General features: G+C 46.4%; 2 protein-coding genes across 4 annotated transcripts; both read left to right on the top strand.

Annotated features, from left to right (window-relative positions):
- Nucleotides 1-52,699: 52,699 nt before the first annotated feature.
- Nucleotides 52,700-128,507, top strand: MUC4 (mucin 4, cell surface associated). 3 transcript variants are annotated; one of them, XM_037837491.1, is made up of 25 exons: nucleotides 52,700-52,879; nucleotides 76,821-78,182; nucleotides 100,113-100,265; nucleotides 102,012-102,145; nucleotides 103,011-103,175; nucleotides 104,027-104,182; nucleotides 105,246-105,376; nucleotides 107,506-107,594; nucleotides 109,302-109,481; nucleotides 109,654-109,779; nucleotides 110,529-110,648; nucleotides 111,066-111,274; nucleotides 111,810-111,900; nucleotides 112,347-112,514; nucleotides 114,132-114,233; nucleotides 114,534-114,767; nucleotides 117,906-118,043; nucleotides 119,489-119,670; nucleotides 121,239-121,398; nucleotides 122,347-122,526; nucleotides 122,921-122,994; nucleotides 124,121-124,185; nucleotides 124,277-124,506; nucleotides 126,879-127,041; nucleotides 127,920-128,507. In XM_037837491.1, the coding sequence occupies exons 1-25, from the start codon at nucleotides 52,798-52,800 to the stop codon at nucleotides 128,113-128,115; spliced, it is 4,890 nt and encodes a 1,629-aa protein (XP_037693419.1). In that variant the 5' UTR covers nucleotides 52,700-52,797; the 3' UTR covers nucleotides 128,116-128,507. The 3 variants fall into 3 exon arrangements, 2 of the variants coding, with proteins under 2 accessions (XP_037693419.1, XP_037693413.1); XR_005217136.1 differs by lacking the exons at nucleotides 52,700-52,879; nucleotides 76,821-78,182; nucleotides 111,810-111,900; ... (10 more) ...; nucleotides 126,879-127,041; nucleotides 127,920-128,507 and adding an exon at nucleotides 88,613-95,164 and having other exon boundaries at nucleotides 109,611-109,779; nucleotides 111,066-111,086; XM_037837485.1 differs by lacking the exons at nucleotides 52,700-52,879; nucleotides 76,821-78,182; nucleotides 102,012-102,145; ... (18 more) ...; nucleotides 126,879-127,041; nucleotides 127,920-128,507 and adding an exon at nucleotides 88,613-95,164 and having other exon boundaries at nucleotides 103,011-103,122.
- LOC119534960 (EP300-interacting inhibitor of differentiation 2-like) lies at nucleotides 72,830-73,917 on the top strand. Its single transcript, XM_037837499.1, has one exon. The coding sequence runs from the start codon at nucleotides 72,893-72,895 to the stop codon at nucleotides 73,247-73,249; it is 357 nt and encodes a 118-aa protein (XP_037693427.1). The 5' UTR covers nucleotides 72,830-72,892; the 3' UTR covers nucleotides 73,250-73,917.
- Nucleotides 128,508-129,213: the final 706 nt, after the last annotated feature.

Here is a 129,213-nt window from a genome sequence, read left to right as displayed (position 1 = left end):
CTATGCACCACAGCCTGTTCTAGACCTGGGAGTTCAGAAATAAATGAGACCATCAAGGTTCTTGCCTTCAGGAGCTTATATATATATATATATATTATATATATATATATTTAATGTTCATTTTATTGAGATATATTCACATACCACGCAGTCATACAAAACAAATCGTACATTTGATTGTTCACAGTACCATTACGTAGTTGTACATTCATCACCAAAATCAATCCCCCACACCCTCATTACCACACACACAAAAATAACCAGAATAATAATTCAAGTGAAAAAGAGCAACTAAAGTAAAAACACTGGGCGCCCTTGTCTGTTTCTTTGTTTGTTTGTTTCCTTCCCCCACCTTTCCACTCATCCATCCACAAACTAGACAAAGGGGAGTGTGATCCCTATGGCCCCCCCAATCCCACTGTCCCCCCTCATAAGCCACATTGTTATACAACCGTCTTCAAGATTCATGGGTTCTGGGTTGTAGTTTGATAGTTTCAGGTATCTACCACCAGCTACCCCAAATCATTAGAACCTAAAAAGAGTTGTCTAAATTGTGCATAAGAGTGCCCACCAAAGTGACCTCTCGGCTACTTTTGGAATCTCTCTGCCACTGAAGCTTATTTCATTTCCTTTCACATCCCCCTTTTGGGTCAAGAAGATGTTCTCCGTCCCACGATGCTGGGTCTATATTTCTCCCCGGGGAGTCATATTCCACGTTGCCAGGGAGATTCGCTACCCTGGGTGTCTGATCCCACGTAGAGGGGAGGGCAGTGAGGAGCTTATGTTTTTAGTGGAGGGAATATGTAATAAGCAAGCAAATGATTTGGTAAGGTTCTAGACAGTTGAGTGCGAGAAATGAAATGTGGTGGGGTGGGTGGTGGCATGGCAGCATCAAGGACAGTCCCTTTGTGGGGGAGACACTGATGTTTGAGCAGAGAGTTCAGCCGAGTGACCACCTGAGGGAGGGGCAAATATGAGGGTGCAACTAAGTGTTCCAGCTGCCATGGGGAGGCCCATGTGGGGTCTATTCCCATTTGGAGGGTGGAGACGAGATCAAGAACTTCAGAGAGGAAGTGGCCACTGAAGTGAGCCTGGACAGATGAATTCATACGTGTCTGGGGGATGGAGCTTGGCTGGTTTAGGGAAGTCACAGCTCAGTGGGCTGTAAGATTCAAAATGAGGCTGCGAGCCAAGCAAGGCACATGTCCTGAGGGATTTATAAGCCATGCTGAGGAATTTAGACTTTATCCTGAGGGCAATAAGCTGAATAGAGACACAATCAGCTTTGAAAATAAGAAAGATTTCTCCTACAATGCTGTAGAGAATGGATGGAGGGGTCAGGACTGGAGGCAGGGTGACAGTTTAGGGGCTTGGGGAGTCGTCCAGGTGAGAGAGAAAGGTATCCTCAACTAGAATAGGATCTGTGAGGATAGAGGAGAGAGAGGAGGATGGGGAGGAGAGATGTAGAAAGGGTATAGAACTGACAGACTTCCATCTTGTCCGAGTCAAAGGTGAATGAGAAAGAATGGTCAAGGAAGATGTTCCAATTTTTAGCTTGTAACTATGGATGAAGTCAGTAGATATGGAAGACAGGAGCAAGAGCAGGTTGGGATAAACAATTTGTAGTATATCCATACAGTGGAATATTATTCAGCCATAAAAAGGATGAACCTTGTAAACAAAGAAAGGAAGCCTGACACAAAAGACAGAATATTGTATGACTCCGTTTAAATATAATGTCCAGAATAGACAAATCCATAGAGACAGAAAGTAGATTTGTAGATTGCCGGGGCTTTGGTGTAGGAGGGAATGGGGAGTGACTGCTAATGGGTACGTGGTTTCTTTGGGGGGTGATGAAAATGTTCAGGAACCAGCTGGTGGTGATGGTTGCACAACATTGTGAATACACTAAGAACCACTGAGTTATACACTTTCAAATGGTTAAAATGGTGAATTTTATGTTATGTGAATAATGTCCAGGCAAAAAAAGTTTAATTTTTTTACAAAAGAGCAGATTTGAGGTCCAATGATGAGTTTGGTTTGGGAGATGTGAGTTGTCCATCGCAGTGGCACTGCCCAGAAGGTGGTGGCATGTTGCACATGACCTCAGGAAAGAGGCCGGGGTGGAGTTACCCACACAGAGAACCACAGAGATGCCGCCTGGGCCTCGAGGCACTCCCTCCTGCTGGCCCACCCCACTTCTGGAGCCCGGTGGGCTTCATTTCCAGCCCCCTAAGTCTGCGAAAGGCAAACTGGAGTTGAGTTTGCAGATAACAGCATTTTATTCGGGACACCAAAGTTTTGCTGCAGCAAAGAAAGCCAGAATGGAAGTAGTTTGGGGGTTCTAAGGATGGCAACGGATTTTTATAGACTTAGAAAGGAAATTAGCTTGATTCCTATTGATTGGACCAGGGTTTGTCCACCTTATAGGGGTGGGTTTAGGGCAGGTGGACTTTATTTTGTATTGAGTTAAAGGTAATGAGGAAACTCCAGATGGCATGGTTTTTTGTTTTGTTTTGTTTTGTTTGTTTTTGTTTTTTGGCTCCGACAGGGTCCAGGTCTTTCTCTACACAATTTTGCCACATCTATGCTTACAGAGACAAGGTCAGGTTACCATTTTGCATTAAATTTTAGTGTTCTTTGTGATAGGAAAACAAACTTTTCATGCAATTTAGGATCTCTCAGGTTTATTGAGCGATTCATGAATTGGGCAGCACCCCACTCAGAAAGTAGAAGAAAGCTCCACCAAGGGGGTGGAAAGGAGAAGCTCATGTAGAGCAAATGCAAAAACAAGTGGGGAAATGTTCTGACTGGCTGACATTCAGTTTCCATTTTACTTGGCGGGGTGGGTGTCTTACAAAGTGGGGAGCAGGTAGTTTCTTAGGAATGAGGAGGTTAGCTGGCATAAGAATGAGGAAGTTAACTGGGAATAACTGATCCACTGTAGTTAAATTTGGTTTTCTAGGCAACCCAGGCATTTACAGGAAATAGAAACTAGTTTAAGTTTTTGGTTTTGCTGAAGTAGGGCTTAGCATGGGTGCCTCCATGTTGGGCCTACTAGATTTTATTTAACATTTGCAATGTAGATTTTTGCACATTCACGTAAGAAGTAAAGGAAAAGCTAAGACGAAAGGTTTCCCAAATTCATCTGTTTGTTTAGTGTACATATAACATCACAAAAATAGCTAGCAAGGCAGAACCAACCCACCAGGACTTACGATTTTTGTTACAGGCCCAACCTCAGCGAGATTTCCATGGGACTACAGATCCTGAATTTTCTCATCGTCAACATCTGAGTTACTCACTGTGTTCTAGTTTGATAATGCTGCAGAATGCAAAACACCAGAGACAGACTGGCTTTTATAAAAAGGGGGTTTATTTGGCTATACAGTTACAGTCTTAAGGCCATAAAGTGTCCAAGGTAACACATCAGTAATCAGGTACCTTCACTGGAGGATGGCAAATGGCATTCGGAAAACCTCTGTTAGCTGGGAAGGCACATGGCTGGCATCTGCTCCAAAGTTCTGGTTTCAAGCTGGCTTTCTCCCAGGACATTCCTCTCTAGCAAGCTTGCTCTTCTTCAAAACGTCACTCACAGCTGCGCTCCGTTTTCTCTCCTTGAGCCAGCTCATTTATATGGCTCCACTGATCAAGACCCACCCTGAATGGGCAGGGACATGCCTCCATGGGAGTATCTCACCAGAGTCACCACCCACAGCTGGGTGGGGCACATTTCCATGCAAACAACCTAATTCAAATGTTCCAACTTAATCCCCGCTATTCTGTCTGCCCCACAAGATTGCATCAAAGAATATGGCTTTTTCTGGGGGACATAATACATTCAAACCGGCACACACTGGTTGATTTCTCTGGGGTCAAATTAAAGCCAAAGTCCACCCGACGGTCTTTCATTTTCCTTGTCATCACCAGGAGTGTTTCTATTTTTACTTTTTTGATAACTTATGAACCAAGTTTCTTTTCCGCATTTCACATCTTCACTTACAATTCTCTCCCCTCACCACATGGAACAAAAGGTCCACACAGTAAGTCAATTAGTCACTTACCACATATTTGAAAGCACAGTAAATGCAAACATCTGACCTTTCCATGTTACTAGTGGGTAAAATGCCTACTAGTCTTTCCTTCTCCTGAGTTTTACCTTTTGACCTTTTTGAAAGAATTAATTACTTTCTGGTTTCTCTTTAGCATTTATTGGGTTGCGTGTATGTTGATAAATGTTCTGCTAGGTTGTGAACTTCTTGAGGGACAGCGCTCCTTGGTATCCTGTAACATGAGTACCAGTCAAGGGCCTGGCAAGGTGGGTCCCCCAGTGGGGCCACAGAATTGCCCTGAATCGCCTTGGGCTTTATCCTACACCCAGGGTCTCATGCATAATTTTCTTCCTCCTTCCCCCTTCAACTTCCTGAGTCCACACAAAGGATCCGCACCCCCCACCCCCAACTATTGCTTGCTCACTTTTTTTTCCTTCATAATCTTGTCCTACTGGCTCTGGTGGCCATTCAGAGCTCAGGGTGGGAGGCCCTTCCTAAGGCTTGGATAGGGAAGAGTCAAGAGACAGACATGGAAACCAGCCCAGGACTCAGGACCAGATAGTCAAATCTTCATTCTTCCCTGTAATAGCAGAGTGACCTCGGGCAGTTTACTTAAACCAATGCTTCTCAATTTATTGGTGAAGGATCAGGCTCCTTTTTTAAATTTTTATTTCATCATAGATCAATGTATTTAATAAAATACAATGCCTTTTGGAAAAGGCAAATTTATAGTGACAGTAATAATGAACAGTAATAGTGGTTACCAGGGCAATGGGGGAAGGAGAAGAGTTGAATAGTTGAAGCACAGGGAATTTTTTTCAGGCAGTTAAACTATTCTGTATGATTCTGTAATGGTGGATATGTGACACATTGCATTTGTCAAAATCCACAGAACTTTATAGTACAAAAATTAAGGTATGCAAATTTGAAAAAATCATTTAGGAAGTCGGGGAACTCCAGGATGGAGTGCAGAATGTGATGAAACAATCTAACTATATTACAAATGTATGAAACCACCAGACTAAAGGAGGTAAGGGAAAATAGTGCTGACCTAAGTAACTCTGGAAATGGGTGGAGCCTGTAAGACTAAAGGCAAAAGAAACTGTGCATAAGCATGTTACTATAGTTGATAAGTTCGTTTCCCATGGGGGTACAGGTTAACAATTCTGGTACTGTTATAGGACCAAGGCAGTGTTTTCTTTGCCTGATGCATTCAAATGAGCAATTCCTGAGACACCAGGGTTTCCAAGAGAGAAAGGGTTTATTGCTAGGCGCGAAGCAGGAGAGCAGATGGCTTATTGGTCCAAAATCTGTCTCTCCCAACTGCAGTAACTCTGATAGTTTTATAGCATCAAAAGATGGGCAGGTTTTAGGATGATGAGCACTGTGATTCCAGATAATGTAACTAGAGGTGATCTAATTATTGAGCATGTGCAGATTGATTACATGCTTAAACACAGAACATACGCAAGAAAATGGTGGCCTTAATATGATGGGTGTGATTTTTAGTATTCTAATGAGGTATAGCTCACTTATAGGTTAAAGTCTGAGTTATTGTGCATGTCAGGCGGGCCAATTTTGGTTAGATCCAGCTCTGTCAAGCAAGATAGTTTTGGGATTGGGAAGAGTTAGTTCTGGGCTGACTCCTAGCCCTACATTAATAAACAATAGGGGCTGTCTTCAGTGATCATAAGACTTTAAAGTTGAAAATTTGGATAATAAGGGTACAAATGAGGGTCAGTCACAAGGTTTTTACAATCATAAGGGTACAAGATTAAAGCTATACTATCATTATCAGAGATCAAGGCAGATGGATTACAGAGATTACATACAATATCTCTCCTTTTGTGTCTGACTTATTTCACTCAGAATTAGATCTTCAAGGTTCATCCATTTGCCTTCTTTTTCAGGACCTTGTTTCTTCTTACTGCTGCATAATATATTCACTCATCTGTTGAAGGACACTTGGATTGTTTCCATCTCTTGGCAATTGTGAACAATGCTGCTCTGAACACTGGTATACAAATGTCGTTTGTGTCACTGCTTTCAAATCTTCTGGGTATATAACAAGAAGTGGAATTGCCAGATCGTGGGTAATTCAATATGTAGTTTTCTGAGAAACCACAAAACTGTCTTCCACTATTATACATTTCTACCAGCAATGAATAAGAGTTCCAATTTCTCCACATCCTCTCCTGCATTTATTGTTTCCTGTTTGTTTAAAGGCAGCCATTCTTATTGGTGTGAGATGATATCTCATTGTGGTTTTGATTTGCATTTCCCTAATAGCTAGTGAAGATGAACATTTTTTTTCATGTGTTTTTTAGCCATTTGTATTTCCTCATATCTTTTACCCGTTTGATAATTGGGCTGTTTGTACTACTGTTATTGAGCTATAGGATTCCTTTATATAAGGAGGATATGAGTCTCTTATCAGATATATGGTTTCCAAATATTTTCTCCCATTGAGTTGGTTGCCTCTTCACCTTTTTGACAAAGTTTTTTGAGGCACAGAAGCTTTTGATTTTGAGGAGTTCTCGTTTATTTATTTTTTCTTAAGTTGCTTGTGCTTTGGGTGTAAGGTCTAAGAAGTGACCTCCTAATACTAGGTTCTTGAAGATGTTTCCCTACATTATCTTCTAGGAGTTTTATGGTACTGTCTCATATGGAGGTCTTTGATCTGCTTTGAGTTAATTTTTGTATAGGGTGTGAGGTAGGGATCCTCTTTCATTCTTTTGGAAATGACTATCCAGTTCTCCCAGCCCCATTTGTTGAAGAGACTGTTCTGTCCCAGTTCAGTAAATTTGGGGGCCCAATCAACAATCTATCGACCATATATCTGGGGGTCTATTTCTGAACTCTCAATTCTATTCCACTGATCAATATGTCTATCTTTATGCCAATGCCATGCTGTTTTGACCACTGTAGCTTTATAGTAGCCTTCAAAGTCTGGAAGTGTAAGTCCTCCCACTTCATTCTTCTTTTTTAGGATTTTTTTTGGCAATTTGAGGCCCTTTCCCTTCCAAATAAATTTGATAACTAGCTTTTCCAAGTCTGCAAAATAGGTTGGAATTTTGACTAGAATTGCATTGAATCTGTAGATCAGTTTGGGTAGAACTGACATCTTAACAATGTTCAGTCTTCCTATCCATGAGCATGGAATATTTTTCCACTATTTAGGCCCTATTTTATTTCTTTTGGTGAAATTTTGTAATTTTCTGTGAACAGGTCTTTTGCGTCCTTGGTTAAGTTTATTCCTAGGCACTTGATTTTTTTAGTTGCTATTGTGAATGGAATTTTTTTTTTAATTGCCTCTTCAGTTAGGTCATTACTAGTGTATAGGAACATTACTGATTTATGTGCATTAATCTTATTTCCTGCCACTCTGCTGACTTTATTAGCTCTAGTAGCTTTGTGGTCAAATTCTTAGGATTTTCCAAATATAAGAACACATCATCTGCAAATAATGACAGTTTTACTTCTTCTTTTCCAATCTGTTTTGGCAAATTGCTCTGGCTAGAACTTCTAGCACAATGCTGAATAAAAGAGGTGACAGTGAGCATCCTTGTCTCATTCCCAATCTTAGGGGAAAGGATTTCAACCCCTCACCATTGAGTACTATGCTGGCTGTGGGTTTTTCATATATGCCCTTTATCATATTGAGGAAGATTCCCTCAAGTTCTGCCTTTTGAAGTGTTTTTATCAAAAAGGGATGTTGAAGTTTGTCAAATGCAATTTCAGCATCTATCAAGATGATCATTTGATTTTTCCCTTTTGATTTATTAATGTGTTGTATTACATTAACTGATTTCATTATGTTGAGCCACACTTGCATGCCAGGAATGAACCCCACTTGGTTGTGGTGTATAATTCTTTTAATGTGCCTTTGGATTCAATTTGCAAGTATTTTGTTGAGAATTTTTGCATCTATATTCATTAGGGAGCTTGGCCTATAGTTTTCCTTTTTATAGTATCCTTATCTGGTTTCAGTATCAGAGTAATAATAGCTTCGTAAAATGAATTAGGTAGTGTTTCTTTATCTTCAATTTTTTTTGAAAGAATTTGAGCAGGAATGGTGTCAATTCTTTTTGGAAAGTTTGGTAAAAGTCTCCTGTGAAGCCATCTGGCCCTGAGCTTTTATTTGTAGGTAGGTTTTTGATGACTGATTGGATCTCTTTGCTTGTGATTGGTTTGTTGAGGTCTTCTATTTCTTCTTTGTTCAGTCTAGGTTGTTCACGTGTTTCTGGGAAGTTGTCTATTTCCTCTAAATTCTCTATCTTATTGACATACAGTTGTTCATAGTATCCTGGTATGATTTTTTTTATTTCTTCGGGATCTGTAGTAATTATCCCCTTTTCATTTCTGATTCTGTTTATTTGCATCTTCTCTCTTTTTGACTTTGTCAGTCTAGCTAAGAGTCTGTTAATCTTGTTGATCTTCTCAAAGAACCAACTTTTGGTTTTATTTATTCTCTCTATTGTTTTTTTGTTCTTTTGCTAAGTGAAAGAAGCCAGTCTGAAAAGGCTACATCCTTTGTGATTCCAACTATATGATATTTTGGAGAAGGTAAAACTATGGAGAAGGCAAGAAGATTGGTTCTTGCCAGCGGTTCAGGGGGAGGGAGGGAGGCATGAATTGGTGGGGTCCAGGTCATTTTTAGGGCAGTGAAACTATTCTGTATGATTCCATGATGGCAGATACATGGCATTATGCATTTGTCAAAAGCCATAGAACTGTACAACATAGAGAGTGAACCCTAATGTAAATGATGGACTTTGGTTATCAATATTGGTTCATCAATTGTAACAAATGTACCACATGAACACAAGACATTAATAATAGGGAAAACTGTGTGATAGGGGAAAGGGATATATGAGAACTCTCTGTACTTTTGGTGCAATTTTCTACTAACCTAAAATTGCTCTAAAAAAATATACTTAAAAATTAAAAAAAATAAATTATAGTGTAATTAGACACCCTTCATTTAACTTTTTATTTATCTAGTTCATTTATATACAGCAGAGGTTGGCAACCTTTTTCCAAAACAGAGTCATATGGTCTCTGTTATTACTGCTCAACTCTTCCATTGTAGCTCAAAAGCCGTTATTGACAATATGTAAAATGAATGGATGTGGCATTCCAATAAAACTTTATTTACAAAAGCAGACAGCTGCCAGATTTGGCCTATGGGCTGGGCTATAGTTTGCCAGCCCTTCATATAGAAGATCATCGTAGCCAAACATTTGTGAGACTAATCAATTTGCCCAAGAGTATGTTGATTTTAAGATCATTATTTTATGAAGCAAACTACTCATTTTTTTTCTTGTGAAATTTCTGTTTTTCAATTTTTTTTTTTTTTTGTTTGTTTCCAGTGAATATTTATCGATGGGCCCTACAAAATGGAAGTGTTTCTAACCATATTAGGAAGCAAAATAAACATCCCAGGAGATACGGTCATTAAACAGAGAGAGATGATGTTTCGGGGGTTCCATATATGATTTCATTTAGAACCAGTGTTTCAGCATTATTAAATCCCCATTTAATTCCATGAATTTTTTTCTGGATTTTCTCCTTGCAATGATCGATTTACTAATTCTTGGCTAAACTATACTTTCAGTTACTTTCATTTTACATTTTGATGTAAATCGGTTGAGACAAGTGCCCTCAACTTGTTCAAATTTCTCCCTATGAACCTGAGAATCAAATTTTCAAGCTCCAAAAATAACATTGGCATTTTTATTCTAATCACAAGATGACTATAAGGAGAATTAATATCTTTAGACTATTAAAATATTGCATCTGGGAACACGATGTCTTTCAATACATTCAGGATTTAAGTTCTTAATATTAACAATTTAAAGTTTTCTTCACATGATTTTTCCACAGTTCTTTTTAAGTTTATTCCTAATTATTTTATGCCAAATGTTTATTATAAGAAATGAGAGACTTAAAACTTCTCTATCAAATTGCTAAGAATGTTTCCAACACCTTATCTTGATTCCTATGTTTATTTCACGGTGGACTGGCATAGGTCCAGGGGCTATGCTTTGTGAAGCACTGACCTGGACTACTCTGAGCCTCAGTTTCCTTTTCTGTAATGTAAGGTAGCAACACTACCTTCCTGTAGGATTGCTCTGAGTCAGTGTTAAATGAGGTGCTTTTCTTAGTTTCCTAGGGCCACTTTAACAAATTACCACAAACTTGGTGCCTTAGAACAGAAATTTATTCCCTCTCAGCTGTGGATGCTCGGCATCTGAAATTGAGGTGTCAGCCAAGGGCCATCCTCTCTTTGAAACCTGTAGGGAAGACTCCTTCCTTGCCTCTTGTAACTTCTGTTATTTGCCAGCAATCCTTGGCATTCTGCAGTTTATAGATGCATCACTCCAGTCCCTGCCTCTGTCCCTACATGGCCTTCTTCTTTGTCTCCATCTTCATGTGGAGTCTTCTGTCATGTCTGTCTGTCTCCCCCATTCTTATAAGGATGCCAGTCATATAGGATTAAGGGCCCACCCTGCTCCAGGATGACCTTGTTTTAGCTTAACTAATTCCATCTGCATCAACCCTATTTCTAACTAAGGTCACAGTCACAGGTACCAGGAATTAGGACTTGAACACTTAAGTTAGGACTTCCCTCCCTCCAGCCTCCTTTCCCACTTTATGGCCTGACTTTCCCAGTTTTCAGAGTGAAGCCCTCAGCTTTCTCTTTTCAAATGGCTTTGCATTCCACAGAGCCCTCACTTCCTTCACACCAGCCTCCTGCTGTGAGCAGACGGGATTTGAAAGCCCCTCACCCACAGTTGACACCCTCCTTTGCCCTCTTGCTGTAGCAATGCAGTTTTAATTCCAAAATGACTCTGATCCAGTCATGCCCAGATGCCTGCTGACCCACATCCCTGTAGATGTGATGTGACACCAAGAAATTTGTCATAGAAGCTTCCAGACAACTACCCTATTTTCTAAAACCTACCAAAACCCTTCACTTGTTCAATGTTTTCCACTGTGTCCTGTCTACTTCTTTTCCACCCCTTTCTGCCCCTTTTGCCACCTGTTACTCAGGCTGTGCTCTCTCTTCTCCTCCTGTTACACCCGTTGTATCAGTTAGGGTTCTCTAGGGGAACAGAATCAATGAGAGGTATCTATAAATATAAGATTTATAAAAGTGTCTCATGCAACTGTGGGTATGCATGAGTCCAAATTCCATAGGGCAGGCAGCAAACTAGCAACTCCAAGGAAGATGTTCAATGAACTCCTCAGTAAAATGAACTGGCAACTTCAATGAACTCCTCAGGAAACGCTTCATTGGTCAGCCGAAGAAGAAGTGAACATCCTCTATCTTTCTCACTTAAAAGTCTTCAACTGATTGGATTAAATCCAGCTGACTGCATTCTCTCCTTGTGGAAGACACACCCTTTGTTGATGTCATCAGTCACAGCTGCAGCCAATTGACTGATGATTTAATAAACCAGCCTACTGGTTTATTAACCAGCCACAAACATCCTCACGGCAATGGTTAGGCCAGTGCTTGCTTGACCAGACAGCTGGGTACCATCACCTGGCCAAGCTGACACATGAACCTAACCATCACACCTCCTTCCCTCCCTCATACTCTTTTTTCAATTTTTAATTTTTTCATGGTAAAATATATATAATATATACTTTGCCATTTTAACCATTTTTAAATGTACAATTCAATGGCATTAATTACACTTACAACCATCACCACTATCTATTTCCAAAACTTTTTCATCCCCCCAAACAGAAATTGTACCCATAAAGCAGTAACTTTCCCTCCCTCCAGCCCCTGGTAAACTCTAATTTGTTTTCTGCTTTATACATTGGCCTATTCTAGCTATTTCATAAGTAGAATCACACAATATCTGTCCTTTTGTGTCTGGCTTCTTTCACTCAGCATAATGTTTTCAAGGGTCAACCACATTATAGCATGCATCAGCACTTCATTCTTTTTTATTGGTAAATAACTATCCATTGTATGTATTTACCATATTTTGTTTATCAGTTTGTCTGCTAGTGAATATTTGAATTGTTTCTACGTTGGAGCAACTGCTATGAATAATGTTGCTATACACATTGGTTTGAGTCCCTGTTTTCAATTCTTTGGGGTTCATATCTAGGATCAGAATTGACAGGTCAGTCGGCAATTCTGTGTTTAACTTTTTGAGGAATCCCCCTCCTACACTTAAGTCGTCTTTAATTGCTACTTGTCACCCTAGGGACTTTGGAAGAGTCAACACAGTGTTTACCCTTCCATTCCCTGACCATTTTGGTCCCTACCAGTAGAGACCAAGTGCTACCACCAGCCTTAGCCTGCCCCTCCCAGTCCTGGCACCACCTCCATCATTTGCAGCAAGACTTGATCTACTCAACTCAACTTCCTAGCTGTTTCTGGATCTTCCTCTGCACTTGTGTCCCTTTCCCTGCCAGGCTCGGCGTGCCCCTCAGACCTCACTCTTGGCCTTGCTTCTCTGGCTCTGAGCATCTGCTTCACACACTCCTGCTGCTTGTGCTATGATCACTCACCCTCTAGCTGCCCTCCCTGGAACTCACACTCCTCTAGGACTGAGGTTCACGATGCTGGCTTCCTTCACATGGCCTCCACTAAAATGTTCCAAAACCTTGTTTGGTCTTGACAGGGGAAATTATGCTTCACCAAATCAGAAGATGTCTTGACTGAAAACTGCCTTAAAGATTCTTGTATCGCCTTGCATCATCATATTCTGTGATTTAGTTCAGTTCAGGGATTGCTAAATTACTGGTCTCTTCTAGCACGGCCGGATGCTGGGAATGCAAAGGTGAGTAATACATGTTCCTACCCTCAGGTCATCACCGGTTGGTTGGGAAGGTGGAGTTGCCAGTTGGCTATTTTCAACCCTCACATCTCTATAACGTGTGTCTCATGTTATATGCTAATTTCATTGAAAGATACAATAAAATCCCTGTAAACAATCCTGTGAAATCAGCTTCCTTTCACGGCTAGTACACTTTCTCCTTTAAAAAGATACACTAACCCATTTATGGGATTTGGCAGGTCACTATATGCCCTTGGATGCCACTGCCAAGGGTTTGGCCAGGCTACCTTAGGTTTTGAAGAGCACTACTAAGAGGTTAGCAAACTCCAGAAGACTTACTTCCTCAGATAGTTTGATCATATCATTTGTTTCTTTTGGTTGTGGTTAGTACCAAGGGCAAAGCCAGAATTTTCCACATCTAGCTAGAGAAGAAAGAAAATTTTTGTCCCAGTTACTCTCGCCAAAACAAAACAAAGCCGTTCTCCATTGTCCACAGCTAGTTCATCTGTCTGTCTTTCTGGACCTTTTTGGAACCCTGCTCTCACCCTCTTCCTCACAAAGCCCAGGGTGTCTTCATCCTTGGCTGAGCTGCTAACTCTAACCCTGTGATCCAGTGGCTCTCATCTGTTCCAGGGCTATTGCTGTTTCTGTTTCAATTCTTTTGCTTTTTCTGTCTATGTTGTCCATTAGCTAAAGTGGAAAGAAACACAAAATTTCCTCTGTGATTTATCTTGATTCTTTTCTTGACAGTTTCTTTTAAATCTGTTTTTGATGGCCCCACAAAATTTTAACATTTTAAAAAGAGATGATAAAGGAAAAGAACAAACTATTGGGAAAATGTTTGTATTAAATATGACAAATTGTCAGTACAATCAGTGTTGTTAATTACATTCACAATGCTGTGCTACCATCACCACCATCCATTACCAAAATTTTCCCCAAACAGAAATTTTGTACCAATTAAACATTAATTCCCATTCCCTACTCCACCCAAGCCCCTGGTAACCTATATTCTAAGTTTCTGACTATGAATTTGCTTATTCTAATTATTTCACATCAGTGAGATCATGCAATATTGGTCCTTTTGTGTCTGACACTTCACTCAACATTATGTCTCCAAGATTCATCTACGTTGTTGCATTTGTCATTCCTTTTTATGACTGAATAGTATTCCATTGTATGCATATACCACATTTTGTCTATCCATTCATCTGTTGATGGACATGAGTTTCTTGCATCTTTTGGCTATTGTGAATAGTGCTACTCTAAACGTCAGTGTACAAATATCTGTTCAAGTCCTGTTTTCAATTATTTTGGGTATATATCTAGAAGTGGGATTGCCAGATCATATGGTACTTTTATATTAACATTCTGAGGAACTGCCAAAGTGTTTTCCACAGTGCTACACCATTTCACGTTGCCATCAGCAACGAGCGAGTGTTCCTATTTCTCCATATCCTCTCCAACACTTGTTATCTTCTGTTTTTTTTCAATAGCAGCCATTCTACTAGGTATGAAATGATATTTCATTGTGGTTTTGAATTGCATTTCCCTAACGGCTTTTGGTTATTTGTATATCTTCTTTGGAGAGATGTCTATTTAAGTCTTTGGCCCATTTTTTAATTGGGTTGTCTGTCTTTTTCTTATTGAGCTATAGGATTTCTTTATATATTCTGGATAATAAATCCTTATTGGATATATGGTTTCCAAATATTTGCTCACATTATGTATGTTGTCTTTTTACTTTCAAGATGAAGTCCTTTGATGCACAAAAGTTTAAAATTTTGATGAAGTTCCATCTATCTCTATTTTCTTTCATTGCTGATGCTTTGGGTATAAAATCTAAAAAATCATTGCCTAAACAAGGTTCTGAAGATGATTCCCTACATTTTCTTCTAGAAGTTTTAAAGTCCTGGTTATTGTATTTAGGTCTTTGATCCATTTTGAGTTAACCTTTGCATATGGTATGAGGTATGGTTCCACCTTTTCTTTCTTTCTCATATGGACACGCAGTTCTCCCAGCACCATTTATTGGGAAGACTATTCCTTCCCAATTGAGTGTAGTTGGGACCCATGTCAAAAATCAATTGGTCTTAGGTTTGAGGGGCTTTTTCTGTACTTTCAAATCATTTTTATTGGTCTATATATCTGTCATTGTGCCAGTACTATGCTGTTTTGATTGCTGTACTTTTTAATAAGCTTTAAAATCCAGACATGTGAATGCTTTCCATTTGTTCTTGTTTTTCAAGTGATTTTGGATATTTGGAGCCACACACCCTTTCAAATAAATTTGATGATTGGCTTTGCCATTTCTGCAAATAAGGCTGCTAGAATTTTGATTGAGATTGTGTTGAATCTGCAAATTGTTTTGGATACAAGTGACATTTTGACCCTATTTAGTCTTTCAACTTATAAACACAAAACATCCTTCTATTTATTTAGTTCTTTGATTTCTTTCAGCAATGTTTTGTAGTTTTCTGTGTATATGTCCTTTACATCCTTAGATTTATTCCTAGATATTTGATTCTTTAATTTGCTATTGTAAACAGAATTTTTTTCTTAATTTCTTCTTCCAATTGTTCACTGCTTGTGTATAGAAACACTATTGACTTTTTTAATTCATTTTCATTGAGATATATTCACATACTGTACAATCATCCAAAGTGTGCAATCAATTGTTCACAGCACCATCATATAGTTGTGCATTCATCACCCCAATTTATTTTTTGAACATTTTCCTTGAACCAGAAGAAGTGAAAAAAAGAATAAAAAATAAAAGTAAAACAGAACACCCAAATCACTCCCCCCACCCTATTTTTCATTTCATTTTTTGTCGCCATTTTTCTACTCATCCATACACTGGATAAAGGGAGTCCAATCCACAAGGCTTTCACAATCACACTGTCACCTCTTGTAATCTGTATTGCTATACAATCGTCTTCAAGAGTCACGGCTACTGGGTTGGAGTTTGATAGTTTCAGGTATTTACTTCTAGCTGTTTCACTGCACTAAAACCTAAAAAGGTTTATCCATATAGCGCATAAGAATGTCCACCAGAGTGACCTCTCGACTCCATTTGGAATCTCTCAGCCACAGAAACTTTGTTTCGTTTCATATCACATCCCCCTTTTGGTTAAGAAGATGTTCTCAATCCCACGGTGTCAGGTCCAGATTCATCCCCAGGAGTTATATCCTGCATTGCCAGGGAGATTTACACCTCTGGGAGTCAGGTCCCAAGTTGAGGGGAGGGCAGTGAGTTCACCTGCTGAGTTGGCTTAGCTAGAGAGAGAGGGCCACATCCGAGCAACTAAGAGGTACTCAGGGGGAGACCCTTAGGCACAATTATAAGCAGGTTTAGCCTCTCCTTTGCAGTAACAAGCTTCATAAGGGCAAGCCCCAAGACAGAGGGCTCAGCATGCCAAGCCATCAATCTGTTGGGAGGTTTTTGGTCACCGATTCAATCTTTTTCTAGTAATTGGTTTGTTGAGATCTTCTATTTCTTCTTGAGTCAGTGTAGGTAGTTTGTTTCTAACAATTTGCCCATTTCATCTAGGTTATCTAATTTATTGGTGTACACTTGTTCATAGTATCTTCTTATAGTCCTTTTTTATTTCACTGGGATAAGTAGTAATGTACCCCTTTTCATTTCTGATTTCACTGTTTGTATCCTCTCTCTTTTTTCTTTGTCAGTCTAGCAAATAGTTGATCTATTTCATTAATCTTTTCAATGAGTCAACTTTTGGTTTTGTTGGTTCTCTTTATTGTTTTTTAATTCTCTATTTCATTCATTTCTGCTTTAATCTTTGTTATTTCCTTCCTCTTTCTCTCTTTCACTTTCGTTTGCCGTTCTTTTCATAGATTCTCCAGTTGTGACATTAGGTCTCTGATTTGAAATCTTTCTTCTTTTTGAATGTAAGTATTTAGAGCTATAAATTTCCTCCTCGGCATTGTTTTGCTGCACCCTATAAGTTCTGTACATTGAATTTCATTTTCATTCACCTCAAGATATTTCCTAATTTCCCTCATGATTTCATCTTTGATCCATTGGTTGTTTAATAGTGTATTGCCTGATTTCCACGTTTGTGAATTTTCCTGTCCTCCCTCTCTTTGGTTTCTAGCTTCATTCCATTTTGGCTAGAAGACACATTGTGTAAATTTCAATCTTTTTAAACTTACTGAGATTTGTTTTGTGATCTAGCATATGGTCTATCCTGAAGAATGATCCATGTGTACTAGAGAAGAATGTATATTCTGCTGCTGTTGGACAAAGTGTTCTATATATGTCTGTTAGTCCTAATTGTTTTATACTATCATTCAAGTCTATTTCCTTACTGATCATCTGTCTAGATGTTTCATCCATTATCGAAATTGGTGTATTAAAATCTCCTACTATTAATGTTGAACTGCCTATTTCTCCCCTCAAATCTGACAATATTTGCATCAATGTTTTGGGGCTCTGCTATTAGGTGAATTTATAATTTTGTTGTCTTGTGTTGGTTGACTGAGTCCTTTATCAGTATGTACTGAATTTCTTTGTCTCTTCTAACAGTTTTTGACTTAAAGTTTATCTGTTTTCTACAGATCTCCCAGCTCTCCCTTGTTATTATTTGCATAGAATTTTTTTCCATCATTTCAATCTGCTTTTGTCTTTGAATTTAAGGTGTATCTCATTTAAACTGCATATAGTTGGGTCCTGATTTTTTATGCATTCTACCTATCTCTACATTTTGACTGAAGAGTTTAACCCATTTATATTTGAAATAACTATTGATAATATAAGATTTTCTTCTGCCATTTTGCTACTTGGTCTTTGTAAGTCTTTCACCTTTTCTGTCCATCAAATCTTCCATTAATGCCTACTTTCATATTCATTTGACTTTTGTATTGTACCATTTTGAGCCCCTACTCATATCTTTCTGTATATATTTTTTCATAAATTTTCTTTGTGGCTACCATGGGGCTAAAATTTAACACCTTAAATCTATAACAATCATGTTTTACTTGATACCAACTTTACATTACTAGGATATACATACACTATTCCTATCCCTCACCATCCCCCACCTTTTTGTTGTACTTGATACAAATTATATCTTTATGCATTGTATGTCCCAGACCATAAATTTATCATTACTTTTTTTTTTTTTTTCTTAATTTTTTTTTCCATTTTTATTGAGATTGTTCAGATACCATACAATTATCCAAAGATCCAAAGTGTACAATCACTTGCCCCCGGGTACCCTCATACAGCTGTGCATCCATCACACTTAATTTTTGTTCAATTTTTAGAAACTTTTCATTACTCCAGACAAGAAATAAAGTGAAAGATGAAAAAAGAAAAAAAGAAAAGGAAACTCTAAACCTCCCCTATCCCTAACCAACCCCCCTCAATTGTTGACTCCTAGTATTGATATAGTACGTTTGTTACTGTTTATGAAAAAATGTTGAAATACTACTAACTGTAGTATATAGTTTGTAATAGGTATATAGTTCTTCCCTATATGCCTCTCTATTATTAACTTCTAATTGTATTGTCATACATTTGTTCTGGTTCATGAAGTGATTTCTAGTATTTGTACAGTTGATCATGGACATTGCCCACCACAGGATTCAGTTTTATACATTTCCATCTTTTGACCTCCAACTTTCCTTCTGGTGACATATATGACTCTGAGCTTCCCCTTTCCACCTCATTCACACACCATTCGGCACTGTTAGTTATTCTCACATCTTGCTACCAACACCCCTGTTCATTTCCAAACATTTAAGTTCATCCTAATTGAACATTCTGCTCATACTAAGCAAGAGCATCTACATTTCTTCCACAAGGCAGGAGGGAGAGTCAAAGAAGGTAGAGGCAAAAGAAAGAGGAAACAAAAAAATGACAGCTAGGAAGCAGCAAAAGGAAAAATAACCTTAAATCAAAGTAGAATAAAGAATCAGACAATACCACCAATGTCAAGTGTCTAACATGCCTCCCCTATCCCCCTCTCTTATCTGCACTCACCTTGGTATATCACCTTTGTTACATTAAAGGAAGCACAATACAATGATTCTATTAGTTACAGTCTCTAGTTTATGCTGATTGCATCCCTCCCCCAATGCCTCCCCATTTTTAACACCTTGCAAGGTTGACATTTGCTTGCTCTCCCTCGTAAAAGAACATATTTGTACATTTTATCACAATTGTTGAATACTCTAGATTTCACCAAGTTACACAGTCCCAGTCATTATCTTTCCTCCTTTCTTGTGGTGTCTCACATGCTCCCCATCTTCCTCTCAACCGTATTCATAGTTACCTTTGTTCAGTGTACTTACATTGTTGTGCTACCATCTCCCAAAATTGTGTTCCAAACCACACACTCCTGTCTTCTATCACCCTGTAGTGCTCCCTTTGGTATTTCCTGTAGGGCAGGTGTCTTGTTCACAAAGTCTCTCATTGTCTGTTTGTCAGAAAATATTTTGAGCTCTCCCTCATATTTGAAGGACAGCTTTGCTGGATACAGGATTCTTGGTTGGTGGTTTTTCTCTTTCAGTATCTTAAATATATCACACCACTTCCTTCTTGCCTCCATGGTTTCTGCTGAGAGATCCGCACATAGTCTTATTAAGCTTCCTTTGTATGTAATGGATCGCTTTTCTCTTGCTGCTTTCAGGATTCTCTCTTTGTCTTTGATATTTGATAATCTGATTATTAAGTGTCTTGGCGTAGGCCTATTCAGATCTCTTCTGTTTGGAGTACGCTGTGCTTCTTGGATCTGTAATTTTATGTCTTTCATAAGAGATGGGAAATTTTCATTAATTATTTCCTCTATTATTGCTTCTGCCCCCTTTCCCTTCTCTTCTCCTTCTGGGACACCAATGATACGTACATTATTGTACTTTGTTTCATCCTTGAGTTCCCGGAGACGTTGCTCATATTTTTTCATTCTTTTCTCCATCTGCTCCTTTGCGTGTAGGCTTTCAGGTGCTTTGTTCTTCAGTTCCTGGGTGTTTTCTTCTGCCTCTTGAGATCTGCTGTTGTATGTTTCCATTGTGTCCTTCATCTCTTGTGTTGTGCCTTTCATTTCCATAGCTTCTAGTTGTTTTTTTGAACTTTTGATTTCTGCCGTATACATGTCCAGTGCTTCCTTTACAGCCTCTATCTCTTTTGCAATATCTTCTCTAAACTTTTTGATTTGATTTAGCATTAGTTGTTTAAATTCCTGTATCTCAGTTGAAGTGTACGTTTGTTCCTTTGACTGGGCCATAACTTTGTTTTTCTTAGTGTAGATTGTAATTTTCTGTTGTCTAGGCATGGTTTCCTTGGTTATCCAAATCAGGTTTTCCCAGACCAGAACAGGCTCAGGTCCCAGAGGGAAGAAATATTCAGTATCTGGTTTCCCTGTGGGTGTGTCTTAGAAAATTGCTCCACCCTTTGATGCCTCAGGTCACTGTGCTTTTCTGCCCAGCAGGTGACGCCTGTTAGCCTGTAATTCTTGACTGGTGTGAGGAGGTGTGGCCGTGTTCCCCCAGGCTCTGGGGTCTGGTTCTGAATGGAAAGGGCCCCACCCCTTTCCTCCTAGAGAAGACAGACCCCTCAGGTGGGGGTCATTAGCATTTCAATGGTCTCACTCTCTGCTTGTGGTGTCTCCACCCTTCCCGGAGTCACAGCCCTGGAAACTGAAAATGAGTGGGGCTTTCTCCACTGAGCCGAAAAAGAAACAGATAGTCCCCTTCAGACTCGGTCCAAGGAGACCCTCCGGCTCTCCCAGGTCAGTCGTCACCCAAAGTCTCTGTCTGTTTTTTGGGGCTGCGTACCTGTAGTGAGCAGTTCACACTCGCTACTTAAAACCCCAGTTGGAGCTCAGCTGAGCTGTATTCGCTTGCTGGGAGAGAGCTTCTCTCTGGCACCACGAGGCTCCGCAGCTCGGGCTATGGGGGAGGGGGTCTCCCGACCTGGTTCCGCAGGTTTTACTTACAGATTTTATGCTGTGTTCTCGGGCATTCCTCCCAATTCAGGTTGGTGTATGATGAATGGATGTTCTTGTTTGTCCCCCCACAGTTATTCTGGATTATTTACTAGTTGTTTCTGTTTTTTTGTAGTTGTTCCAGGGGAACTACTTAGCTTCCACTCCTCTCTATGCCGCCATCTTGCCCGAGTCTCTATCATTACTTTTTATGCATTTGCATTTTAGAGCCTGTTAGAAATAACAATTGTAGTATAACAGTAAATACAATACAATTTTCTTAGCAGATATAATTACCCATATGGTTACATTTACTGGAGATCTTTATTTCCTTATGTTGCTTCAGTCCACTGTCTAGTGTCCTTTCCTTTCGGTCTGAAGAATTACCTTTAGCATTGCTTATAGGGCAGGTGTAGTAATGCTGACAAACTTCTTCAACATTTGTTTATCTAGGAATGTCTTAATGTCTCCCACATTTTTTAAAATCAGCATTGCCAGATATAAAATTTTTGATTGGCAACAGCTTTCTTTCAGCATTTAATTTTTTTTTCCCACTGCCTTCATGCTTCCTTGGTTTCTGATGAGAAATTGGAACTTAATCTTATTGGGACTCCCTTATACATAACACATTGCTTTTCTCTCACAGCTTTCAGGACTCTCTCCTTGTCTTTGCATTCAACAGTTTGACTACTGTGTGTCTAGGCATGGTTGTCTTTGAGTTTATTCTGTTGGTGGTTCACTGGGATTCTGGAGTGTGCACGTTTTAGTTTCCCAGGCTGCTCAAGCAAATACCATGAAATGGGTTGGGTTAAAAATGAGGATTTATTTGCTTGTGGTTTGAGGCTGAGGAAAAGTCCAGATCAATGGATCATCAAGAACACGTTTTCTTCCCTAAGACTGTGGTGTTCTGGGGCTGGCTGCTGGCAATTACTTTGTTCTTAGCTTGTCACATGACAAGGCACATGGAAGTGCCTCCTGGTCTCTCTCTTCTCTTTCAGCTTCCACTGAAGTTGAGCTTTTTGCTTTCTGTGGCTTTATCTCTCTGTGTCTAAATTTCTTTCTCTTATAAAGGACCCCAGTAATAAGATTAAGACCCATCCTGGACCACACCTTAACTGAAGTAGCCTCATCAAAAGGTCTACTTTCAGGGGGAGCATACCCATGGGAATACATTAAGTTTAAGAACATGTTTTTCTGGGGTGGCACTTCCAAACCACCCCCATGCATATTCATGTCTTTCATTAAAGTTGCGATGTTTTCAGCCATTATTTCTTTGAATATTCTTCTGCCCCTTTCTCTCTTTTTTCTCCTTCTGGACTCCCATAATGCATATATTGGTATGGTTGGTGGTGTTTCACAGGTTTCTTAGATTCTGTTCACTTCTTAAATTCATTTTCTTCCTGCTCCTTGGCCCAAATCAATTCAATCATCTTATCTTAAAGTTCATGGATTCTTTTTTCTGCTAGCTCCAATCTGCTGTTGAAGCTCTCTGGAGGGGAGTGGGGTTATTTCAGTTATTGGTTCTTCAACTCTAGTATTTCTTCATGGTACCTTTTAAAATTGTCTATCTCTTTTTTTGAGATTCTTGTATTGTTAATTCACTATTTTCCTGATATTCTTTGTTCTTTCTCTGTGTTTTCCTTTATCTCCTTGTGCATATTGAGGATCATTTTTTTTAAAGTTTTGTCCATTATGTCCAAAGTCTGATATTCTTCATTGATGGTTTCTGGATTTTTATCTTGTCCCTTTGAATGGGCCATCTTTTCCTGTTTCTTTGTTTGTCTTATAGTCTTTTGTTTCACACTATACATTGTAATATTTCAAAGTGCTAACTCTGGAAATTTTTCCCTGAGCTGTCTGTTCCTTAAGTTTGTATCCAGATAGAGATACATCAGAGATTTTCTTGAGTGCCAGGAACTAACAAAATACAATGAAAAAAAACAAAAAACAAAAAACAAAAAAACACCTTTCACACAGTCTTTGCTAATTGGCTGTATGTTGGTTGGCGCTCTTCTTCAGAGTTTAGACCTCCTGTCAACAAGATCAGCCTGAGATAAATGCAAAGTTCAGGGTCTTCTCCATCTTTTCTGAGCCTGTGTCTTGTCCTGGGCTATGTTTGCTTGTGGTCTTAGGAATTCCCCTGTTAACAGGAAGTCCAATTCCTCCTTTCCTCTTTATTAAAATAAACTCCTTCCTCCTGGGTGCTCTATGACTTAAAGCAGGTAATATTTTGCCCCAGGCTGTTTTAACTCAATTGTTTCTTCCACTGCTTTAGCTGTGTCCAAGCTACTTCTGCCTGCACGGCAAGTTCTGGGAGGGCAAGCCTGAGACAAATTTCCTGGTACAGGCTTTCAGGACACCACCCAACAGATTGTCACTGAAATACAGGCACCCCAGTATATACATAGGAGTTAGTCTCCTCCTTCTGGAACAGGGCCAGGGACCCACAATGGGAGTGCAGGCTGGGAAGGGGGTAGGAATGGCAGCAAGGGCACCACAAGCTTCTCTTACCATTTTTAAAAGTTATGCTTTCTTGATTCATCACTATCCTAGTTACTGCAACCCTTTAACTGTTTTCTGGAGTTTTGAGGAATATGACTCTGCTAGTTTTTGCTAGTTGATCAAAGATTGTGTTTGGGAATGGCACCCTGGAGCACTTTACACTGCCATGTTTGTCAAGCAGAATATTCTTTTGATAGTAACTGGGTTGCCAGTTAATTATGCTTCCTGCAGTAGGAGATCTGACTTTCTGGAGAGAGGGAGAGAGAGTAGGAGAGAGAGAAAAAGAGAGAGAGAGAAAGGACACCTTCTAGTTGCAAGTATTTTGGACACTGTCTGGATGGTGAATATGTCCCAGTGGTACTTCCTTCCCTCCTGCCCCCTCCACCCAATCCTGCAATCCTGTCTTCACTATATGGACTCTGGGCCCATTTCCTTCCCAGAAAGGAGGTGAGTAGGCACCAAGAAGTAGCCCCTGAAAGGGAGGGAATTCTTGTGCCAGCTGTCCTTCTACCCACCACTGGCTCTGTCTTCCACCTACCATCCTTCTATGCTGGCTCACATCCAAGGACTTGATTAATTAGCCAGAGTCTCCTCTCCCGCTGGGAATCCAAAGAGGCAGGGATCCAAGGTTAGGCTCAGAATTTTCCTAGAACCTTAGCATCCAACCAACTGACTGCCAGTGATTAACAGTTCACTGAGGGCTGACTGGGGCCACCCAGAGGCCCAGATCTCTCCCCCACCACTGGGGTAGAGAGAGGAGACTTCTTGATATTTGAATATGCTTCTCCCTCTGCCTGATAGCCCTCTTTTTTCTTTGCCTGGATAATTTCTGCAGTCTTTAAAGACTCAGTCAAGATATCACCTCCTTCAGGAAGACTTCCTTGATACCCACTTCCCTGCCAGGCTGGCTCATGCTGGGAATGCCATGAGGTCAGAGACACTGTCTTCCTGGGCCTACACAGAGTTGAAGCTAGAAAATATCTGTTGACTGAATAGAAAATTACTTGCCTATGATTTACTTGGCCAGTGGTCTTACTTCTTCTCTGGACTCACAATCCCCTCCAACATACAAATTATCTTTTGAAGAACAGCATCTTTGGTTAAATTCATATGACAGCTGTGAAAAACGACCACTCACAACCCATGCTGCAGGGAGCATAATTGACTGACACCACAGCTTGCTGCTTCTCTGCATCTAAAACCACCTTTGCATAAAGACCATGCTTTCTTGGACTGCTACCAGCCAATGATCAAGCATGGTAAGTTTATAATGCAGGTATAGTCTAAGAAGATAAGGGACCCCTCCAATGGGTGACTGTAGCTTTTGGACTCCCTATTGGCCTAGAATAAATTTTACTAGATTGCACTGCAGTCTAAGAGTCTTCCTACCCAATTATTCTTCCTTCCCCCTTTCCCTCACAAAGATCAGACCTACATTGTGTTCTGAAGGTTCTTTTCACTTTCTCTGGCTCCTTCTTTGTAGTAGCCAGCTTCCAAAATGCCTCTCCCAAGATCCCAAACTCCTGGTATTCATGCCTAGTCCTACCTTGTAACAGGGTTGGTCTATGTGACTAATGGAATATGACACAAGTTAGGTTATAAAAGACACTGGGGCTTCCATCTTGGTTGTACTCTCCTCTCAAATCCCTCACTCTAGGGAAAGCCAGCTGTCATGTCCTTGAGCAGCCTTATTTAGAGCCTCATATAGTGAGGAACTGACACCACAACCAGCAGCCACATGAGTGAGCTTGGGCACTTTTAATAGACTGTATCCCATCTGACAGCGTAACTACAACTTCTTGAGAGAACCTTATTCAGAACTACCTAGCTTAGATGCTCCTGGATTCCTGAGCCACAGAAGCTGTGTAAAATAATAATATGAGTTTTGTTTAAGCCACAGCATTAGGTAACTAATACACTCCCATTTTTCCTTCAGAGTCATTTCCTCCTATAAATCTTTTGCATGTCTAATCCTGTCTTGGCATATGTTTCTCAGAGTACTGAAATATCACAGGTATAAACAGATATAATAAAACTAGCCAACCTTTATCATATATCTAGCTGTGACAGACACTTATATCATTTTAGTTAATCCTCACAACAATCCTATGAGATACTATTGTTGTCCTCATTTTATAGACGAGGAAATTGAGAGACAGAGATGTTAACTCTTTTGAATGTGGAGACAGAATCTAGAACAGCAAACAGAGCTGAGGTTACTGTAGGGGGTTCTAGTTCTGGCTCTGCCATATGTCCTTGGACAAATCATTTGCCCATCTGGTCCTCTGTTTCTTCATCTTTACAATGAGGTATTGAAATAATTGGTCTCTAGTGATGACAAGGATAACAATAAGGTACCCTTAGGACTCTGAGAGTTAGACTAGTAAAACTAATATGTAATGGGTAAGATCATACACACATTTGTAACATGTTATATATACTAATATGTATTTCCCAGTGTGAACTGGAATCATCCTTTCCTTGAAGTCTGGAGATAAGATTGGATCAAGCCCCTGTCCACATCCTTGGGCAATTCCAGTGCTTTCCCCTAGACACTGAGAACCCCTGGTAGGAGGTACTCTAGTGCAACCCCCAGCTCCAGTCTCCTGCCTTGTGGCTTCTGAGGCTCTACGCTCCCCAAGCAGCTCTGCTTTTTCCTCTGCCCCTCTGTGTGCCAGTTTGTATGTATTATATCCCCCAAAATGCCATGTTCTTTGGTGCAATCTTGTGGGGGCCTAGCTATTAGTGTTGATTAAGTTGGAATCTTTGGATTAAGTTGTTTCCTTGGGGATGTGACCACCCAACTGTAGGTGATAACTCTGATTGAATTATTTCCATGGAGGTGTGGCCCCACCCATTCAGGGTGGTCTTGATTGATTTGCTGGATTACTTTCAAAAGAGCCACACAGGCCCAGACGCTGCTGCAGCCAAGAGAGACATTTTGAAGATGGCTACTGAAAGTAGACTTTTGCTAGTCCAGAGTTTGCCTGGAGAAACTAAGAGAACACCCCCAGATGCCTAGAGAGAAACATCCTGGGAGAAAGCCATTTTGAAATATAACCTGGGAGCAAAGGAAGAAGATACCAGCCACGTGCCTTCCCAGACAACAGAGGTGTTCCAGATGCCATTGGCCACTCTTCTGTGAAGGTACCCTACTGCTGACGCCTTAGCTTGGATACGTTTATGGCCTTAAGACTGTAACTTTGTTATTGAAGGTAATCTCAATTTTATGGGAATGCTCAGGAATGATTATGGTTTGTAAGTTTTCTTGGGTATGGTAGAAACATGTTGGAAGCAATGTAGCTATTTTAGGTTACTTGTTTTTCTTATTCCTTTGTTTTATTAGGGTTTGTTAATTTTCTTGGAGTATAGTAGGGACATGTTGGAAGCAAAGTAGTTATTTTAGGTTATTTGTTTTTCTTAATCCTTTGTTTTGTTTGAAATGCCTTGGTTTTTTGTTGTTTTTGTTAATTTTTTGATAAATAAAGTTGAAAAGAAAAAGAAAAAGACTGTAATGTTGTAACCAAATAAACCCCCTTTATAAAAGCCAGTCCATTTCTGGTGTTTTGCATAATGGCAGCATCAGCAAACCAGAACACCGTGTGAACCCGAATGTGAGATTTGGCCCTTTCTCTCCTCGATCCCTGTCTCCCCCACCCCACGAGGCGTCCGCCTGGCTGAGGTCTGCAGGTCACTGGCCACACTGCATAGCAAACAGCTACCTGCCCAGGGCTCCTGCAACCCCAGCACCCTGTCTTCCCAGCTTTGCTGGTTTCCCTTGAGACCACATAAGTTGCCAGATAAAATACAGGATGCTAAACTTGGATTTCAAAACAAAACAACAAATAATTTTTTGTATATATATGTTCCAAATATTGCATGAGGCATATACTAAAAAAATTATTCATTATTTATCTGAAATTCAAATTGAACTGGACGTTCTGTATTTTTATTTGTTGAATCTGGCTTCCTCTCCTTTCCCAAGGCTTCTCCTTGCCCTCCCTCCTAGATCACCCCTGACACTCCAGAGTCTATTCACTGTGTAATTCAGACCTCACCCAAAAACCATGCCTGCATTTCAGAATCCCTCAAGGACATCTGCTCCTTTATTAGCACAGGGCACCCACAGCTTATGGGTTTTTCTTTAATTCCTTCACCTTGTTCTTCTAAATAGCAGTTGTGCTCCCCACTTCCTATTGCTAGTACAGAGATCTCCTTAAACACAAAAAGGCTCCCCAAGCTGACTTCAGGGTGTAGAAGGCCTGTCAGTGTCTAGCCAACACAAATACCATGGCTAAAGAAAGCAAAACTTTGTCAGCAGAGGCTTGTCAACAGGGAGAACAAGAAAAGGGGCCTAAGAAGCTAACCTGGGCAGGGCAGCCTGGTGGGAGGAGACAGGCCCTGGGCTCAGGGACACCAGCTCTCCACTCACCAGAGAGTGTTCTTGGCCAGGAGGCCTGGGAAACCAGTCCTGGCAATAGCCCAGGGTTATCAGTTGGGTAGCATTAGGAGTGTGAGGGGAACAGTCCCATGGAAAATAAATTTGAATAACTTCTTGTGAAATTGTGTTCCTTTCAGAGTCTTGATCAAGTCAATTCACATTGTGAATTTCCGGGAGGTGGTAACAGAAGGAGCATTTTCTGAACTTATTTGGCCACTGAGTCCTTTTTTTTTTTTTGGAAACTGTCTTGTGGAAGAGTGTTCTGCTTTAAGAAATGTGGCTTTACTCTCCCTCCTCCCCTAATTCTGGTTCCAGGCTCACCAAGCTCCTTACTTTGACTGTTCAGATACCCAGAAGCTGGGAAGAGGCTGCCCAGTCATCAGAAACAGCATTCTGCTCCTTACAGAGGGACAGCCCCCACTGAAGATTAATAAACCATGTTGGAGAGAGTGACTCAATAGGCAAATGCAAGCATCCAGCCATTTGGGGAGTTCCGTTTTATATTTTCAGTGAATAAACTGATTTATATACCATCTGTCCTGTGGATTTGGTTAGCAGGAATCATTTCCCAAGAGGCTGTCATCTCTGGGGTGCTAGCAAGACTTCACCCCTGGCCTACTGGGCTGAAAGGACAGGCCCAGCCAAAGGTACCAGCAGGCTCCCTGTCCCCTCCCCCAGAGAACCTTCCAGCTCTAGAATTATGAGGACTTACAAAATGTGGATCTTTCATAAATGCTGAATTTGCTGAGCGTGAAAGAGGTCAGGTGGGTTTGTCATCTTAGCCATGGGCAAAAGGTCAGCACTGCCCAAAGGTGCAGAGGAGAGAAGTGAGAAGGGGAAGCATGACAAGGAAGGGGAACCATGAGTCAGGGAGGCAAGAGTTCACACCTGGATGGGAGCTGCTGTAGATGCCAGACCTGGAGGCCCATGGAGGGGAGGAAGGCTGTGGGAAACAGGGAGGTCTAAGGAACTAGCCAAGAGGAGATGCATGGCCCGGAGCCCAGGAGAGATGGGAGATTGCTCTGGCCCTGCCACAGCTAGAATGGGATTTTGCAGGGGAGGTCAGAGCATAGGAAACTTCCAGAACTGAGGCCATCCTTGGGGGAGGCACATGCTCTGAGCTCTCAGTTGGGAAGAAGGGGCCATGTTCTGGACAGAGGCAAGAAATTTGTGGGAACTGCATTCTCAAGGCCTCCTGTGCCCGTCTTCTCATCTGCACATCCCTTGCATCAGCCACTCTCCTGGTCCTGCTCCTCTGGCCTGTCCCGATTGTGAGGGGAGAAGTTGCTCCCCGTGGGCCTGCAATGGGGAGAGACGTGCTCCCCAGAGGTCTATGCCTCTGCCACGAGGTCCATGGTGACTGATCCTAATCCTTCTGCCCAGCCTGGAGCCTGGGCTTGCAGCCCTGTGCTTTCCTCCCCAGACGACTGGACAGGGGTGGGCCCGTCACTTACCCTACACCATCAGGGTACGTTCCCCACCCAGTTCTCAGAGCAGCCTGGAACTGAAACTGTTTTTGAAACATCCCCTTACTTCCTTATTCCTCTTGGCACCCAAACCACCACGGCCCCAGCCCCGGACGTTGGTTGTGGCAGCACTCTCTGGGATCACAGACCCACCCACCCAGGTGAGCTCAGAGTCTGACAGTGTCAGAGCTGGAAGGGCCTGTGGAGATGGACTAATCCAACCTCATTTCACAGACAGGAAACGGAGACGCAGTGCATGGGGGGGTGTCGCTGCCCAAGGTAACACAGCGGTGAGGCCATTCAGGTTCGTGATCTCCGTGCCCTCTTGAACCAAAGCAGTGCCCACAGGGAGAACCCCTGGGCTGAAAATCCAGAGGTGCTTTCCCCAGCCTCCTGTCTCCAAGGCGTTGAGGAAACAGGGTTGCTGCTGTCTCATAACCAGCCTCCTTGGCCAGCCATCGGCAAGCCCAGCCTGGCTCCTCCCTGCCCCCAGCGCCCCAGCACGTTTTCCTGATTCAATATAGGCCATCACCTGGCTGAGCCTCAACGTTTTCACTGAGGAAAGGAGGAGAACAGTCCCAGTAGATTCTTCTTCCTCACAGTGGTATTCCGAAGCCAAAGGGAGGCTCAGAGGCTAAAGCACTTTGGGAGGGGACAGGGGAGGCCTCTGTAAGGTAATGGGGGAAGGAAATCTGCATTGCCGACATTTGGCTCCTGTATTAGTTAGGGTTCTCTAGGGAAACACAATCAATGAGAGGTGTATCTAAGAATATAAGATTTATAAAAGTGACATGCAACTGTGGGTATGCATGAGCCCAAATTCTGTAGGGCAGTCAGCAAACTGTCAACTCCAAGGAAGATGTCCGATGAACTCCTCAGGAAACGAACCAGCAACTTCGACAAACTACTCAGGAAATGAATTGGGATCTTCGATGAATGTGTTCGATGAACTCCTCAGGAAACGAACCAGCAACTTCGACGAACTCCTCAGGAAATGCTTTGCTAGTCAGCCAAAGAAGTGAAGGTCCTCCATCTGTCTCACTTATAAGTCTTCAACTGGTTAATTGGGTTAAATCCAGCCAATTGCATTTTCTCATTGTGGAAAACGCACCCTTCATTGATGTCCAGTCACAGCTGCAGCCAATTGACTGATGATATAATAAACCAGCCTGTTGGTTTATTAACCAGGCACAAATGTCCTTGCAGGAATGGTTAGGCCAGTGCTTGCTTGACCAGACAGCTGGGTACCATCACCTGGCCAAGTTGACATAGGAACCTAACCATCACAGCTCTGGTCAGGCCTGTCGGCTACGGCCCCCTTGCCCCACCCACCTTTGAGCCACGCAGACTCTGGCTTGGTGGAGACCCTTCCCTTGTCTGGAGGACCCTCCCTCCTGCCCTCGGTGCACCCATCAAGGGTCCAGCTTCCTTTCAGGCAAGAGACAGCATCTCTCTGGGTTTGGAATCAGGTGGAGCTGGGTTCAAATCCTGGCTATGTGTGGCCCCACTGCATGACTTTCAATGGCTTCCCCTCCTCTGAGTCCCAAATCCTTCAAGTAGCTAATAAGACCCTACATTTCTTGAAGTGTCATCCTCAGCCCACCTGCCTCAGCATCACTTAGGGAAACAGTTAACAGTGCTGGTTTTCTGGTCCTTCCCAAATCTGCAGGCTGAGGCTCAGTGAAGGGCAGGAAATCAGTTCCCCCAGGAGATTCATAGGCCCAGAGAGTTTGAAACACTGAAGGATCTGACCCCCACCCAGCTCTCCAGCCTCACTGCTGTTCTCAGCCCCCATGAGTTCCAATCCCTCTGGGTCTTCTTTCAGACTCTTGAACAGGCACAGTTTCTGCCCACCCCAGGGCCTTAGCACATGCCATTTCTGTTCCACACAGCCGTCTTGCTGCCCTCTGCCTGGCTGACTCATGTAGCTCCTTTAGCCCCAGTGGAAGCAGCCCTCTGCCTGCCACTATGTCCTGCCGCCATCACCAACTAAAATAAATGCCCCGTTGAATGTCCCTAGAATGCAATTTTTACTTCATAAGCACTTATCACAATTATAATGATTTGCTTGTCTTTCTGTTTAATTCTTCTTCCAGACAGCTCCCTACTACCTTTATCTCTGCTTCTAGCCCCATATCTGGCACAGATAGGTGCTCAATAGACATCGTTTGAACAGAAATCTAACCTCTTGTTCAATTTTCCCATCTGTCAAACAGGATGATGGCACTTACTTCAAAAAGTCCCAAAGTTTAGAGACAATATATCAAAACACCTAAAACATAGTGATGTTCAATAAATGGTGGCTTAAAAACAAAACAAAAAAAGAACATGATGGGACAAATGAGGTGACCAGCATGAAAGGCCCAGCACGCGGCTTGACAGTTAGTACAAGTCAATTCCCTTGGGTGGATGGTTCTGCTTTATTCTCCCTCCTCTGAGGTTACCCTCAGGAGCCATCAGCAGCTTCTAGGTGGGGGCAGGTGAGGGTGCAGAAGTCAGTGTGGCCCTGGGCTGCTGACTGGAGAGACACACCTGGTCCAGGAGTCAGCCAAGGCCAGAGGAGCTCAAGGGTAGGGGCAGGGGTACCCAGGCAGAGGCCACAGCGCAAAGGCTGGCCTCTCTCTGCTCAAGCGAAGGTGCTACCACAGGCTGCAGACTGGTGAACGTGTCCCACCCGCCCTCAGCCTGCCCTCGAGGATGCACATGGCTTAGTCATGATGAAGACCAGCCCGTGCCAACTTGTCTCACCCCACCAGACTGGGGGCTCTGCAGGGGCAGATGGCTGGGCCTTTCTTAGTCTCTGGGTGTCTCCCCTGCACCCAGCACAGTGCCAGACACACAGCAGGCACTCAGTTACTGATCATTGAATGAATCTATGGATTAATGAATGAGCAAAATGGCCTGGCATGTTGCCCTTCGTCCTGGGAGTCATGCTTTAATAGGGACCCAGTGGCTGGCTGGGAGAGAGAACTCACAAGAGGCCATGGAGGGCAGGGGCCTCAAAACCTGGGGCAGAGGGTGGTTAAGGAGCTGGGTAGCAATGGGAGGAGGCAGGCCTGGCCTTGGGGGTGCCATGGTGTCTGCCTTTGAACATCTGAAGGGCCACCCTGGGGAGGAGGGAGTGGGTTGCTCCAGAAAGCAGAAATCAGATCAGTGGCCGGACGTGATGTGGAGCCAGAGCTTGTTAAATATATATAAATTAAAAATGCCTAACATTTTGTTCTGGGGGAAAAAACACAACAAAAATAGTGAGTTCCCTGTCACTAGAAGGGCTTAGCCAGGGCTGGGGAACATTTGTTGATGATACCATAGAGCAGTATTTCTCAAGCTTCTTTTCTTTAATCACAGCCCACATAAAAATACAGTCAAGCCTCTTTATTCATGGAAGTTATGTTTCATAAAGTCATCGTGAACACTGAGTGAGTGAATGTTAAATCATTGCTCCTAAAGGAAATACAGGTTTGGGTTCTTGTGAGCCTCTGGTCACAAGATTTTCACCAACCAATTAATATATAACCTTGTTTCATGTATGTTTCTGTTTAAAAACACCTTATTGAATACATATTGTTGACTCACTAACGTTGAAATCAGGGACAACAGCAGTGTAGCACATGCCTGAATGAGGCTGATCTAACCCACACATGTCCTCTGCCAGGCACATCACAGACTTAGGAACACTGGACAGCATTTCAGCACATGCTTGGGGCCATTTTAAACAGTGAAACCACCAACAAAAAGTGCAAAAATGCAAAAAGCATGGCACTGAATATACCGTGGAAAAGACACTTGTTTATAGCATGAGAGCTGAAGTAAGAAGGCAGAGCATCCCCATGCTAAATCTCAGCTGGAAGTGTGTATATTGGATGACGCAAATTTTTTGCTGCTCTGTGCATGTTCATGAATGACCACAAAAGTGCCATGAGTATTGATCTTGGAGTTACAAAGAAATGTTGGGGAGTAGGCAAATTCATAAATACAGAATTCAGAATACAGAATGAAGATGGACTGTACATTTCTTATTGCAATCATCTACACGCACACAATTTTTTAACTGCTGGTCTTAATCAACTACACTGATTTGAGGCCACACAACTGGGTGCTCATCATGAACCTCGGAAAGGGCACTGCCCTAGTAGGTGCCAAGTCCCTTCAGCCCTAGGATTCTGTGATGGCCTCACCTCCAGACCTGCCACTCCTGCCTGACTTTCCTTTTGCCCCTCTGCCAGAAATGGGTGTCTTCTCAAGGAATTCAAATTCCTGTTAATAATAACTTGAGAAAAGCTCATTTAGAAAGATAAATCTTCATTTTAAAAATACATGAACCTTTTACTTTTTAATTATACAATAAATACTTACTGTTGAAATACCAACAAGCAAAAAGAATAAAGTGAAAGTTACTGTTCCAGTTTGCTAATGCTGCCACTTTGAAAAACACCAAAAATGGATTAGCTTTTATAAAGGAGGTTTATTTGGTTACAGAATTATAGTCTTAAGGCCATAAATTGTCCAGCAACAGGGTACCTTCACTGAAGGATGGCCATTGACATCCAGAAAACATCTGTTAACTTGGAAGGCACATGCTGGAGTCTGCTTGCTCCCAGGTTGCGTTTCAAGGTGGCGTTCCCCAAAGTGTTGCTCTTGGGGCATTTTGTCCTCTCTTAGTTGCAGCTGCTCTTCAGAATGTCACTCTCAGTTATTCCAAGTTCCTTCTGTTTGTCAGCTTTTTATATGGCTCCAGTGATTTAATTAAGACCCAGCCTGAATGGGAGGGGTAACACCTCCATGGAAATTATCCAATTAGAGGTCTTGCCCACAGTTGATTGAGTCACATCTCCATGGGAACACTCAGTCAATGAATTCCAATCTAATCAACACTAATACATCTGCCCCACAAGATTGCATCAAAGAACATGGTGTTTTCTGGGGGACATAATATATACAAACTGATGCAGTTACTCATAACCTCACTACTCAGAGAATGCTGACATTAGCATTTTGTTATATTTCATCACAGACATTTTTCATATTACATAGCTCCTTAAAAACAAAAATTAAAAAAAAATTTGTGATCATATAAGCCATTTCAAAAACAGTAGCATTACAAACCCAAAATACAATAGTATGGGCACTTATATTTACCCATGTTTTACCCTCACTGAAGATCTTTATTTGTTCATGCAGCTTTGATCTGTTGTCTATTATCCTTTCCTTTCAACCTGCAGAACTCTCTTTAGCATCTCTTGTAGGACAGACCTAATGGTGATGAAGTCCCTCAGCTTTTGTTTATCTGGGAATATCTGAATCTCTCCCTCATTTTTGAGAGACAGCTTTGTTGGATATAGAATTTTTGGCTGGCAATTTTTTCCTCTCAGCACTTTAAATATGTCATCCCAATGTCTTCTTCCCTCCATGGATTCCAATGAGAGATCAGCATTTAATTTTATTGAAGCTCCCTTGTACGTGATGTGAGGCTTCTCTCTTGTGGCTCACAGAGCTCTCTCTTTATCTTTGGAATTTGAGAGTTTGATTATAATATACTACAGCATGGGTCTATTTGAGTTTATCCTGTTTGGAGTTTGTTGAGTGTCTTGGATGTGTATATTCATGTCTTTTGTTTAACTTGGGACGCTTTCAGCCATTATTTCTTTGAATACTTTCTCTGCCCCTTTCTCTCTTTCTCCTCCTTCTGGGGTCCAACAACATATATATAGGTACACTGGATGGTGTCTTTTCCAGTTTGCTAATGCTACCATTTGCAAAATACCAGAGATGGGTTGGCTTTTATAAAGGGAGTTTATTTGGTTACACAGTTACAGTCTTAAGGCCATAAAGTGTCCAAGGTAAGGCATAAGCAATAGGGTACCTTCACTTGAGAAAGGCCAATGGCATCCAGAAAACCTGTGTTAGTTAGGAAGGCATGTGTTTGGCATCTGCTTGTTTCAGCTCCTCTCTCAGTTCCTGTGCGTTCAGTCCCTCGTGGCTACAGCAGCAAGCTCCTTCTGTCTGAGCTCTTAAATAGTGCTCTAGTAAACTAATTAAGGCCCATGCTGAATGGGCGGGGCCACTCTTCCATGGAAATTATCTAATCAGAGTTATCACCTACAGCTGGGTGGGTCACATCTCCATGGAAACAACCTAATCCAAAGGTTCCAACCTAATCAATACTAATACATCTGCCTCTACAAGATTGCATCAAAGAACATGGCTTTTTCTGGGGGACATAATATATACAAACCAATACAGTGTTCCACAGTTTCCTTAGTTCTGTTCACTTTTCTTCATCCTTTCTTCTTTCTGCTCCTCAGACTGAATGATTTCAACTGTCTTATCTTCAAGTTCTCTGCTTCTCTCTTCTACCAGGTCCAATCTGCATGACAGATACTGTGCTCCCCCCAGAACCAGGACCACAGATCCACACTGGAAGTGTGGGCAGGCTCCACACTGAGCTGGTGAGGTAGAGGAGGGGCCAGCCAAGGCACAATGAGGTCCTACTGCTTTTAAGTAACTTTTTTGTTGATTGGTTTCTCACCATGTTAATACTTGCCTTTAACTGTTTTCCATAGCTTGGAGAAAGAGGTTTCTGCCACTACTCGCTGGTTGTTCAAAGCTTCTGTGGGTGGACAGAACCCTGAAGCATCTCACTCTGCCATCTTGAATGGGCCACATGATCATTTTTAATGAATGCATTATATTCCATTGTTCTAAAGCATTATAATATACTTAACCAAACTGCAGTAGTTAGCCACCAGGTAACTGAGAAGATAGGATTTAACAAATGATTATGATTACTGAACCAATATAGATATTTCTTCTTACTTTCTAGTATATTAAATAGCCAGAGGAAAATACCTGAAATTTCTGAACTGTAATCCAGCTGCCTTGATCTCTGATAATGACTGTATAACTACATAGCCTTTATCTTGTGATTGTATAAACCTTGTGACTGACCCCCACTTGTACCCCCCTTACCCTGTTTTTCAACTTTAGAGTCTTATGATCACTAAAGATAGACCCTAATGTTTATTAATGAAGGGCCAGAGTCTGCCCAGAACTAACTCACCCTAATTCCAAAACTATCTTTTCTGGACAGAACTGGATCTAACCAAAATGGGCCTGCCTGACAAGTGCAATAGCTTAAACTTCAACCTATAAGTGACCTATACCTCATTACAATACTAAAAATCACACCCATCATCATATTAAGGCCACCATTTCCTTAAGTACATTCTGTGACTAGGCATGTAATCAGTCTGCACATGCTCAATAATTACATTATCTCTAGTCCTGTAATCTGGAGCCATTGTGCTCATTATCCTAAAACCTACACATCTTTTGATACTATAAAACTATCAGAGTTTAGGGAGACAGATTTTTAGGCTGATAGGCCATCTGATCTCCTGCTTCACACTTATCAATAAACTCTTTCTCTCTTTGAAACCCCAGTGTCTTGGGAATTGGTCATTTGCATGCATCAGGCAGAGAACACACTACTTCTGATTGGTTTTAATCAGAGTTTCCAATTTTTGCTACATATATACATATTTGTACACTTGACCTGTGATTTCCTTTGGATGAAGTCCTAGAAATGAATTTTGAAGATTAGAAGAAAATTCTCAAGACTCATATGTTTACAAAATATTTTCTAGAAATGTATCAATTTATAATCCCAAGAGCAATTATAATGTCCATTTTTCCCATATGCTCATCAATCCTGGGTGTTGTTATTTATTTCAAATCTTTACAAATTTTATTTTAAAAATCTTATTTTGATTGTATTTCTTTAAATGCAAATGGGATTGAAATCTTCTGTAAACTTCTTTCTGTGTGAATTGTTTATTCATGTCTGTGCTCGTTTGAATCTATTATGTACCCTATAAAAGCCATGTTCTTTTAATCCAATCTTGTGGGGGCAGACCCATTGTGAGTGGGACCTTTTTATCCATGGAGATGTGACCCCGCCCATTCAAGGTTGAGTCTTAATTAATTTACTGGCATCCTCTATGAAAGGATAAAAGGCAGAGATGCATACAGAGAAAATGCCCAGAGACATTTTGGAGACAGCCATTGAAACCAGACCAGGAGAGAAGCTAAGAGATAAAATTCAGAGTCTGCCCTAAAGAAGTTAAGAGAGGACCCCCAGATGCTTAGAGAGAAAAACCCTGGTAAAAACAAGCAAGGATGCACAGGAGCTGAGAGAGAGAAGCTAAGACAGAAGCCCAGAGGAGTTTTGAAGAAAGCAACAGAAATGAGAAGCTAACCCTGGAAGAGGCCCACCGGACTCCACCATGTGCCTTCTCATGTGACGGACAAACCCAAGATGCCATTGGCCTTTCTTCAGAGAAGGTATCTTCCTATTGATGCCTTAATTGGGACATTTTTATGGCCTTAGAACTGTAAATTGTGAACTAATAAACACCTATTTTAAAAGCCAATCCATTTCTGGTATATGGCATTTCCAGCAGCTTTCTCAAACCAGGACAATGTCCTTGCTCATTTTTATTTTAAAGTGTAGATATCATTATTGTTTTATAAGGGCTCTTTATATATTAAGGATATCAGCTCTTTCAAATGTGTTGCAAATAATTTTCTTAATTTTTCAAAATTGTCTTTTAGGTTAACACGACTTTTTTTTATTGACATTTAAGCTTCTTTCAAAATATTGCCAAATGCATCCAAAAGCTGAAAATGATAATGTTTGGAATTTTCATGTAATTCTTCCCTTCTTCACACTGTCCCCTTTGCTTTTTCCCTCCTCACCATGCACAATTCTTAAGCAAATAAGTGAGTTTGTTCTGAAAACCGCAGCAATGCTGATGATTCTGCCCTGACCCTCCTTCCTCATGGATATAACCTGGCATCCTAGCCCTCGGCAGTGTGGGACAGAGGAGGATTGCAGTTCTGGGCAAATCTCCCTCCTGGCCTCTACTACTTCTGAAGCCCTCACCCACATCCCAGCCATGGAGGAGCCTCTCAGAAAGGTTCCAGGGTGGAAAGACCCCTCAAGACCCTGCCTCTTGGGCCCCAGCACAGCCCTTCCCCCTCTTAGATTGGTCTTCTCACAAGTCCTCTATCCCCACCTGCCTTCCTTGCACTGACCTCTCTACTGGCACAGCCTCTTTCACTTTGTGAAAAAACTACACATTCTTTTTGCCTTTGAGGGAGCTTGTATAGTAAAAGGGGGAAAGTTTTGGAAAAATACAGATTCTGCATTCTAATTCTGGTTCTGCTCCTGTTAGCTGTATAATCCTGGGCTAGTTATTTAAGTTCTGAGATACTCAGAGACATGTAGGTCATTAACCTCATGCAAATAATTAACTCATATATATAAGAAAGATGTGTTAGGCTGTTGTCAGTGAAAAAAGGAAAAACAAGTTTCAAAAAAAGGCAAGAGCCCCAGGGATATAAATCTCCCTGGCAAAGCAGAATATGACTCCTGGGGATGAATCTGGACCCAACATTGTGGGATTGAGAACATCTTCTTGACCAAAAGAGGGAAGTGGAATGAAACAAAATAAAGTTTCAGTGGCTGAGAGATTCCAAATGGAGTTGAGAGGTCACTCTGGTGGACATTCTTGAGCACTATATAGATAACACTTTTTAGGTTTTAATGTATTGGAATAGCTAGAAGTAAATACCTGAAACTATCAAACTCCAATCCAGTAGCCTTGACTCTTGGAGATGATTGTATAACAGTATAGCTTTCAAGGGGTGACAGTGTGATTGTGAAAGCCTTCTGGATCATACTCCCTTTATCCAGTGTATGGGTGGATGAGTAGAAAAATGGGGACAAAAACTAAAGAAAAAATAGGGTGGGAGGTGGGGATGATTTGGGTGTTCTTTTTTACTTTTATTTTTTATTCTTATTTTTACTTTTTCTTATATAAGGAAAATGTTCAAAAATAGATTGGGGTGATGAATGCACAACTATATGATGTGTGCCGGTTTGAATGTATTGTGTCCCCCAAATGCCATTATCTTTGTGGTCTTGTGTGGGGCAGACGTTTTTGGTGCTGGTTGGATTTGCTTGGAATGTGCCCCACTCAGCTGTGGGTAATGATCATTTCGATGAGATGTTCGCATGGAGGCATGGCCCCACCCATTCGGGGTGGGCCTTGATCAGTGGAGCTATATAAATGAGCTGACTCAGAGAGAGGAAACTAACGGAGTACAGCTGGGAGTGATGTTTTGAAGAGGAGCAAGCTTGCTAGAGAGGAATGTCCTGGGAGAAAGCCGTTTTGAGGCCGGAGCTTTGGAGCAGACGCTGGCTGCCTTCTCAGCTAACAGAGGTTTTCCAGATGCCATTGGCCATCCTCCGGTGAAGGTGCCCGGTTGCTGATGTGTTGTCTTGGACGCTTTGTGGCCTTAAGACTGTAACTGTGTAGTGAAATAAACCCCCGTTTTATAAACGCTTATCCATCTCTGGTGTTTTGCATTCTGCAGCATTAGCAAACTAGGATATGATGGTACCGTGAACAGTTCATTGTACACCACGGAAGATTGTATGATATGTGAATATATCTCAATAAAACTGCATTTAAAGAAAAAAAAGAGGGGAGAGGAAAAAAAGTAGACAGTCTGATAATTTCAAAATCTTTGCCATATCTGTTTGGTTCCGATGCTTGCATTGCCTCCTTAGACTGTGTTTTGCCTTTTAGCATGCCTTGTAATTTTTTGCTGAAACCCAGAAATCCCAGAAACAATATATCAGTATGGTTGTTTGAAACTGTATGTACTCCAGAAAAATATGTTTTTAAACTCCATCCATTCCTGTGGGTATAAAACATTTGTAAGGAGGACTTTTTGATGAGGTACTTCAGTTACGGCATGTCCCACCTCAATCAGGATGGGTCTTTTTTTTTTTTCGTCCTAAGGATGGGTCTTAATCCTGTTACTGGAGTCCTTTATAGGTGGAATGAAATTCAGACAGAGTGTGAAAACACCATAGGAACTAAGAAGCTGAAATTGATGTATCTGTTAGAGAAGGGAAAGAGCAGAGACACGATCATGTGACTTGCCATGTGACAGAGGAGACAAGGATCACCAGCAGCAGCCCCAGAATGCCAGTCTTCAGGAAGAAAGCACTGCCTTGATGATGCCTTGATTTGGACTGTTTTTTTAGCCTCAAAACCATAAGCTAATAAAGTCCCATTGTTTAAGCTGACCCATTTCCTGGAATTTGCTTGAGCAGCCTAGGAAACTAAAACAGCCAGGTGAAAGGAACTGAGGTTAATAGGACGTTTTGTTTATCTAGCTAGGAGTTAGAGTGTGTTTACTGTTTCCTATAACTGTGGCTGTTGGAGGCTAATTTTTTCTCTGGTGTACTTATTTTGTCTGTGTGCCAGTTTGAATGTATTGTGTCCCCCAGAAAAAGCCATATTCTGTGATGCAATCTTGTGGGACAGACATTTTAGTGCTGATTAGATTGGAATCCTTTGAGTATTTCCATGGAGATGTGACACACTCAAATGTAGGTGATAACTCTGATGAGATAATTTCCATGGAGGAGTGGCCCTACCCTTTCAGTGTGGGCCTTGATTACTGGAGCAGAATATAAGCTCAGATAGAAGAAGTGAGCTTGCTACAGCCAAGAGGGACACTTTGAAGAATGCACTGGAACTGAGAGAGGAGATTCAGCTTACAGAGACATTTTGGAGATGGCCTTTGAAAGCAGACTTCTGCTCTGGAGAAGCTAAGAGAGGACAAACACCCCAAGGGCAACTGAGAGTGATATTTTGGAGAGAAGCTGAAGCCTAGAGAAGAACGTCCTGGGAGAAAGCCATTTTGAAACCAGAACTCTAGAGCAGACGCCAGTCACGTGCCTTCCCAGCTAACAGAGGTTTTCTGGACACAATTGGCCATCCTCCAGTGAAGGTACCCAATTGTTGATGCATTACCCTGGACAGTTTATGGCCTTAAGACTGTAACTGTGTAACCAAATAAACCCCCTTTTATAAAAGCCAATCCATTTCTGGTGTTTTGCATTCGGCAGCATTGGCAAGCTAGTACCGTCTACCTTGGTGTCTTTGGGTTTCCCTGGAGACTCCTTCTTAAATGAGGTATGAACTTTGACATTCTTTCAGCTGCAGTGCCTATTACTATCCAGGAGCTCTGTGAAGTGTGGGAGAGGGGAAGCCTATAATCCTAAGATTATGCCTCAGTCTTTTAGTGAGCCTGTGCCCCTGGGCTGTGACCTTCACCAGTGCTTCTTGTTTTTCCCTCAGGTGAGACAGGAAGGCTAGGGGGGTCTGGAGTTGAGTATTTCCCTGTCCCCCCACATCAGTGAGTCTCTGGTAAAATAGTTTCCCTTGGGGGAAATCGGTCATTACAGAGAACAGAATGCTCTGGTTGTACTTCACGGTGGTGACTTTTCTCCTCCCCCTACCAGAAGCACAAAATTTTTCTCTGATCTTCACCCTGAGAATCTGGTGGTGTTCTGGAAATAAAACTCAGGAAAAGGTGGGAGGCCCCTTAAAGCTGAGCCCCTAGGAATTTTTAGCTCTGAAGCTAGTTCACACTCGGTCTCCAGCAATGTGGCAATCACTAGTAAAGTACCTGATGCTGGCTCCAACTGTGGTTTCTGCTCCCCTTAAGCTGTGATTCTCTGTAGCCACCTGTCTCTCCAGTTTTCAGGGCACCTGTTTGCCCTGAGACCTCAATTCTCTGATGGATCTAAGAACTGTTGATTTTCAGTTTGTTCAGTTTTTTTTTTTTTTTTATCTTGTTATGAGCGTGGGCATGATGTCTTTCAATCTCTACACGTTGAACCAGAAACTGCTAGACAGTCTAGAAAAAGTGATTTTTTAAAAACATTTTTTGGGTAAACTGATGGTGAGCAGCTGACCAAGGGGCCCACTTGGCAATCTGTCCCAAGCAAGCTGACTGGTGCCATCAAAGACAGCAATTTAGTTATTTAGAGATTCTCTGGGCAGCCTTGAATTTAGCCATGTAGTGTATAGGACAGACAGTCTCTGTGTAATGGATGAGTGGGTCCTTTCAGTAGCCATGTCACCTCATTTAGGTGGGGTCCGTACAACTTTCCTCATCAGCATCACTCACAGTAACTGTCTAATGGGTTGTTACTGTGAAGGCTATATGTGTCAATACACATACGTGTTAGAATAGTATACTCCTGCTATAATGCTTATTTCAAAACACAAATTTGTCCCAACAAGATTGATTAATTAGGGGACAATTTGAGCATAATGTGAATTTTGCATTTGCTTATGAGTGATTTCATCCATGAGAAATGCTAGTTGAGTACAGACAACCATCCCCACTAAACTGAGCCATGCAGGAATACCAAAAAAATGCACACACCCCAAATAGCGACCGGCTACCTTTGTTCACCAAGTGTGTCATGAGCTACACCCATCCACGTCTGGAATCAGATAACCCTCCTTCTACCACTTCACAGCAACACAAAGTTGCCTCCTTTTAGACAGCTTAGTCTTTCTTGAGGTAAGGTACCATATTTATTGTGGCAATTATGTATTTCTTAACCATTTAGTGTGTACCATTTTATTAGGTTTCTATTTTTTTTAATGTGTCAAGACGAAGTTTTTGAGTATTGTCTACCAATCCCATTTTTTCCCCATAAATCATGAGTTTTTTACTGTTTGATTTTGCAGACCAGTAAGGAAAGCATATGTAATGGTATAGCCAAGACTGGCTACATAATTTGTGGGGCCCAGTGCAAAGTAAAAATGTGGTGCCCCTTGTTAAAAAATATTAAGAATTTCAAGATAGTGACAGCAGAGCATTAAACTAAGCAGAGTGTCCTTTTAAGCTGGAAGTCTCTGGCCAAGGCTATTCTGCAGAAAGCTCCCTCTCATGGAGATGACGACTTTCACATTCTGGTTCCACCCACCTTGGATTACCCTCTCTCTCTCTTATTCTCCCTGAATGAACTCAAAGTCCCCCTACCAGCCTCCATCCCAGTTAGAAAACAGAGACTCCCGAGGAACCCCCCAAACATAAGAGCCTTCTGCACAAAGCTGCTCACCACCTCCCAGCACAGCAAGATGGGAGATGTTGCTTCCAACAAAGAGGGCCCCTGGGATGCCCCCTCGGGCCCCCCAGGCTCTTCTCTGCCATTTTCCTACTTTCTGAGGCCACCCCAGCAGGCATTCTAGATCCCAGACAGGTACCCAAAGGATTTTACCCACATTCCAGGGAATTTTGGTGAGTCAGACACCGATACGTCTCACATTTCTCCTAGTGCCACACAGGTTGGAAGCATGAAACAACTGACAAACACCCCCGAAGAGTCCGTGGCTTCCCTGTCCACTGATTCCTCTTACCCTCCTTCCATCTCAAGCCTGGGTTGAGTGCACAGCTGTAGAGCCCTGATCCTCCTCGAGCAGAACGATTGTCTTCCGTGTCCATTCAGGAGGTTAGGGGCTGCTCTTTAAGCCTGATTGAGCCTGTGAATTCACACAGCACTGCCCCTCCCGGCCTCCCCCATTTTTTCCTTGCCTCCTCAAATCTCTGTATTCATCTGATGAAAGACCAGACTGGAGGATCTGAGAAGGCCAAAACAAGTCATTGGTGTATTTAAAATGCATTGATCATTTATGCAGAAACTCAGAGGTGGATAAAAACACAAGTGAATTTTAGGTTTGCTGCTCATTCCTGCTAAGGGTTGGTGGGGGAGAAGCAGCAGCTCCATCCAAAGAACAAAGTTTGGGTCTCCTGTTCTCAATATTTAGGCAAAGGACAGTGGTTTCTGTTCTGATGGGGGTTGGGGGTCTGAGGTGGGGGTGTCTTCAGGGCAGCCAGGGTCCTCAGAAAGCCAGGTCCTTGCAGGTTGAGGATGAGCATCCTGTTGCTTTGGAGAGCTGGCCTTCAGGCCCTGAGGCAGGTAGGGTCAGCTGGGACAGGGCCGGACTCCTGGAGGGAGGGTCCAAACTGAGGGCATGTCACCGGACCAAGGCGGTGGATTCTTTTGCCCAATGTGCTCAAATGACCAATTCTTGAGACATTGGGGTTTCAAAGAGAGAGTTTTATTGCTAGGTGAGAAGCAGGAGAGCAGATGGCCTATTGGTCCAAAATCTGTCTCCCCAAACTGCAATAATTCTGATAGTTTGATAGCATCAAAAGATGGGCAGGTTTTAGGATAATGAGTACAGTGTCCCCAGATTATGTAATTAGAGGTGATTTAATTTTTGTGCATGCACAGATTGATTACATGCTTAGTTACAGAAGGTATGTAAGAAAATGGCAGCCATAATATGATGATGGGCATGATTTTTAGTATTATAATGAGGTATAGGTGACTTGTAGGTAAAAGTCTAAGCTACCGCACATGTCAGGTGGGCCCATTTTGGTTAGATCCAGCTTTGGTTATCAAGATAATTTTGGACTTGGAGTGGGTTAGTTCTGGGCTGACCCAAGATCCTTCATTAATAAACATTAGGGGCTGTCTTCAGTGACCATACGACTTTAAAATCAAAAAACTGGATAAATGCATATAAGTGAATGTTAGTCACAAGGGAAGATAAGGCTATACAATCATTATCAGAGATCAAGGCAGCTGGAGTACAGTTCAGGTTTCAAGTATTTCCCTGTTTGCTCTAATATACCGGACAGTAAAAAGGAATATCCATATATTGAGTCAGTAGTCATAATCAGTCCTTAAATCCTAACTTCCCAGTTACAGGCAGGTGGCCCAACTGTAACAGGGTGACCAGGGCCCTGGGGCTTGACTGCCCAAGCACCTGAAAGAGGACCAGACACTTAGGGGCTCCCCAGGCAAAGCAGCTTATGAAAATTTTTAAAGCCTTTTAAGAAAGCCAGTCTCACACTTAAATTAGGCTAGTATATAACAAAATGATATTATCCATAATGTATCATGATATATGAATTATCAGATAAAATATAAGTATATATTTACTTTTCTAATACAGATATCATGAGCCTAAATGTGAGTTCGCGACAAATAGTCAGGTTGCCTCTAGGGCCTGCAGGTTTTAACTACTCTGGAAGATAGTCTAGTTCAGAATGAAAAAAGCCTTCAAACCAAAAATGCCCCAGGGACCCTTGCAGGATCCCATACCCCTACTCTCTTCCTTGCCCTTGTATGTCATAGTGTTCAGTAGGTTGATTCAATCCTATTGCTTCTGAGTCTTAAAACCTCATTTCCAAAGTGGTCCCTCAGTCCCATTCCCCAAACCACAGTCCTTAATGACTTGCATCCTGGCATTAAACAAGCTCATCTGCATATGAGTGACGCCAGCTCACCCGACCCAGCCAGCCTGCCCTCCCCTAGTTTACCAGGACCTCAGTGGGGCCAGCAGCCTAGAGTCCTATAGCTATACCCACTCTCCTCCACCACCCTGTCTCCCTTCTAGAATTTTTCCCTCCCCCTCACTTCCATGAGCTGGCCCCTCCACCCGGAACAACCCCAGACTCTCCTTTCAAACAACTTTTTGTCTCTTTTTCTGTGTCCACCTTCCCCAGCCGGACTAACATTTGCTGAGAACCTACTATATGCTAAACTAATAGGGATTATTATTATTAATCTCATAGTGCAGATGGGGAGACAGGGTCAGCAACTTGCTCACTGTGACTCCAAAGCCCTTCTCCTGGAAACTTACTTCACCTTCTAGGGCTCCCCAGTGCCCCCCACACCCTCCTTCCCCAGAAGGGGCAGAGGCCAGGGGCTGCTCCTCCCAGGCTCCTCTCCCGGATGGCTCGCCTGGTCCTGGGCAGCTCATTCCAGAGCTGGTATCTAGTGGTATCTGGGCAGCTCATTCTAGAGCTCGTATCTCTGACTCATTCTGACAAGACCCCGAAGCTGAACTTTCATTTCTGCAAAAACTTGATCTGCATCCACATGGGGCACAGGTTTATTGAACATAATCCTCACCTCCTCCTTCTGCCCATATCCTAGCCCTCCGAGAGCTCCAGGGAGTGGGGGTAGAACAGGGGATCGGGGAGAGAGGACATTCCAAGCACACCTGAAGAAGCAATTTCAAGAAGTCATGCAAGGTGAGACATCACATTTTCCAATAAAGGGAGCGTCCGGGGCTGTGTAGACTAAAGGGAAGGTGTCCCAATCTTGGACAGCCAGTGGGTGGCGGTCCCATGGGGGTGTTGGGGCTCTCACGCCCCGCTGTGGAATGCCTGGGGCCTGGGTGGGACTTTTATTTATTTGTTTGTAACATACTATCCTGTTCCTCTCTCCCTGCCCACCCTTGCTCTCTTCTGTGAGCTCAGAAAGAAACCAGGAAGTACATGTTCACTCAACTGTAGCAAGTCCACCTTTGAGAAACAGGGCTGAGATCACCAATCACGGGGATGGGGTGTGTGTGGGGGGGAGGGTGTCAGCTCCACATCTCAGGCCCGAGGCCCAGGACCCTCCATCCTGACCCGCTTTCCCCACTGCTCTTTAGCCCTCCTGGAAATTGGAGGGGGAGGTCTCAACCTGTACTTAATGGGGCAGGGCCAGGGCCTCCTGGAACTGCTGCTGTCATTTCCCACCCCCGGGAAGTTTGATCAAGGATTAGTCTGGCAGTTTCCCTTGGTCACCCGGCCTGCCTTGTGACTCAGTGGGGACAAGGGAGGTGCTCAGGGATTCCTGGGGCCTGCCCCTCATAGGTAGTCATTTGGCAAGAATTGTCCATTGCAACTTTTTTTCAAGCTCTTAGATGGACCTCAATTTGGAGTTTCCCCCATTGCCCAACACACACCTGTACCCCAGGGCCACAGAGCCAGAAGTCCTGTCGCTAAATGCCCTTCCCGTGCCTATAATCCTTTAGGCTGTGACCCTGTGAAGTCAGGGCCAGGTCTTGCTTATTTCAGCATCCCCTGTGTTGAACACAGCACCTGGCACACAGGTTCACCCAGTAACTTTGCTGTTGGATTGCCAGGCTGGCCCCTGAGCTCTGTCACCCACACTGTGACCAGGGGAATGGGGCCCACTGGGATTTGCTGGCACTGGCTCTGTTCCCCTTGCAACCCTTTGACTTTCTCCTCCAGCTTCACCCGAACCCTACCGCCCAGGACAAGGGGAGGAAGGAGGGAGCTTCACTCCTCAGCTAGGTTTTCCTCCAGGACCATTTCCATTTTCTTCTGCTCTACCCCTCTGCCTAAGTCGCTTTTCTGTTTCCTTGGGATCACTTTCTCTAGAAAATTCACCTGGGCTATGTATCAAGGTTCAGGCATTCAAATGAGAGGCCTGAGGATTGGTCATGGATCGTGGCCTGGAAGGACTGCACCTGCACCCCAGCCACGATTCCCAGCCAGAATCCTTAACCCACAGGTCATTTTTAGCTCACCTGAGTATTATTATCTCATACTGTTACCTCGTTTTACTGTTGCTTTTGCCCCCACTATTAGACCGTCAACATTTAGAGATTTAATGGACTCAAGCATCTGAGAATATACCCCACACCCTTAGACGTAGCTAGTTCATGTTCATTGACTTCCTGCTGTAGGAGAAGGAAGGTCAGAGCAGCTGAGAAAACATACCAGTCCTGATTCTATCTTAAGGAAATGAGCCTAAATAAAGAACGAGCTTTAGGCACAAAGTCTCTCATCTCTGCATTACTTCTAATAGGAACACTGAGAAATAACCCAAATGTCCAACTTAGTGAAATGAGTTATGGTGGCGGTCCACCCGACGGAATACTGTGCAGTCTTTGAAAATATGTGCCTGAAGTATTTATAGTAACAGGAAGAAATCTTTAGGTTTAAATATTAGGTGCGATCACAGGAACCACAATTACATCTATATGATAGATTTAAAATTATGTATATGAGCTGTTCATGGGGAAAAGGCCAGAAATCTATCAATGTATTAATTGTGGTTGTCCTTGGGTGGTGAAACATTGATGATGTTTTTCTTCTCTGCTTTTTTTAAGTATTATCCGTATCTGCTATAATGTGCATATATTACTCATATAATGGAAAACACACACACAAACACACACATACAGCTGGTAGACTTTATTTTAAAAGATGACTTTAGGCTTGGGTTGGGTTCTCCGTCAGAACCCTGCTGTTGGAGATCTCTGTGAGCCTGTCCCGAGAGCACCATCCATTAGTCGTTCAGTCCACTGACGACATTTATTGAGTATTCCCTCTGGTGAAGATATAAACTAGGAGCATTGATTCTAACTGGGGTGTTAGGAGGATGCAAAGCCAATTTAATAAACATGGGAGGCCACGCGGCAAAGCAGAGAGCCCTAGAGACCTGGGTTCACAGCCTGGGTCTGCCCCTCACCGGCTGATGAACTGGGACCTGCCCTCCTCTCTGGGCCTCAGCTGCCTCCTTTGCGGAGTGAGGAGTTGGGCTACACGGTTGCCCAGGTCTCTTCCAGTTCTAAACTTATGTTGAGATTATTTTCTTCTTTCGGGGTTTAAAAAGGGAAACCCAACCATAGGAGACAGATCTGGGGCCTGGATACTGGTTTTTGATTTAGCACTATTTGCTAACTTCCTGGCTTTCATTTTCTTCTCCTTGAGGTTAAGATTACAGTTCCTACAAATGGAGTAAATTTAGACTCCCGGGCCTCAAGCCAGCAGCGCCCACCCCCACTCCCCACCCCTGTGCACGCAGGATGGCCCCTCCTTCACGGAGACCCCATGCCTAGAAGGTGTTGTGTGGTAGGCTTTATGTCCCCCTGTGTCTCACAGGTAATGTAAGAAGGGAAATGAGCTAATTGGTGTTAAAATGCTTGGCACTTTGAGAGAAAGGGGCTGAGAAACCCAATCCTGGGAGAATGACAGGGCTTTGTGTGGCCTAAACGCCAGGTCCCTTGTCTTCACCAAGGCCTGGGGGCTCCTTTTGGGAGCCCCAGCCTCAGAAAAGGAGGCAGGGGGGCAGGGAGGTGTGGGAATGGGGAGGTTCCCCTTCATCACCTCAGCTCCCTCTTTGGTGGCCCCAACACCAACACACGCCTGCTGAGGGATGCAACCAACCACTGGGTCATCAGTGTCATCACTTTGGTCTTCGTCTTTTGCAACCTGGGGGTCTTGTCTTCTTAAGCAGAATACATGCTTCTTGCAGGCAGGGACCAGGCCTAGCAGGCTGCCAGGCCCACCCGGCCCACGAACCGCCTTGCTGAGCTATTGGGTGTGGTGCAGTGGAAAGAGGACAGGCTTTGGAGTTGTGCAGAAAAAGGTGTGAGTCCCAGCTCAGAGTGTCAGCTTCTGTATCTGTATAATGGTCATCAGCCTTTAAATGAGTGTCTCAGGATGGGTCCTCTTAAAAGCAAACACTGAGATGGGGTTAGGAATGGAAAGATTTGTAGGGGAGGAACACCTGTGAAAGGAAGAGGCAGGATGAAGCAGATCTGACAAAATTGCAAAGTCTCTGCTAGCCCCATGGGGTGCTCTGGGCACAGACCACCTGTGCCAAGAGGCCCGCAGAGGTGGAAATGGCCACATCCTTGCACCACTGCCTTCCTTGGTCTTTGGCCCAAGGGTCACTTCCCAGAACAGCATGATCTGGATCTTGGCTTGAAATCTGAGGTGCACCCATCAGGCACTAACAGCTGGAGGCTGACAACTAACCACTCTCCTTGCAGCTGGGCAGCCAGTCCTTTCTGGAAGGTGTGCATCTCCATGCTGCCACTGGCATATGGTAAACACTCAGACAATGTTAATTCCCTTCCTGTATTTTGGAGCCAGGCAGACCTGGGCTCAGAGGGCATTGTGGCTTGCTGTGTGACCTGGGCCGAGAGTGACTAGCGGAGTTAGTGTTCTCCAGCTTCGCTTGATTGCCCAGCCTGGTCTATGACTCAGGTGTTTATTTCCCTGAACCTCAGTTTCCGTATGTGTGAGGTGTGAAGAGTGTTTTGTACCTCCCAGGATTATGGGCAAAATGCACAGAGCCTGGCATTCCAGTCTTACTAAAGACTTAAATACCTGACTTCCTGCCCTATCTCAGTCTAGGTGGCTTAACCTTATTAGAAGCATGGGGTTCTACAAGGTCATAAATTACATGGAGGTAAGCCATTTAGAGTGGTTCTCCAAAACTAGGGCCTCTCACTTTGGGTATTATGGGAGTGAAATCTCCCTTTAAGTTCCTGACTTTGCTGCCCAGGACCCAAATTGACTCCATTCAAGCCAAATCTGCCTTTTCCTTCCATGTGAGAAGCTCATAATCTTCTCCTTGTTCCACCATTTACTCCAAATTCAGACTGAGCTCTCTTTGCATATCAACTTAAACTTGGAATCAGATTCCTGCCTCCAGGGAAAACCCAGCAGTCTGTAGACCTAGGAGGTCTCTACCCAGGCTCTGAAAAAAATCTCAGAATCTACTCATTTCTTCTCCTCTTACCCCTACGTCTCTATCCTCATCAGAAGCTTTGGGAGGGGAGAAGAAAGGATAGACAACTATCCCACCACCTTCTGCTCCAGATAAAGGGAGAGGCATTTATCACAGAGAACTAGAAACATCCCAACCCTTGAATATGGACAAGCAGAGAAGGAGCTGAGCTCAAATGGAGAACAAGAGGGGAACCAGAGGTGAGCAAGGAGAGGGTGAATTAGCATTGAGCATGTTCAAAGTATCTTAAAATTCCAAGGGACACACCAAAGCCCTTTGAAGGCAGATGGACCTGGGAATGAGTCCCGACTGCCCCTTTTCCTAGCTGACTCTGAGCAGGTTACTTAACCTCTTGGAGCCTCATTGTGTCTACCTCAGAGATGATGTCAGGTGGAAATGAGGAGTCTTAACACTTAAAAAAACAGGTGTCTTATCACTTAAAAAAACACTTTGAAATTCGTCAGCTCATTTCAGCTTAATGACCTTTGTGGATAAGTGTTATTATCCCCATTTTATAGATGAGGAAAACTCAGGTCACACAGGAAAGCCCAGGTTTCCTAACTGCCACCTTGTGCCTTGGCCACCACTGCAGCCTCTGGAGAACGCTCTGTGCCTCTGGCCTTCCTTGCCTTGGGAAATGGAAGGTTAGCTGTGTTAGGTCAACAAGATGTCCGGCTCTTACTTTGGTCTAACCTGGAATGCTTTTCTCTCCTCTGTAGATGGGAAACCGTCATCCAGAGAGTCACCAAACAAAACATATAGCAAGTCAGGAGGGAGAAGCCATCAGGAAGGCCAGGTTGGGCCTTGGAGTCTGTAGAAATTCTCTTCATTGATATCCTCCCCCTATCTCATCCAGATGCTCCGTGCTTGAAGTCCCTCTTTACCTTTCTGATTTCCTGCCCTCAGGAAAGTATGGGATTCACCTGTCCACGCAGAAGAGGAGATACTATACGACTTCTCGGTAGAACCTGTGTTATAACCAGAAGGTCCAGCCTCTGGGTATTGGTCATCATTGGACTTTTAGCTTCAGAAAGTGAGTGGCCAACAGGGTAGAGTGTTACTAAGTGATGGGACCTTCATGGCCCTCTGAGCTGGCTCCAGTGTCAGCCCTCTACTCCCCCTAGCAGGGCCGGCTCTGCTTGGGATGTGGAAATGATATTCCATATCCTGGGCTCCGTGGTCTCAGGGACCAATCACTCCACACACACCTGCACTAAGGGACTCAAGTCCTGAGGAACAGAGGCAGGGATTCACGCTGGGGCAAAGGGTGGGGAGAATCTCTGTTGTTTTCCTTTGCAGAGCTATACCAACTAACTTCCCTCACCTTCAGAACCCCACTTGGCACTCCCCATCCGGGGTTCCCTTCCCTGCTTGGTTGTGCCGGTGAGTCTCTAGAGGTCAATATGGGGTGTCCTGAGCCCCGAGGTGTCCAGGAGCAGTCCCTACGTTCTCCCAGGCCACAGTTGCTCACTGCCATACCGGTTCTACTCTTAACCCCACTACCCATCCCCAGTCCCGAAAGCTACTTTCTCAGCTTGCCTCGGGCTCTCTGGACCCCAGACCAGTGTTTCCTCTGCTGGGAGAAAGGAATTTGCCATTTGGGGAGGCTCTACCATGTGCCCGGCACTGAGCAGATATTCTAAGCCCACCACCCCGTTTGGGAGAGACCCCATGCAGGGCATTTCCGATGCTACTCCTCACCCTCCACCCCCACCCTGTCTCCCCACTCCCCATGTCCTCAGGAGAAGAGAGTCTCTCAAATCTCACTCCCTTTCCCGTCTTCATGCAGCCCCAAGCTCACTCCCTCTCAGCCCCTTTCTTCTTCATTCATCCCCGTTCCTTCCTCCTGAAATGACCCGGCTTCTCCCCACCGCAGCAGCCCAAAGCTCCGGCAGGGCAGGGGCAGTCCCGGGGAGGGAGGGAAGCAGACCCAGGACGCAGGCGGGAGGGTGGCTCCCTGCTTTGCTGTGTGGGCTGGTTTCCAGCCCCAGTGCGCCCCTCCTAGACCCCCTCCCCCGCCGCACGCAGGCTGACTGGGAGCAGAGCAGTGGGTGTACCGGTGTGTTCTTTCCTGGTGGGGGAGGGGGTGGAGACTGAGGAAAGAAAAGATGGGGCAAGGATGATTGGCACGGGGCCCCGCCTTCTTTTGTCCTCCTCCCCTGGTACTCTGGGCCCTTTGGGGAAATACACCTGTTTCAGGCCAGCAGCCGGTGGGGACAGGTTCACCTCGGCTGGCTCCTCGCAGGCCGCTTCTTTGCTGAGAAGCTTCTGGCAGGGAGGGGGACTGAGGGATTCTCTCTGGAGCCATGAGGAGGGCCCGCTGGAGGAGGGCCCCCTGGCTGTTCCTGAGCTGTGTATGTTCCCGCCTCCTGTGGCCAGTGGTCCTGGGTAAGTGGAGCCCCTGGGAGCAGCAGTCTGGGCGCAGGGGTTGGCTGAGCCCCTGGAGAGAGCTGGGGTCTGTCAGGCAGAGAGAGGGGAGGGTGAAAGGGCCAAGGTGAGATGAGAGGGAGAACACCATACACACAGAGGAAAGGGAAGGGACAGATGAGAGGAGCAGAATGTTCTGGATATAGGGTTGGCCTGGTTTGGGGAACTCGTTAGAGGAGACAGGGCTTGTTTTGTGGAGAGAAGGGGACAGATGGGCAGAGCTGGAGAGGAGGGAGCAAGAAAGTTGGGGAAAGAGACTGAGACAGAGAAAAACAGGAAAGCTGAGTGTCAGAAACAGAAGAAACATGCATATAAAGATATAGAGCCAGAAAGGACAAGTGAGAAATAAAAACATCAAGAAAAATGGATACAGAGAAGGAGAAATCAGAAGGAATGGGTGAGGGGCACCCGAGATGCTGGGGACTGTTGGTTTCTTGCCACCAACCTTGGGCTGAAAGCCTCTTCTCGGGTATAGCCCTGGTATTGGCTTGGCCTCCTTCCATGCCCCCAGTTCCCTTCCAGGTACAGAGCTGAGGGGTGAAGTGGTGGGAGCAAGGCCTGTTGGAGAAGTGATCCTCTAGGGCCCCCAGTCCTCTCCCCAGCACCTTCCCAGCTTCACCTCTGACTCCAGAACAAGGTTTCATTCAGTATTTCTGGGTGTCTGAGTCTTCTGGGTGGGGGTGGGGCCTGGGGACAGGTGGGACCATTCCTGGGGAGCCCAAATCAAAGATAGGCTCTCAGCCCCCTCTCCTGCAGAGGCGCTCACTGAAGGAAGGGCTTCTTGGGGAGTGGGTCAAATGAGCGTGCCTCTCACAGATAGTAAGTGGTGAAGTGGAATAGTCTACCTTCCCTGAAAATTTTAAGGACTTGTCTAAGAGCAAATGAAATAGCTACTAGTTAAATCATACTTTGAGAGATATTACCTTTTTGTATATACGTTATATTTCATAATAAGGAAATAACTGAAACCGTGGAACTGTAACCTATAATATTCTTTGAAATTTGCTCTCTACTTGTTAAATTGCACTTGGAAAGTTATCACTTTTATGTATATATGTTATATTCTACAATTTTAAAAAGATAGAAAAAAATAAAAAAAAAAAAAGAGTGAATGAAACAAACACCACCTCCCCATCCCTCCAACATTCCCACCACACACTTACTCATCACATGGTGGGGACATAGGCCAGGAGGAGCCTGTGGAGCCTGTAGTGGCCTGCCGCTGAGGGTCTTGTCTTTTTGGGGGAGGGGACAGGGAGCTGAATGGAGGGATGTAGAGGAAGCTGTTTCCGTGGGAATTATCACCCCTAGGAAAGTGGAAGAGAAGGTGACTTGGATTTTGGAGCCCTGGGGCTGGGCCCGGCTGTGCCACTGACTGATCTGGTGCCTGGGAATGAGACCTGTTGATCCCCTTGGGTCCCAGCTTCCCTTCTGTAAAAAGTGGGTACAGTGAATGGCATGACCTCCTGATCTCTAAGTTCCTGCATTCTGTGATTTAAAGTCGCCCCCAAAATGTCAGGTATCAACTCCACACTTGGCCCCAGGTAAGGTCATCAAGTCAAGGGGAGCCAGGAAACAGGTGTGTGGAGGGGACCCCAAAGGGGAAAGAACTGGGGTGGGAGGTAGCAGGGAAAGCAAGAGGGGAGTGATGGGGTATGACCTAGACATGGAGTGAAGGACGAAGGACAATCAGTGTGGAAGGGGGTCCCCACAATGACCCTGAAGAAGGGTAGTGATGTTAAAGGAAACAAAATGGAAAGGGGGTGGAGAAGGAGAAGTGAGAGTGGGACGGGAGATGGCTGGTTTTTGTCCCCAGTTCCTGGGGAAGTAACATCCTTGGAATTTGCCCCTATTAGAGTGCTTTGTGTTTATTCATGGTGGGCCCCAGACCTCCTCAGATGGTTCATATGCTAATCAGATGACAGGGTGGAGTCAGCTGCAGGGTTGTCTTGGGGCCTGGGGGTGAAACTGGCCCCACCAGAAGGGGCTTTGAGCCAAGCCATGTCAGCCCCAACCTTTGGGAAGGGAGAGTGGCTGCTGATTGAGTTCCCCTACGTGGGCACTGATCCCCTCAATAACTCCTCTGTAATGAAACCCCATATAATTCGGGATACTTGAAGCTCGCATGAGCTTTCCACGACTGATGAGATGCGACGCTGTGCTGGGAGGGTGCTGCATTCTGACTCCAAGTAGCCAGGACACCAAAACGTGTGTTTGAGACTCCACCAGACTCCGCCCTTAGCGTCTCTTCTTTTGGTTTCTTCTCATACCTCCTTTTACTCTAATAAAACTATAAGCGTAAGTACAGCGCTTTTAGTGAGCTCTGAGTCATTCCAGAGAATTATTGAACCTGAGGAGGGGGAATCTCTGAATTTGCAGCTAGCTGGTCAGAAGTGTGGGTGGCCTGGTGCCTGAAGTCAGTCTCGTGGAGGACAGCCCATAACCTGTGGAGTAATTCTGGGTAGTTAGAATTGAGTTGAATAGAGTCACTGCAGTATTGGCAGTTGGTGTCAGATGTTGTCGGAGTTTTTGCAGTCTTTTTAGGGCATCAGATTGGAACAGACATCCAGAGGACCTTGGTGGGAAAAGCAGTCACAAAAGGATGGGGAGTTGCCCCCACCCCATCTCTGCCCCCAACCCAGCCAGCAGAGCTTCTGGGTGAGTGGAAGCTGGTCAGTCCTCTCTCCTTGCCTCCTTGATGGGGGCTGACGGGTGACCTGCCTATCTGTAAGTTTGGAGTCTTTTTCCACACTTGCTGGCAGGACTCTCCCCAGGTATCGGAACCACCTCTGCCCCAGGCCAGAGGCAGAAGCCTCGGAGTTCTCAAAAAGGAGCTGCAGTGGTAAGGGTTTCCTTAAGGAAAAGCTCTGGACCTCAAGGGTAAAGAGTAGGAAGGAGGAGAGGATGGAGCTGGGCCAGACAAAGAGCAAATGAAACTGATGGCTCTTGGTGACTCCAGGCAGGAAGGAATCAGAAGCAAGCCTGTCAGCCTTGATTCCACACCTCATGGTGAGGAAACTGTGTCAAAATAAGCTTCTGTCTCCACTCTTATCAGGGGCCCAGTAACCAAGGGGTCACTGCCCCGAGCAGTCACTTGATGGTAACAGGGCCACAGCCAGTGCAGGGGAAGGGAGGAGACCCCCAGCCACTGAGGCCCAGAGGGAAGCATCACCTGCTCCCCCTCTCTTAGAACCCCCAATCTCCCTGGGTGAGGCCTCTCCAGACCTGCCATCGAGGGCACCAAAACCCTCCACAGGCCCATCTGCACCCCCAGGAAACCCTCACTGTGTCTGGGGACACACAAAAGGAGAGGATCCTGGATGAGAGAACCTGAGAAGAAAATCAATCAAATTTAAGCCAGTGGCTCAGCAAGATGTACAGCAAAAAGCAGGAACTTAAAATCAGAAGACCAGCTGAGGGAACGTGGTCCAGAGTCCCTTTAGCTCTGGAATCTCAGTGTCTTCATCTGTAAAATGAATCGTGTGGGAAGAGACTACTTAAGGGCTACTGGGAGACTAAAATGAGACAGCACCTGGTATAAAGTGGGGAGCCACCATACTTGTTTGAGAGAGAGACCTCTCCCTTTTTAGACCAGTTGGGGAAGGGCAGGGGGTGGTGAGGGTGATGGTGCCAGGAACAGAACGGGTGCCTCTGTTGGCTCAGGGGCACTTCCATTCATCCAAGGCTCCTCGTACCCCTAAAAAGCCACCCTGTGCTTCCCGTGGGCTTGCACGGCTGGCTTGGCTTATTTGGAATGTGGCTTCTCACATAAACTAACTGTCCCTGAATGCCAGCCTCTGCCATTGAGCAGAAGCACCACTTGAGCTGACATCACTGTTTCACGGTTCCTTGCCTGGCAATCTCCACCACGCCCTGGATTTTTGCGCTTGGCTCCCGAGGCAGAGGTTGGCTTGGCAGGGTTGATGTGAGAGTGATTTGTGTCCGTTGCCAGGAGAGGCTGAAAAACTGTTGGCCTTTGTGTGGTCAACAAGTGGCTTTGCTACCGGGTCTGTTCTCTTTCTTGTTCACAGCTCCGAAAGGCTTCAAATAGGCACATAATGTAGCTCATGGAGCCACTTCTCTGAAGACCGTATAGGCCAACTCTCCTAGTCCCAACCTTTCACCTTGAATGTACATTTTGCCTTCTATGGGGACTGAGTTCATTGCAAGTAAGCACTTAGTCATTGTTGGACCCCAGGGCCCAGAAAGGTGCTGAGGAACTGAATGGAAATGAGCTGAATCTGTTGGCACTTTATCAAGGTTTAAATACTCAACGTTTTCCTTGTGACTTTGAAAAGGCCCCAGGGACTGGGCATCTGTGTTTGCAAATGAGGCCTCCACGATAGCGATTGCACTCAGATGGAGGGTCCTGGCCCCAAGTTGCGGGAAAACCCGTTTTCCACATGTGCAATCTTTGGATGACATAGACATCTTCTCTGTAGGCAGACACTCCACCATTTACATTGTGATTTGGGTTCCAAAAGCCCAGTTGACAGTGGGCTTTGGAGATTTCAGAATAGGAAAGAGAACAGACATTGTAGTTTTTCATTTCACTTGTTGAACTCCTACTTGTGCCAGGTGCTCTGGACACTTAAGACGAATGAGTCATGGTTCCTGCCCTCTAAAGCTCTCTCTCAAGCTGGGTGACTTGTTCAAGGTCACACAGCTCACAAGTGAGGCAGCTGGGACCAGAAGCCATGTCCCCTGACTCCTTGTTAACTGTAGCAAACAACCTTTTACAAACCAACCCCCAAACCAGCCCAGCCTGTCAATGGAGGGAAGAGCAGAAGAACTCACAACCCCTGGTGAGAAACTGGTTCATTCTTTCACTTATTCATACATGTATTAATTCAACAAAGATTTAATGCATGCTTGTCATGAGCCTGGCACTGTGTGTGTGTGTGTGTGTGTTTGTGTGTGTGTGTGTGTGCGTGTGTGTGTATGCAGTGAAGAATGGAACAGATATGACCCAGCTTCCTACAGCAAGATCTAGTGCACAGGTAGACATTAAATAATTGCAGAAAAACTCCTGGCTACAAATGTGCTGTGTTGATAAAGTACAGGGCGTGATGAGAGGAAAATGGGGAGGTGGAGGGTTCATTTAGATTAGGAAGCCCAGAAAGATCTCTCCGAGAAAGTGCTGTATGTGTGAGCTGAGACCCAAAGGCCAAGTCCTAAGCCAGGTGGAGAGTGCGGGGTTGAAACATGAGCCATACAGGAGGAAGAGCATGTGGTGGGTCAGGAGAGAGCCTGACCTTGGAGGTCTTGAAAGAAGGAAGCAGGTGCTAGATCGTGCAGGGCCTTGAAAACCACAGAATAGATGGTGGATTTTAAGTGACTATAATGAGCAGATAATTCGGGAGGTTTCAGGTAAAGGAGTGATATGATCAGATTTGAACTTCGGAATAATCATGCTGAACATGGTGAGGAAAATGGATTGGAAGTGGGCAAGAATGAAATGGGAGACCAGTTAGGATCTCCTGCTGCAGGAGTCCAGGCAGAGGGTGCTGTCTGTGGTTTGGCCCAGGTGGCAGCAGTAGAGGTCTGGGAAAGGGAATGGACGAGTATAAAAACAACAGCAAGCAGAGGCTCTGCCCCAGTAAGGACCTAGTTATGGGACCGTTGCCTTTGCTAGATCTCAGAACTTGTGTAGAGACAAAGATAATGGGCCATGTCAAGTGCCATTTATCGAGCCAAAGTATGGAGCTAAGCACTTTACATAGATGACCTCATTTAACCCATGCAACCACCTGTGAGTGCAGCATTATTACCACCTACTTCACCCCGGTTATATAGAGAAGGACCCCAGGCCTCAGAGAGGTCAAGCAACGTACCCAGATCACACGAGTGCCGGTCAGTCTGACTCCAGAACCCACACTTTTAACCACTCCACAGCCTCACCAGATTCTGCTATTACTCGTCCATGTCAGGCTCAAAAAGACCTTTGTTAGGGAGTATTAGAAGCACCATGTCTGGCTATAATCATGGTAAAAACAAGCAAACAAACACCAAATCACAACAGTTACTACCATATTGCCTTCCCACTTGATTCCCAAGTCAAGGAGCAGCTAATCTGTGTTCTGAGGAAACTGGGGCATCCGAAAGTGCACGGGCATCATCATCCCATCTTTCCCAAGCCCTCCTTTCTTTCTCTCCTCAGTAAATAGAGCCACCTCCTCTGGGCCGACCTCAAAACCCTAGGTCAATAACACCACGGAAAATAATTTATCATCTACCCTCCACAGCAGGCATCAAGGCAGGAAACTAATCTCTTCTTTCAAACTGTACCTGCTGAAGTCTCACCCCAAACAATGCCTGTCAGTCAGCGTTTCTTCGTGTTGGACATTGCCACAGGTCATTTGACCTCACTTCTCCCCAGCAGCTGGTGCAGCAACACCAAGACTACTCTAGTGATAGCCCCGGAAGGTCAAGCCAAGAAGTCTGAAAACCCAGCTTTGACCATGTACAGCAGCATAGCTCCAACTTCTTTCCCCTATGCCTTAGCCCTAACCCTCCTCAGAAGTTTGATCTCCCACCTGCAGGTCACCCCCAGGAGCTTGGCTACCTTCTGCTGCCATGGTGGCCACAGCTCTCAGGCAGAAGCCATCACCTGGGCCTCTTCCTGGCCCCGGGGCCCCTGCAAGGGCCACAGAAGAAACGGGTACAACCTCAGCCTCCCTCCAACTTCAGCTGAAGGAATCAAGGACCAGGGGATGGAGACAGAGAGTTCAATTCACTGAACAACAGTTTGTGAAGCAATTGCTGGATGCCGGGCACCACTCTAGGTGCTGAAGATACCACGAGATCAGTCCCCCTCAGAGCGTTTTGAATTAGTATCTTCCCTCGCCTTGAATTCTAGGAACTGTGGAGGAAGGGCACCCAGCTAACACAACACTAGTCACGGTTTCTGTTTCCTCTAAGAGAACAGCGGGCACATGATCCAGGGTTGCTGCCTCCATTGTCACCTGTGTCGCGTCGCAGTCCCTGCAGCAGCGGCTCATCTCACACGAATCCATCTTCCCCAAGAGGCAGCTCTGGGAACTGGCTGCCCCCAAGCCCTGACCACGGGGTGGGCAGAAGCCTGAAGTCCCACAGCCCAAGAACAGTCAGAAAGTTCAGTCCCTGGTCACCAAGAATGCCCGAGGGAGCAACAGAGTCCTAATGCTCTATCCTGGGATTCCCAGAGAAGCTCAGACCCCTCTGTGTGTGAACCACGGTTTCCCCAACCTGCTTCCTCCTTTACCAGAGGAGCCGGGGTCTCCTGGGGACCCACGTCCTGAAGCACAGCTCCTGTGGTGAGCCTGGGGGGTGGTCTGGTGCCGTGCTGACGTGGGCCGTGTTGATTCTGACGCTGACACACACAAACAGGCCCGGGCTCCCCACGCGGGGTGACGAGGCTGGTGGCTCTGCCTCCCTCCCCAGCCCTCTTCCCTCCTCGGGCTGTCCTCGCAGGTACAGAGGCCAGGAAGGAGATTTGTGCCTCAGGGTGTTTTCTCTAGACTCTTACACTGTCTTAGGCACAGCTTGGCCAACTGCCCCACCGATCAGGAAATAACAGCAGAAAAGTAAAACTTTGTGGGTGATATGGTTTACACATTCCTCACCTCCAGTTCCAGGAATAACTCAAGACAAACAAACCAGGTGCTATGAATAGGCCTCAACCCACAACCCACGCACCCAGGCACACAGGCACCTAAGGCACAGGCTTTGTTTTCTCCTCAGGGTGTGACCTCCCCACTCTGTGGGAATGTTATCTGCCACCATCATCACCACTTCTGCCATCACTCCTTCCCCCGGAGCAACAACACGCCCGTCATCTCCTCATACCTGCTGAGTCACTGGAGGGCCACGGCAGAGACCATGCCTGTCAACACCATCATCCTGCCATCCCTGCAGCCCTGAGGGGAGTAGGACACAACTGCTAGACATATCCCACCTGACAGCTCCAAGGGAGAAAGCACTGCCTCTGCTGAGAGAGCTCTAGCTGACTGAAGTGCTGGCAGGGAAGCCCATAGAGGGTTCCAGCTGTGAGGAAATCCCCACCTCAGTGCTGGCGCTGGTGCCCTCCCATCCCTGGGTGAAAGCTCCTCCTCTGAAAGAACTTAAAACTATGCATTTTAAGCGATATCACATACATGCTGTCTGATAGCAGTCTTGTCACTCCAAGGGGTCAACAGCCATCACATCATACTCTGACACCATCACAAAAAAGGAGACACCAGGAGAATGGACAGAAAAATCCTGGGGTCACATCAATTGCCCCTGAAAATGTACCAGCCTTGTCCCAAGCCGAGACACCTTTGCGTCTGACAGACAAGCACACAGGGCAGGCCAGTCACCATTTCTCCGTCCCTTACTTGCAGCTCTCCTGAGGTAGGACTAGAAGAGCCCAAACTGTGGGTAGGGCATCCACTTGGTGACAGTCCCACAGCTGAGCAATAGCTCATCTTTTCAGAGCCTTGGTGGTTATCTTTGAGCCCCAGCTCTGCCACTTACAAGGAATGTGATGTTGGGCATTAGCTTCTCCAATTTCAGTTTTCTCACCTGTGAAATAGGGGCACTATTAAATACATTAAGCTATAAGGCACTATACAAGTATGAGGTTTTAGCAGTTTTGTTACTCATAGAGTCTAAAGGTGCCCACTGTGAGAGGTACAAAAGAAACCCCTATTCCCAGCTCTATATAGGGGTCAGTTAATCATGAAAGTCAGCTGACATTCAAGAACTTAAAGTGAAGACAGGCTGTAGGATTAAAACCACCCCTAGGGTAGAAACGCCTCAGTAGGTGTCATTCCTTATAACAGAAACCATCCTACAGTGCAGACAAACCCATTGACAATTATTGGAGACCTCTCTTGGCAGCCATAATCAGAATAAGACCAGCCTCACCGGTCGGCCTCCTCTGCTGAGATGCACTTTAGGGCCCTGGCTCCTGGCATCCTTATCACAGTTGTGAGGGAGTGACAGGACCATTCCAGTCACTGGTCCCAATGGCTCTGATAAGACAACTAGACCCATGTCCTCAGGACCCAAGCAGCTGCCTTCCAGAGCAGGTAGTACAGGCCATTCCTCCACAGGGAGACAATAGGAATTACTCTCCATTCACAGCTGAAGATCAGTCCAGCAGTGGTGTGATGGAGGCTAATTCAGAGTGACAGTGGGGGGACAGGAATCAGGAGGGACACAAAGGTGAACAGGAGGCCATGATGGGGAAATAATTTGGAGGAATAATAGTCGGTGCCCAGCTGTGATGCTGGGAAGAAGGAAGAGAAGGGAATCAAAGATGAGTTGGAGGTTTCTGGCCTGGATGTCTGGGGGACTGGCATTAACAATTAACACAGGGAAGGAAGATAGAAGAAACAGTTCAAGGAAAGGTACGATTCGGACAAACAGCATTTGACTGGCTGGTGGGAGACCCAGCTAGGACTTCCCAGGAAATTTCTGGAAAGCTGAGTCTGAACTATAGATGGGAAGTCAGGGTAGAATTGTAGATATGTAAGACATGAGAGTAGATGCAATTCACCCGGGGAGAGAGTGTAGAAGGAGTTCTAGGAAAAAGGGTGGCAGATGACACCTGAAATGTTAACTTCATTTGGAGGTTGAGGGGAGAAGAGATGCAGCAAAGAGCACGGAAGGATCAGTAATAGTGTTGGGAGATGAATAAGAATCATCAGCTTCAAGGAGAGCAATACAGTGAAAATATCAAGGGGAGACTGGTCAAAGAGAGACTATGGAGGTAGGCACTCAATAAATATTTGTGGAATGAATGAATGACACCAAGTTTTACAGAGACCAATGAGGATGGGGCAAAGGGAAAAACTGGTTTTGGTGATTAGGAAGGAGGCTTTTGGTAACTTTTGAGGAAAGCAGTTGCAGTGAAGTGATTGAGGTGGAGAGCAGAATGGAAGGAGGAAGTGATCAAGAAGAGGTGGAGAGTGCAGACCGCTCTTTCAAGAAGCTTGAGAGTGGAACAAATGATAGGGACAAGGAGGACAAAAAGTGGATGAAAGACTTATTTTAGACATAGAGAGACCTAAACATGATTGTCTGCGAAAGAGAAAATGAAGAAGGAAAGGGTGCAGAAATAGACACTCACACAGAAATGACAGACTCAGCCATCCAAGGAGGGTGGCAGGGAACAGACCAGGGCAATGGGGGAAGAGTACAGCCTTTCAATGGAGATTTAGTCTCTCTTCAGAGACAGGATAAGGTGCCTGGTGCAGGCAGAGACGTTTCCTGGTGGAGAGCATTCTGGAGCATCGAAGGAGATCAAATTAGATGGCTTCACTGGTCTTCGTTGGTCTTTTCAATGAAGTAGAAGATGGAGTGTCATGGGGAGAGGAAAGGACAGGAAAAGAGAGGGAGAACATACTGCTCTTCTCAAATATCAACCCTTCACACTCAAATCTCCTAGTTCTCTGCTCTGCAAATGTGCTGTGTTGGTGGTAAGAACAACACGCATCAGCTGTCTGTCAGTCTAATGGAACTTGATGAGCCTGACTTGCATTCTGACGAAAGACAAGGCTAGCTCATTCCAAGAAAGGCTGAGCAGTAGGAACAAGGCTGGGGATATTCTTTAGAACAAAGCTTGATCAAGACCCTAAACTTCTGTGCCTTACAACTTCAGTAAGATGGTTTTAGCTTGCAAAAATTTTTAAGACCAGGTGCTATTGCTTTATTTTAAGGCCACTGTTTCTTAAAATGGGACCCATGGGCCACCCGTATCATAATCACCCTGGGCACGTAGAAAAATGCAGATCCCCGGACCCCACCCCAGACAAAGGGAATCAAACTCTGGTGGTGGGCCCAAGAATCTACATTTTCACAAGCTTCCCAGGGATTATGACACACCCAATCTTTAAGAACAGCGTTCTTACTGAAAAGAACTCTATAGCCCATCTGTACTCACCCCACCCCGGATTTCTTAAGAATAACCTACCCAATTTTGGTAGATTGAGATATCTGCAAACTGTTTTTCTAAATAGTTGAATAATCTGTTGAAGGAGTGGTTTAAGATTTATTGTTTAAATGGTGTTGAAAATCAATCAATGTAGTTTTAATGCAATTGCTAATCTCTTCCTTATTACAACAACAAACCTAACAGATTTAGAGACTTGTTTAGACTGCACCGACTCCCCTAGACAATAAAGCATGCCGTGAACAGGAAGGAGTCCATTTGCCTTCCTATTGGCTGTAGCAGGAGAGTAATCAACTCAGCCCAAGATTTATAGCAACTTTTTAAGTAAATATTTAAAAGGAAGAATAACAGGACACAGCCCTGTTTGACAACATTTAAAATCCGTACTGCAAAGCACAGATTTTTTTCAAAGGGAGAGGGTGTTGGGAAACAGGCACCATCTCATATATTGCTAATGGGACTGTAAATTGGCACAACCTTTCTGCAGAGAAAGTTGGCATTATGTATTAATAACATGGAAAGTTTTATGACAGCAATAAGCAGCCACTTACAGAAATTTTTCTTAAGTAAATGAGCTGAAATAGCAAAACAGAACAAAACATGCACTAAGATAGTCCCCAAAGCTTTGTTTATAATAGCAACACACTGGAAACAGCCTAAGTGTCCAACAGTAAGTGAATTTTGGATATCACTAAGATGGAATGTTAATTACTGTTTAAAGGCTATGTCCAATGTCTCATAAGGGGCATGAATACACACACACGGAAACACACTCAACCACACATATATTCTAGCAACACATGGAACAAGCACAAAGTAAGGTTTTTTGAAGAAAGCTTCCGAGAAGTAGTAGAGTGCACATGATCCCCTGAACTATTAGCTCGCAGAGAGGTGGGCACAGCTGGACACACTGAGGGAACTGCCCCAGGACAGGGACTGGCCCCTAAGCTCCTGTTCCTATATAGGGAAACGGGAAGGTGTGGTAATGATGAAAGTTCTCAGGCTGGGGAAATAGCTCAGCTAGAAAGGCAGGTGGGGGAGAGGGGTCCTCCAGGGCTTAGCTAAGGGAGCTTACAATGCACCCCCTCACCCCACCCCACCCCCCCGCCATGAGATCTTGCTGCTGGGCTGAGCTGGCCCAAGCCCTGTGAACCAATTCTCTGCTAGGCTCCAAAAAGGGGAAGGAAAAGAACTACTATCCAAGATGAAAGGTTTGTCTTTAATAAAGTGAAGAAATGCCCATGATACCAGGTAAATTTATTAATATATCCTTTTATATGCTGTTTTTAATACATATTTTAAAGTATGGAAAAAAATCCTAGAAGGGAGCATAAAATTGTGGTTGTCTGGGTAGTGGGATTATGGGGTTTTTCAACTAAATTTATTTTCCAAAATTGATGTAGTGAGTATGTCTTTAATATATTTCAATAAAGTTGCATAGTTTTGTAGCATAAAGGTTAAGCACATCTTTCGTTAGATATTTTCCTTAGGTACTTTATATTTTTTGTCACCATCATGAACAGTATCTTTTAAAAAGTTATATTTTATAGGAATATTGTTATTTAAAAAGTTTTAATCTTTGTGGAACATTGCTAATGATTTCTAAGTTTTATGGGGCTTTCTATGTAAATAATGACATCACCTTCAAATAATGACAGGTTTGTTTCTTCCTTTCCCAACCAAAAAGAACTTCTCCATACCCTCATCTCTTTTATTTTATTTATTTTTTGTCTTATTGCACTGGCTGGGACCTCCATCATATTGCGAAATAGAAGCGATGATCACTGGCATCCTAGTTTATTCCTTATTTTAAAGGAAATGTCTCCAATGTTTCATCTCTAAATATGATGTTTACTACTAGTTTTACTGATAGCATTTATCAGGTTAAGGGATTTCACATCTATTTTTGGTTTACTAGGAATTTTAACATGAATGAGTGTTGAATTTTATGACATGCTTTTCCTGAATCTGTTGAGGTGGTCATGTTAATCTCTCCATTAGGTTTACAAAGCAATTAATATTAATAGAGTTTTATATTTATCTTGCATTTCTAGTTTAAACTCGATCATGATGACTTCTTAAAAATCCAATACTTGCTGATAATTTGTTTGCAATAGTTTCATCTATGTAGTTAGTAAGATTTATTGATCTATAGTCTTCCTTTCTTAGATGTCCTTGTCTGGTTTTGGTATTAAAGTTATTCCAACCAAATAAAATTAGTTGTAGAGCATTCCCTCTTTTTCTAAACTCTGGAAAAGTCTTCATGAAATTGGAATTACCTATTTCTTGATTGTCTGCTAGAAGTGGCCTGTAAAATCATCTTGGTCTATCTTTTGGCAGGGGAGGGGTGAAGGGTTAATAAATTCTTTTTTTAAAGCTAATTCAATTTTAGATAGTTTATGAACAAATTTTCTATTTTTTCTCAATTCATTTTTGTTGTTATATTTTTCTAGGAAACTGTACAAACCATCTAAGTTTTCACATTTTTTGACATAAATGTCAGTTTTCTCTCTAATTTTTTTTGTTTCTAAAATTATGTCCCCCTTTTCATTCCTAATATTCTTTATTTCTGTTATTGTCTTTCGTTTTTCCCCCTTAATAATCTTGCCAGGAGTTCATCTGTTTTACCTGAAAGGACCAACTTTTGGCTTTATTGATTCTATTTTCAGTTGTTTCTCTATCATTAAGTTCTATTCTTTTTTTTTTTGCCACACAATTCTGCATAAAGTTTATTAAATAATATGTACAGCAAATATAGTAGTAATTCAACACATCTATTTATCAAATCAATCCACTGCAATAAAGAAAATTAACAGAAAAATCTGTCTGAATAGGACATGTTATCAGTGTGTAATTTAAATGGCAATACTTCAAATTAACTGGTTATATATAATGTCAGTGATTTTTCCTTCAAAATATAATCTTTCTTGCGGGAACCTATTCTAGCAATAGGACTTAATACTACTGCAAATAAGTAGGACAGCAAAAACAAAACCAAGAAAAAACAAAAACACACACACAAAACCAAAACCATAACTGAGATTACATTTACTGTCTCTCCCAGAAAGAACAAGTATTTAAAATTTTAACACTTTACAATGGCTATTTTGGTGCTAAAAATCTGTAGGTGAGTTATTTGGAATTCCTTCATTTAAATAGAAATGCAAAAGACATCATGACTTCCTTATTTTACCCCCTTCCACTGAAATTTTAAAAACTATTTTTCCATACAAGGTAGGTACATGGGCTATACAAAGTTAGATATTCATACATACAATCCCAATTCTTAAGCATACAATTTTTCTTTCACTGATCCCAGAGAGACTGCAAAAGATAAGTAATTTGGGGCTTGCCTTTACCCAGAGCATGGCTAATATATCAAAATCTGTTGTAAGGCATGCCGCCAGTTAGTTGCACTCGCTATTAATAAACCTGGATAAACATTTCAGCATAGAAGTAGGTTATTTTACATCATTAAATGTCTGAAGACAAAAGAGAGATTGGAGACCTTTGTTTCTTGTTTGGTCACACATAGAAAGCTGAAGTTTGATCAAATTTTAACATGTGATTTGTTAAAGATGACCATATTGGTGAGGCAGACTTAGGTTTCCGGAGATAGACAAATGCGTGAGGCCGGCCTCATACGCAAATATGACTTTACAAATTCGTTTTATTTTCTAGCTATACTTAAAGAGGTGTTCAAAATTCCTACTTAATCAAGAAGCGCCCCTCAAAAAACTGTTAGATAAGATTATGTTATTAATGGTTTGAATCTAAGAAAGATTCAGGAAACACATTAGCCAATACAGGAATTATATTCCAAAATGTGTGAAATGCAGCCATGCCAAATGCATCTGCACATGCACTTTTATTTGTTACTATGTTCCTTCAGAGAGAGAGACAAAAAAACTCAGTACTCTTGGATGGCAGAGTGGAACTTCCAAATCAATGGATTTTACAGTCTTACTGTTACTGGGTCCTAAGGTGTAACAAGCAGGCCCTTTCTGCCCTGTAATTCCCCACTCTCTTTCCCCTATCACTAGTTCCATGGCTTTTTCCCTTAGGATTAAAAGGCTCTGGCCTAGCAAAAACAAATGTCTTTGGGAAGAGGTGATGCATTCCTCCTTTTAGTCATTCAGTCTTTAGTGTACGAGTTGGTGGCAATTGCTTTCCTGAGAGCAAGATTTGAAAGAAGGATAGGGAGAGAGTGAGGGTACTATGGCTGTCTGGTGGGGGGTGGGAAGCTGGCAGGCTGCCAGATGGGTGGTGAGGACAGTAGCTGAGGCAGAGGCACTGAAGACAAACTGTGCCTACTTTTAAAGACTCCAGACTTTGGGTCATTGGTCCGGGGGAGTCCTGAGTTATGTGCAGAGTTGGGAGTTCCTATACACACCTTGACCACCCAGAATTGCTACTACTCCTATTTGTGACCTTGGATGTGTATCTGTAGGAGGGATGAGAGTTTGGAGACACTGGAAACAGTGCCAGGTATCTTCACCACAAACTATTCAGATAAAGGTTATTCCCAGCAGGCTAGTTGCTCGAAGGTAAATTAATAGAGGCAGAAATATGACAATGCTTCCTAGGAGCCCTCCAGGAAAAATTCACCTCTTCCTCATCGCACCCTTCTTAGCACATATCGCAGTCTCTCTTGATTTAGTTTTTTTCTGTCTCCCTAGTCACCTCTCAGATTCCGGAGGGCAGGGAATGGGTTATTTCCATCTTTGTCTCCGTAAGGGGTTTAAGGGAGAGGCTCCTACACTTCCTGGAATTGGACAGAGCTGTGACTGAGCGTCCCAGGGCACTCCAGGGCCTCTCTCCTCAGATCTGGTCCCCATGAAGGACAGGCCTCCTGGTCGCCACTGGTAGTGGATGAAACACAGCCACACAGCCTCACAGCTGCACACCAGGGGCCACCGCACTTCGAGAAGTTCTGTTCTTATCTTTATCATATCCTTCATTCTGCTGTCTTTCTCTCTCTCTTTTTTCTTTCTTTCTGATTTTTCTAGTCCACCTTTTCACTGAGGGTCCCACCTTTATGCAGGGGACACTCAGTTCACAGTGTCCTGATCTAAGAACGAGTCTCCTTTCCCCATTCAGCCGTTAAAACCCAAGGCTGTAGAGCCCAGCAATCAGCAATTCCCTGAGGGCATTCATTCGCCACTTTAATTTTCCACTTCTTCACTCCTGAGGGTTTCTCTTTCTTTCTTTTGATCTTGACTCTGCATTCAGGAAGCGTTTGTTACACATTATTTGGCATTTTAGGTTTTGTAGTAAGAGGCTTATCTCCTCTGCCCATATTGCCAGAATTGGAACTGCATCACTTTATAAACAAACACAAAATCTTTATTAAAAAAAAAATTAGACTGTCCTATTATGAAACTTGTGCTGCCAACATTGATTTCAGCAGAGATGATGCAGGCACTGAAAAGACTTAATTGGGGAGTGTTCCGGTTTACTGATACTGCCCATTATGCAAAGTATCAGAAATGGATTTGCTTTTATAAAGGGGGTTTATTTGGTTACAAAGCTACAGTCTTAAGGCCATAAAGTGTCCAAGGTAAGATATCAACAATAGGGTTCCTTCACTGAAGGAAGGCCAATGGCGTCCAGAAAACCCGTTAGCTGGGAAGGCACATGGCTGGCGTCTGCTTGCTCCCAAGTTGCATTTCAAAATAGTGTTCTCCAAAATGTCAGCATCACCTTTCAGTGGCAGTCTTCAAAATGTCTCTTTAAGCTGCAGCAGCGAACTCCTTCTGTCTGAGCTGATATAGTGCTCTAGTAAACTAATCAAGGCCCACACTGAATGGGCAGGGCCATGCCTCCATGGAAATTATGCAATCAGAGTTATCACCTACAATTGGGTGGGTCGCATCTCCATGGAAACACGTAATCCATAGATTCCAACCTAATCAACACTAATACCTCTGCCCCTACAAGACTGCATGAAAGAATATGGCATTTTGGGGGCATAATACATCCAAACCAGCACAGGGAGTATCTACAGATTCAGAAAGTTTGGCATGTTGACTCAAAGCCAAGCCTGAGGAGAAAGCAGTGCCCTTATGTTCTTAGGAAAATGAAATTAAGGTTAACAATGAGTGTATAGAGAATGGTTTTCAATCTAAACCTTATTTGGAGAAACTAAGTTCTGCAATTTTAATGAGGAGAAAGGATGCATAGATAGTGGTGTCCTGTAAACAAATCTACTCATAATTCTGGATGAAAGAAGAGCCCTTTTAAAGTTGGAGCAGAGTCATTTGGGTAAAGGAAGGGCCCAAGGACCTCTGAGCACAGCTCTGTGGCTCAGCCATGGATTAGTCCACATCAGCTGAAAAGTGGGCAACCAGTAATTAATTACTATTAATAAAGTATAGCAGCTTGCAAGTCAGTTCCTTATTTGTTAATAAATTAGAGCTGATTCATAAACTTGTTACTGGACCAAGGTGGTGGATTCTTCGCCCAATGTGCTCAAATGACCAATTCCTTACACACCGGGGTTTCAAAGAGATAAAGAGTTTATTGCTAGATGCGAAGCAGGAGAGCAGATGGCCTTTCAGCCCAAAATCTGTCTCCCTGAACTACAGTAATTTTGATAGTTTTATAGTATCAAAGATGGGCAGCTTTTAGGGTAATAAGCACAATGGCTCCAGATGATGTAATTAGAGATGATTTAATTATTGAGCATGAGCAGATTGACTACATGCTTAGTCACAGAATGTATGAAAGAAAATGGTGGCCTTGATATAATGATGGGCATGATTTTTAGTATTATAATGAGGTATAGGTCACTTTTAGTTTAAAGTCTAAGCTACTGTGCACGTCAGGTGGGCCCATTTTGGTTAGATCCAGCTTTAGTTATCAAGATAACTTTGGGCTTGGGGTGGGTTAGTTCTGGGCTGACCCAAGATCCTTCATTAACAAACAACAGGGGCTGTCTTTAGTGGTCATAAGACTTTAAAGTCGAAAAACTGAATAAATGGGTACAACTGAAGGTTAGTCATAAGGTTTTTACAATCACAGGGGCACAAGATAAAGGCTATACAATCATCATCAGAGATCAAGGCAGCCGGATTGCAGTTCAGGTTTCAAGTATTTCCTTCTGTCTACTGTAATATACCAGAAAGTAAAAAAGAATATCTATGTGATGATTCAGCAATCATAATCAGCCCTTAAATCTTAACTTTCTGGTTATACTCTCACTCACTCAAAAGTCTAAATTATTCTTTAAGAAGGAGAGAACAGGGTAGAATTACAGTCAACTCCAGGGGCTGCACTCAAATCTAAATTATTCCTTGGGAATTTCTCTTGTCTTCCTTCCAACTGTACTTGTGAGCACTGAGGTAAAAAAAAAAAAAAAAAAAAAAAAGTTTGAGACTAGCTAGGCTGCTAATGAAAACCAGAAAGAACAGATCCCTAAGAAACAGACTGACTGGTTTAGAAGACAAGGTCCTCTGAAAGAATGTTCAGGAGGATGGTAAGCTCTAGCGGCTGACTAAGGCTTTGTCTGTAGCTAGTGTAGGTGCAGTCCTATATTATGAACAAAATGGGTTGGCATTTAAACATTCTGCCTGGGAATTAAAGTGGAAAAAAAAAGGCACAAGCAATTAGATTAAATTATCATCACATAATGATTTGACCAGGGCAAGGGTATGCACACTCACTCCATAGGGTTTTGCTAGATTGGGGAAAACGTTTAAAATAAGGGGGAAATAAAGGTAGAAATTTAATATACTAAATTATTAAAAGATAGTATTAAGGCTATAATTTAGGCAGAAAAATATTAAGGCTATATTAAAATATTAATGCTATAATTTGGGTGGAAAGGACTTAGCACAGTTTGTAGTCTGATTACAACCTAGTCTAACCTTGCTTTCTTCCTCATGACGAAGACAGCAGTGATTTCAGAAGAGGCATGCCTGTTGTATATTTGGGATTTTTTTTTAGCAATTGGCATCAGCCCTGATCACTTGCCTTCCTCTGTGGAAACCTTGCACCCCCATCCCTTATTCATTGTCGCACAATTTCCCCTCTAAGCTTCCCTCCTAGACAAGTTTCTAAGTGTGGAGCAGGTTTTGTTGGCCAGAACTTACTCCAGAGCTCATTTAGCCCCAGCCCTCTCTGGCTTCCCAGAGATCCACACTGTGCTGCGGAACTGAACGTTTTCCTTATCTACAGGTACTATTCTCCATAGAGAGGGAATTTGTCTCCATTTTTTGTACCTCTCAGAGCTTTTAAAAAGGGAGGAATGATTGGCAATGTTAGCAAGAATGTCTGGCCACTTCAAATCAAATCAAATCTATTAAAATTCTATTTTACTTCTAAATTCCTTGAAAAAAACTGATGATACTTTTTTTTGTTTGAAAATGCATTCTCATTATAGGATTTTTAATTAAAAGCTAGATTACGTGGTTGACATTTACTTTTGAGGCTCTGAATGCATGTATATTGGAGCCCTCAGCCCCTGGAGAAGTATTTCCTTCTAAATATTCACCATATGAATGCTCTGAGCATTTTAAAGGCTAGTTATGAGAAATCTGCTTCTTCTGATGAAGTATTTAAAAACTGGCTACTGTCCTTGGAAAGAAGAGCTCTCTTAGAAGAAATAGTGTCTTAGGCTTGATGTTCATATTTCTTAAGGGAACAACATTTCTTGATAGATGGAAAAGGGGTTTTGATAAAGAATCAAATGCTCCAAATTTGTTAAAACTGGATTCATCATTGTATCTCAATAACTGAGTGGTAAAAAATTTTACTGTCAACATAAGGGTTAAATCAGAAAGAAGTTAGCTTTGTGGTTTTTAAAATAAAATCTTACTTTTATGGAAGCCAAAGATAGTTTTTTGGGGAAAAAAATCATCGCAAGCTGTCCAAGCTAATGCAAAATGTAGAATGAAATAAGGGAGCGTTTACTCATGTGCAGGGCGGTCATGCACGTGCCGGGCGTTTTGCCCCCCACAGGGATATAGACACTCGCGCGCTTACCTGAACACCACGATCGAGCTGTCGGATTCCTCTAATTTTCTGGGCGCAGCCTAGCTGACACCCGCGGAGAGATGTCCGGTCTGCCCGCAGAGAGCAGGGCCCCACAGCCGGGCGAGGCGAATGGCGGCAGCGACGTCCCGCCAGCGGAGGTAGGCGACGGGAAGCTGGAGCCGGCCCCGGCTCAGCCGGAGGAGGCCAGGAAAGGCCCGATGGCGGCGGCCAGGGGAGCCGGGTTGGCAGAGGTCGCCCGGTTGTTGGAGGCTGCGGAGGGAGAGGGTCCTGGGAGCAACCCCAGGCCCAGCAACGACCGAGGCTGGCTGCACTGCCGTATCTTCGCCTCCGTCATCAGCTTATTGTCTTGGGAATTAATTCCCAGCATTTCATCCGCCGCTATCTGGAAAACTACCCCGTTGCCCCGGGCAGAATAGAGGCGCTTGAAGGACGCCGCAGGCAATTGATGGAAGCCCGCAGAGCTAGGGAAGCAGCGTTTGATGCCGAATATCAGCGGAATCCTTAGGAGATGGATTTTGATAGTTTAACAGTTTCCATATCTCTGACTGCATCTGAAGTTATCTATCCTCTGATAGAAGCACTTGGTTGTGATGAGATTATCAATAGAGAATAGTTAGGTGAGAACTTCAAGAGAACTTCTGCATTCAGGACAGTCTTATGACAATCCAGTAAGTTGATATTTTAAAAACCGAAGTATATAAGAGTAAGGCATTGCTCAGCTGACAACAGAAGCATAGGAAACATCGTCAAAAAGCTTATTGTTTATAAAATTGACTTTAAAAAAATTCGAAACAATAAAGCTTATTAAAAAAATCAGACAAGAAATGGAAAAAAAAGTAAAAAAGTGTTATAAGACTTCTCTATTACTCTGTGACTTTGTGACTGAACCACCCTGCATTATGGAAAATGTCTTTCAAAATTGCTTTACCAAAAAGTAAAGGCTACTTTGGTAAAATTGAGACTTGAAGAAAAATTGCCAATACTAGACCCCATTTGATGAAGGAAATTATCAAACAACAATAATAAGCATAAGGAGTTGTCACTGAATTATTAGGACTGGAAGGCTCTGGAACGAACTTGAAATACTCAGAATACGTGCTCTCTTCGTGTCAGTTCAAAACAAGTTTTTAGTGTAAGACTGGTTTTGTGTTTTCTGAAGCATTTCAAATGACAAAGTACAAAATTGTATAATATGATAAACCATGTTTCCGAGAATAAAAAAAATGAAATAAGGTTGTCATCAATGAACTTCTGCCATTATACCTATCTTTTTATCTGTGTGTCTGCACTTTTGCTGAGCCCATCTGGTAACAGGGCTGTATTATAACTTTCATGAGCCCTAGGCTCTTCTGCCTTCCTGGGTCGCTTCCTCTGAAAAAAAAAAAAAAATATATATATATATATATATGTATGTATAATATGTATACATTATACATATATTATATATAATTTATGACTGCGTTAGTATAAAGATGAATGCAATCTTGGCTGCATTCATTATTATGTACTCATTATTATGTTCATTTTTTCTTCTGACTTTAAAAGAAATTAAAATGAATACATGTTTGTGAGATCCTAAAGGGACCTCGGGCCCCAGCCTGTGGACTTTATGTCTGGTGACCAGCCAGCCACCCTGGCAATCCTGACATGGGGGCATCTCGGGAAGCAGCTCACTGAGGTGTCCTGAGCTCAGCCACAACTCTCCCCACATGATTTTAAAGACCCCAACAGAATTCAGTCTCACTCCCAGTTTAAAAACAAAAGCGAGGTAGGAGGAGGAAGCTCTGTATTCTAAGTCGAAGGAGCCAACAGATGGCAGAGGGGTTCACAGGGACTGTCGACGGGGAAAGTGTGATGAAATAAAGATAATTGTATATCTGAATATAAAGCAAGTCCCCTAAAAACATTGTTCCAGAGAAGAGGGTGTCACCTCTTCAAGTGTGGGTCCTTATAAAGTCTCTCATATGATGAGGTGCTCTCTCAATTACTTTATACTGAATGAATTCGTTTGAGCAATGTCAACAGTACATGTGCTCAGGCAAGGAGAGTATTTACAAGTTCACAGTATTTTCCCTTTCCTTGTCCTCCTGGGGAGGTCCTACTGGAACAGCGAGTTTCTTGGGCTTTTCAGATGGATAGTCAAAATGAGGGAGGCAAAGAGGATCACAATTTCTTCCTGGAGTGAGGGCTGAAGGATTTGGGGGAAATGCAGCTGGGGCTGAGGTGAGAACAACTGATAGATGCAAGCACTGGATTAAGAGAAAGAAAAGGGGGCTATGAAAAGGGAAGAGAGCTATTCATCTATTTCATGGTGTTTAAGAAATAAGTGGGTAGGACATGTGGCATATGGAAATTTTTTGATGGCCTGAAACATTTGTGTATTTTTAACTAAGACACTTGAGAGACTGAAGCCATGGCTTTATAAGCTTGACATGGGGCAAGTAGGGGAGGCCCAGAACTCCATTTCTGGTCATCTATTTTCGCGAAATCATCTGTAATTATGACAAAGTACTTAGCACATTTTTTCACTGCAGTACTATTTATAAGTAGGTGCCTGCCCTGTGTTGGCAGAATCCTTAGCCATGGTTAAATAAATAAATCCCTTCAGCCATTCATTCTGAAGTATCATGAGGATAGGGTGGTACATGTGCAAAATATTTGGGTCTTAAAACCTCCAATTACACCAAGATGACTCCATGTGGCTCACATAGTCCTTGTATCTTATATTTAAAGCTGTATCCTCCAAATTTGGAAAAGAAATGTCGAGCATTTTGTGAGATTTAGTAACAGACGTAGTCAGAAACAAAGTTGAAAACAATAAAATGTTCAGCAATAAGCAATTGGTTAAATTATGATATGACCATTCACTCGAATTTTATGAAATCATTAATCATTAAAAATTGTGATTTCAAATAATTAATGATATGGGGAAATGCTCATGGTATAATTTAAATAATTTAAAAAGCTAAACACAAAACTGACCAACAGTTTGATAACTTTGTAAAAAGAAATTTTGCATGGATGTGCAAATGTAGGTTATGCATAAAAAATCATAATAGTATTCATCACTAGGTAACTGGATTACAGATTGCTCTAGTTTGCTAATGCTGCAGAATGCAAAACACCAGAGATGGATTGGCTTTTATAAAAAGGGGGTTTATTTGGCTACACAGTTACAGTCTTAAGGCCATAAAGTGTCCAAGGTAACACATCAGCAATCGGGTACCTTCACTGGAGGATGGCCGATGGCGTCCAGAAAACCTCTGTTAGCTGGGAAGGCACGTGGCTGGCATCTGCTCCAAAGTTCTGGTTTCAAAATGGCTTTCTCCCAGGACATTCCTCTCCAGCAAGCGTGCTCCTCTTCAAAATGTCACTCACAGCTGCACTGAGTTCCTTCCGTTATGTCAGCTCATTTATATGGCTCCACTAATCAACTTAAACCCACCCTGGATGGGTGGAGCAACACCTCCATGGAAACCATCCAACCAGAGTCATCACCCACAGCTGGGTGGGGCGCATTCCAAAGAAACACTCAAAGAGTTAGAATCTGATCAACCCTGATAACGCCGACCCATACAAGATTACATCAAAGATAATGATAATGGCGTTTGGGGGACATAATAAGTTCAAACTGGCACACGGATATTTGCTTTTCCTTTATATTTTCTGGATTTAAAGAAATGAATGTAATGAGTTCATTTTCCTTTTTAAATCACACTAGACATTTGAAATCCTTTTTGGAGTATGACTGAGAGAAATACATGCTTATAATGCTTATAAACATATATGTACAATTAGAAAAAGGATTTTTATAAAACACATTTCTTCCAAAAGACGCAACCTTGTCCCCTATTGATAAAATCAAAGAGATGAGGCCACCTTTTGCAATTCAAAATGCCATGACCCATAACTACCTCTGCAAAAGCAGAGCACATGGGGTCATGATTCATGGTTCATGTTTTCATGGAGCTCATTTGCTTTTTACAGGTTCAGCCATAACAACTACTTCAGCAAAATGTAATGGTACTACAGGAATAACTATGGAGACGTCAACTATACTGCCAAACACACAAACAACAACCCAGATAGGAACGCCAAACTTGGCCACAGTGTCAACAAAAGGACCGCTTGCGGTCACTTCTGGCCCCCTGAGCGATGTGACCTCTCACTTTTCTACAATGCAGTCCACAAGTGGAGAAGTTCTCCCAGCAAGCACAAGCTTTTCAGACATCCGTGACCACGCGACCACAGCTCACCCTGCAGGATCTGAGGGTGTCTCGTTGACAGAAACCACACAGGTTCCATCTTCCTCTGTGGGCATCTCAGATGAACCCACCACTGGCCGTCCTGTAGCTGTCCAATCAGTAGCTTCTGCCACCAACAGCACTACATCACCAACCTATGTGAGTCCTACCAGTAACCCTACTGGAACAGCTGGAACCACACTTACTCGATCAGATGAACCCACATTTCATTCATCACCCAGGCCCTCTCCCATGACCACTCCAGACACCAGCACTTCCCCACCAACCACAACCTACACCTTCACTCCCACACCTACCCTTGCAGTGTCCCCGTCTGGTGATGCTGACACAGCAACAGCATTGTGGTCTAGCCCCATCAGCCCAGTCACCACCCAAGGAAAACTCAGAGACATCTCACCTACTGTCAGTGGCAGCAGCACCTCGAATGCCTCTACAACCGCAGAATCCACGAGGCAGTCAACACCGTTATCCACCAACACTTCTCCTGTGGAGACGGGAACTGTTTCTCAGATGACTCACACTCAAGGCGCACAGGCCACCCAACAGCCCCGAACCTCGAGATCAGCTTTCCCCAACACCGACACCATCGGGACAGTCACAGCTACAGCTCCTTCACCCTATCCAAGTGGACACTCATCCTCAGAAAGTCTTCCTCTGGATACAGCCACCACAGATGCAGTGACAGTCTCCACCTCAGTGCCCTCTGGGATGAGTCACACAACCCAGGCTCCAACAGTAGAAGAGTGGGCCTCACCAACGAGCCTTGACACCACCCTGGGAATGTCAGGAGACACATCTCTTTCCCCAACCAGCACCATTGCCCAGGTACCCTCCGTATCCTCAGTCTCAGGGGGCCCAGGTGGACAAGCCACGTCGTCCTCCTCTGCCACCTCGCCTGACGCGACATCAGCGATTTCCCTGACTCAAGAAAGTCGAGGCCGAGAGACCACTGCAGTTCCTCACACCAGCAAATCAGCTTCTTTGTTGACTGACAAGGCCTGGGTGGGCACAACTGCCACTTCTTCATCCACCATAACCAGCCAGACATCTTCAGGGAGTCCTCCGCCAGAAGGATTCACCTCAGGTAAGACTGTAGCCTTTAAACCAACTCTCTCCAGTGACAGCCACACAACCCCTTCAACCACTGAATTGTTTTCCGACGCAAACATTCTTCACGCTACCCAGGGAACCAAGGGAAACGTGTCTCCTACTTTCCGTAGCGACATCTCTCCCACCATCTCTGAGGCCTCAACAACCGGGAGGCCAACAGGAGAGTCCATCTCCACTTCTTTCAGCACCTCGTCCCAGGAGACCCCATCCGTTTCCCAGGAGGCTCAGACTGAAGGCGTAGGAACCATCAGCAGATCAGAAACCATCAGTTCAGTCTCCCGGGTGGCTGATAGCTTCCCAACAGCCATAGCCTCACCTCCTTCATCCACACCAAATGGGCACAGCTCTCCAGAATCCATGGGGCAAACTCTGTCACCCTCAAGCCCCATTGCAACATTTTCCTCATCACCAGACAGGGAGAGCCACACACCCCAGACAGCAACGTCAGTCTTCCCCACCGGCTCAACTGAAGGACCGCCTGTGGTCAGCTCTGGGATCGTGAGCGATGTGCCTTCTCATTCTCCTGCTACAATGTGGTCCACAAGTGGAGAAGTTCTCCCAAGAAGCACAAGCTTTTCAGACACCCGTGCCAATGTGACCGCAGTTCATCCTGTAGGTTCTGAGAGTGTCTCCTTGACAGAAACCGCACAAGTTCCGTCTTCCTCGGTGGGCGTCTCACGCAAAACCGCCACTCGCCATCCTGTCACTGTCCAATCAGTAGCCCCCGCCACCGACCCCATTACATCACCAACCTATGTGAGTTCCACCAGTCACCCTATCAGCACAGCTGGATCCACACACACTTCATCAGATGAAACCGCCTCTCACTCATCTCCCAGGACCACTGTGATGACCGCTTCAGGCACCAGCACTTCGCAACCAACCACAAGCCACGCCGTCACTCTCACACCTTCTTCTGCCGTGTCTTCATCCAGTGTTACTGACGCAGCAACAGAACTGGGGTCTAGCCCACTAAGCCCAGTCACCACCCAAGGCAATGGTGGAGACGTCTCACCTACCGTCAGTGGCCGCAGCACCTCTGATGCCTCTGCAACTGCAGAACCCACAAGGCAGTCAACAGCATCATCCGCCAGCACTTCTCCTGCGGAACCAGCAGCTGTCACCCAGATGAGTAACACTCAAGGTGCACACGCCACCCAAGAATCCCAAACCTCGAGATCAGGTTTCCCCAGCACCAACACGATCAGGACAGTCACAGCTCCAACTCCTTTACCGTATCCAAGTGGACAGTCGGCCTCAGAAAGTGTTCCTCTGAATACACCGACAGCCTCCAGCCCAACGCCCTCTGGGAGGAGCCACGCAACCTGGGCTTCAACAACAGAAGAGGGGGCCCCACCCATGAGTCCCGACACCACCCTGGGGATCTCGGGAGATGCATCACTTTCCCCAACCGGCACCATTGCTCAGGTCACCTCCGTAGTCTCCGATTCAGTGGGCTCGGGCAGAGAGGCAACGTCGCCTTCCTCCGGCACCTCACCTGACGCAAAGTCAGCCGTTTCCCAGACTCACCAACCTCAAGGCACGGAGACCACTGGCGCTCCTCACACCGGCAAATGGGCTTCTTTGTTGCCTGAGACGACCTGGGAGGGCACAAGGGCACCCTCTTCCTTCACCATACTTAGGCAAGCATCCTCAGGAAGCCCTCCACCAGAAAAATTCACCTCAGGTGAGACGGCACCCTTAACAACAACTCTCTCCGGTGACAGCCACACAACTCCTACAACCGCTGAATTGTTGTCCAGTGCTACCACTCTTGACACTACCCCAGAAACCATTTTCCCTAAAGGCACGACTCCCACCATCTCTGAGGCCTCAACAACTGGTAGGCCAACAGGACAGTCCATCTCCACTTCTTTCAGCACACCGTCACAGGAAAGCCCATCCATTTCCCAGATAACTCAGACTAAAGGTACGGGAACCATCAGCGGATCTGAAACCGTCAGTTCAGTCTCCCGGGTGACTGACACCTTCCCAACAGCCATATCCTCACCTCCTTCATCTGCACCAAATGTGTACACCTCTCCACAAGCCATGGGGCACACTCTGTCTCCCTCAACCCCAGTCAGCGACGGCCACACACCTCAGACAGGAATGCCAAACTTGGCCACTGGGTCAACTGAAGGACCGCCTGCGGTCACTTCTGGCCCCCTGAGCGATGTGACCTCTCACTTTTCTACAATGCAGTCCACAAGTGGAGAAGTTCTCCCAGCAAGCACAAGCTTTTCAGACATCCGTGACCATGTGACCACAGCTCACCCTGTAGGATCTGAGGGTGTCTCGTTGACAGAAACCGCACAGGTTCCATCTTCCTCTGTGGGCATCTCAGATGAACCCACCACTGGCCGTCCTGTAGCTGTCCGATCAGTAGCTTCTGCCACCAACCCCACCACATCACCAACCTATGTGAGTCCTACCAGTAACCCTACTGGAACAGCTGGAACCACACTTACTCGATCAGATGAACCCACATTTCATTCATCACCCAGGCCCTCTCCCATGACCACTCCAGACACCAGCACTTCACCACCAACCACAACCTACACCTTCACTCCCACACCTACCCTTGCAGTGTCCCCATCTGGCGATGCTGACACAGCAACAGCATTGTGGTCTAGCCCCATCAGCCCAGTCACCACCCAAGGAAAACTCAGAGACATCTCACCTACTGTCAGTGGCAGCAGCACCTCGAATGCCTCTACAACCGCAGAATCCACGAGGCAGTCAACACCGTTATCCACCAACACTTCTCCTGTGGAGACGGGAACTGTTTCTCAGATGACTCACACTCAAGGCGCACAGGCCACCCAACAGCCCCGAACCTCGAGATCAGCTTTCCCCAACACCGACACCATCGGGACAGTCACAGCTACAGCTCCTTCACCCTATCCAAGTGGACACTCATCCTCAGAAAGTCTTCCTCTGGATACAGCCACCACAGATGCAGTGACAGTCTCCACCTCAGTGCCCTCTGGGATGAGTCACACAACCCAGGCTCCAACAGTAGAAGAGTGGGCCTCACCAACGAGCCTTGACACCACCCTGGGAATGTCAGGAGACACATCTCTTTCCCCAACCAGCACCATTGCCCAGGTACCCTCCGTATCCTCAGTCTCAGGGGGCCCAGGTGGACAAGCCACGTCGTCCTCCTCTGCCACCTCGCCTGACGCGACATCAGCGATTTCCCTGACTCAAGAAAGTCGAGGCCGAGAGACCACTGCAGTTCCTCACACCAGCAAATCAGCTTCTTTGTTGACTGACAAGGCCTGGGTGGGCACAACTGCCACTTCTTCATCCACCATAACCAGCCAGACATCTTCAGGGAGTCCTCTGCCAGAAGGATTCACCTCAGGTAAGACTGTAGCCTTTAAACCAACTCTCTCCAGTGACAGCCACACAACCCCTTCAACCACTGAATTGTTTTCCGACGCAAACATTCTTCACGCTACCCAGGGAACCAAGGGAAACGTGTCTCCTACTTTCCGTAGCGACATCTCTCCCACCATCTCTGAGGCCTCAACAACCGGGAGGCCAACAGGAGAGTCCATCTCCACTTCTTTCAGCACCTCGTCCCAGGAGACCCCATCCGTTTCCCAGGAGGCTCAGACTGAAGGCGTAGGAACCATCAGCAGATCAGAAACCATCAGTTCAGTCTCCCGGGTGGCTGATAGCTTCCCAACAGCCATAGCCTCACCTCCTTCATCCACACCAAATGGGCACAGCTCTCCAGAATCCATGGGGCAAGCTCTGTCACCCTCAACCCCCATTGCAACATTTTCCTCATCACCAGACAGGGAGGGCCACACACCCCAGACAGCAACGTCAGTCTTCCCCACCGGCTCAACTGAAGGACCGCCTGTGGTCAGCTCTGGGATTGTGAGCGATGTGCCTTCTCATTCTCCTGCTACAATGTGGTCCACAAGTGGAGAAGTTCTCCCAAGAAGCACAAGCTTTTCAGACACCCGTGCCAATGTGACCGCAGTTCATCCTGTAGGTTCTGAGAGTGTCTCCTTGACAGAAACCGCACAAGTTCCGTCTTCCTCGGTGGGCGTCTCACGCAAAACCGCCACTCGCCATCCTGTCACTGTCCAATCAGTAGCCCCCCGCCACCGACCCCATTACATCACCAACCTATGTGAGTTCCACCAGTCACCCTATCAGCACAGCTGGATCCACACACACTTCATCAGATGAAACCGCCTCTCACTCATCTCCCAGGACCACTGTGATGACCGCTTCAGGCACCAGCACTTCGCAACCAACCACAAGCCACGCCTTCACTCTCACACCTTCTTCTGCCGTGTCTTCATCCAGTGTTACTGACGCAGCAACAGAACTGGGGTCTAGCCCACTAAGCCCAGTCACCACCCAAGGCAATGGTGGAGACGTCTCACCTACCGTCAGTGGCCGCAGCACCTCTGATGCCTCTGCAACTGCAGAACCCACAAGGCAGTCAACAGCATCATCCGCCAGCACTTCTCCTGCGGAACCAGCAGCTGTCACCCAGATGAGTAACACTCAAGGTGCACACGCCACCCAAGAATCCCAAACCTCGAGATCAGGTTTCCCCAGCACCAACACGATCAGGACAGTCACAGCTCCAACTCCTTTACCGTATCCAAGTGGACAGTCGGCCTCAGAAAGTGTTCCTCTGAATACACCGACAGCCTCCAGCCCAACGCCCTCTGGGAGGAGCCACGCAACCTGGGCTTCAACAACAGAAGAGGGGGCCCCACCCATGAGTCCCGACACCACCCTGGGGATCTCGGGAGATGCATCACTTTCCCCAACCGGCACCATTGCTCAGGTCACCTCCGTAGTCTCCGATTCAGTGGGCTCGGGCAGAGAGGCAACGTCGCCTTCCTCCGGCACCTCACCTGACGCAAAGTCAGCCGTTTCCCAGACTCACCAACCTCAAGGCACGGAGACCACTGGCGCTCCTCACACCGGCAAATGGGCTTCTTTGTTGCCTGAGACGACCTGGGAGGGCACAAGGGCACCCTCTTCCTTCACCATACTTAGGCAAGCATCCTCAGGAAGCCCTCCACCAGAAAAATTCACCTCAGGTGAGACGGCACCCTTAACAACAACTCTCTCCGGTGACAGCCACACAACTCCTACAACCGCTGAATTGTTGTCCAGTGCTACCACTCTTGACACTACCCCAGAAACCATTTTCCCTAAAGGCACGACTCCCACCATCTCTGAGGCCTCAACAACTGGTAGGCCAACAGGACAGTCCATCTCCACTTCTTTCAGCACACCGTCACAGGAAAGCCCATCCATTTCCCAGATAACTCAGACTAAAGGTACGGGAACCATCAGCGGATCTGAAACCGTCAGTTCAGTCTCCCGGGTGACTGACACCTTCCCAACAGCCATATCCTCACCTCCTTCATCTGCACCAAATGTGTACACCTCTCCACAAGCCATGGGGCACACTCTGTCTCCCTCAACCCCAGTCAGCGACGGCCACACACCTCAGACAGGAATGCCAAACGTGGCCACTGGGTCAACTGAAGGACCGCCTGCGGTCACTTCTGGCCCCCTGAGCGATGTGACCTCTCACTTTTCTACAATGCAGTCCACAAGTGGAGAAGTTCTCCCAGCAAGCACAAGCTTTTCAGACATCCGTGACCATGTGACCACAGCTCACCCTGTAGGATCTGAGGGTGTCTCGTTGACAGAAACCGCACAGGTTCCATCTTCCTCTGTGGGCATCTCAGATGAACCCACCACTGGCCGTCCTGTAGCTGTCCGATCAGTAGCTTCTGCCACCAACCCCACCACATCACCAACCTATGTGAGTCCTACCAGTAACCCTACTGGAACAGCTGGAACCACACTTACTCGATCAGATGAACCCACATTTCATTCATCACCCAGGCCCTCTCCCATGACCACTCCAGACACCAGCACTTCACCACCAACCACAACCTACACCTTCACTCCCACACCTACCCTTGCAGTGTCCCCATCTGGCGATGCTGACACAGCAACAGCATTGTGGTCTAGCCCCATCAGCCCAGTCACCACCCAAGGAAAACTCAGAGACATCTCACCTACTGTCAGTGGCAGCAGCACCTCGAATGCCTCTACAACCGCAGAATCCACGAGGCAGTCAACACCGTTATCCACCAACACTTCTCCTGTGGAGACGGGAACTGTTTCTCAGATGACTCACACTCAAGGCGCACAGGCCACCCAACAGCCCCGAACCTCGAGATCAGCTTTCCCCAACACCGACACCATCGGGACAGTCACAGCTACAGCTCCTTCACCCTATCCAAGTGGACACTCATCCTCAGAAAGTCTTCCTCTGGATACAGCCACCACAGATGCAGTGACAGTCTCCACCTCAGTGCCCTCTGGGATGAGTCACACAACCCAGGCTCCAACAGTAGAAGAGTGGGCCTCACCAACGAGCCTTGACACCACCCTGGGAATGTCAGGAGACACATCTCTTTCCCCAACCAGCACCATTGCCCAGGTACCCTCCATATCCTCAGTCTCAGGGGGCCCAGGTGGACAAGCCACGTCGTCCTCCTCTGCCACCTCGCCTGACGCGACATCAGCGATTTCCCTGACTCAAGAAAGTCGAGGCCGAGAGACCACTGCAGTTCCTCACACCAGCAAATCAGCTTCTTTGTTGACTGACAAGGCCTGGGTGGGCACAACTGCCACTTCTTCATCCACCATAACCAGCCAGACATCTTCAGGGAGTCCTCTGCCAGAAGGATTCACCTCAGGTAAGACTGTAGCCTTTAAACCAACTCTCTCCAGTGACAGCCACACAACCCCTTCAACCACTGAATTGTTTTCCGACGCAAACATTCTTCACGCTACCCAGGGAACCAAGGGAAACGTGTCTCCTACTTTCCGTAGCGACATCTCTCCCACCATCTCTGAGGCCTCAACAACCGGGAGGCCAACAGGAGAGTCCATCTCCACTTCTTTCAGCACCTCGTCCCAGGAGACCCCATCCGTTTCCCAGGAGGCTCAGACTGAAGGCGTAGGAACCATCAGCAGATCAGAAACCATCAGTTCAGTCTCCCGGGTGGCTGATAGCTTCCCAACAGCCATAGCCTCACCTCCTTCATCCACACCAAATGGGCACAGCTCTCCAGAATCCATGGGGCAAGCTCTGTCACCCTCAACCCCCATTGCAACATTTTCCTCATCACCAGACAGGGAGGGCCACACACCCCAGACAGCAACGTCAGTCTTCCCCACCGGCTCAACTGAAGGACCGCCTGTGGTCAGCTCTGGGATCGTGAGCGATGTGCCTTCTCATTCTCCTGCTACAATGTGGTCCACAAGTGGAGAAGTTCTCCCAAGAAGCACAAGCTTTTCAGACACCCGTGCCAATGTGACCGCAGTTCATCCTGTAGGTTCTGAGAGTGTCTCCTTGACAGAAACCGCACAAGTTCCGTCTTCCTCGGTGGGCGTCTCACGCAAAACCGCCACTCGCCATCCTGTCACTGTCCAATCAGTAGCCCCCGCCACCGACCCCATTACATCACCAACCTATGTGAGTTCCACCAGTCACCCTATCAGCACAGCTGGATCCACACACACTTCATCAGATGAAACCGCCTCTCACTCATCTCCCAGGACCACTGTGATGACCGCTTCAGGCACCAGCACTTCGCAACCAACCACAAGCCACGCCTTCACTCTCACACCTTCTTCTGCCGTGTCTTCATCCAGTGTTACTGACGCAGCAACAGAACTGGGGTCTAGCCCACTAAGCCCAGTCACCACCCAAGGCAATGGTGGAGACGTCTCACCTACCGTCAGTGGCCGCAGCACCTCTGATGCCTCTGCAACTGCAGAACCCACAAGGCAGTCAACACCATCATCCGCCAGCACTTCTCCTGCGGAACCAGCAGCTGTCACCCAGATGAGTAACACTCAAGGTGCACACGCCACCCAAGAATCCCAAACCTCGAGATCAGGTTTCCCCAGCACCAACACGATCAGGACAGTCACAGCTCCAACTCCTTTACCGTATCCAAGTGGACAGTCGGCCTCAGAAAGTGTTCCTCTGAATACACCGACAGCCTCCAGCCCAACGCCCTCTGGGAGGAGCCACGCAACCTGGGCTTCAACAACAGAAGAGGGGGCCCCACCCATGAGTCCCAACACCACCCTGGGGATCTCGGGAGATGCATCACTTTCCCCAACCGGCACCATTGCTCAGGTCACCTCCGTAGTCTCCGATTCAGTGGGCTCGGGCAGAGAGGCAACGTCGCCTTCCTCCGGCACCTCACCTGACGCAAAGTCAGCCGTTTCCCAGACTCACCAACCTCAAGGCACGGAGACCACTGGCGCTCCTCACACCGGCAAATGGGCTTCTTTGTTGCCTGAGACGACCTGGGAGGGCACAAGGGCACCCTCTTCCTTCACCATACTTAGGCAAGCATCCTCAGGAAGCCCTCCACCAGAAAAATTCACCTCAGGTGAGACGGCACCCTTAACAACAACTCTCTCCGGTGACAGCCACACAACTCCTACAACCGCTGAATTGTTGTCCAGTGCTACCACTCTTGACACTACCCCAGAAACCATTTTCCCTAAAGGCACGACTCCCACCATCTCTGAGGCCTCAACAACTGGTAGGCCAACAGGACAGTCCATCTCCACTTCTTTCAGCACACCGTCACAGGAAAGCCCATCCATTTCCCAGATAACTCAGACTAAAGGTACGGGAACCATCAGCGGATCTGAAACCGTCAGTTCAGTCTCCCGGGTGACTGACACCTTCCCAACAGCCATATCCTCACCTCCTTCATCTGCACCAAATGTGTACACCTCTCCACAAGCCATGGGGCACACTCTGTCTCCCTCAACCCCAGTCAGCGATGGCCACACACCTCAGACAGGAATGCCAAACTTGGCCACTGGGTCAACTGAAGGACCGCCTGCGGTCACTTCTGGCCCCCTGAGCGATGTGACCTCTCACTTTTCTACAATGCAGTCCACAAGTGGAGAAGTTCTCCCAGCAAGCACAAGCTTTTCAGACATCCGTGACCATGTGACCACAGCTCACCCTGTAGGATCTGAGGGTGTCTCGTTGACAGAAACCGCACAGGTTCCATCTTCCTCTGTGGGCATCTCAGATGAACCCACCACTGGCCGTCCTGTAGCTGTCCGATCAGTAGCTTCTGCCACCAACCCCACTACATCACCAACCTATGTGAGTCCTACCAGTAACCCTACTGGAACAGCTGGAACCACACTTACTCTGTCAGATGAACCCACATTTCATTCATCACCCAGGCCCTCTCCCATGACCACTCCAGACACCAGCACTTCACCACCAACCACAACCTACACCTTCACTCCCACACCTACCCTTGCAGTGTCCCCATCTGGCGATGCTGACACAGCAACAGCATTGTGGTCTAGCCCCATCAGCCCAGTCACCACCCAAGGAAAACTCAGAGACATCTCACCTACTGTCAGTGGCAGCAGCACCTCGAATGCCTCTACAACCGCAGAATCCACGAGGCAGTCAACACCGTTATCCACCAACACTTCTCCTGTGGAGACGGGAACTGTTTCTCAGATGACTCACACTCAAGGCGCACAGGCCACCCAACAGCCCCGAACCTCGAGATCAGCTTTCCCCAACACCGACACCATCGGGACAGTCACAGCTACAGCTCCTTCACCCTATCCAAGTGGACACTCATCCTCAGAAAGTCTTCCTCTGGATACAGCCACCACAGATGCAGTGACAGTCTCCACCTCAGTGCCCTCTGGGATGAGTCACACAACCCAGGCTCCAACAGTAGAAGAGTGGGCCTCACCAACGAGCCTTGACACCACCCTGGGAATGTCAGGAGACACATCTCTTTCCCCAACCAGCACCATTGCCCAGGTACCCTCCGTATCCTCAGTCTCAGGGGGCCCAGGTGGACAAGCCACGTCGTCCTCCTCTGCCACCCTCGCCTGACGCGACATCAGCGATTTCCCTGACTCAAGAAAGTCGAGGCCGAGAGACCACTGCAGTTCCTCACACCAGCAAATCAGCTTCTTTGTTGACTGACAAGGCCTGGGTGGGCACAACTGCCACTTCTTCATCCACCATAACCAGCCAGACATCTTCAGGGAGTCCTCTGCCAGAAGGATTCACCTCAGGTAAGACTGTAGCCTTTAAACCAACTCTCTCCAGTGACAGCCACACAACCCCTTCAACCACTGAATTGTTTTCCGACGCAAACATTCTTCACGCTACCCAGGGAACCAAGGGAAACGTGTCTCCTACTTTCCGTAGCGACATCTCTCCCACCATCTCTGAGGCCTCAACAACCGGGAGGCCAACAGGAGAGTCCATCTCCACTTCTTTCAGCACCTCGTCCCAGGAGACCCCATCCGTTTCCCAGGAGGCTCAGACTGAAGGCGTAGGAACCATCAGCAGATCAGAAACCATCAGTTCAGTCTCCCGGGTGGCTGATAGCTTCCCAACAGCCATAGCCTCACCTCCTTCATCCACACCAAATGGGCACAGCTCTCCAGAATCCATGGGGCAAACTCTGTCACCCTCAAGCCCCATTGCAACATTTTCCTCATCACCAGACAGGGAGAGCCACACACCCCAGACAGCAACGTCAGTCTTCCCCACCGGCTCAACTGAAGGACCGCCTGTGGTCAGCTCTGGGATCGTGAGCGATGTGCCTTCTCATTCTCCTGCTACAATGTGGTCCACAAGTGGAGAAGTTCTCCCAAGAAGCACAAGCTTTTCAGACACCCGTGCCAATGTGACCGCAGTTCATCCTGTAGGTTCTGAGAGTGTCTCCTTGACAGAAACCGCACAAGTTCCGTCTTCCTCGGTGGGCGTCTCACGCAAAACCGCCACTCGCCATCCTGTCACTGTCCAATCAGTAGCCCCCGCCACCGACCCCATTACATCACCAACCTATGTGAGTTCCACCAGTCACCCTATCAGCACAGCTGGATCCACACACACTTCATCAGATGAAACCGCCTCTCACTCATCTCCCAGGACCACTGTGATGACCGCTTCAGGCACCAGCACTTCGCAACCAACCACAAGCCACGCCGTCACTCTCACACCTTCTTCTGCCGTGTCTTCATCCAGTGTTACTGACGCAGCAACAGAACTGGGGTCTAGCCCACTAAGCCCAGTCACCACCCAAGGCAATGGTGGAGACGTCTCACCTACCGTCAGTGGCCGCAGCACCTCTGATGCCTCTGCAACTGCAGAACCCACAAGGCAGTCAACACCATCATCCGCCAGCACTTCTCCTGCGGAACCAGCAGCTGTCACCCAGATGAGTAACACTCAAGGTGCACACGCCACCCAAGAATCCCAAACCTCGAGATCAGGTTTCCCCAGCACCAACACGATCAGGACAGTCACAGCTCCAACTCCTTTACCGTATCCAAGTGGACAGTCGGCCTCAGAAAGTGTTCCTCTGAATACACCGACAGCCTCCAGCCCAACGCCCTCTGGGAGGAGCCACGCAACCTGGGCTTCAACAACAGAAGAGGGGGCCCCACCCATGAGTCCCGACACCACCCTGGGGATCTCGGGAGATGCATCACTTTCCCCAACCGGCACCATTGCTCAGGTCACCTCCGTAGTCTCCGATTCAGTGGGCTCGGGCAGAGAGGCAACGTCGCCTTCCTCCGGCACCTCACCTGACGCAAAGTCAGCCGTTTCCCAGACTCACCAACCTCAAGGCACGGAGACCACTGGCGCTCCTCACACCGGCAAATGGGCTTCTTTGTTGCCTGAGACGACCTGGGAGGGCACAAGGGCACCCTCTTCCTTCACCATACTTAGGCAAGCATCCTCAGGAAGCCCTCCACCAGAAAAATTCACCTCAGGTGAGACGGCACCCTTAACAACAACTCTCTCCGGTGACAGCCACACAACTCCTACAACCGCTGAATTGTTGTCCAGTGCTACCACTCTTGACACTACCCCAGAAACCATTTTCCCTAAAGGCACGACTCCCACCATCTCTGAGGCCTCAACAACTGGTAGGCCAACAGGACAGTCCATCTCCACTTCTTTCAGCACACCGTCACAGGAAAGCCCATCCATTTCCCAGATAACTCAGACTAAAGGTACGGGAACCATCAGCGGATCTGAAACCGTCAGTTCAGTCTCCCGGGTGACTGACACCTTCCCAACAGCCATATCCTCACCTCCTTCATCTGCACCAAATGTGTACACCTCTCCACAAGCCATGGGGCACACTCTGTCTCCCTCAACCCCAGTCAGCGATGGCCACACACCTCAGACAGGAATGCCAAACTTGGCCACTGGGTCAACTGAAGGACCGCCTGCGGTCACTTCTGGCCCCCTGAGCGATGTGACCTCTCACTTTTCTACAATGCAGTCCACAAGTGGAGAAGTTCTCCCAGCAAGCACAAGCTTTTCAGACATCCGTGACCATGTGACCACAGCTCACCCTGTAGGATCTGAGGGTGTCTCGTTGACAGAAACCGCACAGGTTCCATCTTCCTCTGTGGGCATCTCAGATGAACCCACCACTGGCCGTCCTGTAGCTGTCCGATCAGTAGCTTCTGCCACCAACCCCACTACATCACCAACCTATGTGAGTCCTACCAGTAACCCTACTGGAACAGCTGGAACCACACTTACTCTGTCAGATGAACCCACATTTCATTCATCACCCAGGCCCTCTCCCATGACCACTCCAGACACCAGCACTTCACCACCAACCACAACCTACACCTTCACTCCCACACCTACCCTTGCAGTGTCCCCATCTGGCGATGCTGACACAGCAACAGCATTGTGGTCTAGCCCCATCAGCCCAGTCACCACCCAAGGAAAACTCAGAGACATCTCACCTACTGTCAGTGGCAGCAGCACCTCGAATGCCTCTACAACCGCAGAATCCACGAGGCAGTCAACACCGTTATCCACCAACACTTCTCCTGTGGAGACGGGAACTGTTTCTCAGATGACTCACACTCAAGGCGCACAGGCCACCCAACAGCCCCGAACCTCGAGATCAGCTTTCCCCAACACCGACACCATCGGGACAGTCACAGCTACAGCTCCTTCACCCTATCCAAGTGGACACTCATCCTCAGAAAGTCTTCCTCTGGATACAGCCACCACAGATGCAGTGACAGTCTCCACCTCAGTGCCCTCTGGGATGAGTCACACAACCCAGGCTCCAACAGTAGAAGAGTGGGCCTCACCAACGAGCCTTGACACCACCCTGGGAATGTCAGGAGACACATCTCTTTCCCCAACCAGCACCATTGCCCAGGTACCCTCCGTATCCTCAGTCTCAGGGGGCCCAGGTGGACAAGCCACGTCGTCCTCCTCTGCCACCTCGCCTGACGCGACATCAGCGATTTCCCTGACTCAAGAAAGTCGAGGCCGAGAGACCACTGCAGTTCCTCACACCAGCAAATCAGCTTCTTTGTTGACTGACAAGGCCTGGGTGGGCACAACTGCCACTTCTTCATCCACCATAACCAGCCAGACATCTTCAGGGAGTCCTCTGCCAGAAGGATTCACCTCAGGTAAGACTGTAGCCTTTAAACCAACTCTCTCCAGTGACAGCCACACAACCCCTTCAACCACTGAATTGTTTTCCGACGCAAACATTCTTCACGCTACCCAGGGAACCAAGGGAAACGTGTCTCCTACTTTCCGTAGCGACATCTCTCCCACCATCTCTGAGGCCTCAACAACCGGGAGGCCAACAGGAGAGTCCATCTCCACTTCTTTCAGCACCTCGTCCCAGGAGACCCCATCCGTTTCCCAGGAGGCTCAGACTGAAGGCGTAGGAACCATCAGCAGATCAGAAACCATCAGTTCAGTCTCCCGGGTGGCTGATAGCTTCCCAACAGCCATAGCCTCACCTCCTTCATCCACACCAAATGGGCACAGCTCTCCAGAATCCATGGGGCAAACTCTGTCACCCTCAAGCCCCATTGCAACATTTTCCTCATCACCAGACAGGGAGAGCCACACACCCCAGACAGCAACGTCAGTCTTCCCCACCGGCTCAACTGAAGGACCGCCTGTGGTCAGCTCTGGGATCGTGAGCGATGTGCCTTCTCATTCTCCTGCTACAATGTGGTCCACAAGTGGAGAAGTTCTCCCAAGAAGCACAAGCTTTTCAGACACCCGTGCCAATGTGACCGCAGTTCATCCTGTAGGTTCTGAGAGTGTCTCCTTGACAGAAACCGCACAAGTTCCGTCTTCCTCGGTGGGCGTCTCACGCAAAACCGCCACTCGCCATCCTGTCACTGTCCAATCAGTAGCCCCCGCCACCGACCCCATTACATCACCAACCTATGTGAGTTCCACCAGTCACCCTATCAGCACAGCTGGATCCACACACACTTCATCAGATGAAACCGCCTCTCACTCATCTCCCAGGACCACTGTGATGACCGCTTCAGGCACCAGCACTTCGCAACCAACCACAAGCCACGCCGTCACTCTCACACCTTCTTCTGCCGTGTCTTCATCCAGTGTTACTGACGCAGCAACAGAACTGGGGTCTAGCCCACTAAGCCCAGTCACCACCCAAGGCAATGGTGGAGACGTCTCACCTACCGTCAGTGGCCGCAGCACCTCTGATGCCTCTGCAACTGCAGAACCCACAAGGCAGTCAACACCATCATCCGCCAGCACTTCTCCTGCGGAACCAGCAGCTGTCACCCAGATGAGTAACACTCAAGGTGCACACGCCACCCAAGAATCCCAAACCTCGAGATCAGGTTTCCCCAGCACCAACACGATCAGGACAGTCACAGCTCCAACTCCTTTACCGTATCCAAGTGGACAGTCGGCCTCAGAAAGTGTTCCTCTGAATACACCGACAGCCTCCAGCCCAACGCCCTCTGGGAGGAGCCACGCAACCTGGGCTTCAACAACAGAAGAGGGGGCCCCACCCATGAGTCCCAACACCACCCTGGGGATCTCGGGAGATGCATCACTTTCCCCAACCGGCACCATTGCTCAGGTCACCTCCGTAGTCTCCGATTCAGTGGGCTCGGGCAGAGAGGCAACGTCGCCTTCCTCCGGCACCTCACCTGACGCAAAGTCAGCCGTTTCCCAGACTCACCAACCTCAAGGCACGGAGACCACTGGCGCTCCTCACACCGGCAAATGGGCTTCTTTGTTGCCTGAGACGACCTGGGAGGGCACAAGGGCACCCTCTTCCTTCACCATACTTAGGCAAGCATCCTCAGGAAGCCCTCCACCAGAAAAATTCACCTCAGGTGAGACGGCACCCTTAACAACAACTCTCTCCGGTGACAGCCACACAACTCCTACAACCGCTGAATTGTTGTCCAGTGCTACCACTCTTGACACTACCCCAGAAACCATTTTCCCTAAAGGCACGACTCCCACCATCTCTGAGGCCTCAACAACTGGTAGGCCAACAGGACAGTCCATCTCCACTTCTTTCAGCACACCGTCACAGGAAAGCCCATCCATTTCCCAGATAACTCAGACTAAAGGTACGGGAACCATCAGCGGATCTGAAACCGTCAGTTCAGTCTCCCGGGTGACTGACACCTTCCCAACAGCCATATCCTCACCTCCTTCATCTGCACCAAATGTGTACACCTCTCCACAAGCCATGGGGCACACTCTGTCTCCCTCAACCCCAGTCAGCGACGGCCACACACCTCAGACAGGAATGCCAAACTTGGCCACTGGGTCAACTGAAGGACCGCCTGCGGTCACTTCTGGCCCCCTGAGCGATGTGACCTCTCACTTTTCTACAATGCAGTCCACAAGTGGAGAAGTTCTCCCAGCAAGCACAAGCTTTTCAGACATCCGTGACCATGTGACCACAGCTCACCCTGTAGGATCTGAGGGTGTCTCGTTGACAGAAACCGCACAGGTTCCATCTTCCTCTGTGGGCATCTCAGATGAACCCACCACTGGCCGTCCTGTAGCTGTCCGATCAGTAGCTTCTGCCACCAACCCCACCACATCACCAACCTATGTGAGTCCTACCAGTAACCCTACTGGAACAGCTGGAACCACACTTACTCGATCAGATGAACCCACATTTCATTCATCACCCAGGCCCTCTCCCATGACCACTCCAGACACCAGCACTTCACCACCAACCACAACCTACACCTTCACTCCCACACCTACCCTTGCAGTGTCCCCATCTGGCGATGCTGACACAGCAACAGCATTGTGGTCTAGCCCCATCAGCCCAGTCACCACCCAAGGAAAACTCAGAGACATCTCACCTACTGTCAGTGGCAGCAGCACCTCGAATGCCTCTACAACCGCAGAATCCACGAGGCAGTCAACACCGTTATCCACCAACACTTCTCCTGTGGAGACGGGAACTGTTTCTCAGATGACTCACACTCAAGGCTCACAGGCCACCCAACAGCCCCGAACCTCGAGATCAGCTTTCCCCAACACCGACACCATCGGGACAGTCACAGCTACAGCTCCTTCACCCTATCCAAGTGGACACTCATCCTCAGAAAGTCTTCCTCTGGATACAGCCACCACAGATGCAGTGACAGTCTCCACCTCAGTGCCCTCTGGGATGAGTCACACAACCCAGGCTCCAACAGTAGAAGAGTGGGCCTCACCAACGAGCCTTGACACCACCCTGGGAATGTCAGGAGACACATCTCTTTCCCCAACCAGCACCATTGCCCAGGTACCCTCCGTATCCTCAGTCTCAGGGGGCCCAGGTGGACAAGCCACGTCGTCCTCCTCTGCCACCTCGCCTGACGCGACATCAGCGATTTCCCTGACTCAAGAAAGTCGAGGCCGAGAGACCACTGCAGTTCCTCACACCAGCAAATCAGCTTCTTTGTTGACTGACAAGGCCTGGGTGGGCACAACTGCCACTTCTTCATCCACCATAACCAGCCAGACATCTTCAGGGAGTCCTCTGCCAGAAGGATTCACCTCAGGTAAGACTGTAGCCTTTAAACCAACTCTCTCCAGTGACAGCCACACAACCCCTTCAACCACTGAATTGTTTTCCGACGCAAACATTCTTCACGCTACCCAGGGAACCAAGGGAAACGTGTCTCCTACTTTCCGTAGCGACATCTCTCCCACCATCTCTGAGGCCTCAACAACCGGGAGGCCAACAGGAGAGTCCATCTCCACTTCTTTCAGCACCTCGACCCAGGAGACCACATCCGTTTCCCAGGAGGCTCAGACTGAAGGCGTAGGAACCATCAGCAGATCAGAAACCATCAGTTCAGTCTCCCGGGTGGCTGATAGCTTCCCAACAGCCATAGCCTCACCTCCTTCATCCACACCAAATGGGCACAGCTCTCCAGAATCCATGGGGCAAGCTCTGTCACCCTCAAGCCCCATTGCAACATTTTCCTCATCACCAGACAGGGAGAGCCACACACCCCAGACAGCAACGTCAGTCTTCCCCACCGGCTCAACTGAAGGACCGCCTGTGGTCAGCTCTGGGATCGTGAGCGATGTGCCTTCTCATTCTCCTGCTACAATGTGGTCCACAAGTGGAGAAGTTCTCCCAAGAAGCACAAGCTTTTCAGACACCCGTGCCAATGTGACCGCAGTTCATCCTGTAGGTTCTGAGAGTGTCTCCTTGACAGAAACCGCACAAGTTCCGTCTTCCTCGGTGGGCGTCTCACGCAAAACCGCCACTCGCCATCCTGTCACTGTCCAATCAGTAGCCCCCGCCACCGACCCCCATTACATCACCAACCTATGTGAGTTCCACCAGTCACCCTATCAGCACAGCTGGATCCACACACACTTCATCAGATGAAACCGCCTCTCACTCATCTCCCAGGACCACTGTGATGACCGCTTCAGGCACCAGCACTTCGCAACCAACCACAAGCCACGCCTTCACTCTCACACCTTCTTCTGCCGTGTCTTCATCCAGTGTTACTGACGCAGCAACAGAACTGGGGTCTAGCCCACTAAGCCCAGTCACCACCCAAGGCAATGGTGGAGACGTCTCACCTACCGTCAGTGGCCGCAGCACCTCTGATGCCTCTGCAACTGCAGAACCCACAAGGCAGTCAACAGCATCATCCGCCAGCACTTCTCCTGCGGAACCAGCAGCTGTCACCCAGATGAGTAACACTCAAGGTGCACACGCCACCCAAGAATCCCAAACCTCGAGATCAGGTTTCCCCAGCACCAACACGATCAGGACAGTCACAGCTCCAACTCCTTTACCGTATCCAAGTGGACAGTCGGCCTCAGAAAGTGTTCCTCTGAATACACCGACAGCCTCCAGCCCAACGCCCTCTGGGAGGAGCCACGCAACCTGGGCTTCAACAACAGAAGAGGGGGCCCCACCCATGAGTCCCGACACCACCCTGGGGATCTCGGGAGATGCATCACTTTCCCCAACCGGCACCATTGCTCAGGTCACCTCCGTAGTCTCCGATTCAGTGGGCTCGGGCAGAGAGGCAACATCGCCTTCCTCCGGCACCTCACCTGACGCAAAGTCAGCCGTTTCCCAGACTCACCAACCTCAAGGCACGGAGACCACTGGCGCTCCTCACACCGGCAAATGGGCTTCTTTGTTGCCTGAGACGACCTGGGAGGCCACAAGTGCACCCTCTTCCTTCACCATACTTAGGCAAGCATCCTCAGGAAGCCCTCCACCAGAAAAATTCACCTCAGGTGAGACGGCACCCTTAACAACAACTCTCTCCGGTGACAGCCACACAACTCCTACAACCGCTGAATTGTTGTCCAGTGCTACCACTCTTGACACTACCCCAGAAACCATTTTCCCTAAAGGCACGACTCCCACCATCTCTGAGGCCTCAACAACTGGTAGGCCAACAGGACAGTCCATCTCCACTTCTTTCAGCACACCGTCACAGGAAAGCCCATCCATTTCCCAGATAACTCAGACTAAAGGTACGGGAACCATCAGCGGATCTGAAACCGTCAGTTCAGTCTCCCGGGTGACTGACACCTTCCCAACAGCCATATCCTCACCTCCTTCATCTGCACCAAATGTGTACACCTCTCCACAAGCCATGGGGCACACTCTGTCTCCCTCAACCCCAGTCAGCGACGGCCACACACCTCAGACAGGAATGCCAAACTTGGCCACTGGGTCAACTGAAGGACCGCCTGCGGTCACTTCTGGCCCCCTGAGCGATGTGACCTCTCACTTTTCTACAATGCAGTCCACAAGTGGAGAAGTTCTCCCAGCAAGCACAAGCTTTTCAGACATCCGTGACCATGTGACCACAGCTCACCCTGTAGGATCTGAGGGTGTCTCGTTGACAGAAACCGCACAGGTTCCATCTTCCTCTGTGGGCATCTCAGATGAACCCACCACTGGCCGTCCTGTAGCTGTCCGATCAGTAGCTTCTGCCACCAACCCCACCACATCACCAACCTATGTGAGTCCTACCAGTAACCCTACTGGAACAGCTGGAACCACACTTACTCGATCAGATGAACCCACATTTCATTCATCACCCAGGCCCTCTCCCATGACCACTCCAGACACCAGCACTTCACCACCAACCACAACCTACACCTTCACTCCCACACCTACCCTTGTAGTGTCCCCATCTGGCGATGCTGACACAGCAACAGCATTGTGGTCTAGCCCCATCAGCCCAGTCACCACCCAAGGAAAACTCAGAGACATCTCACCTACTGTCAGTGGCAGCAGCACCTCGAATGCCTCTACAACCGCAGAATCCACGAGGCAGTCAACACCGTTATCCACCAACATTTCTCCTGTGGAGACGGGAACTGTTTCTCAGATGACTCACACTCAAGGCGCACAGGCCACCCAACAGCCCCGAACCTCGAGATCAGCTTTCCCCAACACCGACACCATCGGGACAGTCACAGCTACAGCTCCTTCACCCTATCCAAGTGGACACTCATCCTCAGAAAGTCTTCCTCTGGATACAGCCACCACAGATGCAGTGACAGTCTCCACCTCAGTGCCCTCTGGGATGAGTCACACAACCCAGGCTCCGACAGTAGAAGAGTGGGCCTCACCAACGAGCCTTGACACCACCCTGGGAATGTCAGGAGACACATCTCTTTCCCCAGCCAGCACCATTGTTGCGGTCACTGCTGTAGTCTCAGTCTCAGGAGACCCACTTCAACAAGCAACGTTTACTTCCCCCCGCACCTCACCTGCCGCAACTTCAGAAATTTCCCAGACTCACCAAAGTGAAGGCATAGAAACCACTGCAGGGCACACCAGCAAATTGGCTTCTTTTCTTTCTGACATTACCTGGACAGGCACAACTCCAGCTTCATCCACCATATTCAGCCAATCATCTTTAGGAAGTCCTCCATCAGAAACATTCACCTCCAGTGAGTCTGCAGCCTTTACACCAACTCTCTCCAATGACAGCCACAAAACTCCTTCAACCACTGAATTGCTGTCCATCAGTAACCCTATTGGTACAGCTGGATCCATACATACTTCATTGGATGAACCCAACTCTCACTCATCTTCCAGGACCACTCTCATGACTGCTGCAGAGAATAGCACTTCACAACCAACCACAATCTGTGCCTTAACCCCCACGCCTTACTTTGCACTGTCCCTAACCAATGATGCTGATACAGCAACAGAATTGTGGTCTAGCCCTATTAACCCTGTCACCACCCAAGAGAATTCTGTAGAAATCACACCTACTGTCAGTGGCAACAGCACCTCGGATGCACCTGCAACCACAGAACCCATAAGGGAGACAACACCACTAGTTACCAGGATGTTTACTGATGAACAAGCAGCTGTTCCTCAGATAACTCACATTCAAGGTGCACAGACCACCCAAGAACCCCAAACTTCAAGATCAGGTCTCCCCAGACCCGACACAATCAGAACAATCACGACTGTAACTTCTTCATCCTATTCAAATGGACCCTCAGCTTCAGAAATTGTTCCTCTGGATACATCCACCACAGGTATAATGACAACCTTTACCCCAGTGCCCTCTGGGATGAGTCACACAACCCAGCCTTCAACCACAGAACATTGGGCAACACCTGCGATCCCTGACAACATCCTAGGTACCTCAGGAGACACATCACTTTCGCCAACCAGCAGCATTGCTTTGGCTGTCTCTGTAGTTTCTGTCAGGGGACCCAGGGAGACAAGCAACATTACTTTCCTCCAGCACCTCCCCTGATGCGACATCAGCCATTTCCCAGACTCATCAAACACAGGGCACCTGCTGAATCCATACTGCCTTTGGCCTCTCCACCTACGTCCTACTCATTTAACAGGCCCACTCCTGGTAACTCTGTAGTATCTAATTATTCTGAAAGTGCTTTTCCTACTCTACTACCACCATATACTGTGTTTCCTCTGACTTTTCTTTCTATAGTAATGTTACCAAGCTGTGAACATCAGTCTTTTATACTCCAGCCATTAAATCTTCATGTCTCTGTTAGTGCCTGGTTCTTCAGTCTCCTGGAGTTCCACTACCTCATTCACAGTTCCCAGCACTTTTCTTCCTTAGCACTTTCCCACTACCCACAGCATCCTCAGTCCATATTTTGAATATGGAGACAACATATAGGTTGGAACTCTATAGTGTCTCCATCCTATAGTGTCATTTGTGCTCAATCAGCCAAGAGGAGTGCTTTAGAAAGGACAATAAACTAGTTCCAGGTTAGGATTGAGAGTCGGTGGTTCAGAAAAAGAGGATGAAGTGTGTTAGGGCACTGTTGGTTGGCTTTTAATCCTTTATGTTCCAGCAGAAAATTGCTTATCTTTAGGTAGTATTTTGGGAGTGACCTTGAGTTCATACAAGATCCATTTTCCCAAGATGACATTCAATAGAATTTACAGCTTTCTCTTCCAACTCCTGAAATCTATACCATAAGACCCACTCCTATCTTCTCTCCCTACATGTCCAGGAATGATCACAGCCTCACTGAGGACAGACAGTAAGAGAAGCACAGCAGCACCACTACCACTAACAGCCTCCGGGACCCTTAAAACTTCCACTCCCAGCACATCCACCTTCACCCACTCAAAAGATCCCCCAGTCCCTATCAAGCCTGAGAAAGGTAAGTGATGCCATAGATCTGGGCCCTCTCCACTCTGGGATTGATCTAATTGTGGGGTTATAGTTGTGGCAGTTGGAGCCATGAAACTAGATTTGGATCTACCAATGGGATCCCATGTGGGAGCATTAAGGGGGTGGGGCTAGTCCTGTAACTTCTGGGTGTTTCCACTTTGCAATATGAATCATGGAAAGTCTAGCTGCTTCCTTTCTCCCCTTTATAGAGGAGCATTTGTGTAACTGAATGCTCAGTCTCTGCCTGCTGCCAACAGGCTCTATTCTCCAAGGTCAACAGGACCTTACAGGAGGCCGTAAGACAGACCCCTGGTAGGTGCAGTGAGAGGGATCAGCCCAGGGTAATAACTGCACACAAGGGAAGGTGGGGTGTACTTTAGGGGTAGAGTTAAAAAGAATGGGAGGCTTTCAAGCAAATGCAAATAGGAGCTGGGGGAGAGGAAGCACTCCAGGCAGGGAGGAGGGCTTGGACCGTGGTGACAAGGTATGGAAGTGAAAATTAATCCCACAGCACTGCAGACGGAAGAGATCCCCAAAGCATTTGGAGTTACTGGAAATAAGTTAGAGGGTGATGAAGTTGCAGCATGAGGGAGCCCGTAGGTGATGGGAACCAGGGAGGACATGGTTAGATTTGCATTTTATGGATCGTACTATGGGGGCTGGTATGGAGAATGAAGTTGTACTGGGCAAGTGAGAAAGGGGGTAGAGCAAGGTGATGACGGCTATGATAGTCCAATAAGACTAGGGAAGGGTCTGTATGGGTTACTGGAGACAGGTATGGAGTGGGGAGATCCATTTCAGAAATATTTAGACCAATATTTCTCACATTGGAGCCTCCAAATTTCTAAGGGATCCTAGGACAAATTCTAGGGAGTCTTCAAGTTCATCTAGGTAACCCTATCTTAGGAAACAAATCTCATTCTATAAAAAGTTCTTTCAATTACTAATTTTCACTGTATCAGAGAAGCTTTGTCTTTTAACCCTTACAAAAATTATGAGTACCATATCAGATGCAGAATAATTATTGGTTTCCTACAGCAGGACCTGTTATTCTCTGAACTGGAGTTGGAAGTTTTTAAGGATTATTAAGAAGTTCTTGAAGATAAGAGTGCCAAATTAAGGGTTCTATTAATTTCCTAGGGCTGCCATAAAAAGAACCACAAAACAACAGGAATTTATTCTCTCACAGCTCTGGAGACTTAAAGTCCAAAATCAAGGTGTTGGTAGACCCATGCTCCCTCCACAGCTTCTAGGGAAAGATCCATCCTTATCTCTTCTAACATTCCTTGGCTTGTGGCAGTATAACTCCAGTCTTTACCTCTGTCTTCACATGACCATCTGCCCTGTGTGTCTCTGTGCCTAAATTTCATTATTCTTACAAAGACACCAGTCATATTGGATTTAGTGCCTGCCCTAATCTAGTATGATCTAATCTTTACTAATTACATTTGCAGACACCCTATTTCCAAATAAGGTCACATTCATGGTTCCAGGTAGACATTAATTTTGGGGGACACTATTCAACCCAGTACAGGAAGTGAAATGAGGAGATGGGTTAAACGTGAGTGGTGAGGGAGAGAGAGGAGTTCTCCATGGTTACCGATTATGGCCTGTTGGGGCTGCTAAGGGAATAGAGGTGGAGGAGGGGCTTGGAAGATGCTCTCTGGGGATCTCTTTCAGTCCTAAAGAAGATCAAGGCCCATGGAGACTTGTTACTCCTGTTTGTACTGCCCAGGTGTTTCCCTCTTCCCCTTCGGGTCAAGAGTTGGTGACCATGAGCTTGTCAAGAGGATTGTTGACTTTACCTCGCCACTCTTCAAGCCCCAGATTGGCTTCCCCTTCGGCTTCTCTCTCCGGGAGTCCCTCTACGTGAGTCCTTGGCCGTAACTAAAGCTCAGGACCCATGGCCTGTGCTCCCTGGGCCTTGCTTCTCTTTCTAGCACAGGCAGCACTTACAGAAGGTCCCATGATCAAGAGGAAGGGAGAATGGATGCAAATGTATTAGGCATCTATTGTGTCCCTGCCACTGGCTTGATTGACATTTACATTTTCTATAATGTCAGGGCTCTAGCTGAGTAAGACAGGGGTTGCTGCCCATGTGGACAAATGTATTTTTACCCCAGGAAAAAGGGACCCCAGGGCCCAGTAAGCTCTCCACTGTTTCATGAGGGCTTTTTTTTGAGAAGGATGCTATACTTCTTAAACTTGACCATTTCATGCTGTTTATGTTTTTTGTAATTATTTTCTGGTTCCCTGGTCCAAGTACCCCATGTGTCTTGGAGTAGGGTTGAAATGACAATCCTAGCCCCTGAGGCTCTCAGCAAGGGGTGGCTTGGTCAGGATGTACTAGGAGAGAGGGCTAAAGAGCAATGGGGGTGACAGTGTGGTGCAAGCTTCAAGATGAGGCCCAGGGCATTTACTAAGAGGGGTTGACTCTGTGAGGGCAGGTCTGCTGTAGTCTGGGGTGGGGGCTCTGCTGCTGGAGCAGGGCAAAACTTTCAACCTTAGGAAGACTTGGGAGGAGAGGAATGTCATGAGGGTGAAGGTATTTGTGTGACATCACTATGCAAAGAGGGCTCTCCCAAGAGGCAGGGAGATGGATGAGATGACCTTCCAAGGATCATTGGCATCTCTGACCCTTGGGGGCCACAATTCTAAGGAGCAGGCCCAAGGCTGGAAAGTTCCTTCCCTGCCTCCCTCCCCAAATACTAACTGGAAGAACCTTTGTGTTCAGTTCACAGATAACGGCCAGATCATTTTCCCTGAATCAGACTACAAGATTTTCTCCTACCCCAATCCACCCCTTAGTGGCTTCACAGGCTGGGACCCTGTGGCCCTGGTGGCTCCATTTTGGGATGATGCTGATTTCTCAAGCCATCAGGGAACCATATTTTACCAGGTGGGCCTTTCAAATCCTGGCACTTGGACTCTCCCAGAAGTCTGCAAGGAGAGACAAAAGGGCTGGGTGGAGGGTGTGCTGAGTGTTACTGCTGCCAGAGCCTGGGCTCAGGGTGGGCACAGGATTACTGCTTTAAATATGGGGGGAAGGAAGAGCTAGATTTAGTGTTGTAGAGCACTGAGAGGAAGTAGCTAAGGAGCATTAAACTGTCACAGACTCAGGAGAAGGCCTGTAGGTGGTGATGGGGTGGGCGGACAATTTGGTATTTGATTGTGAAATAAGGTTGTAGGTTGTAGGGGGTACAGCCTGACAAGGATAAGTCAAGTCAGGACCTCTGCCTACACTCCTAGATAAGGTTACTATTTCCAGGCAGTGGAACTATGTAATGAAAGCTACTGCATGCAAATGTAAATTGTGTTTCTGTTGTGGACAAGGCATAGTAGAGAGTCCAAAGGTATAGAAATATGGTGCCTCTCCTTAAGATGCCTCCAGTCAAACATGCAGAGGTAAATGTGCACAAGGGGCTATGGAATCCAAGCCAGTCTGTGCTACGAGATGCATGAGTGGTAGGCCCGAAATGTTTCAATTCAGAGGAGCACACACATCCTTGCTGATGGTTATTTCAGGGCCTGACCTTCCACTCCACACACCCCTAGGCTTCCCTGCAGCCAAAATTTGAACTGATCTTAAGGTCAGAGGTACTATCTGTGAAAATGCAAGCCTGAGAGAGGGAAGGATGGATGGTGTGGGTTGACTTGAGTTGAGTGGGATCACCATGCAGAAAGTGGGGATCTCTTGGGGTGCTGAAGCAGGGCGCGGTTCCTTTGTCCCTATCTGCCTTCCTTTCTTAGGAATACAAGACGCTCCATGATGACTACCACCCGCTAGTCCAGCAGGTGGAGTCTTGGATTGTAAAGGTCACAGACGCCAGGCACTACAAGGCCAGGTGGACCCTAAAGGTCACGTGGGTCAAAGCCCCTGCCTATCCCGCCCGCTGGACCTTTGGGGTAAGTACACCAATGAGTACCACCGGGAAGCCAGCCACCCTAGACTCCTCAGCAGGGGTCACTCTTCTATGTCCTCTCTGACCCAAGAAGAGATTGCCAATGACAATACCACCACCACCACCGCTGTTTGCTAAGCACTCCCCATGGGCCAGGCCTGCCTCAGCCCTTTACTTACATTATCTCCCAGCAGCCCAGTGCAATAGGCTATTGAGGTTGAAACATAGGGAATGGAATTTTTGTGGGTCAAAAATGGTTGACTATTAACCATTCAATATGGTTCAACCTGATATTATTAGGCACATTTTAGAGATGAGGAAGGTGATGGTAAGAGGTTAGGCAACTTGCTGAAGGTCACCCAGCTGGTAAATGGCAAAGCCAGGTCTATAACTTGAGGTTTTTCTGACTCCAAACTCTTGCCTCCTAACCACAGTGCCATCCAGTGGAAAGGCGGCATGCCCCACAATCTCTCTAGTGTTCCCTCTGGAGACTCAGAGCTCTTACAGTTATGAACTTCTTCCCCACGTCTAGTTTAAGTTACTCATTTCATCAACAAAAATTCATTGATTACCTACTCTGTACAAAGCACAGTGCTGGGCACCTAGTTGGGTCCTACCTTCTGAGAAGCTCCAGCCTCACCAGCCGCTGGTCCTCCCACACTATTCTGGCTAAGGGGTCATTTGCACAATATCCTTAAATCTCCCCAAGGAAGCTAATTTAGCCTCTCTCAGTTCTCTGGTGTCCTGGTTAATCTCCCAGTTTCCTTTAATTTTCTCTTACAAACCCCCTTCTAACTCAATTGTTACCCAGGGCCCTTTATCTCTCCTCCCCGAAATAGTCACAAAGAAGGCAAACTCACCATGGGAGGTGCTTTGGTACCTAGGTGAAAGCTGCCCTACACAGTCCCAAGTTTGCCAGCATTTTAAGCCCTGCCCTTGCTCTGAGTAGACCAGGAACAAGTGATGTGTGTGTCAGGGCAGGAGCATGGGGTGAGTGATGGGACCTCAGGGAGGAGGCTGCAGATCTCTCAGGAGCAACCCTATGCTTGTCTCCAACCAACCCCTAGACCAACACGTACCAGGCCATCCTCTCCACGGACGGGAGCAAGTCCTACGCCCTGTTTCTCTACCAAAGCGGTGGTATGCAGTGGGATATGACCCAGCATCCAAGCAACTCAGTTCTCATGGGCTTCTCCAGGTAGGATGGGAAGGGCTGTCAACACCGATCAGATAATAATAAGTGGTGCAGAGCAGGGTTTTCACTGCACCCACCCCACATCCTCCTGGATGAGGCTTGAAACCTCTTTGCTGATGCCTTGCTGTTTCATTCTCTTTCCTATCCCCATCCCTGTGCATTGTAATAATTATCAGAGCTTTGACTTTCCTGATTTCCACTGACATTAGTTGTCTTCTCTTGACATATCAGATATCCTAATAATAACAGTCAACATTTGCTATGCTAAGTATTTTTTTTCTTAATTCAACTTTATTGAGATATATTCACATACAATCATCCACGATGTACAGTTATTCACAGTACCATTATATAGTTGTGCATTCATCACCACAATCAATTTTTGAACATTTTCATTACACAAAAAAGAATAAGAATTAAAGTTACAGTTAAAAAGAATACCCCAAACATCTCATATCCCCCATCCCTACCTATTATTCATTTACTTTTTGTCCAGATTTTTCCATTCATCTGTCCATACACTGGATAAAAGGAGTGGGAGCCACAAGGTTTTCACAATCACACAGTCACACAGTGTAAGCTATATAGTTATACAATCATCTTCAAGAATCAAGGCTACTGGGTTGCAGTTCAACAGTTTCAGGTATTTCCCTCCAGCTATTCCAATACACTAAAAAATAAAAAGGGATATCTATATAGTGCATAAGAATAACCTCCAGAATGGCCTCGTGACTCCATTTGAAATCTCTCAGCCACTGAAATTTTATTTTGTTTCATTTCTCTTTCCCTTTTTGGTCCACGATACCAGGGCCATATGCTACGTATTTTATGACACTATTTCATTTTATTATCCCAACAAACCCATGCGGTAGATACTATTTATTATCCTCACTTTACAAATAAGGAAACTGAGGTATAAATAGGTAAGTAATTTGCCCAAACTAGGAAATGGCCAAGCAAGGACTTTCAGTCAGTCTGAGAATTAACCACTCACCCACCCAGAGGCACTCACCAGCCTATGTGGGGTTGGTGGTGAAGGGGAGAGTAGAGGGATGAGGCTGTGGACCGACGAAATGTGGAGGTGCTCCAGTCTCCCAACTGCAGTGTTGTTCTCAACTACGGTGTTTCCCTATGTTGGTGTGAAGCAATCAATTGTGACAGAGTCTCATGTAATTTGTTACATGTAATTGCTGCAAGTGATTTTCCCTTAGGCAAATGGGTGTTTTCAGGATCAGCCCTATAATTACATTGCTTTTACTTGCTTTTTGATGTGCTATGGGAGAGAAAGGAGTGGAATTATCCAAGAAGCTAGGAATTTCACACCCTCCTCGGTGCACCGGTGCACCCCAGGGAGGTGTCACGTAACTCTCCTGTGTCAGAGAGCAGAAAAGATTGGCTTCTTGCTGCTGGGGACAGGTGCCCAGAGAGAGGCTGCAGGCTGCTGCTCCGGGCTCTCCTCCTCCCTAGTGCAGCACTGGGAACCCCACGACTGGGGATGATGGTGGTAGCTCCCGTTGTACTGGGTCCTCACTCAGTTCTGAGGAATTTACAAATGTTACTGCATTTAATCCTCGATACTGCTACCATAATCCCTTTTACACAGATATGAAAACTAGGAGCTAGACAGGCTAAGTAACTTGCCCATGGTCACCAAGCTAGTGAGTGCTGGAATCAGGAGTTGAATCCATGACCTGCTAACTCCAAAGGCCTGCTCTTAGCCATCGCAACATATTGGTCTCCTCAGTTCCCCATCCCCACCCCCTCCAATCCTCCAAGTTTAAGGGAAACCAATGGGAAGGAGACCAGAACTCTGTTGTTTTCACAGCCCTGTCTCATGACAAAGTGGACATGCCAGTTTCTTGCAGTTAAAGACCAGACATGGAGTAAGTTAGAGCCTCTCCATCCCTACTCCATCCGTCTCTTCTTTCCTGCTTTGTACTGGGCCCCAGTGATTCTGGCTGGGTGACCAGCCAACAAACTGACTGGGTGGCTGGCTGACTAATTGAATAATTGAGTGATTAGCAGGACAGAGTGAGTAACTGGCTGACTAGCTGACTGACTGGCTGAATGAATGAATAACTAGTCAACTGAGAAGAAAGTCAGAGGCCTAAGATTCTTTCCCTTGCTTGCAGTGGAGATGGATATTTCCAAAACAGCCCACTGACGTTCCAGCCAGTGTGGAAGAAGTATCGTCCAGACCAATTCCTGGATTCCAACTCAGGTAAAAGCGCACTTTCTCAAACTTGAGCTGGTCTCAAGTCTCCTTAGTTCTGTACAATGGTAACTCCCCCAGCCCTAAAGGTGTCACCAGTACCATATGACCGCCTAAAGGTGTAATCAGGTCTTGACACTGCCCAGGGGCAGCTGTTACCTTCTGTACCCTCAGACACATTTATCTGGGGCTACATCTCCTCTCCAAGATGAGCCAAACCCATGCAGTCCCTCAGTGGGGGCCCAGACCCTGAAGTGATGATGGGGGTTTTGCAGGAGGTAGGGATATGGATGGCCAGTTAGGACAGTACTCCCAGTGTCCTGTCCCATAACTGGAATGAGAACCCAGATGAGACCCCTCAAGGGAATCAACCAAGGAGGAGCTCCAGCGGCCTGACTTTCATTCATTCAACATTTATTGAGCCCTTGCTGTGTGCTAGACACTGTGCTATGAGCCAGGAATATGAAAAAAAAAGGAAAAAGAGCTCATGCTCTGGTGAGAAGGACAATACTTTAGCATCTTCCGTGACTCATTGCAATGTCCCGAGGTCCCAAAGGGAATTAAGTTATTGTTTCCAAAATATGGAACAAAGGACATTTTAGCATTGGACATCAGCCATGTAAATTGTGACGCTAAAGTCCAGTTCTATTTGTTCTCTGGCAAAATTTATGGTAATCAGAAATATACATTAAGTCAAATCATGGTGCCATCTTGTGGAGAGAGCAGCTGTGTCTGATTAGGGCCCTTCTTTCAGGATGCATCTGCTTGTAACCGAGGGGATGCACGAGGCTCTATGTGTGTGTGTGCACACGTGCGTATGTGGGGGGAGAGAGTTTGATGTATTTCCCCTGATACCATACTATTATAGAGAAATAGTATGAATACATAATTATAAACTATGTTTATTTTACTCAAAACCTTAACAAATTGTAGCTATCTGGATAATTTATTCAATTGTGTGGGTACAAAATGTAATGCACTGTATCTTACTCAGGGCTCTGGAGGCCCCCTTCTCATCTGAGGTAGCTGAGGTGGCCATTGAAAGTTCTATTTAAAGTTCAAACCCCATCAGGGTTACTTCTTCTGGTTTCTTTTCTCCTTCAAAGATGGTGTCTGGGCAGAGGGGAAGCTTACTCAGCTTGGTGAGGATGGAGCAGGCCTCTGCTTCACATGCCCCACCTTCTCTGTGGCGCCCAGTGACCCCAGATGGCTTCTGGGCATCTGCCTCCTTGGCTCCTGAAGTGTTGGTGCTGGGGGAGAGGACGGGTGAAGGATGAAGGCCAAGTGTCTGGCGGGGCTGACTGGATGGATAGTGGTGTCACTGACTGAGAAGAGGGTGCATGAAGAGGAAGTGATTTGTGGGACTGGAAGGTGTTGGAGTTAGAGTGACAAGAGGGAAGGTTGGAGGATGGGTGGGCTGAGGGCCTGTGCCAGGTTTTGGCTCTGAGTTGAGTACAGGGATGGCCTCTCTGCCCACACTTGTCCCAGGATCTTGTCCTAAGATCTGAGCTCTGAGGGCTTTGGGAGCTCACATCAAAGGGGCTTCTGGGAGGAAATCACTGCCCATCTGTATGAGGTCAAACCATCCCTGGAAGCAGTCCAGAGGGGGAAAGTGGGATGTTGGGTTGCATTTCTGAGTTTGGGTTGCCTCTAAATCTAAAGCAGAGTCTGTCGCCCCAGAGCCTGTGATAACTCTTTCTTCTCTTGCTGCCCCAGGTCTCCGGGGGCTACAGATCTATAAGCTACATGGGGAAGAAAAGCCCAACTACCGTCTCAAGTGCCTGCAGTGGTTGGAGAGGCAGCCTCAGTGGCCCAGCTGGGGCTGGAGCCAGATCTTCTGCCCTTGCTCCTGGCAGCAGGGACAATGGGACTTGCGATTCCAGCCCATCAGCCTAGGTGACACCTTCTTCCTTCTCTTGGGGCATCTCCACTGCCCTCCACAAGCCCACCCACCACCACCCATCCCATTCCTCCCCAGGAATCTCCCATACTCCCACTCTGCTCCCTGTTCCCACCCCACCACAGGCATCCCCGTGCCTGGGCCTGAGTCTGTCTGGACCTGTTGCAGGCTGGTGGGGCCTCAGCAGCAGGCAGCTGTGCAGCTTCTCCTCCCGGCGAGGGGGCGTGTGCTGCAGCTACGGGCCCTGGGGAGAGCTTCGCGAAGGCTGGAGAATGCAGAGTCTTCGGCAGTTTGGTAAGTACTTGTGTTCACAGAGACCTCAACCCTTCATTACCAGCCAGACACCGGCCTGGGGTCCCATACCAAGCTGTGGGACCCTCGAGAATGAGGCTTCCTGTCCCCATTCTTCCCAGCTCTGGGCCTCAGTTTCTCGATCTGTAAAGTCAGGAGGCTTCCAGCTGACATTCTGGGAGTTTATAACTGAGAGTCCTCTTGCCTCATCTCCACTTGGCCCCAAAGCTCCAGCCCAGAGCAGGGGGCATCGTTCCAGGGAAGGGGAGAGGCCTGGTCTGTCCCCCATTCCTCTACTCAGATTAGCAGGCTGTTTGAGGGAAGACTTAGAGACAGCCCCTCCCGGAGAACTAGAGAGCACAGAGCTGTGTGCGTGGGGGCAGGGTTCTGTGTGTCCTCCCGCCCACTACCCTGTGCCGTTGCAGCCATCACAGTCCCCAGGCCACTTACCGACACCCTTGCCACTGCGAGCACTTCATCCCACCCTTCAATAATGGAAGTTCCTTTAACTCCCACCATGTGCCAGGCTCCCTCCCAGGGCCTTTACTGCACAGTGGCTAGTCCAACAAGCCTGCCGGGAAGACAGGAACTGGATACGTCAATTGCCCAAGGTCACTGGGCAGTGCAGGACTGGGACTGAGGTGTGCCTGAGTCTAAAGCCATGCTCTTGCCACAACGTCATCCTGCCCTACCAAACCTTCCAGCTGGGTCCTCGAGCTCCCCACAACACGCTGCGTTGCTCTTCCTCACAGACCAGGAACTGGAGCCGCAGAACTGGTGCTGCCGCTGGAACGACAAGCCCTTCTTCTGTGCCCTGTACCTGCAGAGGCAGCCACGCATCGGCTGCTCTGGCTACAGGCCCCCACACTCCGGTGAGGCTGCCAGGGCCAGACCCCGGATAAAGGCTGAAGGGGAGCATCTCGGGTTGGGGGGCCTGTTGGCTTCTGGGATATGGAGGCTGAACCAGGGAAGGACCAGCTTCCTGGGGCAGACTTGTAGCCACAAGGGAAGGTGGAGATGTTTCCAGTGTGGTGCCAATGGCAAGCGGAGGGGCCTTGTATGTGGGGCTAGGGAAGGGGTGAGAAGGGTGAGGTGAGGAGATAAAAAGTAGATGTGGACAGGGTGGAGGGCCCAGAAGGACAAGGGGGCTTCCAGGGAGGACTCTGTGCCCCGTGAACATCTCCCCAGCCTTGCGTCTACCAGGACAAATGCCTGCCTGGGGCACAGTGGGAAATCTCAGCTCTTTCTCCTGGTTAGCCATGCCAACGTGGTATCACCTTTTTGTCTAGCCTGGCTGTTTGGGGACCCCCACATCACCACCTTGGATGGGGCCAATTTCACCTTCAATGGGCTGGGGGACTTCCTGCTGGTCCGGGCCTGGGACAGAGACTCCTCCTTCCTGCTGCAGGGCCGCACCGCCCAGACCAGCTCGGCCAAGGCCACCAACTTCATTGCCTTTGCCGCACTGTACAACTCCAGCAGCCTGGGCCCTGTCACAGTGAGTGAGGGGGAGCCCAGGATGTCCCTGCACCAGCCCCATAGAGGGTCCCTTAGGAGCTTCAGTTGGAAATCAAGGCCCAAGAGGAAGAGGATAGGGGGGAGGAGAAGGGAAAGGGAGGAAGGAGGGAGGACACCACCAGCTGGTGTAGTGGCTCATGAGCAAACCCTAAAGATAGCAGGATTAGGGTCCTGGCTCCCCCATTTACTAGCTACGTGACTTTGAAGAAGTTACTTAATTTCTAGTGCCTTCTCTGTTTCCTTACAGTAAAGTGGGGATAATAATATTGTCCACCTCACAGGGCTGTTGTGAGATTTAAATGAGATAATCAAAGAAATGAGCCTAGCACAGAGCCTGGCACATGCTAAACCCTCCACAGACATTGGCTTTCATAACTTCATTGTCACATGCTCCATCACCTTCATCTTCACCCGGGCTCAGGTTCTAGCCCTGAGCATGGCTCTCTGGTACCTCCTTTCTGGGACTCTGGGCCCATTTGCAGGTCAGGATTAGACCTCCTCCAATTTCCTTCCAGGTTCAATGGTTCCTTGAACCCAATGACACAATTCGTATTCTGTTCAACAACCACACTGTGACATTTGAGACCAGCCATGGAGATGCAGAAGGTAGGCTGGGGACAGCCATCGCTGCCTCTCTTGCTTCCCTGGGTCAGGGTTCAGCGGGGTGCCCAGCTGCCCTGGGAGCAGTGTGTGTGGGGCCTGGAGGCAGCAGCAGGGCAGGAGGACAGTGCTAGCTACCCCTGCCGCCTCTTCAGCAGCTTCTTCATCCTAGGAGCAGAGTATTAAACCTTCTCTCCTCACTTCTCTCTTTCCTTATAGTACTGTGAGTCCTCCCCTTTGAGAACCCCTGTCTTCAATCCCCAGTTTGGAGGAGGTAGTGCAGGCCATGGGGGTCTCCTATGTGCTTGGTTTAGGGCCATTAGAGAAGACACCTCAGGATGTCCCAGAGCTTTTCTCAGAGTCTCCTCTGTTAACCTTTACTACTGCCAAGTCTGTTGTCTCCAGAGGGTTCCAGTGCTGGTTCTATCCTCATCTGTCTCCCAATGTCCTAGGCCAGGAGACATTCAACACCACCGGAGTCATCCTGACCCGCAATGGCTCCTTGGTCTCGGCCAGCTTCGATGGGATGGCGACTATCTCAGTGATGGCTCTCTCCAACATCCTCCATGCTTCCTCCAGCCTCCCAGAGGAGTATCGAAACCACACAGAGGGCCTCCTGGGTAAGGAGCTGGTCAGGACCCTGCCTCTGAGGCAGAAGCTGCAGCAGGAACTCAGACCCCCAGAGGGAAGGAACTTCCTCTCCCACTGGCCTGTGGTCATCCCAGGCTGAGTTTCCCCCAGCCTCCATGGAACAGAACCTTCAGGGCACACAACAGGCCAGGGAGGTAGGAGGTGTGTTTTAGTTTCCTTGTTGCTAAAACAAATACCATGCAATGGGTTGGCTTCAACAATGGGAATTTATTGGCTCATGATGTTGACGCTAGCTTCATCCAGACAATGCTTCCTTCCCTAAGATGGCATTCCGGGCTGATGGCTGGCAACCTTCGGTTCTTGGCTCCTAGGTCACAGGGCAATGCACTTGGGAACCTCTCCTGGCAGCTTCCTTCTTTTTAGGGTTCCATTGACTTTCAGCTTCTGACTGCTCCCTCTGGCTTTTTTCTCTCTGTTACTTTCCCTATAAGGCCTTCAGTAATAGGATTAAGACCCATCCTGGGCCATAATTTATCTGAAGTAACCTCACCATAAGGTCCTATTTACAAGGGTTCACACCCACAGGAATGGATTAAGTTTAACAACATGTTTTTTCTGGGGTACATAGCTCCAAACTACCAAAAGGGGCTTCTCCCAACTACTTTTGAGGTTCACTTCCTATCCATCTCCTAAAGCTTCCCAGTTGCTGGACTGGCAGGGGAGTATCAAGAATGGTCTCTGAAATTTAAGCCCTATGGTAACCACAAAGAAAAGATACACAGCATTGTTCTGGTTTGCTAATGCTGCCATTGTGCAAAATACCAGAAATGGATTGGCTTTTACTAAGGGGATTTATTAGGTTACAAATTTACAGTTCTAAGGCCATAAAAGCATCCAAACTAAGACATCAACAAGAGGATACCTTCTCTGAAGAAAGGCTGATGGTGTCCGGAACACCCCCGCCAGCTGGGAAGGCACATGACTGGCATCTGCTGGTTTGCTCTTGGGTTCTGGTTTCAAAATGGCTTTCTCCAAAATATCTCCAGGCTTCTGTCTCTCTTAGCTTCTCTCTTTCAGCTCTTGTGCATCCTTGCTTGTTCTCCCAGGGCATTTCTCTCCAAGCATCTGGGGGTCCTCTCTTAGCTTCTCTAGGGCAAACTCTGGGTTTCATCTCTTAGCTTAGCATCTCCAAACTCCTTCTGACTGCATCTCCAAGCATCAATGTCTATGTCAGCTCTTGAGCTCTTTTAAGTACTCCAGTGAACTACTCAAGATCCACCCTGAATGGGCATGTTCCATACCTCCATGGAAATAATTCAATCAAAGTTCTCACCTACAGTTGGATGAGTCACATCTCCATGGGAACACTCAATTAAAAGGTTCCACCCAACAAGATTGGAGCACAAGATCATGGTTCTTCTGGGTTCACAGCAGTCTCAAACCGGCACACTCCCCAAAGTGGAGGGCAGGGTATGAGGTCGTGGTCCTCTCCCCTGATCCTGGAGGACAGATGCAACAGAAAGAGGTTTCCCAAGGACCATCCTACCCCTCTCCCCATCTTTAATATGACATGTTGGATGCTTCCCAGAGAAGGGGAGAACTACAATCCCAGAGAAGGGTGGCTGAACTCCTACTCTCTCCCACAGGGGTCTGGAATGACAATCCAGAAGATGACTTCAGGATGCCTAATGGTTCCGTCATTCCCCATGGGAGCTCTGAGGAGACACTTTTTCACTATGGAATGACCTGTAAGTCTAGGCCTCAGTTCCTCAAGGCAGATGGGGCAGGGCCAGGATGAGGGGAATGGGAGACTCTCAGGATTTTCATGCCACCCCATGTCAACTGCTTCTCTCTACCTGGAAGACAGAACAGGGAAATGGATGGCCCTTTACCCATTGGTATGGGGCTCTCTGGACCAGAAGCCAGAAACCATTCTGTCCCTCCACACCCTCCTCCCCCTCCCCAAGCCATATAAAGTGAGAGGTAAGGGGTGGACATGGCAGAAATGTAACTAGAACCCCATCACCATCACACCTCATATGTTATAGGGGAAATCAACGGAACAAGCCTTCTTGGCAAGAGGAACGACCATCTGCCTTCCAACTTCACCCCTGTCTTCCTTTCCCAACTGTTGACAAACAACTCCTCTGATGAAAATTTGGTATCTGGGTGTAACAACAATACACAATGCATCTATGACACCTTGGTTACAAGAAACAGAAGCACTGGACTGCACACTAGGACACTCTTTAGAAGATACCAGTTGATGAACGCCACTCTCAGTAAGTGTCATGTGGCCCAGGGAGGCATTTCCAGAGTTGGGGAGCAGATGAGACACCCCCCCCCCCCCGCCTTCTACAACACTCCTATAAACTACTGTTTCTTCCCATTCATTTAACAGATTCTTTGGCTCACGTTACTCCTCTACTCAAAACTCTCCAAGTCATTGGAGAGTTAGTCCTTAAGATGACCTTCAAGGCCCTGTTCAGGCTTGACCCCATCGCCTCTCTGAACTCTTCTAGTAACCCCCACTTCACTCTTTCCATTCCATCTCCACTCGCTCCTTTGTGTTCTTCAAACTCTCACTCTCAGCTCTGAGCCTTTGCACATGTTGTCTTCTCTGCCTGGAATGCCCTTTCCCCAGACAGCCACAGTCTCTCTCCTTCACCTCCTTCAGGTCTTTATTCAAATGTCACCTTCTCAGTGGGAACTTTCTTGGTTACCCTATCTAAAATTTTAGTCACTCTTACTTCCTATTCACCTCTCCTGCTTTGTTTTTATTCCTTAGCATTTATAACTAACATTTTATAGTTTTCATATGTATCTTTCCTATTCTTTTCCCCCCGCAAGACTATAAACTCCACAAGGGCAGAAATTTTTGTCTGTTTTGTTTATTGGTTTATCATCACTACCTAGTGGCATAATGGGTACTCAGTTAAGTATTTGCCAAATGATTGACTGACTGACTGACTGACTGAATGAATGAATAATGAAAAGGAAATAGCAAGGCTCCAAAAAAATTTTTATTTATTTATTTATTTATTTATTTATTTTCATTTTTATTGAGATTGTTCAGATACCATACAATTATCCAAAGATCCAAAGTGTACAATCACTTGCCCCTGGGTACCCTCATACAATTGTGCATCCATCACCACACTTAATTTTTGTTCAATTTTTAGAAACTTTTCATTACTCCAGACAAGAAATAAAGTGAAAGATGAAAAAAGAAAAAAAGAAAAGGAAACTCTAATCCTCCCCTATCCCTAACCAACCCCCCTCAATTGTTGACTCGTAGTGTTGGTATAGTACATTTGTTACTGTTTATGAAAAAATGTTGAAATACTACTAACTGTAGTCTATAGTTTGCAATAGGTATATATGTCTTCCCTATATGCCCCTCTACTATTAACTTCTAATTGTATTGCATACATTTGTTCTGGTTCGTGGAAGCGATTTCTAGTATTTGTACAGTTGATCATGGACATTGCCCACCATAGGATTCAGTTTTATACATTCCCATCTTTTGATCTCCAGCTTTCCTTCTGGTGACATATATGACTCTGAACCCCTTTCCACCTCATTCACACACCATTTAGTGCTGTTAGTTATTCTCACATCTTGCTACCGACACCCCTGTTCATTTCCAAACATTTAAGTTCATCCTAATTGAACATTCTGCTCATACTAAGCAACCACTCCCCATTCTTAAGCCTCGTCCTATATCTTGGTACCTTATATTTCATGTCTATGAGTTTGCATATTATAATTAGTTCCTATCAGTGAGACCCTGCAATAATTGTCCTTATGTGTCTGGCTTATTTCACTCAGTATATTGCCCTCGAGGTTTTGTCATCAACCCATCTTTTTTTTTTTTAATATGGTTTTGTTCACTCACCATACATTCCATCCCAAGTAGATAATCAATGGTTCTCTGCATGGTCATACATTTATGTGTTCACTACCTTCACCACTGTCTGTATAAGGGCATCTACATTTCTTCCACAAGGCAGGAGGGAGAGTCAAAGAAGGCAGAGAGGCAAAAGAAAGAGGAAAAAAAATGACAGCTAGGAAGCAGCAAAAGGAAAAATAACCCCAAATCAAAGTAGAATAAAGAATCAGACAATACCACCAATGTGAAGTGTCCAACATGCCTCCCCTATCCCCTCCTCTTATCTGCATTTACCTTGGTATATCACCTTTGTTACATTAAAGGAAGCATAATACAATGATTCTATTAGTTATAGTCTCTAGTTTATGCTGATTGCATCCCTCACCCAATGCCTCCCCATTTTTAACACCTTGCAAGTTTGACATTTGCTTGTTCTCCCTCGTAAAAGAACATATTTGTACATTTTATCACAATTGTTGAATACTCTAGATTTCACCAAGTTACACAGTCCCAGTCTTTATCTTTCCTCCTTTCCTGTGGTGTCTCACATGCTCCCCACCTTCCTCTCTCAACCATATTCATAGTTATCTTTGTTCAGTGTACTTACATTGTTGTGCTACCATCTCCCAAAATTGTGTTCCAAACCATGCACTCCTGTCTTCTATCACTCTGCAGTGCTCTCTTTAGTATTTCCTGTAGGGCGGGTGTCTTGTTCACAAAGTCTCTCATTGTCTGTTTGTCAGAAAATATTTTGAGGTCTCCCTCATATTTGAAGGACAGCTTTGCTGGATATAGGATTCTTGGTTGGCGGTTTTTCTCTTTCAGTATCTTAAATATATCACACCACTTCCTTCTTGCCTCCATGGTTTCTGCTGAGAGATCTGCACATAGTCTTATTAAGCTTCCTTTATATGTAATGGATCGCTTTTCTCTTGCTGCTTTCAGGATTCTCTCTTTGTCTTTGACATTTGATAATCTGATTATTAAGTGTCTTGGAGTAGGCCTATTCAGATCTCTTCTGCTTGGAGTACGCTGTGCTTCTTGGATCTGTAATTTTATGTCTTTCATAAGAGATGGGAAATTTTCATTAATTATTTCCTCTATTATTGCTTCTGCAATAATATTATTGCTTCTGAAGTTAAAAAATTTTAGCTTCCTCTTCAATTCCTGTCCAATGCAATGCCCGTGTAGATATTACCTTCATGGTTTTTAGCTCATCCAAGGATAAGGCTCTGTGATGGTCTGAACGATGCCGTTCTCTGATTCACTTTGTGCCATGCCCTGAATTGCACTCTATTCAGGAAGAGCAGGTTAGAGAAAGAGAGGCTAGATTTGGCCAGATGGGCAACATCACCACAACCTGCCCTGCATAGGAATGAGAGCAGGCACACAGAATAATTCTTGCTTCTGGAGGTGGTTCACCACCCTGGGAATGCCTCCCACAGCCACAGGAAGGGAGAAAGAGAGAGGAGGCTGGCAAGCCAGAGAGAGCCCTGCCTCAGACCCAAAATCTCTCTTTGTGTTTCAGATCAGTACCCACCCTCTATCGAGGGTCAGCATGTGGTTGAAGCCTACAAAGGGCAGACCAAGTGGATTCAGTACACCAGCAACTCAAAGAATGTCACGTTCACTCTTGGAAACAGCTCTGATGACTTCACACTCTTTGGTAAGAACGCTTGGCTGGGGATGAGGTAAAAGTCAAGCTTAAGGTAACTTTGCATCCCTATGCCCTGTGCCAACTTACTGCCACTTTTACATTTGAGTATCCAGAGCCAGCATTTCTTAGGAATGATACCTGTAACTCAAGTAGGTGCCCCAGTGAATAATAGTGACAGATATATAGCAATCCAGCCAGTAGCTAGACTGCTCTGGGCATGGACAACTAGTTCAAAGAGCATTTCATCTCAATATAATAGCAGGCTCTTTATGTAATCACCTAATTGTTAGAATAATCAAGTACAACAGTGAACAAATGCTAATTTAAAACATTTCCGTACCTATTAAAAGAAGGATTTAATGAGGAACAAGATTTAAAGAAATATAAATGCCTTTGTTTGATACCTTTCTCAGCATTTTTATGTGTTTGTTAACTATGCATACCTAGCCCTGCCTCTCTTCATCTGATTTTCTGTGCTGGGACCAAGCAAACGTCTCCCTCTTAGTTGTGGTGTCAGAGCTCCCCAGGCCTGCACCTGTGACCTGGATCAAAGGGTCAGAGTACAAGAGATGCAGTTTTCCTTCTGGTGCCAGCATTAATTGTACTGATGACTCTTCTCTGCTAAACCAAAGCCCATAAGTAACCTTATTCTGAACTCTGATCACCTCTCTGCCTCATTTTCTTTATCTGTGCACAAGAATGGGGTGCTATATTTATCTGTGCACAATAATAGGGTGCTTTCTTATCTGTGCACAAGAAGGGGTACTTTTTGTTCCACGTGGCATCCTCTCAGGTGCAAGAGAAAGATCCAAGCCAGAGTGACAACAAGGGCATCAGGAGATTTTCTTCTCCACTGGATTCCTCTGCTGAAGAGTGATGGCTTTGAGGTTACTCTCATCTATTCCCTCCATCAGCTCCTTTCAACTTCCTGTTTTAAGAAGGCTTTTCCTATTTTTTGAAAGATATAAGACAAGTTTAAGCAGAAGCGTCTGTGTAGATATATATCAGTGTTTCACTGCAGTCTGATGTCTGAAGAGGTGGCTGGTCAAAGGTCCAGGAAGCAAGAGAGATAGGAAAGAAATTAGGGCAAGGGAACGGGCTGCTGTAAAGGTGAAGGGTTGGAAGGATCCTGGCCTTTATCCGTAATGTCCCCAGGATTCCCTAGAGGGTCTTTGCCCTTTAGGGTCTCTTAGGAGGAAACCGCCTTCCCCTCTGTGGAGTTCCATCTTACAATCTATAAGTTGGGCTGGTGCAACCTCCAGTTTGGAGCATGGCCAGGATGCCTTACTCAAGGAAACAACCAACGAGATGTGGAGGGTGGTCTGAGAGGGGTGGGACAGAGTCTGGCATCAGCAATCAGGGTGTTGGATACCATTAAACCAGCTCCAGGATGTATCAGACGGCAGAGCAGAGGAGCCTCCCAGCTCTCAATGATCTTGTCTTCCCCTGGACAGAGAACGGAACATTGCTATGGACCCCAAAGTCACTGGAACCATTCACTCTGGAGATTCTAGCAAGAAATGCCAAGGACGGCCTGTCGTCTGTACTCCAGCCTAAGACTGTGGTCTGCAATTGCACGGCAGAGAGCCAGTGTTTATTCAACCAGACCAGCCGGGTGGGCAATTCCTCCCTTGAGGTGAGTTTGGGAGGAGCATGGGGGGTGGGCGGATGGGGTTCAATGTCCAGGGGAAAAGAAGCGGGAATTGAAGGGATGTTTTAATGGGTGATGCCCATGTTGGAAGGTGAGGTGGGACTGTGGTAGGTGAGCAGAGATGTCGATCTCCAGCCACAAGCTCACGTATGTGAAAAATATGTCTTCATTGCTTCTAGCTCAACCAAATTTTTATATCTATGTTCCCATTGTGTCAGGCTGGCAGGAAACTTCCACCTCAGCCTTCTTAGAGTTTCCCGGGGTCTCCCAGTGCTACAGTTCTAGATGCAAGGCATTGAGGTGTAGGGCAGGAGGGTGTCCAGGTGGTCTCTGGGCACGAGTCCACATAGGCTTCCATCACCAACTCTGCCCAGCCCCTTCGGGCCCAGGGAGGTGCTCTGTGGCTTCTGGGCCTTGCTCGGACATGGGAAACCTTTTATAAAAGGCTGCTTCAGTCCATCTGCCTGGAAGCACCACACAGCTTCTCATCATCATGGTTTCAGGATGAGACCTGCAGGGCCCCTCTGAGTTGGGACCCCAAGACTCCTTCATTCTCTTTCCTTTTTCCCTCCAGCTAAAAGTGACGTCTCTTTTTCTGTTTAAGAGAAAATCCTTCTCCATTCTATTTTCTGGCCAAGACATTTGGCCTAAGTCCATGAATCTTGCCCCACCTTCTCTTTTTCATGGAAAAGGGGAAGCCAGGAAGGAAAGTGTTTGGCTGGCAACACCCCACCACTCCCTCCACTAATTATATCAGTGCACACATGTGTGCACGTGCACACACACATACACCATTCCCTGATGCTCAGCAGAAAATTACTACTTAAAAGGGTAGACTTGGGGTGGGGTGGGGTGGGGTGCAGATATGGGGCAGAAAAGGAAAAGGCACAAAGTGGCAAAAACAGAGATCAAAATCAGTATATTATTCTCAAGATCTCCAAATATCCTTTCTCAGATTACAAAGCTAAGTACTGGAGGTTTTCATTTTCGAGAGATTTCCAGAGTCAGTTCTGGTGGGGAGTCAGAACAGAGAGACCTGGGAACTTGATGAGCTTTCTGGAACCATTAACGTTTCCTGTGTCATTATTTTGTTTTTTGCCTGCTTTCACACTGCACTGACCTGTGAAGCTCTTCATTATTGGCTCTGGGGTCAGTAAGAGGATGCGGAGTGAGGAAACTGCAACCCTTTTTGGGATTCAGTTTTCTAGAGAGAGTAGGATATTCAAGTGTGTGCATGTGTGTGTATTTAGATCCTATCTTACTCTAGAAAGGATTTCAGACTAAAAGATATGGTGTGAATGGGGTTATGAAAAAGAGAGATGACGGAAATCTTGGTGCAAACGCCAGCAGAGGGGGTCTGGGTACACAAATGGCCCAGGGGAGCTGAACGGGCAGGAGGACTGTGTGCCCTTTGAGGCAGGGACGTGCAGGCCCAGGGGATGCTGTCGGAATTAAGACGAGGACTCAGGGTCTGTGGGTTCTCAGACCAGAGAGCTCAGCAACCCTTAATGGTTGTGCCTCCTGGCTGCCCAGTGATCAGCTCCCCATTCCAGGTGGCTGCCTGCCGGTGTGATGGGGACAGCTATGGCCTCAACTGTGAACACTCCAAGAACCTCTGTGAGGAGCCGTGCTACCCGAATGTGAAGTGCAATCCGGGGAAGGGCTGCGAGGCCTGCCCCCCGAACATGACCGGGGATGGGCGTCACTGTGCACGTGAGCTGGAAACAGGGCGTGGTGGGAGGGGACAGGTAGCACCCTGAGGAATTAGGACAGTCAAAGCAAACGTTTCTCTTCCTTTTCCAGCAAGTGTTTAGAATGCTCAATATAGGTGGGTGTTGGTAGGAGGGCTTGGAAAGAGGGTGGTGGATGGTGTGGGGCTGGGGAGAAGAGGCTTTACAGGCATGGAGGAGGCCCAGAGAAGAGCAGCCTTGAGGCACTGATGAGGAAAACTCAGGACAAAAGACAAGGAGGAGGCTTCCAGCAGCGGCCACGGAACCAGAAGCAAGCTGGGGCCATTGGGCTTCTCGGGATCTTCATTTCCCAGGGTCTCTGCATCTCACAACTCAAAACATCTGGAGGGGCTGCCATGGGGTTTCATGGCAAAGCTCCTCATTTCCCCTTTGTTCCTCCTCCCAGCCCTCTGTTCCTCCACCTCCAAGCCACAGGAGGCCTGATGATGAGGGGGATCACAGTGAGGTCCCACCAAGCCCCGCAGGCACCCAACTAAAATCTAGAGACTACTCTGTCTTCTGAGCAGAGGCCAGAGTGGGCAGAATCACAATCTCATTGAGGCTGTAAAGGAGATGGAAGTGAGGGAGTGAGTGAGAGAGGGAAAGAGCAAGGAAAACAGGATAGTGGGCTCTTTTCCCACAGGTTCTGGGTCCTTTCCTGATGCCCAAGTTCTGATAAACACCCTACTCCCTCTGCAGAAGTGGGACATTACCTACCTGGCAGAGGAAAAAGGGGTGCAAGGCAGAGAAAGACCTGGAGAAAGGGGGAAGGATAGTTTTGGGTTCAGAGTGGCCACAAGCAGAATGCAGATTGAGGAAGCATTGGGGAAAAGAAGCCAAGTCTTTCCTAGGAGCAGTTTCCAGGGGTTGGATGCTCCATCTTCCCTGCTGCCTCAACGTGGCATTGCCAACCTCCCTGCTCCTTCTGCAGCTCTGGAGAACTTTGTCGTCTGTCAGAACAAGTCCTGCCCAGTGAATTACTGCTACAACCACGGCCACTGCTACATCTCCCAGACTCTGGGCTGCAAGCCCACCTGCACATGCCCCCCAGCCTTCACCGACACCCGCTGCCTCCTGGCTGGGAACAACTTCACTCCAACTGCCATTCGAGGTACAATCAGATGTGCCCACCACCTCCATACTCCTCTCACCTTTGGTCTGGGCTACAGGGCTAAGTTACTCTAACTCATAGAACAGAACTCCAAATTTCTCTTGGGTGACAGTCAGTTGTAGATTATGGGAGCTGATGGTGGCAGCAGTCACAGCATGAACCACAGACTGCCCAGTTTGCTGAGAAAAGACTGAAGGAATCTCACAGCTCAGCAAGATGAGGGTCAGGAACCCCTGACCATATAGAATGAACATGAGAGTGCAAGTCAGGAGACCTGGCCATTTCTCCTGGTTCCTCCTGTGACTTTCTGTAGAATGCAGTGGTCTCCCTGGGTAAGGTTGGGTAAACCTATGAGGTGATAAACCTACTATGAATTTGCTTTTCCCATCTCCAGAGCTTCCCTCAAGAGTCATCCAGCTCTTGCTCAGTGAAGAAGAAAATGCCTCCATTGTGGAGGTCAACGCCTCGGTCAGTGCTGCAGGCCAGGCTCTGGGTGGGGGAGGCAGGTGGGCAGATTCAGGGAGAGGGTTTTATCTATCACTTATGTGTCCTGAGAATCAATCTCCATCTGGATTCAATTGCCAGGAAAGGCCAGAGCCTCCTGCCCCGGGGGGGCTGGGAAAGGGGGGTTAGGAAGCCCCAGGACGGGGACCTCAGAAAGGATTGGAAGGACCAAATCACCTTGAGCAGAGTCAAAGGTGGCAAAGTCATCCAGCCCCTCCCTATGCACGTCCCTCAAGACCTGCACTTCTTGGATATTATAAATAAGAAACACGAGAGGGGGTGCCACCTCCGGGAAGCCTTCCCTGACTTCTCAGAGAACTGGGGGCTTCCTCTTCGTGGCTCCCATGCCCTTGTGTATACCTCAGTCACAGGCAAAGTAGCACAGTTGTGGAGGGTGTAGGCTATAAAATCCTGAACACCTGATTCAAATCCCTGCTCTACGTCTTACTGGAGTTGTGACCTTAGACAAATTTTTTAATGTCTCATCCATAAAAATAGAGATAATAACAGTACTTGTGTCAATGGGTTGTGTTTTGGTTTAAATGATAATATAAGTACTTAGTACAGTGCCTGAAACACAATAAGTATTGAAAAAAAATACTACTATTATATTTATTGCTCTAGCACTCAATACTCTGTGTGGTAAAATCTGTTGACATTTGTCTATTGCACCTGACGGTGAGTACAGACAGTTCCTAAGTCATCCTGACATCCCCAGCACTCGGCCATCCCCTAGGTTTAGTCAAACATAATAGATATTCAATAAACATGAGGTGAGGGAATGAATGGGTAAGTCAGGGGTCAGAAGCAAGTGAGTGGCCATTGTATTAGGGTCTCCCCTTGCTATATAAGGCAAGGGGGTTGGGGAAGAACATTATGGCCTTTGCTCCTCAACATATTATTAAGCAGGGACCCATGCCAGTCACTGGCCTGGGCTAGAGAGAGTAGAAACACCCTGGGGGTCCTGGGGCTCACGTTCCAAGAAGGAAGCAAACAGGGATGAATAAATGCTTTAAAGCAGGAGGTGTCTGTTCTCTGGACAGCCTCACACCCACCCACCCATCCACCATCCCTCCACCCTCTACCCCAGGTGGCATACAGACTGGGGACCCTGGACATACGGGCCTTTCTGTGGAACAGCCTGGTGGAACCAATGTAAGTGGGACATCCCCCCGGGGTCTCCCCTAGGTCTCCCCCCAACCCCAGCCCCGCAACCCTTAACCCTTCACTGTCCCCTTCTGCGCAGAGGTCCCCCCACCTCAGCCTCAGGAAGGTCCCTTCAACGCTGGAAAGTCATCTCTGAGTTCCAGTACCGCCCTCAGGGCCCCGTCATCGACTTCCTGAACAACAGGCTGCTGGACGCCGTGGTGGAGGAATTCTTACTCCAGGCCCCGCAGAGGACGCGGAGTGCAGGGCCCAGGAACAACGTGGCCTTCCAGCCCATCTCAAGGGCAGAAGTGCGCAGTGAGAAGGCTCGTGAGTACAGGGATAACCGGAGGGAGGGGGTGAGCAGAGGGAGTCTATCCCAGGTCTTCAGCCCACGGAAAAATGTACTGTTGAGGTCCGCAAACAAGTAAGATGCAAGTTTATTTAGTTCTTCTATTTGTAATTTTTGAAAGAAATTTTAAACATTTTACCCACCAGCTTTTCAGATTCAGGAGCAGGAGCACAAAAGTTGCTTGATGAGTCAAAATGTAGTTTCAAAGAGCAATTACTCCAAATGAAAGGCTTTCCTAAACTATTGCTGCTAATGGTTCTCTTTCCCTTAGTAAGATTGCTAATGCTTTTCTTAAAATGCACTTGCATTTTATAACCATAACCAGGGGCATCCTCTCGGCCTCTGCCCTCCAGCTAGAGGATATCAAGTTGAAGGCTGGGGATCTGGCCGAGGAGCAGAGATAACACCCTCACTGCAAAGGTGTGACCCTGCACCTGCCTCCTCCCAGGCCAGGCCTCAACATCCCCATCTGGGGATGGGAGATGGGGTTTCTGAGGTCCCTTTTGGTTCTGACAGTCCCTGATTCTCCTGGCATGGGAATGAGATAAAGCGGCAGACTTGCCAGAGAGAAAAAGGAATAGCCCACCCAGTTTTCTGGAATGGCACCAACCATTCCAAACACAGCAGAAGTTGCTGTTTTACTCTGGTCCAGGACCAAGCAAGGGCTTCTTCTAGAATCCAGGTAAAGCCTTGCCCTCCTGAGGGCAAAAATGTGAAATCCCTCATGAATACTATGGGTGTGGGAGTTGGGGGTGGGGGGTGGGAGGGTGAGGGAACAACTACTCCAGCCTTATGTCTTTTTTTAAAAAAACAAACTAAAAAAACCCCACAATTTTTATTATATAAGTGCAATATGCTTATTGCAAAAACTTTAGGAAACACAAATTTAAGACAGAAAAAAAATCACCTGTAATCCCAATCCCCAGAGACAACTCTATTTTGTACATATCCTTCTGATCTTTTAATTTGTGCACAGGGACCTTCAAAAACATTAATTTTTTTAAGAGTTCAAGTCGTCCCTAATATTTGAAGACCTGTTTGTTAAACAATTGTGAACATATTACCTTGTATATTATGTATGTATCTCCATTTGATATACTATTTTATCATGATATGTTGAATATAATGTATTGTAGTATATTTTAAATATGCTATAATTATGGCTAACTTTTTTTTATTCATTTTTATTGAGATATATTCACATACCATAGTTATCCACAGTGTATAATCAACTGTTCACAGTACCGTCATATAGTTGTGCATTCATCACCCCAATCTATTTTTGAACATTTTCCTTTTACCAGAAAGAATTAGAATAAGAATAAAAAATAAAAATAAAAAGGGACACCCAAATCATCTCCCCCATCCCACCCTATTTTTCATTTAGTTTTTGTCCCCATTTACCTACTCATCCATCCATGTACTAGATAAAGGGAACGTGATCCATAAGGTTTTCACAAATACACTGTCACCCCTTGTAATCTACATTGTTGTACAATCGTCTTCCAGAGTGCAGGGTTGGGGTTTGGTAGTTTCAGGTATTAACTTCTAGCTATTTCAATACATTAAAACCTAAAAAGTGTTATCTATGTAGTGTGTAAGAATGCCCACCAGAGTGACCTCTTGGCTCCATTTGAAATCTCTCAGCCACTGAAGTTTTATTTTGTTTCATTTCGCATCCCCCTTTTGGTCAAGAAGATGTTCTCAATCCCATGACGCTGGGTCCAGATTCATCCCCAGGAGTCATATCCTATGTTGCCAGGGGATTTACACCCCTGGGAGTCAGGTCCCACATAAGGGGGAGGGCAGTGAGATCACCTATGGCTAACATTTTTTAGTGTCAGACACTGTACTGAGTATTCTCTATATATTATTTAAATTTCACAGCAAAGTTGTTGCTATTATTATTATTTCCTTTTAAAAATAAGGAAACTGAGGCTGAAAGAGTTAAGAAATTTTCCTCAAATCATACAACTAGTAAGTAGAAGAGTGTAAATTTCAACTCAGGTCTGGCTAACTTTAACACATGTGCTTTAACCAATATGTTTTCTATTCCATCACATTTACTGGTCATACAATATTCCTTTCAAACACATATAAAGTAACTTATTTAAGAAGACCCCCACCTGTTAAACATTAAGGTTATTCTCTCCCCTCTTTTTTTATTGAAAAAAAATTTTTTTTTTTTTGCTATTATAAACCATGCTGATCTGGACATCCACCAACATATGTATTTGTTCATGTTTCCAATTATTTCTCAGGATAAACCCCTGAAAATGGACTTCTTTATTTAATTGATATTGATTTGGTGTAAACTGATTTCCATGTTAATGTGTGTCCTACCTGGCAGTGAACGTGAGCACGCTGGAAACTTACTTCAGATGCAATGGCTACACGGGCTACCGCCTGGTCTACAGTCCCCAGCACGGCCTCACGTGCATGTCCCCGTGCAGTGCCGGCTTCTGTGAGCACGGAGGCCAGTGCCAGCACCTGCCGGATGGACCCCGTTGCAGGTGAGGCGGCGCGGTCAGGAGGCGTGAGGACAGTGCTGGGGAATCTAAGATGGGTAAAATACTGCAAGGGGCCAGGAATGCCACGGTACTCATGGTATGTGAAAAATAGGATGGTTCCCTTTGTAACTGAGAGAGAACAGGAATCAGAGAAAAACGGATAATGGGAAAGATGGTTTGTTAGTGCCTGCTCTGAATTCTCTGCTATGTTACCTTGAAACGCAAGCCCTGCCCCTCTTTAAGAGTACTCGGCTAGAGGAGGCCCTCTCAAACTGGCGCCCTAGTCCATTCCTTCATTAACAGTCTGAGGGTCTCCCCTGAGGGCAGTGCAGGAAACTGCAAGTCTGCTGGGGAGGACGAGGGCAACGCCACCCCAGCCCCCTCATACATCAGTGACGCCCTGCCCGGGCCAGGGTCCGGGTGCAGCCCCCCTCAGACTACCCCGTCCCCACTGCAGTCCCAGATCGCCCTCCCCTAACCCCCCAATTCCCTGCCCCCATACTCCCGCAGCCAGGAAAAGGAGGAGACGGGCTGGAGTCCAAGCTCAGAGCTCCGGTGGGGGCGGGACTCGGCAGCCAGACATAGGGCTGGGCTTGTGACTGCGCATGCTCATCTGCAGTCTACTCCCATGCCTGCTGTCCAGGCGCACCTGGGCTTCAACGTGCACTTCATACCTATGTTTCTAAGTCCCACGCCTGCAGCCGTTGCTCAGTGGCCTTCCTTCAGCTCGGCTTCAGGGCTGACTCTGGCCTCTCCCTCTAGTTAGTGAGGGAGCCCAGCCTGTCATGGAGAATCGCCTCTGGCTCCAGGAGGGGAGGGAGGTGGGGAGGCTGAGCTCCTGCCTCCTCGCTCCTGACCGCGTCCCCTCTCTCTGTCCCCAGTTGCATGCCCTTCTCCATCTACACGCCCTGGGGCGAGCACTGTGAGCACCTGAGCATGAAACTCGGCGCGTTCTTCGGGATCCTCTTCGGAGCGCTGGGCGCCCTCCTGCTGCTGGGGACTGGGGCCTTTGTGGCCCTGCGCTTCCTTAGCTCCTCCGGCACCCGCTACTCTTACCCGCTGGACTCGGAGAGCTGAGGCCTCGCCCCGAAGGGGCACTTGTGGCCTAGGATACCTCAGAACCCACCTCATCCTCAACCACACACTTCCAGGCACAATGCCTTGGAAAAACTGAAAAAGGGAAGAAGACGATTGAAGACAATTCAACATTCTTCAGGAGAGTGAATAAAGACTAGACCACACCCCCAGGAGATGGAGGTGCACAGGAAGAGGCCACAAGGACCTATGACACAAAGGCAGGCTTAACACACACACACACACACACACACACACACACACACACACACACACACACAGAGTCAGAAATCACACCAGGGTTAATAATGGAGCGATGGCTCTAAGTTAAAAGCCAAAATGCTTTTTGCACACAAAATGCTCGTTTACTTCTAATTAAAATCTATTTAAATAAAGCCCCTCTGACTTTTTTGTGTCTCCAAAGCCATGAATTCCATTCATGAATTTCCTGTGGTGGCTGAAGGGCTAAGCACAGGGCTTCTCCCAATCATCAGAAAGCACAGGGTGAGGAGATTAAGTGTTGGGCGTGTGACAGGGTTTGCAGGATCCAGTCCCACCCAGCCCTCAGTTACTCCATGCTGAGAAGACTCCATTTCCCCAGCCCTAACATGGGCCCTTGCCACAGCCTTCACCTCAACTTTCTCCTCCCCCACCCCAGCACACACCAAAGCCTCTGAAGAGGAGGGCAGAGATAGCCCCATATGAGTTGTTCCAGACTTTCTCTCTCAGGACCCTTCCCTGCTTTGCTGATCTCTGTTCATCAGTTTCACCAAAATGACAAAGGAATGAATGTAACATCGTGCCTTTTCCTGTTCCAGCTCCTGAACCCCTTCTTTAGGTCTGGAGAACCCAATCCCTGGCTCATGTTCTTTGTCCTTTCCTGGGCCCCAGAATGACTCTTCTGAGGTTCCCTCCTCCACCCCACAGTCCCACAGCCACTTTCTGTCTCTGCTGGTTCCTAGCAACCTGATCCGTTTTCTCTCAGCAGGCAGGACTTGTACACCTATCTGTTCATAACTGGCCCACAACTGCATCTACAGCACCTCAATTCCAGCTATATGCAGAAACAAGGTAGCTGCCACTTGGTCCCAAATCCAAGAG

Source organism: Choloepus didactylus, chromosome 1, assembly GCF_015220235.1.
Source record: "Choloepus didactylus isolate mChoDid1 chromosome 1, mChoDid1.pri, whole genome shotgun sequence".
In the NCBI taxonomy this organism is placed as follows: Eukaryota; Metazoa; Chordata; class Mammalia; order Pilosa; family Megalonychidae; genus Choloepus; species Choloepus didactylus.
The sequence above is the reverse complement of the archived record's forward strand: the minus strand, read 5'-3'. Positions and strand labels throughout refer to the sequence as shown.

Coding starts and splice junctions, on each gene's coding strand:
- LOC119534960 (XM_037837499.1), top strand. CDS start 72,893: ATGTCCGGTCTGCCCGCAGAGAGCAGGGCCCCACAGCCGGGCGAGGCG.
- MUC4 (XM_037837485.1), top strand. CDS start 88,756: ATGGGGCAAACTCTGTCACCCTCAAGCCCCATTGCAACATTTTCCTCA. Junction 95,165..100,112: donor GCCAGAAGGATTCACCTCAG/GTAAGACTGTAG, acceptor CTACATGTCCAG/GAATGATCACAGCCTCACTG.